This window comes from Eptesicus fuscus, chromosome 19 (genome assembly GCF_027574615.1).
Source record: "Eptesicus fuscus isolate TK198812 chromosome 19, DD_ASM_mEF_20220401, whole genome shotgun sequence".
Lineage (NCBI taxonomy): Eukaryota > Metazoa > Chordata > Mammalia > Chiroptera > Vespertilionidae > Eptesicus > Eptesicus fuscus.
Window position 1 is genome coordinate 11,293,432 of NC_072491.1, and position 144,179 is coordinate 11,437,610.

The 144,179-nt window shown below is 44.7% G+C and overlaps 1 protein-coding gene across 2 annotated transcripts; it reads right to left on the bottom strand.

The window, feature by feature from the left end:
* Positions 1–1,334: 1,334 nt before the first annotated feature.
* Positions 1,335–64,220, bottom strand: NIPAL2 (NIPA like domain containing 2). Of its 2 annotated transcripts, XR_008554520.1 has the most exons (12): positions 63,985–64,220; positions 46,849–46,917; positions 43,919–44,090; positions 29,445–29,504; positions 17,787–17,908; positions 12,954–13,050; positions 10,428–10,563; positions 8,398–8,486; positions 6,617–6,680; positions 3,706–3,800; positions 2,651–2,801; positions 2,115–2,175 (listed from the first exon to the last, which is right to left on the bottom strand). XR_008554520.1 is itself a non-coding variant. In XM_008148515.3 (11 exons), the coding sequence occupies exons 1-11, from the start codon at positions 64,093–64,095 to the stop codon at positions 2,063–2,065; spliced, it is 1,128 nt and encodes a 375-aa protein (XP_008146737.2). In that variant the 5' UTR covers positions 64,096–64,220; the 3' UTR covers positions 1,335–2,062. The 2 variants fall into 2 exon arrangements, 1 of the variants encoding a protein (XP_008146737.2); XM_008148515.3 differs by lacking the exon at positions 2,651–2,801 and having other exon boundaries at positions 1,335–2,175.
* Between the last annotated feature and the right edge of the window lie 79,959 nt (positions 64,221–144,179).

The following is a 144,179-nucleotide window of genomic DNA, read 5'->3' on the forward strand; positions in this document are numbered from 1 at the left end:
CCAAAACATCATCTCTCTGGGTCTCTAAGGGGAAAGTTAGCAGACCCCTGGTCTAGACAAATAGTCAGATGAGTCAGGTGTTGGCTAAAAGTCCCCAAATCCTGATGCCAAAAGGAGGACGGGGTTGGCTTTGGTTGCTGTCATGCACGGTGTAATTTTAAAACATCTTTACAAGCCGGCACGACGGAAAGTCTCATTCACCCTATTTTGGAGCAGCAAGATGGAAAGTAAAATCAGATCTGAATATAGTTTCTGTGTTACCTGGACTTCTAAAGCATGGTTTCATTGCTTATATATACACGTAAGTCAATGTCATTTCTCCAAGCTTTAAAAAAGATGCAAATGTTGATCTTTAAAGTATTGGTATTATGCTTTTATCTGTAGCAAAATTCTACAATGCTCAGAATCAAGCGCTGTGGCTATCATTTCAGTCCTACTTCAGGTAAAACTCTTTAGGCTAATGGTTTCCCCATCTTTGAACCAGTTTTAAGAGTCACCAGAAGCCTGTAGGTTAAGACACCAGACACATTTCCGAGCTGAGCCGGCCAGTGCCAACACGCTGGGCCAATTCGGTAAAACATGCCATATAATTACGACTGTTTTATTTGAATTAATGGGACACTTTCCACAATGGCAGGAGTTCAAAAGCCAGACATGGGCTCTAGGTTATCATGCACACGTCGGCGACAGATTTGAATCTTGCCTTTGTGGTCAGGTTTTTTGGTTGGTCTGGTCAGGAGTGCAGGGTCTGACCAAGAACACAGCTCACAGACCTGCAGCCATGGAAACCGCAGTCTCCATAGGACGGCGATCAACAAGCTACACAAAGGCAAGTGGCTGGAACCTCGCTGTCCTGACAGGTCAGAGGGGACCTGAAGGTTTTGAAATGTCCTGAAGGATAGGGCCTATTATTTGATGTTGGTTACAATGAAGGCTAACTCTTTTCTCCTCGTTTAAACACTGGGTAGATTCATAAGTAGCTGATGATGATGGACGCTGCCTGCAGATGTGATCTTAGTTGACTTGTGACCAGTGGCAACAGAAAAGCCCTTCCGGGGACAGGAGCCCCGGGCTTCCTCTCTAGACTCAGGTGGACCACCTGGCTGTGTGTGTGCTTTGTCTAGGGTTTAAATGGCTGGGACCCCATGCTGTAACTGTGCCTTCTACCTGGGCGAATTTATAAAGCTTGAAATAATGACGTAGGGGAGAAACGCCGTGCTAGTGAAACTATCACCAGGAATTTAAATACGATTTTTTGAGACGTGTTAAGAGTTACAACATATAACTTATAACAACCCACATGATAAATTATAACAGCTAAGCAAACGAAGGCATAGGATATGAAGTTTTTTCTTCAGTTTCAATTCAAGTGTAATAGGATCTTAATAGCTGAAGGAAACGTCACCGTTCTATATTATTTAAAAAAACTGGTCCTAGTTCTTAGGGTTTTTTCCCTTAAGAAGCCAGCAAGGTCTTTAGGTTTGGTCTGTCCCATCTCAGAATGCCATTTGTAAATTCGAACTTAAAGGCACCCTTCATGTTTAAAGGAGGGGCATAGTAGGGCTGGTTTTCAGAAAAGATGACTCCCTGTTCTTATTGAGGAACAGAAAAGTGAGACCATGACGGGGCGGCTAAGAAGAGATTTCAAAAAATGATTTGCTCTCAAACCTGTGTTCCAGGAGTCAGGCTGCAGGGGTGGGGGAAGTGTCTCTTTAAAGCAAAGCAGCCGGCACTCCTGGACGCTGGGAGCAGCCAGATCGGGGCACGTTTCTGCGTGGCAGTTCTGCTCGGGGAGCCAGGCTCTCATTAGGATCCAGGCGGCCAGAGGCCCCGCTAGGGAGAGGCCACGGGTGTGGGGGGCACTTCAAGTTACATTCCAGGCGAGCATTAGACTGTCAGAGCGCAGGGGGGCCCGAGTGTCCGCAGAATGGAGGTGGGCAGAGACCTGGAACGCACGCGAGCACATGTCAGCGATAAATAGCTGCTGACACAAATGGAACATGTGCAGCTTTTTAAGAAGGTGGGATCGAGTAACAGGCCCACAGCCATCGCTCTCGGCACTTTAGACCTCTTTCTTCTCTCCACTTGGGCTCTTTGTTGAGTCACTTCCATCAGGCAGGGTTCCACGGGATAAACCGTTTGAATCTGGCTGTATTTTATCCAGCGTTTGTTTCCCTGCGGAGATAATAATCACACAGAAATCTTTCGAGCTCTTATAGAAGCGTAAGTCTTCGTAATGTCTCCTCTATCTAGGCCACGTTTATTCCCCCCTTTTTATACGATGTGGTCACCCTCGAAGCAGAAGAGGAAAACGCCAGCGGGGGGAAGGCCCAGGGGACTCCATGCCCCTCGCCATGTGGTCAGCACTGCCCAGGGGAGAGACTGCCACGCCGGGCACGGAGACCAGCCCGGGTTGGCCAGGAGGTGAACACGATGCCTTCCCCCATCTCCAGAGCTTTCTCCCCGGAGTCCCGTCTTTTACGTTGAGCCTAACGCACAGGACTACACGGAAAGGCCGCCTTTCAGAGTGGCTTCTAACCGCCACGGATCCTATGCGTGGGGCTTTGTGAAACGAAAAAGAGTGGAAAGTAAGTGAACTTTATTTCCTACCGAACCTCTGACCACACAGGTCACCACCGCTAATGCACACCTTGCCACGAACGCCAGTTCTTAATTCTTGCCCTGAACGCTCTTAGCCGATCGGAGGGCTCACGTGGGAAATGGAGCACAGAATTCACGGGGCCACGTGTTCTCAGGCGTGCGGACGAGGCTTTAATGGCTTGTACTTCAAAGGCTTGGTCCTAACAGAACGGTGGAGGAACCTGTGAGGACACCACGACTCCTGTCTAGGCACCTACAGGTCACCCCCAATCCCTAGCAAAGCTGGAGACTATTGGGGGGCGGACACAGTGGAGGGTGTCCTTCGTCCTGGACATTGCTTCTGCGGGCTGCAGGACTAACGCGAGCGAGCGATTCTCAGGGAAAGTAAGGAGCTAACGGGAAAGATGATGCAGGTTAAAGGGACCAGGATGAACGAGGGAAGGAGGAGGGGAGAAGCCACTCATGGTCAGGGGTCTGGGGAGAAGGTCACCCTTGGCCTCACAGTGCACAGGCCGCCTTCCCCAGGGACGATGTTCCCTGGCAGCCTGGCCTCTGCCCTGCCCTGTCCCTCCAAGGCCCCCCCGAGCACCGGGGTGGCTGCTAGGAGCCGTCCCTGTTCCTCTCCTCCTCTTTTCCAGTTTAAGGAAACTCACAGAGGAAATCGGCAACATCACCCAAATCAAGAGAACAGGGTCAGTTCTTTTGTAGCCTGTGTCCTGTGCAAACCCGACATCCAAATAGGTGAGCATTAGCACAGTTAATGATAATACCAGAGGTGATGCTTTAAGTGCTTATGTTTTGAAAATAATTATGTTTTCTGTGAATTTAACACCCGAAATCAGCGGTCGGCAAACTGCGGCTCGCGAGCCACATGCGGTTTGCCGACCACTGACCTAGACTCTCGATTCCAATAATTACAGGCTGTTGTTGTTCCTTGTGATTAAGCCCCTATCCCAGGGGTCGGCAAACTCATTAGTCAACAGAGCGGCAAACCGTGGCTTTTAGGAGCTACAGTTTGCCGACCACTGCCCTAAATAATACCAGCAATGATTAATTTATGAGGATAACATTTTCTATTGCAAATGAAAGAATATACACTTTTACCGGGAATAGTCCCCAAGTCAATGTAAGACTGTGGCAGATGTTCCTTCTCTCGATGTCTTGTGACCAAAAACACACCCAGGAATGACAGAAAACACCTGTAAGAAGAACATGAATACAGAATGCTGAAACAACGCATGGTATTAAATAACAGCCCCATATTCCACATGATGGCATACATTCCACTGGTTTTGTTCTTTCTGTTTCCCATGGTAAGCTGCCTAAAACTTGTCTTAATTGCTGCAGCCAATAATATTTGTCCTCAGAACCAAGCCTTGGAGAGCTTCCAATAAATCTCTGCCCCAGCTTTCCACCATCTGGAGACTAATTCAGGCTCTAAACCCTTTGGGTAGACATTAAGTCTCATTTTCTATCCATGCATGCCCAGACCCATTACTGGCATGCAAAACGAGCACACACACACACAAAAATAATTTATTCTTTAATTTTCTAAGAAATTTAGTTGTCCTTGGCCATAAGAATAGTCACAGTTTCCAGATCCCAGAAGTTTAGCCTTGCCCAACTATCTTATGAAATTGCATTTTCAAGATAGATGGTTTTCTGTGCTGAGAGTAGTCTGTGCTCCAGTTCGCATAACAACGGTCATGCAGAATACCAGATAAAATGTCCATATACCCAAAGCAATCTACAGATTCAGTGCACTCCCCCTTAAAATACCAATGGCATATTTCACAGACCTAGAACGAACTCTCCAAAAATTCACCTGGAATAAAAAAAAGACCCCAAATAGCTGCAGCAATCCTGAGACAGGAGAACAAAGTAGGAGGGATCTCAATACCAGATATCAAACTGTATTACAAAGGTAATGATGCAGGTTAAAGGGACCAGGATGAACGAGGGAAGGAGGAGGGGAAGAAGCCACGCATGGTCAGGGGTCTGGGGAGAACATCACCCTTGGCCTCACAGTGCACAGGCCACCTTCCCCAGGGACAATGTTCCCTGGCAGCCTGGCCTCTGCCCTGTCCCTCCAAGCACCGGGGCTGTCTGGACTCCATTGTATTTTCTTGCCTCCTCTGTCAAATATTGAACATAGACCCAAACCACTCAATTAATATTTGACAGAGGAGGCAAGAAAATAAAATGGAGTCCAGACAGTCTCTTCAATAAATGGTGTTGGGGAAATTGGACAGATACATGCAAAAAAATGAAACTAGACCACCAACTTACACCATACACAAAAATAAACTCAAAATGGAATAAGGACTTAAACGTAAGATGGGAAACCATAAAAATCTTAGGAATCCACAGGCAGCAAAATCTCAGACATATGCCAACTCAATTTCTTTACCGATACAGCTCCTAGGGCAATGGAAACTAAAGAGAAAAAAACAAAACAAATGGGACTACATCATAACAAAAAGCTTCTGCACAGCAAAAGAAACCATCAACAAACAACAAGAAAGCCCACTGCATGGGAGAACATATTTGCCAATGTTATCACCGATAAGGATTTAATGTCCAACATTTACAGGGAACTCATACAACTTAACAAAAGGAAGATAAACAACCCAATCAAAAAATGGGCAATGGACCTAAATAGATACTTTTCAAAAGACAACATACAGAAGGCCAAGAGATATATGAAAACATGCTCAAAGTCACTAATCATCTGAGAGATGCAAATCAAAATGATAATGAGGTACCATCTCACACCTGTCAGAATGGCTATCATCAACAAACGACAAGTGCTGGCGAGGATGTGGAGAAAAAGGAACCCTCGCGCACTGTTGGTGGGAATGCAGACTGCTGCAGCCACTGTGGAAAACAGTATGGAGTTTCCTCAGAAAACTAAAAATGGAACTCCCATTTGACCCAGTGATCCTACTCCTAGGAATATGTCCTAAAGAAACTAGAAACACCAATCAGAAAGGATGTATGCACCCCTATGTTCATAGCACAACTTACAATAGCTCAGATTTGGAAACAGCCTAAGTGCCCATCAGCAGATGAGTGGATTAGGAAACTGTGGTACAACTACACAAAGGAATACTATGCTGCTGTAAAAAAGAAGGAATTCCTACCATTTGCAACAGCATGGACCTGGAGAGCATTATGCTAAGTGAAATAAGCCAGTCGGAGAAAGATAAACATCACATGATCTCACTCATTTGTGGAATATAATGAACAACATAAACTGATGAACAAAAACAGATCCAGAGACAGAGAAGCATCGATCAGACCTTCAAACCTCAGAGGGAAGGTAGGGGAGGGTGGGGAGAAGGGGGAGAGATCAACCAAAGGACTTGTACATATGCATATAAGCCTAACCAATGGACACAGACACCAGGGGGTGAGGGTGCAAGGACACATATGTAATACCTTAATAAAGAAAAAAAATCATTAAGCATTATTGGACTGCCATTTGGAATCAACGGATGATCCTATACCTCAGTGATCCTCCGTCAAAGTCCTATTCTCTGCAAGGATGTCGGCAATGATGCCCAGCAATGAAGGGTTAAAGCTGGGCACCCAGATCCAGGAAAGGGATGTCACCAATCTGATGGCATTAGGTCCAAAGCTAGACCTGCCCATCGTGGTCTTTTATTCTAGGTGATCCTCGAGGTGTCCACAGTTCCCTGATTGAGACCTAACCTAGGGCTCCCCAAGGGTGAGACAGGTCTGCTATAGTATGAAAAGGCATGAAGTAGCTACAAGGAGCCAGTGGCTGGAACGGAAAGTCCCCAGTGTTTCAGAACCCTCAGACAGATACCTAAGTCACAAAGTCAAAGTCACTGAGCCTTGTGTCGGGTGTGAAATTGAAAAATGTTTTCTTTAGGAGCCCAGGAAATGGTTGTTCTATAATTTTCCAGTTTTCTATGCCTCACGTACAATGCCAACAATCCTACATAAAGGTAATAGAACTTCATATACCTTACCTCAGACATTTACTCACCCAAAAAAGTATATAAACATAGCGAGAAAAGCTGCACCCAGGAATTCCTTATAAAATACGATGCCTATAACAGGAACAGAAGATAACATTTTAGGATAAGAATATTTACAAAAAGCTACACCTTGTTTTTCAAATCACGTCAATAGAGGAGGCCCCCTTTAGCCTCGGTTTCGCTTTCTGTGGTTTCCGTTACCCAGGGTCAAAAATATTAAATGAGAAATTCCAGAAGTAAACAATTCATAGGTTTTAAGTTGCAGGCTGTCCTGAGTTGCATGATGAAGTCCCACACCCCCGGGACATGAGGTGTCCCTCTGTGCAGCATAGCCATGCTGCCTACACTTAGGTAGCAGCCGTCCTGGTAGTCAGGCTGACTATGTGGTAGTGCAGAGCCTGTGTTCAAGTCACCCTTCATTTACTTACTAATGGCCCCAAAGCACAAGAGGAGTGATGCTGGCAATTTGGACATGCCAAAGAGAAGCCAGAAAAATGTACTAACTACTTTTAAAAATTTGCCCACTGGCCCTGACTGGTTTGGCTCGGTGGATAGAGCGTCGGCCTGCGGACTGAAGGGCCCCAGGTTCAATTCCGGTCAAGGGCATGTACCTTGGTTGCAGGCACATCCCCAGTGGGGGGTGTGCAGGAGGCAGCTGAAAGATGTTTCTCTCCCATCGATATTTCTGACTCTCCCTCCCTCTCCTTTCCTCTCTGTAAAAAAATCAATAAAATATATATATTTTTAAAAATTGCCCACTGGCAGTCACATTGTTTGCCATGAAGTAAAAAAGATGAGCCAATTAGGAAACAGATAATGCCCTACCTACAGGAAATGAAATCTCAATATTGGTGAATTCATCCAATGAGCCAAAGAACCAATACCAAACAGCAGGAGTGATGTACCTGGATCTACTGTATTTGGGTTGGAACCAAGTTTAAATTTCATTCTTTTTAAAAAACACTATTGTGTCTGACACATTAAAAAACTGTCCATAAAAAAAAAAAAAAAAAGAATGCAATAGTAGAAAAATAGAGGCCAGAACAGCAGAAGCAGTCGTTTCTGTTTTCATCTGTCTGGCCTTCCTGAAACACTGGGTTCTGCTTTGGGCCCCACTCTCTGATCAAGGTGGTGAAGGCCAGAGAGGGAAGAGTTAATGGACCTGGGACGTTTGGCCCAAAGACAAGACACAAGAGAACCCTTCCACTGGTCTCATCACCAGCGGGGCTGGCAAAGAGAAGACTTCAGAAAGCAGAACCAAGATGAATGTCTTGAATTCACAGGGAGGCTAATTTCTGTCCAATATAAGGAAATAATTTCTAATAATTAGAGCTCTCCAAATAATTAGAGTAATTTAAACCTGGAATGAGCTGTCTCGGGAGGTGGAGAGCCTTGGGGAGCATTCGCACACAGTACAAGAGCATGTCCTAGAGCCGTGGTCGGCAAACTGCGGCTCGCGAGCCACATGCAGCTCTTTGGCCCCTGGAGTGTGGCTCTTCCACAAAATACCACGGCCTGGGCAAGTCTGTTTTGAAGAAGTGGCATTAGGAGAAGTTTAAAAAATTTGGCTCTCAAAAGAAATTTCAATCGTTGTACTGTTGATATTTCGCTCTGTTGACTAATGAGTTTGCCGACCACTGGCCTAGAGGGTGTTATGGATGAAACTCAGACACTGTGTGAGGCTGGCAGGATACGGGTTACGCAGATCCTAATAACCGAAGGATTCCTTGATTTTCTTACATGCCTGTTGTGGGGGTAGAACACCTGAGTACAGAAAGCCAAAACTCACCTGCAATAATGGCACTGGTTGTGAAGAACATATGGTTAACGGGCACCACCGTGGCTGTATTGTAGAGTTTCGTGGCTTGATTCAGGAACCTAGAGCAGAAGGCATTTACTGAAGCTCTGGCTTTAAGAGATGCTCAGCAATAAGTTAACAATAACATCAAGAAATGCATGTTCTTCAGCTACAACTACAAAGGGAAAGGAAGTGCAGTAAAAGGGCATTTCCAATCAGCAGTCATAGCTTATATGCATCTGATGTATGAGATCAGATGTCAGGTTTTATGGTCTGTTTAAACCAACAACAGTAACAATGAAAAGCAATTAATCATATTCTGAGGCCACAGAAGTTTGAGTTGGAAGCAATTCAAGCTGCTGGACCGGTATCACACTGCGGCTGATTCATTACGATAGACCCTAGAATCTGTTAAATATCATATCGAGGGAATAGTATAGCTATGCCTTGACATGCCACGTGCCAAGAAAGAAGATGGAGAAGGAAAAGGAATGTTTAATGTTTCAAAAACAATGCTGAGGGCTCCAGCTGCAGAGCACATGTGGGAACTCGGCTTCTCACTTTGGCCACCAACCGAATTCAGGTTCCCGCACTGTGCCGTGCTGCTCCGCCAGGGACTAGAACCTTCTCTAGAGCAGTGCATTGCACTGACATCACCTGGGTGCTTTCAAAAAGCATGAATGCTTAGGTCCTATTCTTGAGCAATTGAAAAAATAATAATTTTTGTGGGCAGAGCCCAGGTCTGCCTGTGCAAGTATATACATGCGTGCATGTGTGTATTCACATATACACATATATATGTGTAATTAAGCCTCCTCGGGTAATTTTAATGGGCAGCCAGGGCTGAAAGCCACAGTTCTCCAGTTCTAGTGTGTTCACAAGCTCCAGTGTGAAAGGTGCAGGGACCGAAACAAGGTAATTTAAAGTGGGATAAGGGCGATAAGAACGCGTTTACCTGTGCTGTATCTACCTTTTAAATTCATCAAGCAGAGTTCAAAGATAATGATGCTAATCATTACATTCTAAAAGGTAGCAGAGCAGCCCTGATTAATTCAGAAGAAGAGACAAAACAGCAAGACTCAAGTATTAGAAACACACTCGGTCTTATAAGGAAATGACTAATGAAACAGTGACAAAACATTGGTTTCTCCAGTAATTGTCCACACTCCTAGTTACAGGGCCTATAGCCAACCCCTGACAATGAGACTTGACTTCTAGGACTAAGAAAGGAACCAATCTCTTCCTGAGTTTGGGCTCTGACTTCCTCGCTGGCACTGGGATGGTGGTGGCTTTGCATAGCATTTTGGGGGTAAACAGAAAACTTTCTGGTTGATTCGAGAGTCTAGCAGGCAAAGGCATCCTCACCATGTGAAACGGAGGGGAAGCTATTGGAGCAGAGGGGTGGTGGGGCGGGGGGGGGGGGGGGGGAGGGGGGGAGGCGGGGAGAGCAGAAATTAAAAATGTTCCATGTCACCACTATTAGGCCCCAAGAGAAACATAAAACAATCATCCCACAATCCCTTGGGTACGAAGCAAATTCTGGCCAAAGATACAAAGTTCTGGGGAAAGGATTTCCCTCCCGGCCAAACGTCTGGTTTTGTCCATCTCTGGGCAATTAATGAGCATGAGCTAAGAAGCGAAGGTGAAGGGTTCATGTATTTCCTATACTTAGAAATGAAATCTGGATGTGGACCTGCCCCTTTGATTTATTGCTAATGACAACCTGTGTACGATGGATATTAATTACAAGCAGAAGAGCATCAGGAAAGTATCAAAGTGCACTTAGCTGGATTGTGGCTGCACTTTAGAGCTCACAAGATGTGAAGGCAATGCTCAGTAAAAACGTCTGATTGGATGTGAAGGATATTGCAAGGCATGTTAGCTGAGGATAAGCCGTAGACCCTTCACCCTTCTAAATCAGTTGCATCTAATTTTAATTATCATCTGAAGCCAAGAAAGACTGATGCTCAGAGCAGCACAGGAATGCTGAAAGATGGGTGAGGACATGGAAGCTAACTTACTTGACTTGGAAAACACAAGACGCTATCATGATGATAAACATTATATAGAAGATGGGATAAGTTAGCTGCATTTTATCCGTCACAGAAAAAGTGATCATGCCCGAGACAGCTTTCACGGAAATAACAGTCAATGAGGCTGAAAAACAAAACAAAGGACACACATAAAATACATACCTGAGACAGGATGACACATACGTATTGTAAGCGTACATGGTACAGGGGTCAATACCCCACTTATGCTTTACGCATGAAGACTCTAGCTAAGCAGTAGCCCTGGTGTTTAAGCTGGGCTGGGCTTCAGATTGGCTTCTATCAGCTGAAAATCTGCTGTGTGACTGTGCTTTTTATCTTTGGAGTAAGATGCTTATTTTCCAGCCGTAACTGTTGAAAGGCTGCTATAGAGGTTATAATTACTAATAGATGGGAAAGGAGAAAACAATGAAGGGAGGAGATAAGAAAAGTCAGATTGTCCACGTGACATTAATGGGAAAATAACTATGAAGCTATACCGAAAAAAAAAAAAAAATTAAAGCCAAATAGATATGAAGACCGAAAAGTGAAAAGAGCCCACTCTGTGAGTTGACTAAGAGTTGTACTTAGTCTATGCATGAACCCTTTGTTAATAAGTGCCTAGAAGTTTCATTAAAATATTTTTTGAAGAAGACACTAATAGGAAGCAGGACCAGAGCTGAGTATGCATTTCTCAGAGTCAACCATAAATCTAAGATTTACATAAGCATGTCTACACATTTTCTATGCTGAAGAGGAACCTGTTCCTTATGAGAGAACACGTTTTTCTTAGTTCCAAATAGCAATGAAGAAAAAGTGACCTGACAAGGTTATATCAATGTGAACGCAATGCAGCATTTTCTGGAAACACCATGTTTCGGTGGGAAGAAGACAGGGCTTCCTTTTTGCCTAGGTCCCTTGAAATTACGTTACCTATGGTTCCATAAATTAGCTGAAAGCTACAGAAAAAGAAAGAGTTTTACATGAAATCAAATATAATTATCAGTCAAAGGCAATGGGAAGGAGAGAAATACTGTTTTTGTTGCTGCTGATATCTGGTCATAATATATCTGAACTTGACTCCTTTTAGTTTCTGAAAAGGAGATATATATATATATATGATGTGTTAAAAATAGCAGGTGAAGTGTTCCAACCAGGAAAAGCCTTCTAGAATCTCCTTTTCCAAAAACTGAAAGTATACTTAAACTTGAAGAGTACTAGGGCACACTTCCAAATTAGGTATTTTCTTTCTGTTGTAAGTCACACTTAACAGAGGAGACCTGGTAATAAATTCTAAAAACAAACCCCCCAATCCCAACTAAGAGGCCCTTACAACTGGGCACCTCTTCATTTTAAAATGTCTTTTGACCTGACCTTTTATGTATTTTTCTACAGAGTATGACAACAGTCATATCTCAGCGAATCTAGGGAATGTCAAGTATCTATTGAGATGTGTGTTACTTGATGGTTTAAGTTTGTCAAGTTAGCTCTTGAGGGACCTTGATTTCCTCCTAAACCCGTTGCTTGTAATTAGAGCACAATGCGATTATGGTCCTGTAGTCTGAACAGCTTGGATTCCCAAAGGGATCACTGATGGAGAAACAGCTGAACACACTGTTCCATTAGCCGCAGAACTTCAGGATTGCCAAAGCCCTTAAAGGTCACCGACTTTTAAAAAATCATCTAATTCAACCACCACCTGATGTTAAATTATACTTAAACACAAAATAAAAACAAAACTGGAATTCTTTACCAAACAGCTAAACCAACTATTAGTTGCTAGAGTTGATCATTGCATTTTCAAAGCATGCACAATCACCAACTGATTAATCACTATTTATTATAACTCTGAAAGTTATTTCTAGACTGGTATCAAGTTCTCCTAAGATTTTATTTTGGTGGGGGGAGGGTGGTTGATGAGGACAGATGGAAATACAAAATTGTAATGCAGTCTCACTCTAATATTGTATATATAAAAATAGAAAGTACTTACGTGTACACAGAAAAAAAGATTAGAAGAACCTACATACTCTAGGTAGTGGGGTTACGAATAAATTTTAAACTAATTTTTTAAAACTATACAAATACACATGTTCGTTTAAGAAAATTTGGAAAATGCAGAAAAGCCTGAAAAGAAAAATGAAAATCACTTGTAACCTCAACACTCAACTCCAAGTCATTCTTAACATGGGGGAAATATTTTTGTAATTATTTTTCTATCTTTACATTTTTCAATTATTTCTAAGAAAAAAAATCCTAAAGTATTCAGAGAGCAAATATAATGACCAAAAAGTAAAAAATTGTTAAATATATTTTTTAAAGAATTAAATATATATCAATTTTAGTAATAGACATGCAAAGTCTAGTTTACATAATTGAGACTCAGTTTCTTTCTATAAATCAGAGTTGAAAAGTAGAAACAATGAGAAAGGAATAGAATGCTCAAGTATTTTCCTTCAAATCTTTTTGAGTTAGCATGGCTAGATTAGAAAATTAGGAAACACAATATATCCTTACCTAGAAGTGCCACCAGGGTTAGAAGAATCACAATGTGCTTCATTCCTTTTCTTTTATAGAAATATAGGAGAATGCAGAAAATTAATATCTCTAAAATCTGGAAATAAAATAAAAAGTGTTCAGTATAAATTATTTTATACAAAGTCTTCAGAATGTCACACTTCTTGGATTTTGCAAGTTATGAGAGTTGGTGAGGTGACTAGAGTCCCTAAGGACAACTATAAACATAGGAGAACAATACTTAAAATCTCAGCTGTCCAGACCCAGAGCTCTAACATCACCTACATGCCAATGGTGCCCAAAGCTAGATCTCCAGTCCTGACCTCCCTACAACTCCAGTCTCATGTGTCCAACTATCTACTAGACATCTCCACATGCATGTTTAACAGCCATATCCCACGAGTATGGGCAACAGTTAACAGAGTGGCAAACCGCGGCTCGCGAGCCGCAGTTTGCCGACCACTGCACTAGGGGATGGTCCAACCCGCACCAGCCCAGATGGCCTTTTCTCCTCCCCAGCATTGGCAGTCCTCAGATTGCTCCTGCCTTTGGGCCTCTGCACTAACTGTGCTGCCTGGAGGGGTCTTTCCCTGATCTTTGCACAATGGCTCCTCTGGACACTCAGCTCTCAGCTTAAAGGTCACCTCCCCTGGGAGGTCTTCCCTGACCACTTTGATCTAACAGAGCCACCTAGTCATCCTATCCCACCCCCGACTTCAGGTGGCCACTGTGAGCATGTTATCATCTGTCATACTTCCTGTTCATGTACTTAGGTGTTTCCTGTCTACCTCCCCACTAGACACCAGCTCTATGAGGACTGGTCCTTATCCTTATCGGCTGAGTGTGCCACCCTGTCCCCAGTATTTAGGGAATTGAGAAAATTACACCTCAAATTTATGATGAACAACATGCCGAAAAACAGACCTAACTCTAATAAACTGAAGGTTCAATAAATATTGACTAAATGTCTAAATTTTCCTACCCCCAAGAAAACTCTAGTGTAAGCCTGAGTTCTCAATTTTATTTTTGTTTTAACATTTTTTTTTGAGGTCCTTAAGATAACCTGAAGCAACTCTTTTTTTTTTTTTTTTTTCCCAAAGAGATGGTATCCATGGACTGAAATAATATGAATGTTTACTTTTCTGACATCAGACAAGTAAACATACCAACAATAGTTGTTTTTATTTTCTTAAAAATTACTAGAATTAGGCACTTCACTACTGTTAGGGCTGCATTGTACTTATGGAGCTCGAAGTCAACAACCTCTCCTTTTCCATTGAAGGTTTTGCCTGTTGGTTTGTTTTTTCCTTTAATCCTTGTGGGCACGGAGAGCAGCAGGACCAAACCTTCTTCATTTAAAAACCTTTTCATCTACAATGGAAAATTAGGTCATCCCTTAGTCTTCCTTTCCTGGTAAATTAAACCAATTATTTTAACTCTTCCTTATAAGGCTTATTTGCCAGGCCTTTGATTCAGCCAAGCAGCGCTACAAAAGCGACTGAACAACTGTCTCTGCCTTCCCGAAAGCGGCCATCAGAACACTGGGTGTCCCAGCCTTTGTACCACTCATCGATTGTTAAGAGAAATATCCCTCTTGGCTTGGTCTCTGCTCAACCACAGCTTCCATTTCTCACAGGACACAGGGACCACAGTTCCCACTGATGGAGAGAAGCAAGCGCTTCCTCACTAACACGGAGCGTGTCAGCTAAATGGATGAGCATGCCGATTATTAATTTTTTTTTGGTGGGGTGGGGGTGGGGCGGGGATGAGGGTTGTTATCAGTTCTAAAACTCATGTATGACTTTTTGTAAACCCACTTCTGAGGCTTCAGATAAATAAAACATGGGTTCCTATTATTCATAGAACGACTGCAGTTGCCCTGGGTTCTGTCTTGTGTTAAGACGTCATGGCGCTCCCAGGAATAAAATATGTAAACAGCATGAATTAATGTTAATTTTTTTCTAGCAACATTTCCCCCCTCTGTGGAAATATCAATATTAGAGAAGCTGTGATTTCTGCAGGTTGCTGCAACCCACAAAGAGGCTGCTTTGCTGCTATCTCTGAGGTCAGAAATAGTAACAGCGCTTACTGCATGCTCACCACATGCTTTACTTGTACTAATTCATGGAGCCCTCACAGCAGCTTTGGAGTGGCACTCTTATTATCCCCATTTTACAGATGGGGAAACCAAGGCTCAGAGGGGTTTTGCTGGCTGGGCAAAAGAGCAGTTTTAAGTACTGTAGTTATGATCTTTGCAGTCATGGTTTACAGAAAAGCACAGAACCTGCCACATCCAAGGATTAAATATTAATTACTTAGATGTTAACAGATTTAAACCAAACTTTAGATCAAGATCTTAGTATGTAATTGGTAAGTTCTGGTCTTTAGAGATGCAACATCTAACAAATTAAATTTCAAACCAAGATAATATAGGTCTATTTCCCTTAGAGTCTAATGCCAACAGTGTTATTCAAATGTGACTTTATTAAAGGTTTATTTTATGCTGTCTTATAAATATCTGGAATTATATACATTTTTGGTGCATTTACTTTCAAATATATTTTTATGGGACTATGGATCTCTCCCAGGACTGTGAAATTTCTGCTACAGAAATTCCTCTCTCTACCCAGGACGACTAATAAATTGAGTTGACTTTGGAAAATGGCAAAATGCACTTAATTTCAGATTTTTTGTGTGGAAACATAAGGTTTAATAAAAAGTAGCCTTATTCTTTTAAAATGTTTTCTCTGGTGTTAAAACAATATAAGATACATCATCATCTAACAATGTTGTTTATTCCCCCCCAAAATAAGTCTTGATGCATCTTTAATCTCCAAAGGATTTAACTTGGGCTATTAAATTTCTGATCATAAACTATGGGACCCTTTTCTCACTGGATGAACAATTTGTTTTGCCTATAGACAAAGAATAACATGTGTGGGTAGGACTTCAAGTTTAGACTCTCATGAAATACAGAACAAGTCCTTCTAGTTCTTAGATTTGAGGGATGACAGCTGCAGTAGTTAAAGTACTGGGTATGGTGAACAAGTAGGAAGATACAATGGGGTGGGCAGGCAGGAGACCTGAGTTGGAAAGCCCCATCCTAAAGGCTGATGGAGGGCAGGGGTAAGGGGAGCCTTCCAATATGAGAGAGGAGGGAGTTGAGGAGAGAAGATGGTGAGTTCAGTTGTTAAGATGCTACATTTGAAGAACCTCTGGGACATCCAGGCAGGGAAGAGTAATCAGTGGACAGATGAGAACTTGGATGTGCAGCTCAGAAGAGGCCTGGGGAGAACTGTAGGTCTGGATTTGGAAGTCCTTCTAAAGGAGGATGGTGGGGTGGGCAATGAGCTCACCCTAGGAAACCCTGGATGAATATTTAGCATGAATAGGTAACAGTGGTTGGCAGAAGAGAAGGAGGTGACTATCAAGAGTCTGGGATGGAATAGTTGGAGAAGAGGAGGAGAAACAGGGAAAACAAACTGAGGAAGCAGAGAGGCGAGCAGTTCGAGATGATGATGGGTCACGAGTAAATGCTGCTTAAGGTTCAGGAAGAATTAGGTCCCCCCCCCCCAAAAAAAAAAAAAAAAAAAAAGAAAGCAATTGCATTTGGCAATTTGTGGGGAGGGACCCACTAGATTATAACAAATGGTGAGTGAGTAGGAACTGAGAAAACAGAGGGGAATAAATGGTGGTGAGTGAAAGAGAAATAAGAGTTTATTAAAGGGTGTGTAGTATGTGAAGATTTTTTAAAAAAAAAAACAGAGGAATCTTTGTTGAGTAAGAGAAAGGGGTAGAGTGGATAGAGCGGGAGACTACAAAAAGAAAAGACCTATCAACATTTATGCTCCAGTGGTCAGAACTGTATATCGAGGATAGTAAGATATACAGAATTCTTGTCACATAGACGAGGAACTGCCAGGTAATAACGTAATACCAGGCAGTTCCTGCTGTGACAGCCCGAGTTACTCTTGGAACAAAAATTTTTACATAAGAGGCGTATAAAGCAGGATCGTACTGCGTCACCTGTTTTAATGGCAGAGGACTAGAGCAGATCGTTTTTTGAGGTCACGTCTACTCCTAAAATTACATGGTTCTGTGTGCTTTGATCCTTTTTACTGAATTCACAATTACTTTACCAATCCAGTTCTTGGTTAAATGCTCAACTATCCCAGTTTTGTTCTTGCTACCTGTCTTTCCTGTAATAATTCTTATTTTCCACCTAAACCGACTCCTGTAAAAAGTTACGTACCAATCACTTCAATCATGTCCTCTCTTTATACCCACCGGATATGGCCACTGCAGCAAATAAAGTATCCCAATTAGTGGCTTCCAATTTCTGTACCAGCTCATCCCATTCTTTCTTTTGCACATCTCTCAGCCTTCTCCTCCTGTGGCCTGCTTTTCCACGGACAGCCTATTGCATTGCTTTCAAGGAGAACTTTTTTGAAGAGAATATCTACTTTGAATAAAATTCAGGGAAGAAAAAGGGGTCTTCAGGCACCTCCCTTTGGACTTGGAAGAGAGGGTTTTGGGGGGTTTGTTTGTTTGTTTTTACTTTGAGTTGTCCTAAAACATGATGCTCTGAAATTTGCCAGATTCAATGTTGTGGAAATGGTTCCAGTCACGGGTCACCCTCAAGGATGGGATACCTGGGAAACTGGGGATGTCTATTGCTGAGCTAGTGTTTCAAATGCTTCCATGTTGGTCAAATATATTTGCATTGTAATGAGATATTAATGCTGAGAAGGAAAGATTGTGTTAGTTCTCTAATATCTGCAGGTACCAGCGGTCTAGATAACATAGCTCCGCCATAGTAATTAGAATGCTTACCACATAGATCAGGAACTGCCAGCCAACAAAGTAATACTGTACTGTTCTTGCAGAGACAGCCTGGGATATGTTTGGAGCAAAGTTCACCAACAAATATGATCCTGCAAATGCCAGTGTCATACCTTTAAGTAAAACAGAAAAGACAAAGCAAGTTGAAGAGAGACATTTTAATCTTTTGTTGATGTAAACATTACCTATAGACTGAGCATTACTCGTAAAAGTGCTGACAGTCCCGCCCTATTAAAATATAATTCATCAACCATCCCTAGATAGCGTCACACATTCACCTGATAGCATTACCTTTCAAGAGGGATAAGGGCCCTGGCCGGTGTTGCTAACTGGTTAGAGCGTTGGCCCGCGTACCAAAGGGTCATGGGCGGGTTCATTCCTGGGTTGTAGGTTCGTTCCCTCACCTCAGTGTGGGAAGCAACCAATTGATGTTTCTCTCACATTGATGTTTCTCTCTCTCTTCTATCTCTGTCCATGCTCTCTAAAAAATCAATGGAAAAAATATCCTCGAGTGAGGATTAATTTAAAAAAAAGAGGGATAAGGGCCAGGGAATGGTTGGGGCAGGACATAACTTCTGATTTTTCTCTGTTGTTCCAGACAGATCCTGGCCTACGCAGAGAAGTGCTCTAAGATGGGGAAGATCAGAACATGTGCATATGGAGATGTGAAAACCCAACCAAGCTGGCTGTTTGTGTTCTTATGGGCCAGTCAGTGCAAAATGGACCTAGATTTAGGTTTAGATGGCAGAGCCCAGAGGGTGGGGAGTCCATCACGTGACCATTTATTCTGCACTTACTCATCTTGGGAGCCTTACACACACACACACACACACACACACACGGATGATTTTACACTTAGAAACTCTGGTAAATGAGCATCTTAATCATTGCCACTTTTTTTGGCGTCCCTTTAGCAGAAATAATGAAGGTGAACATTGCCTTTGCTCTAAGATTTATCTAGTCCAATTTAGTATCTAGAATTCCAGGCATAGCTGAGTAAAATATCACATAATAAACCTATGAAAGGAATGTGTTACTGTCATCACTTTAACATAACTTAAAATAATGGAGGAAGGGCATGTGCTGGGGGAGTGGCCATGGATGGAGGGGTAAAGGAAGGACACTTCCAAATAAAACCGAAAGCTACTTATTTGTTAATAATTAGCAGCCTGAGAAAAAGTGACACACGTAGCCCTTTTCAGGTAGCACCCTTGAAAACATAATTCAGCTCACTCCGTCACTGAGGTCAGAGTGTTCTGTACATAATTGACAACCAGCATTGACTCCAACCCGAAACAATCCGATTTGTTGATAAAATCTCACACTTTGAAGACACCAATTTCCTCTTCTTCTTAGCCAAATGATTTATGACTTTGAACTCTAGTTTCTGAGAACAAAGAGCATCGATTTTTCACACAAGCTAAATAATAGCCTGTTCTGGGTACTGTAGAAGCTATAAAATAACTTTCATCGAGGTAACAATATATTCTGTAATGCTTTGTGAAGACAGAGATTACATACACAATTTTAAAAGCTTTTTCTAATGAGTTTTAAAAATAAAAAATACATTATTAAGAACTGTAATAAAAGGAAAATAATAAACACCATCTATAAGAACTTGGGCAAAATTATTGGTGAGCCTTGTCCTTTCTTTAGGAATAAAAATTCTTTTATAATTGTTCAATATTAGGTTTCTAGGAAGAAGGGTTTAATAAAAACAGTTTTGTAAACTTGGTAAAGTAGAATAAAAGCGCTGAATGCAATTTAGAAGTCTCAGAGACTTCCAACTTTCTTTTGTGAAATCCAAATTTCTTGTTTAGATTGAGCTCCTCTGCCAGCTATTTCTTTATCTCATTTAACTGTCTCTAGTGTCCTTTACATTTCTAAAAACTTACTTTTGGATGGGTAACATATGTATATGGTAGAAAATTCAAAAGGACACAAGGGTGATGCAGGAAGAGTTAAATCTCTCTTCTACCCTGATGCCTCCATCAGTTCCAAGTTCTTGAGGTTTCCTTTTCTGAGAGATACCTTATGCATGTGTATATGTGGGTGTGTATGACTTTTGGATTTCTTACACAGACAATATTATACACGCTCTTCTGTACTAGTATGTGTTTTATTTCTAATCAACAGAACATCGTGGAGAACGTTTCAGTATAGGCATGGCAGCCTCATCCTCATCGAGTCTGCATAGTGTCCCATTATACGGAGGTTGTGCTGCTTATTTAACTTTCCAATATGGTCCCCATGTCACATCCTGACACAACCCCTCTCCCCCACATCACATCTGCTTCCACATTTGTCTACTGTTCCCATTTATACCAATGTAGATTTTCACTGCATTTCAAAACTCCTTAAAAACAAATAAAATGACTAAGGATTCCACAATTATACACTGAGTGGTCAGATTATTATGATCTCTGAATGCATAATAATCTGGCCACTCAGGGTATATCCTATATAATAAAAGGTTAATATGTAAATTGTCCCCTCAACCAGGAGTTCAACCAGCAGGCAGGCCAGCCAGCCGCCCATGTCCCCTCCCCCTGGCCAATCTGGCCGGACCCCATCCATGCATGAATTCATACACCAGGCCTCTAATATATATATATATATATATATATATATATATATATATATATATATATACACACACACACACACACACACATACACACATATACACACACACACACATTTATACACTGAATGGCCAGATTATTATGTGTTCAGAGATCATAACAATCTGGCCATTGAGTGTACTTTCAAAGTACTTTTTCATATGCGTTATTTCATCTGAGCATCACCTCACTGTGAGTCTGGTAAGTAAATCTACGGCAGCTCAGTAGGTCATAATATTCTTAATAATTTTAATTTCAGCTACCTTGGGTACTTACAAAGGCAGTCGGGATAGCTGCTACCTGTTATATGCTTATATATCTGGTGTTATTAATTTTTCTGTGTGATTAACTATCTGCTTCATAAATCATGTGCACATTTTTCAAAAGTGTTGAAGGTAGTCATTAGCAGTTCCTTATGTACATTTCCTTAAAATTTATTTATATCCCACTTTTTTCTCAAAGTGGCGTGAGACGCCAGTTCCTGCGATTTTTATTTCAGTAAAGCCATGGATATTCCCTTTTGAAAGACACGGGTGTAGAAAACTTGCTGTTTACCTCCTGCTGGTCCATTTGCCCAAAGGAGTGTCTGGAAGAGTGAGCCACGGAAGGAAGGAAAACAGCACTTGACACGCTCTTTGCCCAGGAAACGGTTACATTTCCTGTTAGGAACCGGACTGTGGAAGTCTGATCTCAGCTGAAACTGCTCCCACAGAACTGAAATGTCACTGCTACTTGCTGGCTGGGAGTTATTTATCCCTCTGTGACTCAGTCTTCTCATCTCTAGGTACACGTCAAAGGTCATACCTGCTAGATTCCAGGAATCTGGCTCTGTCAGAGGCCAGTGTGGGGAACCGAATGCTATGTTTGAAAAGCTCACCTGCAGGCCTGATGTGACAGAAGATCCTGGGACAGTGACCTCAGGATGCTGACTGCCAGGAGTCACAGGCCATCTGAGTTAAGCTTACAAATGAATTCAAAATTATGTCTCTACTGTTACAGTCCAGGGGTCCAAAGGAAATGACCTAACTAACAGATCACAGAGAAGAAACACTAGAAGCTCTGTATTTGCTGCCCACTGCCTTCCTCAGGGAGCTGGTGTGTAGCACCAGGATCTGGGTATTGGTGGGGACGAAACTTGGAGCAGCTGTGGACAAGCTGCAGGTGGGAGTCAAGGACTGGACATGACCTTGATACAGGGACGTGGCCCCACCTGCCACCCTCATGCTTAGACCTGCAGCAAATCCATTTCCCCATCAAATACAGCTCAAGTCACTTAAGAGTCTACAATGATCTGGTGGGAACTTCAGATTTAACTTGATATAATATACAAGCATTAATAAAATCTCTTCCTATAAACTGGCCATAAACAAGTAAACAAGCTCATCCCTGCTGTTTGTAGACCAGGTATACTGTGTGTGGGGGGGGCCTATGCCAAGGGAGGGCAATCTTGTTTCTTTGTTAATCCTCACCCAAGGATGTTTTTCCATTGATCTTTTAGAGAGAGTGGTAGAGAGAGGGAAAGACAGAAAGAAACATCGATGTGAGAGAAACACATTGATTGGTTGCCTCCTGCACGTGCCCTGACCAGGGCCAGGGCCGGAGAGGAGCCTGCAACCATGGTACGTGCCCTTGACTGGAATCGAACCCAGGATTCTTTGGCCCACAGGCCGATGCCCTATCCACTGAGCCAAACCGACTAGGGTGGCAATATTATTTTTAATGTGATGTTCTTAGCACTAGATTTCATAGACAAGTGTGGTTGACATGAGCGTCACATTGTGATCACCATCATACTAAAGTGTGATCATCATAACTATAATGGTAATAGCTAATACTTATAAGCATAATTCTAAATGTTTTATATATAACTTAATCCTTATAATAAAACTGTGAAAAAATAATTATACTACTAAGTTATTATACTATTATAACATATACTATATGTATATTATAAGTATATACATAATATCTCTCTATATAAAAGGTTAAGTGACTGACCGACCGTCCATCTGTCCATCTGACTGGCTGGTACATATGATGCACAATGGCTATTTAAAAATAAAGGTTGACTCGTGCATGCATGATACATATAAAGCTCTTGCTGGTGCCAATCGCACGTGTGTTTTAATTTTATAATACCATATTATAGATACTATTTTGACATGTGATTTTTTGCAGTAACATAATTATTGCATAAATCTTTCTTCTAATTAATATCCTTTCAATGTGCACGAATCTGTGCACCGGGCCACTAGTAATATATAATATTGTATAAAACTATTACTGTCCCTATTGAGCATATGAGGAAATAGAGTCAAAGAGGGAATGACTGTCTTATCTGGAATTTTCTAGCTAAGTGGAGAGTGTGGATTGGAACCCAGGTAGTTACTTAATGATCACACTCTCCTGCCTCTTGTATGCCAGGGCCGATGCATGGACAACTCAGCCCTGCCATTGTAGTCTCAGCAAGTGGCACCCAGGAGTTGCGTGTAGCATGACCTGAGGCCTCACGCAGCGTTCCCCTGGGGACAGAGGAACTGACCTCCATGGCAGTGGGCCTGGCTGGCCTGAGGTTCCTTCAGACGAGCTCTCCAAACTGGCACCCGTTTCATAAGGTGGACGCTCCACCAAAAGAGGTCCCACGTCAAACTGATTTGGGAGGAGGCGAGTTCAACGAACTTAAATGGTTCTTTAACGGAAAGAACCTCAGATCCTCAGTGCCTTAGTGTTCACTGTGAATCTCCTCGAGGAGGATATGGTTGTAATATTCCTAAACATATCTGACCATTAATATCATCCTGAAGTAGAGCTTTGCGGAATATTTTCTACTTTGGGAAACGTCTGACATTTAACTGGATGCAGCTGTGTGGCCTCTTGCAGGAGGCGCCGCTGCCCTAGCGTAGAAGTCTCCTGTTGAAACTCGCGGAGGGAGAATGCAGTACAAAGTGGTTGAATCAGAGGGATGCTTCTGTTCACTGGCACCTCCAGCTGCTGTGTCCTCTACGCAAGCCCTGGATCCAAGATCTGCAGCCCCGTTCTTCCTCGGCTGACATCCGGTTTCCCAGCCCACCCGTCCTCTTAAGCAAAACCTGAAATCTCTTTTAATTGGTCTCTACCCCCAGCCCGAGGCTAGCGGGTGTTAACTGTCTATTGCCTAGTTTCTGGCATATGACTTGACCTTACTTCTGGCCTTAAGAGTTTTTTCAGATTCAGCTGAGCCCGACTCCAATGAAGATTGATGGGGGACTCTCTTGGTCCTGGGAATATGTCTCCTGATCAACAGGGGTCCAGCTATTACTTTTGTGGGATACCAGGAGTCATGGAATAAACTGGGCTCCTGCACACCCCGTGGGACATTCTCTCCCGATTCTCGGGCTATGGCCATGAACCCCTGAGGGAGGCCTGGATTGAGACATCTCAATAATTCAGGGAATGCAGAGTCCTGAACCTGCCATCGGGAAGCCTGCCCTTCGTGGGGCAGCATGGAAGCCCAAACAGCCACTCTGTCCTCTCAACCAGAGATAATGGCTTGTTGGGCTAGATCCGTACTCTAGACACTGGCCCCACACAAGCTGACCTCTGGTGTGGGAGAAGGAAGCGGGAGATGGTCCTCATCTCACAGTGAAGTTCTTGACATTCTGTCTGGGGAAGCCATGCATAGGTGACTTGAAGTCAATACGTTACTGGTCTCTGGAGAGTGCTGATGAATGGACTTCAATTTTTATTTTTATGATAAGTATCTGGAATAAATCAGCTAGGATCTCCCAGACTATTAGATTCCATACTTTTGATGACAAAGGGAGAAGAGAGGGGAACGTACTATCATTTTTGGCTGATTAAAGGGGAGAGAAATCTGGTGCTTTTTTTTTAAAAAAAGAAAAAAATCATTAAAATAATTTAAAGCTATTAATCCACTGAGAATCAGAACACAGTCCAAAGCTTGTCATTGAGTTAATAATAGTTGGCGATGCCTTTCAGACATAGCTTTTGTGAGGTCATTTTTTGAGGCCAGTGGTGAAAAGCTTCCCAGTCACAGAGCCACATTTGGCAATAAATTAGTTCAGCTTGTTCCCACATGGTCCAGAAATCTTCATTTGTTCCATCATGAAAACAAACTGCCATTTGCTTCAAGCAGGGAAAAATAAGTGATTTTCTTTTGCACATTTTGACAATTTAATTTTTAGCATGCATATATGCTAATCTTTTTTTTTTAAAGTCACTGTTCTTTTCCTTTTTGGTTTTAGTCTGTGTAAAGGGAAAAAAAATGCATTTTTAGCTTCTACCAGAAAGAGCCAAATTTGCTCAAGGCAACAGCAATACAGGACAAACGAAAAGACATGTGACAACACATTGCTGAGTGAGGCTGAGGAAAAACCTTTTCCTAAGCATGAGGTAGGTGATTACATTTCAGATCATGATAGCTTATGATACCGCTGTTGGAGATGTGGGTATGGAATCAGTGACTAAATCCTTCCTTATTCTTATGATACTAGATTGAAGTTAAGAATTAACCAGTTTTGCCTGGCTGGCATGGCTCAGTGGCTGAGCATCGACCTATGAACCAGGAGGTCACGATTCGATTCTGGTTGGGGCACATGTGGGCTCGGTCCCCAGTAGAGTATGTGCAGGAGGCAGCCGATCAATGATTGTCTCTCATCATTGATGTTTCTCTCTCTCCTTCTCCCTTCCTCTCTGAAATCTATCTATCTATCTATCTATCTATCTATCTATCTATCTATCTATCTATCATCGAGAGAATTGACCAGTTTTAACTAGAGTATGCAACAAATCAGTGATATAGCCCTACTAAAAAAGCATCAAGTTAGGAAGGCAAAAAAAAAAAGAACCCCAACCAGAGTTATGGGAAATGAAACCTAGATTGCTCAAGTGTGCAAAGATACCCTAATCTGGTTTCCTCTGCTGAACCAGTAGAGTGCAGTGGTGGCTGCGGTGGATGTAGGAGTAGGATAATGATATTATGTGATAGCCCCCATACTAAGAGTTTTACATACATGAACGAATTTAACCCTATGAGGTAGGTAATATTATCTTCACTTTAAAGATGAGAAAATTGAGACTTCAAGACAGGAAGTAACTTTGCCAAGGTCACACAGCTTTCTGACAAGGGAGACGCACCTGAGCCTCTGCCCTGGAGTGCTACCTGGCTGCCAGTAGGGGCATACTGGCTCACCACTTGCTAGTTCTATGACCTTGGGCAAGTTATCTAACCTAAGTACCAGTTCTGTAAGTGGGTTGGTTCCTACATTTAAGTGGGATAACTCATCTAAAACATTTATAATACCAGGAAAGAATAAATATTTAATAAAGTTTTCTGTTATTAAAATAAGAGAAATTAGTGAAGAATTGAATAACTAATAGAGGTTTTACTTTGTTTGGCGTGTGTGTGTGTGTGTGTGTGTGTGTGTGTGTCTATGTTTCCTATTCCTTTTTAGTATTACCTCTTGGGCATAAAGTTGGCTACACACATGATGACAATGAACAGGGCTTTACATTTTTTCAAAGTGTTTAAGTGGATGACCCAATTTGATCCTTAAAACAGTCTCCAATACTTGTCAGCCAACAGGCTTAGAGAAGTGAAGTCATATGCTGGCCACACAGTTGACAGCAGAAGCCGAATCCAGATCTGAACCCATGAGAGTGAGTTCAATTCATATCCTTTGATGCTGAGCCAGTTAACTGCTGTTAGTAATGCTTAGTTGATTTTGGGTTTTCGAAGTATATGATCAAACCACCTGCACCGATTGATACTGATATTCTTCCCTTTCACAGTTTGTGACTAGCATTTATTCTTTCCCTAAACCTTACAGGCAGTGGTTGTAGTACAGTACTGAACAGAAACTTACCCTTTTGCACCTTCGTTAACACTTCTCGTGTTATTCCCTCTGTTTGCCCTCCTCCCAATGCTTGGATGTGGCCCTTGCTTGTCCTACCCAGCCATCAGAGAGGACTCAAATGTTACCTCTGCTGTCAAAAGTTCTGAGTTTCCCAGTTACAGTAATCTCTCTTTACCCTAAACCAGTGGTTCTCAACTATGCAGGCCAGAAGGGAGTGGCAAGAAATATTCAAAGTGATGAATAGCAAAGAACCTACAACCAAGACTACTCTACCCAGCAAAGTTATCATTCAGAATTGAAGGGCAGATAAAGAGCTTCACAGATAAGAAAAAGCTAAAGGAGTTCATCACCACCAAACCAGTATTATATGAAATGTTGAAAGGTATTCTTTAAAAAGAGAAAAAAGAAGAAATAAAGTAAAGATAAAAATTATGAACAACAGATACATATCTACCAACAGATACATATCTACCAGGAATTATATGAAATGTTGAAAGGTATTCTTTAAAAAGAGAAAAAAGAAGAAAAAAGTAAAGATAAAAATTATGAACAACAGATACATATCTACCAACAAGTGATTATAAAAATCAAGTGAATTAAAAATCTGAGGAACAGAATAATCTGGTGAACATAATAGAATCAGAGGCATAGAATGGGAGTGGATTGAGAATTCTCAGGGGGAAAGGGGTGTCTGTGTGGGGGGTATGGGAAGAGACTGGACAAAAATCATACACCTATGGATAAGGACAACGGGGGGGAGGGAACCGGGTGATGGGGAGATATGGGGGGAAAAAAGGAGAAACAATTGTAATAATCTGAACAATAAAGATTTATTTAGATTAAAAAAAAACATTAAAAAAAAACATCAGCAGTGCTGAGGTTGAGAAGCCCTGTTCTAAACTAAAGCTTTAGGCCTTAATGGTACGTATTATTTCCTGCTTTTAAAAAACATTCAACGGTATTGTTTGAGGGCACAGATTCTGTCTTAATTAGTCATCTTTTTACCACGAATATTCACGATAGACATCTCCCTTTATATCTGTCTGTATTGCTTCATTAAATATCTTAGATTAATTTAAGCATTAGTCGACCATTAATTACAAATGATGGCATATGATACAATGATATAATGATTAGATAACATGATTTAAAGTTTCCTGAAGACATTACATAAACGAGAAAAAGGACGTAGGGCCTAAGGTTTTTAATTTATAAAACGCGGGCCTGGCTCATTCTTATTTCTGATTCCAAACAACTTTCCCAAATGATTGTACAAACCATCATCTATTTAAAAAACATAGAAAAAGAAGATATTTGACAAGATGCAGTCCACATATGAATAGCATTTGGGAAAACATTTTAACCATGAAGAATTTGACAATGTTGACAAAAACTCTAGTAGCAGAATCCAAGTGAGGAGGGAAAGGAACAGCGCCAGCACTGTCCCGACACTCGCTCCCGGGAAACACGACCAGAGACAACAAAGGCCCAACATAGCAACACCGGTGTCACAGCCAAAGCTCACATTTTAAAAACAAACATGATCTCCTCGGAAGCGAGTGGACATTGCTTTATTTCAAGTACCCAAGTGTCATATTCATTGTCATACGTCAGCAGCAATTCAGACAGGAGTTTGTCAAGGAAGAAAACAGGAATCTCCAAAGTCTTCTCTCACCAAGGACATTTCCAACAAGAGGCAGAAGATAGAATCAATTTGCAAATAACCAATCTGTCTTACAGCCAGGCAGGCTACTGTTTCTTTCCACTGACTGCTGTATTTCTAAATAAAATTTTATAAAAGAGCAAAGTTCTATGTTATGTTTGGAGAGAGCTAACCACAAACCAGGTAGCTACTGGTACATCTAATTTGTGTGTGTGGTTTTCCTTTTTTGTTTTGTTAATCCTCACCCAAGGATATTTTTTCCATTGATTTTTAGAGTGGAAGGAAAGGAGGGAGAGGAGGGAGAGAAGGAGGAGGAGGAGGAGGAGAGGGGGGGGGAAAGAGAGAAAGAGAGAGAGAGAGAGAGAGAGAGAGAGAGAGAGAGAGAGAGAGAGATGTGAGAGAGACACATCGATGGGTTGCCTCCCGCACATGGTCTGACCAGGGCCAGGGATTGAACCTGCAACCCAGGTATGTGCCCTTGACCAGGAATGGAATTTGTGACCCTCCTGGTCTGAGGGCCAACACTCTAACCACTTAACACTGGCCAGGGTGTTGTTGTTTGTTTGTTTTTTCATGTATACTTTCATGGGACAGTCTAACAAACACATACTTTGAAATAAAATTTACTGGATTTTATTATGCTTGTAAAAATTTCATAAAATTCATAATCACAAGACTATCTTACCTAATAATAGAGAAACATGTAAATTGACCGTACCTCTGCTACACCCACAGCCAATCAGAGTGAGTATGCAAATTAACCCAACAAAGATGGAGGTTAATTTGCATACATACCTGGGTCCCAGGAACCTCCCCAGCACCCAGGTCACTCCCAGCCAGCCATCGGGTGGAGGCTTTAGGCTTGGGAAGGGGCTGAGCCTGCAATTGGAGGGAAGGGGAAAAAAAATCAATGGAAACATATCCTCAGGTGAGGATAAAAAGAAAAATAAAGAAAGAAATGTCATATCCTATGAAAGACACATCTTGAAAATGCTTAAAGAAAGTTGTCATTTTTTCATGGTGAAGGGACTGGAGTCCATGTTGATGAAAATACCTTGGCAGCTGTGGTGACTGGCAGTGGCTGCAGCAGCGGGGTGATGGGGATGTTGCCTTCCCCTGATCAGCCCAGTCGCCTCCCGCAAAGGGAGGCCAGACTGAGGCTTAGGTCCGCTCCCAACGGGGAGCGGGCCTAAGCCATCAGTAGGACATCCCCTGAGGGCTCCCAGTAAGTGAGAGGGGGCAGGCTGAGCTGAGGGACCCCTCTCCAGTGCACAAATTTCGTGCACTGGGCCCCTAGTAAAATAATAATTTGCTGTGGTCAGTAGTAATGGGGAATGGGTGCAATGAAGGTGGAAGTATTTCCCATGGAAGAGCAAACAGCAGCTCCAAGATCATATCATTTCAGTAATTTGTTCCCAGTTTTCAAAGCACATATTTCTTATGGATAGTATTATTTATTTCCCTGATCAAGCAGCGCTATAATGACATAAATTGAAGAATTACTTACCTAGAACATCGGAGGCTCTCAAATTTTCTTTCAGAAACATCACAGAAATAAAGGCACTACCTAGAAAGAAAATGACCATTAGTGGTGTTTCCAATATAAAAACATATATTATGCAATGGCATTTGAAAGGAGTGAAGCAGTTCGTGTCCCAAGATGGCTAGCTGTGTCCTGGCCAGAGACACCCAGTGGCTGTGGCTGTAAAATAACTTCTTTCCTGCTCACGGTTCAGGATACATGGAAAGTAGCCTGGCTCACAATGGCCCTGGGACCGTGATTGGGATGGTGCCCCATGTACAGTGAGGGCTTAATAAATGAATGAATGAATGAATGAATGAATGGGAAGGAAGGAAGGGAGGGAAGGAAGGAAGGAGGGAGGGAGGGAGGGTGGGAGGGAGGAACTGTGACACCAGTGTTGCTATGGAAAGTCAGAAAGAGATAGAAGGGAAGGAAAGAAAGGAAGGGTGGATAGAAAGAAGTCTTAGCTTTATATCCCAAATGGAAACTCATTATTTCCCATCACCCCCTCCTCTAATCCTCACTCCTATGATACCTCTGTTGAGCACCAGAATCCTAGGACTCCGTCTGGCTGCCCCCTCCCTCACACCACACATCCAACAGGCTACTGGGTCTGTTAAGTGTGCGTCTCTCTCTCAAATCCACCCTCTCCTCTGCATTTCGCTGTCGCTGTCCCAGCTCAGGCCAGCTTCACCTCTGGCTCAGGCCACTCTCATAGCTTTCACTGGGGCCTCCCATCTCTTGACCCCTTCCCCTTAGCAACACCAGAGTCATCTTTCTAAAATGCAAATCGAATGCCAAGCCATAGCTTATCAACCTCTTAGTAGCTTCTTCTAATTTTCAGGGGAGAGGCAGCCATGCAAAGACAGCCAGCCATGATTTGTTCCTGCCACTTTCCTTGCCACGTGTGCCCTTGACCTCTTTTATATTCCACACTCACTCTTACTAAAATAGTCACAATCCCCAGAACCTCCATTCAGCTTCATGCTAAAGGACTGCTATTTGTGCCATTCCCTTTGCAACTCGGCCTCCATCCTCGCAAGCACCTCGAGACTCAAGCATAACCTCTGGGCCCCTCTCCCCGCCCGCACCCCCAATTCCCACCACCAGGTTGACCACTCCACCCTTATGGGTGTCACCCCTTGTAATAGAGCTTTCACCATACCTAAGATCTGTGTGTCTCCCCTAAATCTATCCATCCACTTGACTCTGAGGTATAGCTTATTCTCCCAAGATCTCCAGTGTGTGGTTCGTGACTAGAGCATCAATAAAGTGTTTGCGGATCTCTATCCTGCACTTGCTGGCTCTTGTGATGTGTAAGACCCTCGTTCCCATTGCCGATGCTACTGAGTTCGCAGCCTTGTAACTGAGCTATGGCCTCTGCCACGGCTCAGCTATATGGGCAAGTTGACTCTTCCCACATTGTTCCCCCTATGGAGCCATTCCTTGACGAGTGGAGGCATGGGAAAAGGAAACATGCAATAATACAAAGAACAGACACACAACACGATCTGTATTTTAAATTAAAAAAAATTATTAGCCGAGTTTTTTTTTTTTTAAAGTAAATATACAGGGGAAAAGTCATTATAAAATGATTTCATCATTTAGAGAAAACTGCAGTTGGTGTGTGTATTTTCCTTAACTGAGATAAACTATAATGCAAGTTTCTTTTCTCGGTTTCCTCAGTTACTATATTATGCACCATTTGCCGTGTCATTAAAAATTCTTCATAGGTATCTTTTTAATGAGTCTGTATAATAATCTATTAAATCAGTTCAATTTGAATATATCTGATATTCTGGCAATTGATGTAAAACAAAATAACAATTCTACACCAGAAACTCTCATTCAAGGTAAACTGGGATTCTCATAGGTTCTCTCCATCTTTTTCTCAACCTAGCTCTCTCTCATTCAAGATGAGCTATATCCTTGCGAACTTTTCCTGGGTCGGTTGTTTATAGGAATGAATGATTCACACAGAATAAACAGAGCATGGGGAATGTCCACCAGGCATGAATTTAATTGTGTGGTATGGCTCTGAAACATTAAAGAAACATTTTATGCACACAAATTAATCTACCAATACATAGCCCATTACATTAAGAATTGAGTTTGGGGCAGACTGAAAATGTCTGAAAAATCTTGTTTCAGGTTCGAACCAACATAATTCAGGTCAACTGATTTCACATGTTAGAGAATTAGAAAAGGTATTAAAATCAAGACCCCACTTCCACCCCCATCACTGACTTCCTGTGTAGTAGGCAAAGTAGCCCTATGCTTACACACACACACACACACACACACACACACACACACACACACACTGCATTCCACTGTAACAACAGATGACTATTTCATAGCAAAGATTCCAGTAAGAAGGGAGACACTGTTGACATGGAACGAGGGAATCCTAGAGCGACTAGGAGACAGAGATAATCAACACCAGGGCCTAAATGTTAGAACTGGGAAACTGAGGCCCAAAGAGGTTGTGTATTCATTGATCTGTTCATCTAACAAACATGTACATTACAGCAGGAGTGGAAGCAGCACCCATGTTTCCTTATCCCAGCCCAGAGCTCTTTCTAGTAAACTACACTCCATTGCTCCCTTGAAGTAAGAAAAGCATCATTTTCCTTCTCTTTTTGTTGCTAAGCCACCGCTTCATAAATACTTTCACTTTCAGAGGAATTGGGGGAAATGTTATGTAGGAGATAATTTCATTGCAAAAAGCAAAAAGGATATGATTGGTAACAATAAGCTTGAACTACACGAATGTATCAAATCATATACATTTCTGTGAAGTAGTTATCAGAATTTTATGAAACATAAATATGTTGTTTTTACTTTCTGGAAAAAAATTATGTCTGATGCACTTATATACTCATTTTTCTGTTTTAAGAGAACGAGATTTTCTGTAAAATTTTTACGTAAGAGAATAAAAAGATTTTAAGTTTTATTTATCTAGCAAAGAAAGCAATAAAAAAGGACATTCTATTAAGATCCATTTACTTGTAACTCATTCACCCTGCAAAACATTGTTAAAATGAGAGCTGGGCTGCGCAAAAACAGTATCAGAACAACAGCTAATCATATGACTTCCAAGTAGAGAAGTAAATGTTTAAGATGAGGAAAAAATAAACTGAAAGTGCGCCCATATACATCGGCAATCAGAGATCTGTCAAACTCAACCCTGTCTAGTTGTGGCTATAACCATGACCATTGTGTAATGAACCCTTAGAAAGGGGGAAAACCTATTACACGTTTATTCCTCTAATAAAATCCAATATTTAACAACAGAAAAAAAAAAAAAAGTCGAGATCAAAAGCATTAAAACAGAACACACTTGTAAATTAAACAGATTTGTGCTGGGTATAGCTACTACTGAGCCGCACACTGTTGTGTACATTTTGGACTACACGCATATGTGGGCAGAGGTTCATTCTGGCTTTTGTAGGACATGGGTCTACACAGAGAACGCTCCTGGCCACTGGTCTACACAGAGTGCTCACAGACACCGGTCTACACGAGTGTGCATAGACTCCGGGGTTAAATTCATGACACAGCGTCACACTGTGACTCCAGAGATAGACACTGGACTACAAATGACCATAACACATTAAAAAAGGTGAAAAGCAGCATATGAAGTGGTTCTGTAGGAATCATGAGGGGAAAAGATAGCAGAAATATTATCCATAGGGGAAAGGAAAAAAAAAAAAACCGAAGTATTTTCTCTGGTTCACATAGTGCTCCATGGGGAAGTTTATTCATATATCCACTTGGCCTTGACCATAGAGCTTCATAGCCACAAAGAATCTTAGCAACAGGTACAATGGACTGACTCCTACTGATGAGTCATCTATACTCTCTTCAGCCATTAAGTGTCACCCAGGTTAGCAATCGAAATGAAGATGCTTTCTGGTCAAGGTTGACAAAGGAAACGTACACATGGGCATTCTGATTTGGATTTCCAGATGAAAACAGATAAAGGCCAAACAAGATTCTGGTGGCTTCTGCTGAACCAAGTCTAGATGTGGGGGACCGTTCCAGTCCCAGGCATAGGTATGCAACCTGGTATTGAGCTTCCTAATACTTCCTGGTATACTTTGGAACAAACCCTCTATTTGTTCTTCATTTACCCCTTTCTGACGTCACTTAGACTTGGTCTGAAACCTGGTTGTTATTATGGAAGAATTCCTTAGCTTAATGTGGCCAAGAGCTGGTGTTCTAAGATCCATAGCAGGCCAGGAGTGAGAGAAAGAAACCAAGAAGCATAAATTAATTTGGTGCATGAGAGTTCAGATAGGTTGTACAAACTTGATTTGGATTTCTTCTGTGATAGCTACTAAGGATCAGAAGTTAGGCACCAGTTTTCTATTTAGACAGGACAAGGGTCTCGAGGTCTTGGCGGTTCTTAATGCTATTCTTGCTAGATGTTAAAAAATGCACAGTGTTTTGCAGATGCATCTGCAATAGGATGAGCTTGACCAGAACTACACCTACATACCGTATTTTCCGGCGTATAAGATGACTTTTTAACCCAGGAAAATCTTCTCAAAAGTCGGGGGTCGTCTTATACGCCGGGTGTCATCTTATAGGGCGGGTATATCCCAAACTCTATATTTTAACTGGAAAGGTTGGGGGTCGTCTTATACACCAGAAAATACGGTAAGTTTAGGCAACTGCAAAGAAGAAATGGACAGGTAATCAACCAAACAGTGTACACAAGCAATGGCTAAGCCTCCCTTTGGGAAGACAGAGCTTTGGGTGTGAGTTTCACTTGCTGCAAGAATAAAACTAATGGCAACCGTGTCTTGTTCTTGAATAAGAACATCCCAAGTGGCAAACCCCTTGAGTTTGGTAACATTTCTGTAAGATAGCAATGAAACGCCAGGGTAGATTTTTACATATCATTTTTGATTTTTGTGTCTGTAGAGTGATAGGTAAATTGGCACTCCCTTTTTCAATTTGCAACACTGAATTACCTGTGTACATTTTACTTAAGTTATCTACCCCTCCAAATAATAATTTTTTATTGAAGATTTAATAGCACAGAAGAAAGTTCAATAACTATTTAAATGTGTTATAGTATGGCTATTTAAAAAAGATTTTAATCCGAGTGGATTAAAAAACTGTGGTACAGCTACACAATGGAATACTATGCTGTTGTAAAAAAGAAGGAATACCCACCATTCGCAACAGCCTGGATGGACCTGGAGGGCATTATGCTAAATGAAAAAAGCCAGTTGGAGAAAGATAAATATCACACGATCTCACTCATTTGTGGAATATAATGAACAACATAAACTGATGAACAAAAATAGATTCAGCCCTAGCTGGTTTGGCTCAGTGGATAGAGCACTGGCCTGCAGATTGAAGGGTCCCAGGTTTGATTTCAGTCAAGGGCACATGCCTGGTTGTGGGCTCGATCCCCAGTAGTGGGTGTGCAGGGGGCAGCCGATCAATAATTCTCTCTCATTATTGATGTTTCTATCTCTCCTTCTCCCTTCCTCTCTGAAATCAATAAAAATATATTTTAAAAAAATAGATCCAGAGACAGAGAAGCATCGAACAGATTATCAAACCTCAGAGGGAAGGCAGGGGAGGGTGGGAGAAGGGGGTAGAGATCAACCAAAGGGCTTGCATGCATGCCTATAAGCATAACCAATGGACACAGACACTAGGGGGGTGAGGGCATGTGCTGGGGGAGGGGGATTGGGGGGCCTGGAGAGCATCATGCTAAGTGAAATAAGCCAGTCAGAGAAAGATAAATATCACATGATCTCACTCATTTGTGGAATGAACAACATAAACTGATGGGGGAGGAAAGGAGACATATGTAATACCTTAATCAATAAAGAAAAAAAAAAAAAAGATATTTTGTTCACATGTACTTTTCATTTTTTACCCTTTTATAACTTCTTAAAAGACAAATTTAATCCAAAACTTAAGAATAAAAACAATTACACATTACCTATATGTAATTATATGATATTCTTATTTGATTCAATTGGAAAGAAAAAAAAAACACCCATTCAGGTCACGAACGCAAATGCCGACAGTGGCCATTTAGCTGATCCCGTAGGCATGAGGCGCAGTGGGCTGTGGTGCCTCGGACTGCACAGTCAGTGACAGGGGGCAGCCATCACTCAGCCCTCGCGCACTGCGAGTCCCGTGCTACCAGATCTGATTCTTTTGGACAAAAATCCAGTTCTTATGTGTCACGGTCCAGTTTCTAAACATGGGAAAATAATTTGTATCCTTATAAGCATTGTTTGAGCCAAACAAAACACAGCCGAGGCCAGAGCTGGTCGGCAGGCCACCGCCAGTTTGTGAGCACTGACCTAGTCCTCAATTTTCATTTCCTGGGCATTCGAGTTATTGTTTCGTGTCTATGATCTGAAGAGAACTCAGGGTATATGTTTATAATATAGGAAAGTAGAAGACAACGTAGTAAAGAAAACTCTTCTTTTATTAAGAAAAAAAAAAACGACAAAAAACCCATGACATGAAAAGAACAGACTTACATAATCATGCTACAAACAGATCCTCCCATGTAAATATCTGGCTTGCGGTTTCTGACCACTTAGAAGGGCAGCTGTATCGTATGGGGAAAAGCAAACCACAAAGCGCTTTCATGTCAGTCACAGCCCAGCGTCAAGCACGTGCACACATGGAGCGTGCTCACAGGCTCGGTCTGCTCTAATCGTATGGAGGCACGGCTGCTCCACAATGATCGTTCCCTGTTACTTGTAGCATTACATGTCAATTACAATGGACCCCGTGGAGTCAGGATTTGAAGATCTGAGGACACCTTGAAAGATGTTTCTTTACAGAGAGAAAAGTTAGCCTACCATCCCGAATGGGAGGAATAAAAGGGAACAAGTAATTCATCTTACTAAAAAAACTGCTATTGTCATTTATTGAAGACAATAAAAAGGTAATTCATAGGTTATTCGCATAATTTCAAATGAGGAAATGTACCTGGATTAAGAGCAATAATCCCTTCTTTTCTACATTTTTTTCTTGACACACAGTAGTGATTAAACTTGAAAATGACTCCAAAAAAATGAAAATGCTATCATTGGAAAGATTAACTCTGTATTATAAATTTAAATGTGCATTACTTCAATAATAGCAGTTTCTCTAGAAATACATTGTGGTATTCTCAAATAATAAGGATGGACGGGAGAGACATTTCAAATACAGTTTTTAGGTTTTCGGAATGCTTTCAGCTGAGTGCATGAGCAGACAGACATAAGGTGCGAACCTCAGAGTTTTATTCCACACACTAGAGGCCCGGTGTACGAATTCATGCACCAGTGGGGTCCCTCAGCCTGGCCTGCGGGATCGGGCCGAAACTGGCTCTCCGACTTCCCCCATGGGGTCCCAGATTGCGTGAGGGTGCACGCCAGGCCAAGGGACCCCACCGGTGCACGATCAGGGCCGGGGAGGGACACGGGAGGTTGGCCAGCTAGAGAGGAACCATGGGAGGGCTCCAGGGGTGTGTCTGGCCCATCTTGCTCAGTCCCGATCGGCCTGACCCCAGCAGCAAGCTAACCTAGCAGTCAGAGCATCTGCCCCCTGGTGGTCAATGTACGTCATAGCAAGCAGTTGAGCGGCCTTAGCATATCATTAGCATATTACGCTTTGATTGGTTGAACGGACGACCGGACACTCAGCATATTAGGCTTTTATTATATAGGATGTTACTTAGGCTGGTTTTGGGACCAGGTGCTGAAGCAGACAGCCCAGCAAGTCACTGAGAAAAGGGGTATCTTATCTTTGCACATGTCCAACATGAAGATAAACATCCATGCGAAGTGCCACTGTCACAGGCATCTGTGAGGTTTGGAGCTCCAGCGAGTTCACGGGCTGGCACTAAGCACAGGCTCCAAGCGCTGGGCCACGCGGTATCTAGGTCTATGGAACGCGATGCCACTCACTCATTGGTCTGTTTACGCTTCCTTTCATTTGTTTCTAATGAAAATCTTGGAGACCAAAGTTTCTGCTTGAGATGACTTCTCTGGAACTCCAAAAGGCCTCGCCCGGGCGTCTGGCTATGCTATGCCCATCGTCTAATGGATCGCAGGCATGTTTCAGTGTAGAGCTTCCTAACAGCACAACGGAAACACACGAAACAACATACATTCCACACCGTGCGTTTCATTTTGAGCAAAAGCCAGCATGTTGGGGGAAATGAGAGACGGAAAAGACTTATCAGTCATAGGTCTCGCTCTCTTCTCCAGTTTTAATCCAAATTAGCCACGGAGAGGGTGACTCCTTCTCTTAGGAAACTGCCCCAGGGCCAAGGAGATGTAGCTGCTATTCATTTTTATCATTCCATTTAATATTCCAAGTGTTTGATCTCGTATAATTTGATCTCAAATTTAATCTACTTATTACTCATTTCTGTTCATCTGGGAAATAATTGAGGAAAATGAGCGTATGTGGCTCAGATGGTACCTGGCACAGAGGATGCACATTCAATGTTAGTTTCTTACCTTTCGCTATTTCTAACGGACTGCCCGAGTTTAATTGGAGAAAGATGATGTCTTCTCTGAACTCTTTTCTAATTACTTCCAAAAAATATATACTCGGAGACACAACACTGGAGAATGTCCCTCGTGTCCCATCTGTCCCACCCTCCTGCCCCGGCAGCAGGCTCCCTTCATGGCCCGCTCCCGTGCCACCCCGGGTGGATTTCATACTGAGTGAGCTGCCCTGAATCTTCTTCTCTCTGTGTGGCTTCACCTCTTCGGATTGTTGGTAACGTAATGATTGTAAATCATCTCTCAACGCTCAGATCACAGTCACGGGGATGAACAGAATAAAGGAAAACGTTGCACGAAGGACACCCTTTGTCGATGCACAAATAACCCGACCCAACCCCCAAAGGACAGTCTTATAAACCTCTGTGTATTCACAAGAGCAAATATCCACCAGTCCCTTGCAGTGAAATGTGTAACCATTAGGCTTCGTCAGGAATGGAAATCTTTGAAACACATGTTCTTTTCTGTTCCAACACCCCAGAACGGAGCCGCCTATCCCCGTTTTATTCTGTTTCAAACCAACTCCCCGAGGCTGTGCTGTGTGACTTCCCCGCGCCCCTCTCCTAGAAAGAGCCAACGGCAGGCAGCCAGACACGCACAGTCCCAGTCCCCTGGGTCTCTCAGTCGGACGGCCAGGACCGACATGAAACAAGTCACTGAGAGCACGAGGACACTTACCAAAGGGGAAGGGCAAGGTCAGGACCGGCCGGGGCCGCTGGGCAGGTTGTGCAGAGCACAGACAGTGCGTCGGAGGAGGCGCCACCCACATCTCAGAGCCTGTTGATTAGCATGTTCCCCGGGACAACTTCCTGACAGACGGCCCCAGAGTGTCCTGCTTTAATAAAATCAGTGCATTCCAATTTGCAGACAGACAAAGTGCCACGAGAAAGGCTGCCTTTTGCCAACTCACCAAAAGGCACTACGTGGCCGAGAGGGCCCACAGCGGATGGGAAGGGAGCGGAGACCACGCCTGCTGAACTTGGCCTAGGAGCCAGGAGAGGCCTGCTGAGGGGGAGGGTGCACCTGGGACAGGCAGTAAGGCAGAAGTTTAAATTTTTAGAACAAGTTCTACAGCTATCCAACTTACTTCTTTTTACTAAGTCTTTGGTATAGTAAACAGTTCTTCAGAAACTATTTTTTAAAAATATATATTTTTTATTGATTTCAGAGAGGAAAGGAGAGGGAGAGGTAGAAATATCAATGATGAGAGAGAATCATTGATGGGCAGCCTCCTGCACGCCCCCTATTGGGGATCGAGCCAAAACCCGGGCATTGTACCCTGACCGGGCATTGAACCGTGACCTCCTGGTTCATAGGTCGACACTCAACCACTGAGCCACACCATCCGGGCAGAAAACACATTCTTAAATTGCAGTTAGACCTGAAAAACTCCGCCCTTCAGCCTCTCTGAAGTTGGTTATTGAGCGAAGAAAGTGCTGTAAAGTGAGAGTAGCAAGACAGAGTTGCACACACATCTCAGGCTGTTACCACTTGTCCTCTGACTAACTCCTGGGTCCGGTTTCTAGACGCATTTTATCTCGGTAGGTTACCTGAAGTCCTAGTATTTCCCAGCTTGCTTTGGTAGAGAATGTGTGGAGGAGTCCAAGCGTAATTACTGCTTAATGGCCCAAGGGAGGAGCCGGGGAGATCCGACTGCTCAGCTCCCTGAAAGTTAACCACTGGGCGGGTAAGAACAAAAAGCTTTTCACCAACTGGTTCATCCACTTTAGAAACTGTAACCATTGGCCACCTTTGGGGGCCTGGAGGCAACGCCATCGTAGGGAACAAGGAGCTTCGTTTCTATGTGATGAGGAGGAGGCACACTGTACTGACTGCGCAGCTAGCTCTGTTCTCGGGGCGGGGAGGGGGGGGCGGTTACCCCATTCCTCCTGTGACCACTTCTGAGGTAAGCACTCTTCTTCTTTTTTTAAAACAATTATCTTTATTGTTGGGAGGATTACAGATGTCCCCCTCCTACTCCTCACCCCATTAACCTCCTCCATACAGCACCCCCCAACCAGGCCTTCACCACACTATTGTCTGTGCCCCTGGATTATATATAGATGCATATAAATTCTTTGGTTAATCTCTCCCCACCCACCCACCCACCCCCACCTTCCCTCTGAGATTCCACAGTCTGTTCCATGCTTCTATGTCTCTGCATCTATTTTGTTCATCAGATTCCACCTATGAGTGAGATCATGTGATACTTGTCTTTCTTTACTGGGGTGAGCACTCTTTTTACCCCCATTTTACAGATTAGAAATCGAGGCATAAACCGGTTTAAACACCTTGCCCGAGGTCACAGATCTTTCCAGGGGGCAGGACTGAGATTTGAACCCCAGTGTGGCCCGAGAGCTTGTGCTCCTGACCATTCTACTGCCCTGGCCTCCTGGGGAGGCACCCAGCCGAAGGTGAAAAAACTACCCATTAAGCTTTCTTAATTATGGAAACACAAACACAAGTCTATAGTTAACCACACTGCTGGTATCACCAGCCTTTCCGGCAGAATAGCATTTGGGCCTATTCTTCAATGACAAAGGTGACACAAGGATAAGAGGGCTCCGACTCTCTCTCTCAAAAAGCAGGACCCAGGCCTGGCCACTCCGATCTGCCGATCTGCCGACGCACCAGGACTATTTCCCGTCATCCGACCCCACTGCCCGCTCCGGCGAGTGGCCTGTCCCGGCCGAGTCCCGAAGCTGGGACTGCTGGGAGCACTGCCTTCAGAATTCCCCGAGGGTCCGCAGCACAACTGTTGTTTGTAGAGATGCTCCGCAGAAAAGCATCTTGTGATTGACAGGTGTGGGACACCTGGCCCACTGCCCCTGCCTTTGAAAGACTGACCCTGCGCCTGGACCCATCCCAGGCCCCGGGACCCCACACGGACGACACCTGCGTAACTGAAAGCCTAGTGTTTCAGAAACGTGCTTGGTTAGGGAATTCTTTGTCCCTTAGAACACCCATGAGAGCACCCGTAAAACTCCCCTTGTGAAACACGTCAGGGTGAACACGTCAGGGTGAACACGTCAGTGGGGACCCGCGGGACACAGACAGAGAGCCGGAAAGGACAGAAATGAAGACGGTTTGAGGCGGGAACGTGGAGAGAGTGCGAATGGAAATATCCATAATGCTGACCATGGTGCTTCTTCCACACTGGTCCTCATTTAAAAAAAACAAAAAGCCTGCTCGACTGCGGTGGACAGAGGGAGCAGGAGCTCTGATGACCAAGACAGAGCCGCAGGTCCAACACATGCGCACCCGTGTGTGGTGAGACTGCACATGGGGTCAAGGAGCGCCGAGGGCTGGAAGGAGCGGACCAGCCGGGGGGAGAGGGCAGACGGTACCCCTCACTTGGACTTAAGAGCTAACCTCTCTACAGTGTCCTAGATTTTAATTTCTTTTTTAAAATTTATAAAGCAGCGGAAGAAAAAGAGGCCAGAACAGAATATGCAACCTCCGTGCAACACTGCAACAGACATTATCATTTTTTCTTAATTCAAAGGGAGATGTGATTTCTTCGTTGAAGCTCCCAAGGAATAATAAGGGGGAAAAAAGTTCTAGCAAAGAAGTGTGGACACTCTGCTGCCTTATCTGTAAACACAACCATAAGATACATCTGCGTGAAAAATACTTTTCTCCAGTTTCCATAATCTTTATCAAGAATCTCTGGATGGTAGGGGGTTGCTCTGGGGGAAATTCTCCATCACCAGTAGTCCCTACCCCATCCATGACAATTCATTGTAACCTAAATTCAGCTCAGGAGTGTTGTGGGGATATTACTTCTGAGAATATATTATAATTATTATTTTTAAAAATATATTTTATTGATTTCAGAGAGGAAGGGAGAGAAAGATAGAAACATCAATGATGAGAGAGAATCATTGATCGGCTGCCTCCTGCACACCCCCTACTGGAGATGGAGCCCACAACCCAGGCATGTGCCCTTGGCCGGAATCGAACTTGGGACCCTTCAGTCCGCAGGCTGATGCTCTCTCCACTGAGCCAAACCAGCTAGGGCAATGAGAATATATTATTATTTGCAAAGATTGTAAAGTAGGAAATGATTTGTGTCTGCGGCCATCATTTGCTTCTTTGAATCGTTTTAAATGGGCAGACAGGGAAGTTGCTAAAAATGCTCTAAATGTGAAGCATTCATTGCGGCTGAGATCGCACACACAAAGTGATGAGAAGCATTAAGCAAAGCCCATCGGTCAAGGCAGTGGACTCAGAGTTTGAGGTGGGTAGGCTGGGCCCACAGGGACTTGGGGGGACAGGGCAGTAGGGAAAAGGTGGCACCCCTTAAGCTTCCTGTGGTTAATGAGAGCCTGGAGCAAGTCATGCCGCAATGAGCAGTTTCACCGAAGATCTGCGACGAGGGCCCTGCATTTCTGGCATCTTCTGAATTTCCACCTCAGGTCCCAGGAGGCCTGGCTATATTTCATTCCTGGGAAGTCTCGGGTCGATACAATAAATCCAGCCATATCCCTCTTTCTTTGAGCTGGTTGGAGTAGCTCTCTTTTATTTTTTGTTCCCATAAAAACGATTTCCCAGAACTGGGTACCTGGCGATCAATGGAGAATGTCAGTACCATCTGGTGCCCTCGGCCCTGCCCCGGTAACTGTTTGATATCCCTGGGCACTTTTTCCCTTTAGCAATTTCATGGAAATTGAGGATAAAGCAGAAAAAGAAACAAAACTAAAGATCAGCTCTAACTATACAGTCATTCTGAAGAATAATATAACATTTTCAATTGGGGAATTGGGGCCTGAAGTCCCACATTGACAATATAACTAGATCTTTTATGTTATTTCTCAGATTTTGAAAATAAAATCTAGGACGTCCGTGTACATGGCATGAATACTAAATAGAAGATAAGATATACCCAAATTGCTCCCTTTATCAGGATGTTAAGAATGATAAAGAATCACATAAACTGCGAGCTTATTCAGAGTAATAACAGCATGGCGATTTTAACTGAACAATTTCTAGAAGTTAAAAAAAGTGGTCTTTGCTAAATGTTCTATTATCATATATCATAAATGTATTTAAATATTTTAAATGATTAAGAGGGGGAAACTACTTGCTAAACAAAATGAAATTCTCTATGAATACACATTATTTCAGTTTAAACGATGCATTCTTTAAGACTATTTTATACTTCTTAGGAGAAATATTAAAACTGGGATATGTAAGCACATGTTATGCTTGATCTAGTGGTTACCAGACAATAACCATCAACTTGTTTCTATTTCAATGGTTTCCAAATTCACAGAAATTTAGAAACATGCTGTTTCCATAGCAGCAAATAGAGAGTAAAAAATAAAAAGATCTTATTGATTTAACAAGGTTTAGAGAATTTGTTCTCCTTTTCAGCAGTGATTTTTGCTCCTTTTTTAGTCTTTTTGCAACATCTCACATTCTCTTTCCTAAATGCATTTAGAAAATCATATACATTTTAAAAGTAACAAATATTTAATTTTTCATGTCAAAGGGATGCTTAACCTATGCAGTCGAGATCAGGCACCCAAGCGTCTAAGTAAATGCAATGTCAGTTTAACATCTGAATAAAATATAAATTGTATTACAGATGCTTTGAGATGAGATTCATTAATAAGTAACAAGCACAGCCTAACATTTGCTGATACTGTGAATTGATTAAGACGCAGGCTGGGAATTGGGCTTTTATGCACAGTGGTCAAGCTACCAAAGTCAAGTTTATTCATGGTTAACGTGGCAGCATGACAGCGGATAACCGAAATGAGTAGTGTATTGTTTGACGTTCACATGCTAAGAAGACAGGAAACAGACCTTCGTCCTTTCTCTGTGTGTTGTTTAAGTTGTGTGTTTTTCATCAACTTTCTGATCTCTTAAAATTTCTATTTGTCAAAACATAGGAAATTGGCTCACCTGTAACAGACATACAGCCTAACGGAGCGACGAGAGTGACGGGGGCAAATCCATAGGCCGCGAAGTTCCCCGCCTCTCCCAGGGCCATCAGGAGCGCCCCGCCCCACCACAGCAAGCTCCTGAAGAACGGCCTCGCGTGCTCTCGGTGCACCGACTGGAGATGAGAATATTTCTAGAAGTCAATCAGAATGTATGTAAGAAGATATTTAGAACTTGTTTGAAAAATGTTGGCCCTATGCATTTGCATCGTGGCCTTAACATTTATTTGCCAGGATCCCTGGAGAGCAATGATTATGTTCTTGTGTTTGTGTCAAGCATATTCGCAGCAGAAGTGATTCACACTGCTGGAGCCTTTTATAGCCCAAAGGGCCTTCTCACCTCTGAATGTCGCTTCATTCTCATAACAACTCTGTAAAGTAAGCATCAGTACTATCAAAAGTTGAGGTGTATGTGAAGGAGTTAAGTGACTTTTTGGTCCACTTCTTTTATTATTTTTTTGGTTCTCATTAAATTTTGTTTTAATGCGTCTCAAAATTCCGTGACAGATTTTTGGTCAAGCTTTTTTTTCCCATTAAAAAAAAAAATACTGATTTTAAAAACTAGTAATTTAAAAATTGCCACACACACACACACACACACACACACACACACACACAAATCCAAATGGCCCACAACACACTCTCCTTTCCTTCTGAAGGGTTTACGAGGCATGACTCGTTCACCAGTCTTTTCCTATTAAACCCAAATGGCCAATGGAGACAAACAGCCCCGAGACTGGCTCCCACCACCGATGAAGCAGGGGGTGGCAGGTATGGGGATGACATGCATTTAGCTCCTGAGCGTGGCCAGCTCCAGCTGCCTTCTTGCCCACTGCTTTGATGACGCCCACAGCGACTGTCTGTCTCATGTCACGAACAGCAAGATGGCCCAGAGGAGGAGAGTTAGGGAAGCTCTCCACACACACGGGCTTGCCAGGGAGCCCTACTGACGATGGCAGCGTCACCGGATTTCAAAACCTCTGGGCCCTCCTCCAGCTTTTCCCCAGAAGGACAACCCGTCTTCTCCTTCAGCTCAGCAACCTGTGCAAGCAATGTGCGCCGTGTGGCCATCCAGCACCGGTGCCTAGCCGGCACTGATCTGGCCTGGATGGTGCAGGGTAATCCCCTGAGCTGTGACGCCAGCTGCTTCCACGGGTGGGTCATCTTTGTTGCCACCAGCCACACTGCCATCCTTGACAGACACGTCGTTGACATCGAAGCCCTCGCTGTCTTCAGGAAGAGCTTCATTCAAAGCCTCCTGGTGCTTCTCCGCAGACTTTGCTTCCGTTGTAACACTGCCTGGAGCACGGGTGGCCATGGTGCTGGATTTGAGAACACCCGTCTCCACTGGGCCCACGCGGACAGCACCACCACCACCGATTTTGTAGACATCCCGGAGGCGCAGACTCCAGGGCTTGTCAGTTGGACCAGTTGGTGGCAGGACCCAATCCAGAGCTTCAAGCAGCGTGGTTCCACTGGCAGTGCCAGCTTTACCGGTGACCTTCCATCCCTTGAATCAAGGCACGTTATGTTAGCACTTGGCTCCCGCATGTTGTCACCATTCCAACCAGAAACTGGCACACATGCTACTGTGTCAGGTTTGTGGCCAATTTTCCTAAGGTAGGTGCTGACTTCTTTAATAATTTTCTCCTATTTCTTCTGGCTACAGGGCAGCTTAGTGGAATCCATTTTGTTAACACCAACAACCAGGTGGTTCACACCCAGGAGAGTATGCTCAGCGGTCTGCCCATTCTTGGAGATGCCTGCTTCAAATCCACCTACACCAGGGGCCACAGTCAGGACAGGACAGTCAGCCTGAGATGTGCCTGTAAACATGTTTTTTTAAGAAGTCTCTGTGTCCTGGGGCGTCAGTGATGGTCCCATAATGCTGTTCTCACATTTCCACAGGGAGATATCAGTAGCGATACCATGTCCATGTTTCAGCTTTCAGCTTCTCCAAGACCCAGGCACACTTGAAGGAGCCCTTCCCCATCTCAACAGCCTCCTTCTCAAATTTTCGATGGTTCTTCTGTCAGTCCCATCACACCTGAGCAGACGGCCAGTAGTGGTAGACTTGCCGCAATCTACGTGTCCAATGACCATGATGTTGATGAGCCTTTTCCTTTCCCATTTTGGTTTTGATTTAGTGGTGGCTTTCACGGCACCTGTGTTCTGGTGGTAAATCCTTTGCTCCAAAAACACTTATTTCAGAATATCGAAAAGTCCAGATGCCAAAATAAACATAACTGAAATGAAGTTAATAAATTACTAAAGAAAAACCTTTTGAAAAGAGATTCAATTTATAAGTCAAAGTAGCGATCACAATGAACACGCCATGGCAGAATGCTTTGGTAGCAGGGGGTTAGGCTGGGGGAGTCTTACTTATATCTGGCTTGAGTATTTCTCTGTATTTTAAACATATAAATTCCTGAAAAAACTGGACATTGAATAAAGCCCCATTTCCTTATTGATTTTATGAAAACTGAACTTCCTTATTGCAAAGTATGTACAATTCTAGATTACTTAAAAAAAATTTAAAGACAATAATAAAAGTACTAGAAGAAAACATAGAACATTAAAGAAAATCTTAGCTTATGCCAAGACTATGAATATCTTTCTAAGTGTGGTACAAATTCATAAGCCACCTACACACCTTGCCTAGGGTATACAATACTATCAAGAGGACCACAAAAGCATTTATTTCTTTTAAAATCAGAAGAGAAAACATGACTGTAATCCAGTTGGATTATATTTCTCTTTATATTGGTGAGGTCATAAAATATAATTTTAATATTTTTAATGGAGGAAGAGCCCAAGGAGGCAAAAGTGCCCATGGCCCATTAAAGTCATGTGCTAGAAAAATTCAGAATTAGAAAAGTAAGCTCCTCTTACCTGAATATTTAGGGAAATGCTGATTACCAAGTTTCCTAAAACAGCCAGCAAAACTCCAAAAAGGTGAAACTGAAAAAGAAAATGTTTTATTTAACTGGTGCACTAAATAGCACTTGCAAGATATTTACTTAAACAAACAAACAAACACCCCAAACAGCAAAAAAATTTTAGGTTGATACATTCATACATTTGTTTATTCAGCAAATATTTACTTGGCATCCATTTGGGAGGGTTGTTTGAAACATGAATAATGACTTTATTAGGATTAGTAGCCCATCTTTACTTTCTCAGACTCTAAATAGTGAACATCCCTTAGTCCTTCTTTTATATTGTCATGTGTATCATTAGGCTCTATAAATAGATGGCGAATTCTCTGAGGAGAGAGAACCATGTCTCAGGCTTCTATTGGGTCTTTGATATCATCTACTATACAAAATTAGGGGCTTGAACAAAACTTGCTTGGACATATGTACAGTGGTTTAAAACAAAAAATTATATAGGTTAAAAGATTATTTCTTTCACATTGCCCAAGATGTTTACTATAGATAGTGCATCTATTACTTGATGACTTCAAAAGATGCATTAGCAGCTCCTATCTAAATACAAAGGTACAATATCTTCTAGCATTATAAATTGCAACGATTTAAGGGATTTTCCCCCTTGCTTCAACTTCCAAGGAGTTATTTGAATTTCAAATGAACATTTCAACCATAAGGAACCCTTTTCAGAATGCAAAATGTCTTTGAAGTGTTAGAAGTTTATAGGAGCCGAAGTGAAATTCAGTATTTTAAAAAAATGAAGCAAAAAAGTTAAAAACCCATTTAATAGTTGATATATAATATCCATAGTCTTTAATCAGTTGAGAATTTTCTTTTCCTAATATAGGCAGTTGGCAATCATTTTGATCACTATTCCTCATGGGGAACAATTGTATCATAATACAATGTGCTATTTCCATGTTTTTGATTTCCATTTAAATGCATTTGGCAGCAATCAGGAAAATAAAGATTCAGATGAAGTTTTGGATTGAATGAAAAATTATGAAAATCTCCCATAGTTATAAAAGTAAAATGATAAATAGAAATAACTTCAAAATTCCTTAAATCATTCACTGAGTAGTTTAAATGCTACCATGGCAAATATTTAGAAATTGGTAGCAGTATTTGGCAATGATTTCTTGGATATGACACCAAAAGCACGCAACAAAAGAAAAAAACAGATAGATTTGACTTCGTCAAGATTAAAATCTTATATTCCTCATAGGACACGCTTAACAGAATGAAGAGGCAACCCACATGTGTGAGAAAATATTTACAACTCATATATCTGATAAAGATTGATATCCAGTATATATAAAGAACTCCTATAACTCAACAACAAAATAAACAATTCAATTTAAAAATGGGCAAAGGACTTGAGTAGCTATTTTTTATAAGACAATATAAAAATGGCCCATAGGCACATGAAAAGATGCTCAACAATACTAATCATTAGGGAAATGCCGATCAAAGCCACAATGAGCTATCACTTCACACCCAATAGGATGTCTAAAAAAAAAAGAAAATAATAAGTGTTGGGAAGGGTGTGGAGAAATTGGAACCCTGGGCTTTGCTGCTGGGGATGTAAAATGGTACAGCTGCTGATCTCACACCATGTCCAAAAAATAACTCAAAAGACCTAAATGTAAGAGCCCAAACTATAAAAAATCTCAGGAGAAAACATAGGAGTAAATCTTCATGACTTTGGACTTGGCCATGGATTCTTACTGATAAAACATCAGAAATTTAAGCAACAAACGAGAAAATATTTGGACCTCATCAATATTAAAAACTATTTTATTTCAAAAAAACACTATCAAGAAAGTGAAAAAACACACCATAAAATAGCAGAAAATATTTGTAAATCATATATCTAATAAGGGACTTGTATTTAGAACATATAAAGAACTCTTACAACTCAATACTAAAAAGGCAACCCAAATAAAAGTGAGCAAAGGACCTGAATAAACATTTCTATAAAGAAGACAAATGTCTTATAAGCACATGAAAAGATGTTCAAGATCATCAGCTATCAGAGAATGCAAATCAAAACCACAGTGATACACCAGCTTGACACCAAGTAAGATGGCTAACACAAAAAGCCAGATAATAACTAGTGTTAGCAAGCATGTAGATAAACCAGAACCTCATAACACTGCCGATGGAAACCTAAAATGTAAAAGCACTTTGGAAACAGTCTGGCAGATCCTCAAAAAGTTAATTAAGCATGGACTTTCCACTGGACTCAGCAATTCCACTCCTAGGTACATATCCCAGAGAAATGAAAACATATGTCCACACAAAAACCTGTACAACAAGCACTCATAGCAGCATCTATATATACAAAAGCCTAAGCGATAGGCCAACCTTATCGACCAGAAGCTATGACGTGCACTGACCACCAGGGGGCTCAACACAGGAGCTGCCGAGCTGCTGTGACTTAGCAGTTGCGGTTTTCGGGTGACGCACCTGGAACCAGAGAGAAGGGAGCCTGATTCCGGGGTGTGTCACTTGAGAACCACCCTCTCGCAATCTGGGACCCTTTGGGGGATGTCGGAGAGCCGGTTTCAGCCTGATCCCCGCAGGCCAGGCCGAGGGACCCCACCGGTGCACGAATCCGTGCACCAGGCCTCTAGTTATTCATAATAGCCCAAAGTGGAAATGACTCAAACGTCCATCACCTAATGAGCAAGCAAAATGTAGTACATTCGTACAATGAATATCATTTAGCCACAAAAAGGAATGACGCACTGATGTATGCTACGGCCTAGGTAAGCCTTGAGAAGTTTATGCTAAGTGAAAAAAAGTCTAGTCACAAAGACCACATATCCTATGATTCCATTTATTTGAAAGGTCCAGAACAGGCAAATGTATAGAGATAGAAAACAGATTTGTGGTTGCCTAGGGTTGGGAAGGATGGGAGGCGTGGGGTTTAAGCTACAGGGTGGAGGGTTTCTTTCTGAGGTGATGAAAATGTTCTAAAATTATTGTGGTGATGGCTGCACAGCTCTGTGAGTTTACTAAAACCAGCGAATTGCACCCTTTAAATGAGGAATTGCATGGGATGGGAATTATATTTTAAGAAAGTTGTTATAAAAAATAATTTTGAAAACACAAAACATTTTCATCTTTGTTTTTTGCCCTGAGAAATAAAAGGGTACAGATGTAGCTATCTGTATGTCAGTCTCTTCCTGGCTGCAGTGTGGAGGACGGACTGGCAGGAAGCAAGAACAGGGACCAGGAAGGCCAATTCCAGGAAGGGAGACTACTTCAGGAGATCAGAGAAGAAGCAGGTAGGGGCAGTGAAGACAGTTAATTACACCAGGGCCATGAAGTAACAATATTCACATTCATAGCAGCCAACTTTGGCGACAACCTGAAATACGCCAATACTTTTCAGACTATCCTTACCACTAATCTCCTTGCCCTTGTATGTAACTGAGTTGTCTGCAACACTAACCCAGGCTGAGTTAAAACTAAAATCCCATATGTGAAAAAGAAGAAAAAATTTCAGTCAGGAACAGTTTAAAAAAATATATATATTTTGATTGATTTCAGAGAGGAAGAGAGAGAGAGATAAAAACATCAATGATGAGAGAGATCATTGACTGGCTGCCTTCTGCAGGCCCCCAATGGGGATTGAGCCCGCAACCCGGGCATGCGCCCTGACTGGAAATCGAACCATGACCTGCTGATCTCCTGGTTCAAAGGTCAAGTGCTCCACTGAGCAACACCGGCTGGGCAAACAGATTTTTAATTTATCTTGCTTATTGTATGCTGAAAGGTTATTGCCTTTCTTCTTTTAATTATTTATTTATGTGAAGTGATTTATTTGTTCATCCCTCTATCCATCCATTCTCCCACCCACCACTCATCCATCTAAGTCAAGAAATAGTTATTGAATACCTGCTACAACTATGAGTTCCAACTATGGGGATACAGCAGAGAACAAGTTAGACAGACTCTGCTCTCAAGTAGTTTACATTCCTTGGAGACAGATCAGCAACAAATACGCAAGAAAATGCATCTAGTAAAAACTGGAAGACGAACATACAGTCATGCCATAGAGGGTGCGAGGTGGGTGGCCCAAGAAGGCCTCTGCGAAGACAGCACGTAGCTCCGATGGGAGCACCAGGAAGTAGCCACTACGGGAAGAGGAGGGAAGAGCATTCCAGCACAGGGAACAGCTCGCTCACTGTTTTGCCTGCAGATTCTGGAGTTCGTGTGCCATAAAACATTCCCTCTGGAGCTATTCAGGGGGCTGGAATCTGGCCCTTTCTTTGGAGGCTCAAAGCAGCATCCATCTATGAACTACTACGATGGTGCCCGTGTGAAATAAGTTTGAGACAAGTGTTTTGCAGTCCTTTTTATGGATGCAAGATTTTAATACTTCTGACAGCTGTGTCTTCCCACTCTGCAGTCAAACTCTAAGGCGTTTCCTCCTGGATGGTGTTCTCTTCCTGTTGTTGTTTTTGTTGGTTGTTTTGTTTGCTGTTGTTTTTTCATTGTCCTTCTTGTGGTTGGCTCCTTCATTTTATTTTTACTTAATTTATTGGGGTGGCATTAGTGAATAAAATTGTGTAGGCTTTAGGTGTACCATTCTATAATACATCATCTGTATGCTGTATTATGTGTCCACCCCAAGTCCAGTCTCCTTCCATCACCATTTATTCCCCCCGTCTTCACCCTCTTCAACTTCCTTTCCCTTTGGAAATCACAATACTGTTGTCTGTGCCTATGCGTTACACACACACATACCCACACACACACACACCCATAAACACAGACCACAGTACGGGTATTGCCTTTCTCTCCTGAGAATGTCTCATGACACTGAATCCAAATCTGGTGATTTAAAGCCAGCAAAGAAGGTCAGGGTTACATAACACGGCATATCGATGCTGTTGTTCCATGCCATTTTTTTTATACACCTTAAAACCTAGGTAGAAAAGCCCAACATATTGCCTTCCAATACAACTAAGAACTGTTACATTTTTTTTTTCTTTTACTCTGGAACACATTTACTTACATAATTGTGCATTCATTATTTTTTAAAACGGAACTCCACTGAGGATAAGCCTTACCAAGCTTACTAAGAAGCCATTATGGTTTTGCTCTTAAGAAATTTGTTTCAGCAGAACAAATTTTGGGGAAAAGTAATACATTTAATAACACATCCTCTGGGGGCTTTTAACACTTTGTTAAAAGGAGAGCAACAATAGTCAAGAAAGGTGAGACATCAGTTAAGGAAGTCTTAAACTTGATTCTATTACAAAACAAATCTATCCAACATAATGGAAAGGGAATCTTTGAAACAAGGACATTCTGAACACTATTGTTTGCATTCAGATCAGTATAAACTCCCCTGAGTTTCACATTTCATAAGAACATAGTCATCGTCATAATTTTAAAAATCTTTAAGCTTTTTTTTTTTTAAATAAATTGTATTGATTTTTTACAGAGAGGAAGGGAGAGGGATAGAGAGTTAGAAACATGGATGAGAGAGAAACATAGATCAGCTGCCTCCTGCACACCCCCTTACTGGGGATGTGCCCGCAACCAAGGTACATGCCCTTGACTGGAATCAAACCTGGGACCCTTCAGTCCACAGGCCGACGCTCTATCCACTGAGCCAAACCGGTTAGGGCAAAAACCTGTAAGCTTTTGTTTCCAAAGAAGCAGATGGCAGGCTGCCTTCTGCAGGGCCAGCCCAGGGTTTGGAAGAGGCTTCCTACCCTAAAGCTGGAAACTTGAGAGCGGGCTTAGTTACCAGTCTTTGCCTGTCTGGGTTTCTGCAGTACATGTCCCCTTTGAAAGCAGTGCCTACCTTGAACTCTGGCTGTATTTTGCCAGATCCATTCCCCTGGAGACTGAACTCTATTGTCCATGTCAGGCCCCAGCCACGGGGAGAGTTTCTGCCTCAGTATGGGGGAGGGACCATGTCATTGCCAGTCACTGATAGACCTTTGCCAGACTCCCGTGGCCCTCCCCACCCCCCAGACCAGGTCTTTCTGACAGCAAGGCAGGGATCCAGTTCAAGTTGCCTACACCTCTTGGGCATTGTTAGGTGGGCTCTGCGTTGCCTCTAAAGGGCGAGTCCTCATAGCCAAGATCATACCTCCGACCCCCAAACCCCCCATTCCTGGCTAAATTCTCACATCCTACTGATCCAGCAGCCACATCCCAACACACCCCAAGGCCAACCTACACATGACACCCACAGAACCTAGCAGTGGTGATTGTGACTTGGGTCTGCAAGTGTATTTCATACGAATAATAAAATGGTCTACGTGTGTGTGGTCACAGAGAACCACACGTTTCTCTGCTGCTGTGACTCAGGCTGCCATATCCAAAGGTATATGACAATATTTCCTCCTCTTCTTTGGCTCTCTTATTTATGATTACATAACTGTACTACCATGCCAGTCCTGGAGGCTTACCATAAAGCGTCCATCAGGGAGTGTAAGAGGGCAGCGTCACACCAGTCCTTCAAATGTTGTTTTTCAAGTATTTCTAAAGCATTCTCCACCCCCCCCCCCCCCACCTCTCTCTCTCTCTCTCTCTCCCACATTATGTAGCTACATTTTGAGGACACAGTCCATGTTTTCTGATTTCTTTGACATCACTTCCCAACACTGCTCTGCTGAGAAGGGCTCTCTGCTTATGATTTGTATCGAGTGGAATGTTGGCTGCATCCAGGCCCTTATTGTCAATGAGCTGATCAAGCTTAACGTGGGCTGTGACAGAAGGGAACACAGAGCACCTACCTTCCGAACAGCCCTGGGACAGTCAGAGCTCTGCAAATCCAGAGCCTAAAGAAATAAAGAATTCACAGGGTTCTCCTTAAACTTTAATGAGATATTGGCAATGCTAAATGGCTTCTAGGACTCAATGCAGCATTGCACTCACATACCATCCCTTTTTTCCTAAAGCCACTATCTCTTAGGACCGTGGTCGGCAAACTGCGGCTCGCGAGCCACATGCGGCTCTTTGGCCCCTTGAGTGTGGCTCTTCCACAAAATACCATGGCCTGGGCGAGTCTATTTTGAAGAAGTGGCGTTAGAAGAAGTTTAAGTTTAAAAAATTGGCTCTCAAAAGAAATTTCAATCGTTGTACTGTTGATATTTGGCTCTGTTGACCAATGAGTTTGCCGACCACTGTAGGAGATTCCTGCCTACTACAGAGGTGGTTGCTGATGGTAAAAAATTGCTAATCAGGTAGAGGCAAGACAGGGACTGAGCCAGGGACACTGCCTTTGCCAGCTGATTCCCTTTGACTTTGACATCAGTAGGCAAGACAGGCCTTTCTAGTCGTTCTTTTTTAAGTCACTGCTTAGAGATGATGTTAGCAAAAATGTTTTGAAGGAGATGATGGCTCATGTCCCCTCACAAAGACAAGGAAGGCTAAATACGGAGCTACATTTCAGGGGTTGCTCCTGCGAGAAGGGACACAGAGGGAAGGTCACAGGTGAGTTGGGAAGGGTGTTAACCTGAGAGTTGCCCAAGAAGACATTCATCCACAGGAGGAGGAATGAAGCCCACCTGGTGGGCTCTGCATTAGGGCCACGTAGTATCCCTTTCTTTCGGTCACAGGACCCTCTTTCACCCAGCCCTTCCCAAGCGTTCCCATGTTCTTTGGGGACACCAAGCCCAGTAAGCCTAGGTTAAGTCTAGCCTTGGTGACTGGTACAGGAAAGGACATGGACCTAACCTCGTTTAGTCAGACTATAGGCCAAGTAGGTTGAGAAAGTTGAGCTTTCTCTTCTGGAAAAGAGGGCAGGGTAGAGTGGTAAGCCTACTAAACATGGGATCCACAACCCCGAGGAACAAAAGTTGAAGAGGAGGGTGAGAATCTGTTAAAGCCTCTGAATGAAGGTTTGTGTGAACCCGTATTTCTTCTGGCCTTTTATGTCACCCACATGGATTAATTGCTTTGATTATTTCAGCCAGTTAATGTCAAATTGTAGGTTTTCTGTGACTTGCAAATTAAGCCTCTTAACTCACAAAGCATTCTTGGTAGGGAAGCCAAGTACAAAGGCCAGAAGAAAGAGGGACTCCTACTGCAAGCTAACGAAGGAAGGCCAGGCCGGCGGCCCAAGTTATGGAAAGAAGAAGCCATCTGAGAGGCGCAGAGCAGGTGATTTAAGACACCAGTGTGTCCGCGGGCGGGCAGGCAGCAGGGCGTTCACTTTAGGCAGAGCTCTTTATGCCCTGCCAAGGCCAGGGCGGGTCCCTGAGGAGCCCTGCCAGGACAAACACAATCGTCAGTGAGGTGCGGAGTGCATAACTAAACATATGTTAGCCGGGCGGGGAGCGACCCAAGTTCCAGGCAGGTGACAGGGGAGGCCAACGTCTCACAGGTGTGCACATGATGAGAGTTACGTGGAGGGGCAGTGGAGCGTTAGCTGCCAGTCCCCAGGCAATGATGACACTCTCATGACTCAAGATGGACTGGGAACACAGGGGCGGTGGGGGCGGGTTATAAAAGGTATAAACTGGCCCTGGCTGGTGTGGCTCAGTGGTAGAGCATTGGCCTGTGCACCAAAGAGTTGCGGTTTCCATTTCAGTCAAGGACACCTACCTGGGTTGCAGGCTCATTCCCTGGCCTAGTCAGAGTGTGTGCAGGAGGCAACAACCAATTGATGTGTCTCCCTCACATTGATGTTTCTCTCTTTCTCTCTCCCTCTCCCTCCTCCTCCTCCCCCTCCTCCTCCTCCTCCCCCCCTCCTCCTCCTTCTTCTTCTCCTCTCCTCTCCTCTCCTCTCCTCTCCTCTCCTCTTCTCTTCTCTCTCTCTCTCTCTCTCTCTCTCTCTTCCCCTTCCACTCAGAGGAATGTTGGACTTTCAGGAAAAAAACAACCCAAGCTAAAATAAATGGCATCAAAGTCTTAATACTAACACTGTATGTACCTTCCCAGGCTTGGGGTGCTGGTCCTACTGGAGGGCTAAACTACAGTTGGTGTCTGAAGATGTGATCCCACTACTGCCACCAAAATATCTGTCAGCTGTTCCCAGATCCCCAACCCAGAGGCCAGGAAAGTGGTAAAAGGCCTGTGAAGAACCCTTGCTTTCGTACTTCAAGACAAGTTTTCCAATTAGAAGGTTAATTAGGAAGTGTTCTGGAATGTGAATACATCTGAAGAGGGAAGGGGAGGCAAACATCAAAGGGAGTGAGAAAGAAATGAGGTATAGAGAAAGCAGTGATTTTAGATTCAAGAAAGCAACACCTCATCAAATCACTGATACAGTTTCCTCTTATTTCCACTTGTCATGAGCTAAGACCGATGACTAATTATTAGAAGTACTACACCTTTTGTGACATGTCTTATAATCTAGGTGGGCTGCAACCTATTACTAATAGCTAGTACTTACGAGTGCTCTTTGCATGCAGAGCACTTAGCTAAGTATTTGACACACGTTCCCTTATTTTATTCCTACACCATCTCTATAGGTACGTAGTGTTATTATCATTGTAATTTCAATAGAGAAAGCTACAATTAGGGGAAATTAAGAAACCTGCTAACACATCCAGTAAAAAGACTGAGCTTTTAAAACCACACAAGAACAAAAAGGATATCTTGGGGGAATGTCCTCCTTGCCACGGTAAGCTCTCAAATGCCAATTTGAACAATCACCAACATTTAAAAAAGAAATCATTTAAATAATTCTCATAAGCAAATACAATAAATACGGCGTAGCATTTCCCACAGTATCTGGATAAAACATGTGAGCTGAACCGTTATGGCAAGGCCAACATTATTTTTAAACTTTTAAAAATGGTAGAATAGATAGAGACAACTGCAAGGAGAATGATATAGATGAATGAAATGAATTATTATAAGGCAAACACCCTTATCACACCATCCGGATCAAGAAACAGAAATTGGGCATCCAGCCAAGGCCCTCCCTTTGCCCCATCTCATCACAGCCCCTCCCTTCCTTAAAGGAGCCACTGGCCTGACTGTATGGCAATCACTCCCTTGCTTTTCCTTAGAGTTCTGTCACCCAAGTCTGCATCCCAAAATACTGCAATTGAAGGTTGTCTTTTCTCTGATTGCACTGTTAGGTCTATTTTATTTCATTTGTTTTATTTTTTAATATTTTATTTTTTTAGTTAGTTATTTTTAAATTGAATTTATTGGGGTGACATTGGTTGATAAAATTATATAGGTTTCAGGGGTACAATTCTATACCATATCATCTGTATGTTGTATTGTGTGTTCACCACCGCAAGTCAAGTTTCCTTCCATCACCATTTATCCCTCCTTACTTCTCCTACCTCTTCCTACCCCACTTTCCCTCTGGTAATCACCATACTGCTTTCTGCCTATGAGGTGTTTGTTTGTTGCTTAATCCTTTTCCCTTTTATCAGCCAGCCCCCCTACCCACACCCCTCTGACAGCTGTCGGTCTGTTCTCTGTATCTCTGAGTCTGTTCCTATTTTGTTCATCAGATTATTTTGTTCATTAGATTCCACATATAAATGAAATCATATGGTACTTGTCTTTCTCTGACTGGCTTATCTCACTTAGCATAATACTCTCCAGGTATTATAATACTCTCATGCAATCATGAAAGGTAAAATTTCCTATTTTTTTTATGGCTGAGTAGTAGTCCAATTTGTAAATGTACCACAACTTTTTTTATCCACTCATTTACTGATGGGCATTTGGGCTGCTTCCAAATCTTGGCTATTGTAAATAATCTGCAATGAACATAGGGGTGGGTATATCCTTTCAAATTAGCGCTTCAGGTTTCTTCAGATGCATTCCCGGAAGTGGAATCACCTAGAGAACCCTCGTGCACTGCTGGAGGGAATGCAGATTGCTGCAGCCACCGTGGGAAGCAGTGTGGAGTTATCTCAAAAAATTACAAACGGGACGGTTAGGTCTATTTTAATCTACAGGTTCTCTCTCCATTCATTCTCTGCCTTTGTTTTTCTTGTACACATGACTTATGAAGAAACTGAGTCTTATAAACCCATAAAATGGCAAAGTTGCCCACAGCCTGAATTTTTCTGATTGCATCAATGCCAACATTCATACTAGTTCGTATGAACCAAGCCATCAAGAGGGTAGCAGGTAGATTTAAACGCAAGCACCTGGTCTGCCAAATCCACAAGCGCATTAAAATGCTGTTCCTCTAACAAGAACCACGGGATCCTCATTATGATCACAAACGCTCTGACAGAGTTGCTTTGAGGTAAGCTTTCTTCCCTCTTCTTGCTGCCTTACACACATAGCTCACAGAATAGCTGGTAAAGGGGATGTGTTTGTTGTATACATAAGGAAGGAAAAAAAAATCAATATGCATTAAAACAAACAAACAAACAAACAAACAAAAAAGGGGATTTTTCTTGGGAAGAAAATGGAGAAGAAAATGGCCCTTTGACTATTTGTAAGTTTTGGCACTTTTCTTTAAGAGACAGTAAGATGCAGCTACCAGCAGAAAAGAGATAGATGGAGGGAAGGCAACATCAATAAAGGGGCGATATGAAACTCAACGCCATTTTTTTAGAACATTGTGAAAAGCCATATGCACTCCCCCCTCCTCCCATTTACTCTCGCCACCACATTCTTTTCAAGCCGAGTTTCTAAGCAATGGCCTTCAGGCATGGAACAAAAATAGCTTTGCAGCTAAACCGACTTGCTGTAAGAACTTGAGGCAAGTTATTTAACGCAGGTTTCCTACGTGAACAGTGAGGATAATAGGTACCTTACGAGGTTGTTGGGGGCCCCAATGAGATAATAGCTATAAAGTGTCACATAGTAAATGCATAACAAATGTCAGTCTCTTTGCTTTGCCTCTTCCCTGCCAAGTTGTATCAGTTTTCCTTTAAAGATGTTGACTTTAAAAATTCAAGTCCCTGAAAATCAAAAGTTCAAATAAAGGACATCGAAAATTCTGAATTTTCATTCACCCTATGCAGAATGAACCTTTTGACAATGTTCTTGTGAATGTATATATTTAGCAATATGCTGTGCATAAACTTAAAGAACCAGAAGCAAAGCCCCTCCTTCACATTATTTCCCCCATTCTTCTGTCCCCTCGAAAACCTTGTTGATTTGGCCTTAATTTTTTTCATTTTAGTTTTTAAAAATATATTCCTACTGATTTCAGAGAGGAAGGGAGAGGGAGAGAGGTAGAAACATCAATGATGAGAGAGACACATCGATTGGTTGCCTCCTGCATGCACCCTGACCAGACCTGGGGATCAAGCCTGCAACCGAGGCATGTGCCCTTGACCAGAATCAAACCCAGGACCCTTCAGGCTGCAGGCCGATGCTCTACCCGCTGAACCGAACCGGCTGGGGCGGTTTAGCATTTGGAGCCCGGAGAACTATTTCAAACCTAGTTTTACAGGTAAAGGAAGTGAAGCTCAGAGTGACTTGCCCAAGAACACTTAACCAGTCAACAGCGAATAGACAACAGTCTCTAACACTGGTTGCAAATTGCTTATAGGGCCAATAGGTTAAAGGATGAGAGCAAAGACAGGAGCTTAAGTGGGGAGCACAGCTGCTCTGAACTGTCAACTCCAGCTCCCAGTTACCACGTGGGAAAGAGGGCCAAGTGTTGCTCGAATGTCTAATATTTAAAGGGATCATGGAAACTTCCTATATCGTCCATTCATTTTTAAAGGTTGGCAATGCATTAAACATTTTCTAAACCTCTCTGTAGGTCTAACAAGACATCTCTGGGTTGGAAAGGGTCCACAGTTGGCCAGTGTGAGGCCTCTGCATCCTGCTAACCCTAATTTAAATGTATTTAATTCGCTTTCTCAAACGCCCTTCTCAGAAAACCTTCAATGGTTCCCTAGTGTCTACAAGATAAAATCCAAACTCCTTAACCAGTCCTGCAAGGCAACCCATGACTATACCTAAGACCCCAAACTATATTTCCACCTTACAATTAGTCTTCCACTACAACCGGAATGGCCACTGACTTCTATTCCGGGTACAAAAATGCCCAGGCCATGCGGGCCGCTCCTTCGTTCCCAGACATTTCCTTGGAATGCCAACCATCCGTATCTCCCATCAGTGAAATCCTGTCCGTCTTTAGTGTCCGGCTCACATACCGCCTCTCTCCACATAACATCTCTGATGGTCCCTGCTAAAAGCCACCTCGCTCTGAATCTCCACAGGACTTTATTTAACTCACATGACACGCACCACATACTGCCTTGTTTTGGAGTCACCTGCATAGCTCATTCCCCCAAACACCTAATAACATTCCTGGAAAGAAGGGTTTGAGTATGAAGATTACAGTAGCCTCCCCACCCCCTATCCACAGGTTTGCTTTTTTGTGGTTTCATATTACCGGCTATCAACTGTGGTCTGAAAATATCAAATAGAAAACTCCAGAAATAAATAATCCGTAAGTTTTAAGCTTCATGCCATTCTGAGAAGCCCAATGATATCTCGGGCCTCCTGGCTCCATCCCACCTGGGACATGGATCATCCCTTTGTTCCACGTATCCCTGCTGTATACGCTTCCCTGCCCAGTAGTCACCCCCTATACCAGTGATGGGCAACCTTTTGAGCTTGGTGTGTCAAACTTCGCCAAAAAACCGAGCATAACTCGGGTAGTGTGTCACTTTGAGGAAAAAAACATTATTTCGCGATATTTATAGTTTAAGTAACATAAATGTTTCATCCTCGGCGTGCGGCCGCCTCAGCAGCCGCATGTCATCAGAAATGGCACTGACACGCGTGTCAGAGGTTCGCCATCACTGCCCTATACCATCTTGGTTGTCAGATCAGCTGTTGCAGTATCCCAGCACTTGTGTCCAAGTCACCCTTATTTTACCTAACAATGGCCCCCAAGTGCGAGAGTAGTGATGCCGACAACGCGGATATGCCAAAGACAAGATGTAAAGGAAGTGCTTTCTTTAAATGAAAAGGTGAGCATTCTCAACTTAAAGGGGGTGGGGGTGAGGGCGGGAGAAACACCTTGTAGGCTGAGGTTGCTAAGATCTATAGTAAGAATGAATTTTCTATTTGTGAAATTGTGAAGAAAGAAAAAGAAACTCATGCTAGCCCTAATCGGTTTGGCTCAGTGGATAGAGCTTCGGCCTATGGACTGAAGGGTCCCAGGTTTGATGCCGGTCAAGGGCATGTACCTTGGTTTCGGGCACATCCCCAGAAGGGGGTGTGCAGGAGGCAGCTGATCGATGTTTCTCTCTCATCGATGCTTCAAACTCTCTATCTCTCTCCCATCGTCTCTGTAAAAAATCAATAAAATATATTTTTTAAAAAAGAGAAACTCATGCAAAAAAAAAAAAAAAGAGAAACTCATGCAAACTCATGCACCTCAAACTGCAAAAGCTATGGCCACAATTTAAGTGCTCAGTTCAGATGGAAAAGGCATCACATTTGTGGGTGGAAGAGACAATGTAAGTTTCAATTGATGGCAATGGGTTGCACCTGAAAGCACTGAGCCTCTAGGAAGACTTCAGCAAGGGATTGCCCGAACCTGTGACACCAAGCCATTTATTTCAAGTCAGAGGTAGTTAACAATATTTTGAGAAAGTGACCACAATCACATAACTTTTAATAGCAAAGTGTATTGGTACAATTGTTCTATTTTGCTATGTTATTGTTTATCTCTGATTGTGCTTAGTTTATAAATTAAACTTTATCACAGGCATGTATGTATAGGAAAAAAACATAGTATATAAAGGATTCGGTACTATCTGTGGTTTGAGGCATTCACTGGGGGTCCCTCACAGGATGGAGGGAGAATACTGTATGTTGAATATCCTTACCGTGCTTTGTACAAAACAGGGAGCGCAATTACCATTTTAGAAACATTGTCCTTTTATACTGAAAACTTGTGGATCGGACATAAAGAAAATATCTTTGTAGAACTCTACTGCATCCACACTTGTATAGGCAGGCCTCACTTCCCTGGCTCCCCAAAACATTTTCCCCACTTCTACTCTCCCCCCACTACTTTCTGCTTGCTTTGAGAGTTCCTCCTTTACAGTACTCAGATCTTCCCCTGAGACAACACTGATGCTAGGAGGCCACTGTTACATATTCATCTCTCACAGAAAAGGGTTTCAGGGGAGTTGGTCTTTTTCTAGGAGTGAGGTTAATTAATCAGATCTGATGGTTATCACTGGAGAGACACAGAGAGCTGGGCTCGCAGTAAACAGACACTGTCCAAATATTTAAGTTGTGATAAAACTGATTAAACCCTGGCTTTCCAGTAACCAAGGCTAGTTTTGAGTGTGGGAGTCCTAAAGTTTTATTTCACATTTTGTTTTTCTTCAGCCACCCTCATTTTCAGCCTTCTATTTTTAGTGAAAAAGAAGGAGAAGGAGAAGAAGAAGAAAAAGTAAACTCCATTTTACTTTTATTGGCCTGACTAGCATTAGAGGCATTCAATAAAACGTTGGCCAAATGAATAAAGAAATCAATTTTTTACTTTTGCTTAAAAACAAATGCAATTACTGAAAGGGTAAAATATGACAGTCTTATAAGACAGCCTAAATTTGCACAATAATGGGAAGAGTGGATATGGTCTTCCCTCAAACTAGCTATAGTTTAAGTGCCAGCCGAGTCATTTCAATTAGCCTATTTTGGGTACAGCCTTTCGAACCTGTATAAATATATCGTCAAAGGCAAGTCAGGAGTTGCAAACAAAGTCCTCACATTTATGTCACATGGTCATCTGTATTCAGGCGTCAGAAAGCCAAGACAGTCTTGAATTCCAGGAAACATTAAATAAAGGAAGACTAATGACGACAGAGGCTTCCGCTGCGAACACAATGGTTTCTCCTGTTTTGGATGATGCCATGGTAGCTCACAGGTACTTAACACTCTAATTTCTTTACCAAAAGAGAAAAAGTCATTCCTAAACTCCTATTAGGAGTGCTTCTCGCATAAGCACTTTGTAACACACCCATCACAAATACTAGCATTAGCATAATATAACACGTACTCAAAGAACTTCCCACAGAAAGCGATTTTCTTCCCAACTCCTGTGACTAGAAGAAAGGAGACAGGGAATGGGTTACACACAGGAATCAAGAGGCTCTGGGGCCCCACACTTTCCCTGTTTTAGTACATTTTGTGGTAAGACTTAAAGCAACACGCTCTTCCCTCTGTGGAAAGCTACGGTGAATCTGCTTACTTTGTCTTTACATAAATAATCCTGTGTTAAATTTTTGAAAATGATATTTCAACATTTCAGAAACCGACATTCAAAACGCTTTTTACGCATACAAGGATCCTAGACATTTGTTTATTGGCTAAAAAACCCTGCTTTCGACCAACAGCAACCAATGGCTAGATTGTTGTAAAATAAAAGGGCCCACGGATTTGTTCAGGAACCAGAACAAAGTAACACGGCAGGAAGCCTGCAATCCGCCCTCTCGGGTCACTTGTCCCCACTAGAGGATAACAGCAGCCAGGGCAGGGGCCCTTGGAGCCCTTTCCCTGACCTCAGACCAAGCCCCAAGTTCAAGGGCAGCTCCAAGCCCCTTCGCTGTCGTTAAATGTTTATCTGCGGCGTAACCTGGTGCTATCTGGGCCGGCAGTGTTTCCTAAAGGGCCGGAGAGAACGAAGGGGAGAGCCAGGCAGGTGCCCCTGAGAGTAAGGTGCTCCCGCCGGGCACGGAGAGCTGCAGGGGCTCTGGGAACGCACACGCGGGGCGCGCACGCGGGGCACCTGCGCGGGGGCCCTTCCTGAGCCCCCTGCTTCTGAGAAGGGGCTGTCACTGTTGTTAACTGGGGGGATACGGATGCAGGAGGATTCACCCCACACCCCAAGAATCCTTCCGGGAGGAGAGGCAGATTCAGGCTGGAGGGGCGGATTGTTCTGGACCCAGCGGCCCAGGAATGACGTGCGGAGGCCAGAGCCGCAGATCTGTGCGCCCCACTGCCGGTGACGGGGGGTGACTGGTGCCCAGGGGTGGAAGCCGAGGGTGCCCCGCCCCCGCCCGCTCTCCCCCTCGAGGGGCAGTGACGTCAGCGTGTGCAAACAGCGGCCCGGCGGGTCCACGTGGACCGCGGGCGTGCTCCTGAGAGCTGGCGGGAGGGCACGGAGGAGGGGGCCCGCGCGGGTGCGCACCGGGCGGCGGGCGGCGGCCCTTACCTGGTTCCGGCGGTACCAGGCGCCCGACAGGGAGCCGTTGCCGGCGCCCAGCGCCCCGTACGTGAAGTTCCGGGACAGCTCGTCCAGGGCGGCGCCCCCGGGGCCTGCCATGGGGTCTCGCTCCGGCTCGGGCTCCCGCCTCCCGGGGCTGCTCCGTCGAACAGGAGGCGCGCCCGCCGGGGCCGCTCCCGGGCCGCGCTGCCTCCGCTTCCTGCTGCGGCCGGCCGGGCGGGTGCTCGGGGCCACCTGGCTCCCGCCCCGCCCCCGCCCCGCAGGTGCGCTGCCGCCCCGCCCGCCCCGCCCCGCCCCCCTCCTCCCGCGCCGGTGCCCGCGGGGAGCCCCGCCCGCTCCGCATCCTCGGGCCTCGGAGGTCACCGCGCCGGCCAGGGGGTCCGCACCTGTCAGGGCGGCGCCGGGACCCTCGCCAAATGCCCGCCCAGCCCCGCTGGTGGGCGCTGAGTCAGTGTTTGCGGGGCGCATGGGAAGGAACGGAGACACAGGCTGACCAAAGCAGCTACCTTGGCCGGTCTCACCTGGCAATTCCAGCTCCCTGTCGCTTAGCAGTGCTTCTCACTTGTATTTTTAAATTGTTTGCATGTGGGAAAGTCACGAGTTTCCCCAAGTACTGTAGGCAGCCCGAGGATGAAGGTTGGATGGATGAAATCTCAGGGCCGACCCTGGATAGAGGCTTCCTGCAAGGAAGGAAAGGACCCCCAGTGGGAGCGGGAGGACCCCAACCTGTGCTTGGGACCCGATGGGGTTTCCTTCCAAGGGAAGCAGGAGGAGTGGCTGAAGGGCTGCCAGCAGCTGATGTCAGAATTCGGGCTGGGAGATCATGGTTGTTAATGGTCTTAAGGAGCTGTAACCAGATGTTCTGGGTTTACCTGTAGGCAGCCTGTGCCGTGTTACTCCCAAGGTTTCTCTCCGCCAGGTGTCTCTCACCTGTAGAACTTTGTGATTCTGTATTGTTGCCCCAAGCTCTGGAACTTGCAAACCTTTTGTTGTTGACACCAAGCTGAGATTCTTCTCATCCAATGTGCGTTGACTGCCAAGACTTCCTGAGAGAACTTCAAGAGAAGAGGGCATTTCCAGTGATTTTTAGGGGAAATGTGCAAATGAGAGAAGAAAATGAGGAATGATAATTTCAGATAGAGAAAAGACATGTTGTCTCAGAAGTTGTATCGTTTCTTGCTTGAGCACCCAAAATATTCAGTGAGCAGTTAATATGGTAGATATTTCCAATTTTAAGAGGCTCATTTATTTCTAACTAGGGGCCCAGTGCACAGGTTTGTGCACTGGTGGGGTCCCTCGGCCTGGCCTGTGGGGATCTGGCCGAAACCAGCTCTCTGACATCCCCCGAGGGGTCCCGGATTGTGACAGGGCCCAGGCCAGGCCGAGGGACCCCACCAGTGCACGATTGATTGGGGCGGGGAAGGACCACGGGAGGGCTCCAGGGTGTGTCCGGCCAGTCTCACCCAGTCCCGATCCACTGGACCCCAGCAGCAAGCTAACCTACTGTTCGGAACGTCTGCCCCCTGGTGATCAGTGCATGTCATAGCGACTGGTCGGATGGTCAAACGAAAGGTTGAGATGCTTTAGGACCCAAGGAACCGAATATTCAAATAACAGTGGCTTCAACAACAAGCATCTGTTATCGCCAGGGGAATATGACTCTTTATGGTTCTGTGATGTCATCATTTCCATCTTCCTGCTCTGCCATCCCTGAGGGACTGGCCTTGTCCCTTTCCATGGCGGCAGCTCAGGCATCACCTGCCAACATGACCACCTTTAGAAAGGAAGTGGGCATCTCTTCTGATGCATCTTTTTATTAGACAGGAAAACGCTCTTCAGAGTCCTCCCAGCCGCCTTCCCTCTCAGGCCCCATTAGCCAGGACTGGGTCACGTATGTATGTTTTACCTGCACGGGAGGCTGGGAAAGTGACATGGGCATGTTCAGCTGGCAAGGAAGAACCAGGAGGTGGTGGGCAGGCCACCCACTAGAGCCTGGCACAACCAGTCTTCAGTCTATTCTGTGAGCCAGATTGTAACGAGTTATACAGTCTCTAACAAGCAAATCACAAATGGGTCATGTTACTCTCCTGTTTAAAATGCTTCCAAACCTCCCCACTGATGCAATAAAGTTCACACTTTTTAAGCCTGGCTTATGGGACCCTTTATGATCTGGCCCCTATCCTCTGCTACACTCAGCTCGTTCCCATTTCGTTGTTTAATTGAAAAAATCCTTTTCAGGTTTTGTGTGTTTTTTTTTTGGTATTTGTTTAAAAACCTCTAATTTTAGAGAAAGACATCACTTGGTGCAGAATAGGTGCGACGTGTGCAGCCTGTGACGAGCGGTGCTGCCCGTTCCCAGGTGCCCCTGCAGTCGCGGCGGCTGTCCCAGCGAGAGAGCGGGGGTGGCTGGGACAAAGGATTCGTGACCAGTGTTCCTTCCCACACGGTTCACAGGGAGGCAGCACCGTGGGCTGTGAGCTATTTTGGTCCCAGCGGTGTGGGCGGAGCTGGAGGCTGTTCGGGACTTGGTGATGGCCTCTGCCTCTTGCTGGGGTGTCTTCAGGGGACACGCTGCTCACTTTGCAGGATGCCGGAGCCTTTGATCAGCCTCCTGCCCTCGGTGCTGAAAAGGCGGAGCTCTGTCTTCCTCACTTAATTCAAAGAATTCCATTCTGGTGCCACATCATTTGAAGCTGGACTTCATGGTGAACTCAGAGAGCAGGGTCACATTTTGCCCACCTGGCCTGGGATCACCTCTTAAAAAAATTTTTTTAAAAATTGATTTCAGAGAGGAAGGGAGAGGGAGAGAGAGATAGAAACATCAATGATGAGAGAGAATCATTAATCGGCTGGCTGCCTCCTGCACGCCCCCACACCCCTCGCCTCTGGGGATCAAGCCTGCAACTCAGGCATGTACCCTGACCAGGAATCAAAGTTTGACCACCTGGTTCATAGGTCAATGCTCAACCACTGAGACACACCAGCCGGGCTGGGGTCACCTCTTGCAGCATCCACACACTAGTTTGTTTGTTTGTTTAAGTTCATCTTTAGCATGAATCAGTCAACACTAGTTTCATTAATGATGAATGTCCGAGGGGGAAAGGTAGTTATTACAGTAAAGATTAATTCAGGCATCTCACTTCATATATAAAAGGCAACTTCAGATTATATGGCTTAAGGAGAAAGGCAAAACTTGAAGCATTTGAGAATAGCATGGCACGACCTCTACCACTATTTTGAGCAGCTGTCGAAATGCAGATGCTAAAGACAGCCTGTTTGGGTTCAGATGCTGACTCCACTGCTTACTTGCTGTGTGACCTCGATCAAGTGGCTTAATTCCTCTGTGCCCTGCACTCATCACATGTCAGAGGGAGACGATGAAGACTGAAACAGAGAGAGTACTCGGTAAGTCCTGGCTTTTACTGTTTATCACCTTAGGATAGGGAAGGATTCCTTACACAAACAAAACTGCAAGCCACAGACAAGAAGATTGATACATGCAAATTACAATGAGATTAAGGACTTTTATACATCAACAGACCATAAAGTATGAAAAGAAAAACCACACACTGAGAACATGTATTGGTCACACATATGACTGACAAGGGATTCACATCCAGGACGTATAAGTGACTCGTAGGGCTCTGAAAAAGAAGTGTTTCAAAGGTGTGTTAACCCAGAGGCACAAAAACACTGCACAGGGCTCGCTCAAGGCAAATAGAAACTTTAAATAAAGAAGTTATGTGCCGGGGGCAGGACTACACATTAGAAATGACCTGCACAGTAGAAATTGGCGATGAGATCCCTGTGAGGTTACTTTGAGTTGGATTCATTACAGCACCCCTCTCTTGTCCACACTTCGGGCCTAGGCTCGGAAAGGTAAAGGGAGTGTGGCACACTGGGTATTGCTCCCAGGCCTCGGTGTCCCCAGCGCAGGGATATCTGCGTGGTGCATCCCCTCCCACTGCTGAGTGACTGCAGCTCCTCCCACCGGAGGCATCTTCCCCGGGATACAGGGTTCGGCCCCATGGCTTGCTTTGGAGATGTGGGCAGAGCAACACTGGGATAGTTCTGGGCCATGACCTTAACCCTTTGCACTCGCTTGCTTTTTTCTCGATTCCTTTATTCTACTCGGGATTTAATTATTTAAATACCCCAGATTTTACAAAGCGCGGCAGTAGAATAAAAAAACTGGAGTTTCTTTTCATACAAACTTATTTATTTGGATTTTTTTATATTTCAAATTATTGATACATTCAAAGAGTAATTTTAATCTCGACATCCGAGTGCAAAGGGTTAAGAGTATCTCACGTTTCTGCTTGCTCTGTGCTCCTGGGCGCCATCCTGAGGAGGGTGTGCACCAAGGAGCCCGGGGCCAGAGAGAATGAAGAAAACCGTGGAGCGCACCTGCCGCTGAACCTTGCCGCATCTGGCTCACAGGCCCACAGACTTAAAATATATATATTTTAAATTGTATATATATATATATATACACATCGCTGAGATTTTGAGAGTGTTACACAGCAAAACGGATTGATTAAGGGTATTCTCCACCAGCTTCGTTGACAAAATCCTGGTGAAAAACTCCGATTGGCCTGGTTTGGGACATGTGACCCATTTCGGCACCCATCACTGAGGACAGAGATTTGGTACCAGGAGTGGCCCTCCGGGGTCATGTGCCCTCTTTATTCAGGGAGGTGGGGGCAGTTGCCGAGGTGAGGAGAAGAAATGCCGAGCAGACAAAAGCAACAGCAATGTAGTGGTGAACCTGCCTAGAGGGGTGCCATAGAAGCTTCGGCAGGAGATAGGAACAAAAACGAGGGTGTGTTGAATAATGCCATCGATAGCAAAAAGGACACCGACACAAGAAATAGCATGTGTTTACTGGCTCCGGCAATAATGACCAATAAAGGTCATTGGTGATTTTTCCCTGTTTCCGTTGAGTGTTGGGGTGACTGCCTGATTACGGTTAAAGATAACATTTCAATAAATTAGAAGTATTTCAATAAGTTAGAAATCACTACTCTATTTCAATAAATTAGAAACCAGTATAGGTATGTTGGTTATTACTACAAAGGACCTTAGATAAGGAACAGGTTTTCAGGGAGAGCCAGCTTTGTTTATTTGCGCATCACTTTGAAGCCACAGGAGGCTTTGGGGAGGGGCGTGTTGGGATCGCCCACACTAGAGGGAGATAGATGATTCTGGAAGGAGGAGAGATTCCCTTGCGGGTGGGACTGGGCTAAAAGGCGGAGCACAGTCCTGGTGTGACCCTCAGGGCCTGCGGCGAAGTGAGTTGCATCTTTGGGGACCATATGGAACATGACGGCAGGATCCAAGTGACGTGGACTTCAAAGCAGCAGGGCTTAGCGGGAGATCACGAGGGAGGTGAGAGAGGCCAAGGGAGGAGAGAGCTGATAAGGTTATCTGGTCGCGGGCCCGGAGAAACAAAAACAGAGCCAGCTCCAAACACAAGTGTCCAACTGACAGCATGTGACTCCAGTGCAGCCCCTTTTAGGACACTGACCTTTTCTCGACTTCGGTGGAGACCTCTCTCCTTCCCCTCCCCCAGCCCCTGTCCCTCTACACCCCGTCCCTCCTGCTTTTACTGACCTCTGACTGTGTAGGACGTGCCAGGGCTGGGTCCCATCCAGCCGGGTCCTCCCCACACAGCATACCAGCATCTCTCCCTCTGCCTCACCTTTAAGCGTACTGTCTTAGGTCTCATTCCGTTGCTCTCTGCTTTCCAAGAGGCATCTGGGAAGGCATCCGTACTAGCACAGCAGATCTGCTTCTGCGTTATTTGCCTCCCAAATGGACTTTTCGGGTAACATGACATTGTGCCCAAAGGAGTAACTTTTGTCCGAGGACGGAGAATTTGGCAGATGGGGGAGGTAGGGCGTGCAGTTGCCCCTCAAATTTCACCACACCATAGGTTAGTCACTGACGAGGCTGGTCCTGAACTGTAGAAGGTTTTGAAAGAAGTTAGATAAGAATCTTAGTCTTAGGAATAAAGTATTTACTTTTAGGTGGCGACACAACAGATTTTAAATGTAATTAATTGCTAAACAAAAATGCCCTGAAGTGAGAAATATAGGGTTAGACAAATGGCCATACATTTCCCTTCCAGTTTATAGTTACAAACACTCTCGCATCTGCTACTTCACTCGACTCCTTGCAAAAGCTTTGTGAAGTAGGCAAAGCATTTGTGTTTCTTAAAAGCATTTTTAAAAAGCAAAAAATTTCAACGTGGAGAGCTAGATTACTTATCTCAGGTTCACTGCTGTTTGTGAGTCAGGATTGCCACTGCTGCCTAATCTAAGATGGTCTGTGTGAGTGGGTGTAAGTCAGGGTTCTCCAAAGGAACAGAATCAATAGAGTATATTCTCTCTCTCTCTCTCTCTCTCTCTCTCTCTCTCTCTCTCTCTCTCTCTCTCTCTTTCTCTCTCAGACTGAGAAGTCCCATGATCTACAGTCAGCAAGCTGATCCAGGGGACCTGATGGTGCAGCCCCAGATCTAGTCCAAAGTCCTGAGAACCAGAGAATGGATGGCATAACTCCTAGTCCAAAAGCTGGCAAGCTTGAGGCCCAGGAACAGTTAATTTTTTTTTTAGGATTTTTTTTCATTTTTTTTATTAAGGTATTATATGTGTAAGAGTTCATTTTTTAGTTCAAGTTTGAAGAAAGGAAAAGATCGACGTCTAGCTCAACAGTCAGGCAGTAGACGTTCCCTTCTACTCGGTCTTGTTCTACTCAGACCTTCCACTGTTTGGATGAGGCCCACTCACATTGGGGAGATCAATCTGCTTCACTCGGTGTACCAGTTCACACGTTGATCTCATCCAGATACACCCTCACAGACACACCCAGAATAATGTTTGACTAAATACCTGGGCACCCTGTGGCCCAGTCAAGTTGACCCATAAAATTAACCATCCCGGTGAGCTCCTCAAGGAAGAAAATAAAAGAGTCAATCTCGTTTTGCGTTTAGTATCGATGAAATGGCTTATAAAACCGGATGTGACAAATGTGGCAAGCGGAAGTTTCAGAGACATAAATGCAATAATTTCCATCATTTTCCTTTGGCCTGGAGTTGGATCTCTGCAGTAATCCAACTTGTTCTGTAGGTTTTCGTGACCATTTTACTGTAATAGAATTTACTTTCTATCTTTCGCCTCCTCTCCTGCTCATTTCTCTCCATCATCATTATGATCATCAGCATCCAAGTGTTACTGAGGGCCCGGGGCTCACAGGGCTCTGTACCAGGAAGGAATTTGCAGTTCACAGGGGAAACTAGATGTGTCCCTTGCTTTGAGGGGCTTAATTCCAGTTTAGGAGACAGAGCATGTCCATAAAGGCGTGTAAATGAAGTATGAACTGGATAACTGCAGGACAGTAACCGTAGGTGCCAGAAAAAGGGCTGGTTGGCAGGCTGAACACAGTCCAGAAAAGCTTCGGGAAGGCTGTGATCCTTGGGCTGGGCCGGAGGGAAGAGTGTGACCTAAACAAGTCGGGAAGCAGAGAGGCTGTCGGGAGCAGAGAATTCCCGGAACAAAAGTAAAAGGTGCAATGTGTGCACAGCGCCAGGCCGCGGCGTGGCGTGGCAGGCACCTGCGCCATCGAACAGGCTGATGCCTGGAGAGCAGCATCCGGGAACAGCCGCAGGCCCAGGTGGCCAGTTAACATTACTTTACGGTGTGTGAAAACATCCAAGGTCAGTGTGGCGTGTCTTCTCCCAAACGCAACTTCTTCAACCTGCCCAGCCGGTCACTGCCGTTCGGCCAAGCTCCACAGGTGTCCTCTGAAAAGCAACTTCTGGATTTGCACATGATTAAAAGAAAGAAAAGCAGGTTTTTTGGGTTTTTGCCTGTTTTCATCAGAACACAACCCATAACTTCAACATCCGTTGCACAATATATGCATATGCAACAGAGAATTAATATTTCAAGGCACTTCTAAACTCGTTATTTAAAGTATCAGCTCTCATCAACTCTCAACTATTTGACAGGATCAACTGTCATCCTCTTTTCACACGTCGTCAAAGAGCTTTATCTACTTGGATCTTGCCTATATGCAACCCTGTCTGAGGATTCACTTGCTCATTCAATTTGCTGAGTGCCTACTATGTGTAATGGAATTACGAATATAAAAATGAGCAGGAAGGATGCAATGCCTGCCCTTGGGAACCTTAAACTTGAGGTGGAAGGGCAGATGAGTAAGCAGAATCGATTACATAGATTACATAGTGCAATGAGGGAACTAGATACCAAGTATTCTGGAAGTTAGACAACAAACCTGACACGTGTGTGTGTGTGTGTGTGTGTGTGTGTGTGTGTGTGTGTGTGAGAGAGAGAGAGAGAGGTGAGAGAGAGAGAGAGAGAGAGAGAGAGAGAGAGAGAGAGAGAGAGAGAGAGAGAGACGGGGGCAGGGACGCCTGAAGTTTGAGTTGAAGTTGGTGTGTGGGGTTGTTGGGGAGTCAAGCTGGGGAAAGGAGGAGAGCATGCCCAGTGAGAAGAGAGGAATCACATGTCCCAGAAGGTACAGAGGCCTGCAGGGGCCTGCACATCGCCCCACCCAGCTGGAGTCCAGGAAAAGGACATTCGTGGCTTGGATAGATGTAGGGAGGCAAGGGTTAACTGGCCAATAATTTGGACTTAATTTAAATTCAATGTCTAAGTTCCTGGAAACTTCGGCTCTGCTTCTGATGTCTCACCTGCCTTCTTATTCTGTGTTTCCTGATGTTTACAGGGTATCCCCCTTTTTCACTTAAATTCAACATGCTCGGATCACTCAACACCTTTCTCCCCTACTAAATATTCCACATTGCTTCTCTGTCCGCATGTCTTTGTCTGTCATAACGAGATCAGCAAAATTCTAGTCTCTTTCCACAGCTAAGACATCTTTCGTCCCTTCCATAGCTTCACTCCCTCTACCCAAGCTGACACCAGATCTTGCTAATTTTTTGACTGGATATCTGAAGGCTTTTGGTTCAAGCACTTTCTGGCTTCCTTGGAGATAATGCATCACTCCTTCTCCTATAATAGCTTTAAATTTTCGCCAAGGCTATCTAAACTCCAAGTGAGTGGTATAACTTGTACTCCTCTGAGATATCGTTTTGGAATGAAACAGCAGTTTTAAAAACCACATCAGATTATAAAGCAGGGAAGTAATTTCAGCGGTCCAGAAAAGCCCCACGTCATTTTTGTTGGAAAAAAAGACAGTCCTTAATGCTTTATTTATTTGTTTTATTCTGTCTTCCTTTATCTTTAAAGAAATTCATCCACCTGCCTCCGGAAACCATCAGGCGTTATTACCTGCACAGAGCATCCATGAACAGGGATTTTTACTTGTTGCACCGTGTCCGTCCCTTTCCGTACAAGCCCTTTCCTGGATTCGTTACCTGCATGTTCGCTCACACTAAAAAAATGTTCACCACTGTTTAAACTTGCCCTTGATTACCAAGTGCCTTACTTCATACTGGCCCGGCTATTCATTATAGCCACACCCTGAAAACTGGACATGGAAAATTTAAAACACAAGGACCAGATTGCATTCTGTGTCTCAGGAAGAAATGAGAAGAAAAATGATAATTTCTCCCAGTTGTATTTTGTCATATTTTAAACAAAATGTCCACTGGCTGGAAATTCCATTTCAATCAGTAAAGTATTTACTGAGATTTAAGGACTGTGTTCAGCATGAAACTACTTACTTGTTAGAGGTCTGGTGACCATATTTTCTACAATTAAAAATCAGGGCACATGGTGTGACGATGGGGCAGAGCATTTGAAATCAGTACTACCCTGGAAAACGTGGGTTACAGGATCGCCCCGGTGACAGGACATGCAAGAGAAATATTGCCCCTCAAATTTACAATTGCATTGGAAACACAAGTCCAACCCGCATTCACTTACTTGGCCACTGAGTAGGCAGTTACTGAACACCTAGTATAGGAGGTACTTTGTTAGCCAGTAAGATTGCAAGGATGAAAACTATAGGCAGTCACCTTAAATGCCCTCTCAAACAAGGTAGGACTCTGTGAGGCTAATCTTCTCTGTCTACTTGGTTGGGGTAGGTGTGGAGTTGTTTGGTCAAGCACCAGCACAGTGCTGCTGTGAGGGTATTTTTTTTCTATGTGAATAGCACTTAAGTCAGTAGACCTTGAGTGCAGTAGATTACCTTTCATAATGGGATGGACCCCATTCAATCAGTTGAAAGCCCTAAGAGCAAAGGTTTCCCCCAAGAAGAGGGAATTCTGCCTTTGGACTCAAGATTGCAACAGCGACTCCTGCTGGAATTTCCAGCCTACCAGCCTACCCTGCAGATTTTGTACTTACCGATCCCCAAATTGTGTGAGACAATTCCTTAGAATAAATCTATCTATACCTATATATCTACTAGAGGCCCAGTGCACAAAATTCGTGCAACGGGGGGGGGGTGTCCCTCAGCCTGGCCTGTACCCTCTCCAATCCGGGACATCCCTCTCGCGATCCAGGACGACTGGCTTCTAACCACTCACCTGCCTGTCTGCCTAATGCCCCTAACTGCTCCCCTGCCTGCTGGATCGCCCCTAACCGCCTCTGCCTGCCTGCCTGGTTGCCCCTAATGGCCCTCCCCTGCCAGCCTGGTTGCCCCCAACATGCATATGGCTGGGGTCCCTCAGCCTGGCCTGTACCCTCTCGCAGTCCAGGAGCCCTCAGGGGATGTCCTTGGGGGAGTGAGCCTAAGCCAGCAGTCAGACATCCTTAGCTGCTGCACTAGCCAGCTGTGAGCCCAGCTGTGGGAGCACACTGACCACCAGGGGACAGCTCCTGCATTGAGCATCTGCCCCCTGGTGATCAGTGTGCGTCATAGTGACTGGTTGTTCCACTGTTTGGTCAATTTGCATATTAGCCTTTTATTATATAAGATATCTAGGTCTCTATCTCTACCTCTATTCATATCCATATCCATAACCATATATCTATCTTTATCTTTATTTCCTGTTGGTTTTGTTTTTCTGTGTTAAGGGTAACCTTAATACAGCTCTCATAAGTATTATCATTTACTTCCCATTCCTGAAATAACCCATACACTTTAAAGCATAATTGTATAATACCTGCTTTTCCACAAATAGTAACGCCCCACTTTACAAATGTGTCTTTAGCAATGTTTTAAGCACGTGGCATCTACTTTCAAGACCCACCTTGCTGCGGGAGAGAAGCCCCAGTGACGTGATCTGATGGAACAGAGTTGCCCACCTTTGGGCGGAATGAGGAGTGTGGGATTCGGGGAGCTGAGGAGACCAGGGCGTGCTCAGATTGGGCGGCAGCAGGCACGCAGCACAGAGCAGGCCGTGCTGGCCTTCTGGTCACAAACCCCGGAGGAAAGAAACTTCATGGACGATAGGGCCTGTGTCTGTGGATATCTTTATAGCAGAAAAAGATCCTGTGGGAAGAAAAGAGGAAAGTAGTGCAAAATTGCTCAAAGCAATTGGGATAATAATAAAAATTGCTTGGGGTCAAACAGGAGTAGATGTTGTCCAAGAGCTAGAACTATGAGTTCAGCGCTAGATTAATATTTGGGGAATTAGACTTTTTATGAGTTGTTCCAGTGGAAAAGGGTACAGGTTGATCTGTTCTAAAAAGAAGTGCAGCATGTAACATTATATTTAAGATAATTTTTCTTAAAATATTTAAAAAAATTTTTTAAAAAAAAGAAGTGTGGGTGCTTTGTAGCAAGAGAATTCTGGCTGGAATAAGTGATAGTCAATTTTCCACAACTGATTTGAGCATGTAGCAGGCCCACTTCTCTGAACCTGCAATAGAAAATACTTGGAAGGGGGAAAATCTTATGAATAATTAGACATAATTAGGTTGTCAGCTCATATATCATTATGTCTTGCCTCTCGGGGATGTTTTGCAGATTAATTAGCTAATGTTTGTGAAATAAGCTCCAAATGCTGTGTATCATTGGCATAGAATTTGATTTTCAGTATGATGAATGTAATTAAGTCATGTTGATTTCATACGGACTTTCATTGCAGAATAATGTCTGTTCGGGGGCACGGATTCTTGCACTGGCATTTCATCAAGGAGAGATCTTGATGTTGGAAGCACTGTGGCAGGCATTTTGCATCGTGTGTGATGCACATCTCAGGTAGACGAGGCATTTAAATGGTCAGATTAGAATTGTGGCTTCTAGTGCCGCCAGTGTGGCTTAGTGGTTGAGCCTCGACCCATGAATCAAGAGGTTACTGGTTCAGTTCCCGGTCAGGTAACATGCGCCGGCTGTGGGCTCGATCCCCAGTAAGGGGCGTGCAGGAGGCAGCCAATCCATGTTGCTCTCTCATCAATGTTTCTATCTCTATCCCTTTCCCTTCATCTCTCTCTCAAATCAATAAAAACATTTTTAAAAAAGAACTGTGGCTTCTACTGATGAATAAAGGTTATATTCATACTAGCGTTCCCGTTGCAGGAAAAATCCTGCAATAGGGTTTCCTGCTGCACTCTACCCCACCCTGCCTGCTCTCCTCCCTTGTCCCCCGCCCCCCCTTCTCCGCCAGCCCCCTGCTTTTCTCCCTTCTCCGCCAGCCCGCCCACTCTTCTTCCTTCTCCCCCGGCCCCGCCTTCGCTCCTCCCTTCTCCCCACCCCGCCTTCTCCGCCAGCCATCCTGCTTTTCCCTTCTCCCCTGGCCCCGCCTTCTCTGCCAGCCTGCCTGCTTTTCTCCCTTCTCCCCCGCCCTGCCTTCTCCGCCAGCCTGCCTACTTTTCTCCCCCGGCCCCGCCTCCGCTCCTCCCTTCTCCTCCCCCCGGCTTGCTTGCTTCTCCAAAGCTTTGCTCCCTTCTGCAGCTCTTGGCTTCTTTCTACGCTGTCTTGATATGCAAATTAGCCACCATCTTTGTTGGGTAATTTGCATACTCGTCCTGATTGGTGTGGACGTGGCTTGGCTGGTGGGCGTGGCTTGGGCGTAGCAAAGGTGCGGTCAATTTGCCTATTTGTCTATTATTAGGTAGGATGTGATGCTCATCTTGACATTACAATAATTAAAAACAAACACTTTAAAACCAAGATCAACAGGAGAGAAAACATGTCAACCTTGCCCAAATGACATGTACATGAAATATTCTTCAGTTAGGGTTCATTTTTTAAACCCCAAATGGCTTCAAATATCCCCAATTCATACCCATTAGTAAGCTTTTCTTCAACAGTACAACTAGTTATTGACTCAGAAGCTCCAATATATATTTACTAGTGCCCTGGTGCACGGATTCATGCACATTGAAAGGAAATTAATTAGAAGGTGGCTGGTAGGGAGGGACTGGGTGAGATGGGCCAGACACCCCGTGGATCCAACCTCCTGCGGTCCCTCCCCAGCTGGCCACACCTGGGGTGGCACTGCGACTCTCAGGGCATCTACGGAGTGAGCAGAGTCCCTCCGGCATGTGGGGTCCCTTGGCCTGACCTGAAGGGATTGGGTGGAAACCCACTCTCCGACATCCCCCAAGGGGTCCCGGATTGCTAGAGGGCGACACACCCCAGAATCGGGCTCCCTCCTCTCTGGTTCTGGGGTGCGTCACCCAAGAACTGCAGCTGCCAAGTCACCGCAGCTCAGCAGCTCTTGCATTGAGCATCTGCCCCCTGGTGGTCATTGCACATCATTACCTGTTGGATAGTCAGACTCGCTTAGTCTTTTATATATATACTAGAGGCCTGGTGCACAAATTTGTGCACAGGTGGGGTCCAGCCAGCCCGCCTCAATCGGGGGGGGGGGGAGCTCATCAGGGGCTGGGCTGGCCTGGGGGAGGGCCTCGGGCGGTTGGCCAGCTGGCCCCGCCCCCTGGTCGAACTCCCGGTCGAGGGGACAATTTGCATATTAGCCTTTTATTATATATATATAGATATTTTGGATTTGGTGATTTTTTTTCCCACAGTGGACTCAAATAAGGTCTAGGACAGTGGTTTTCAAATGTTTTGGTCTCAGGATCCCTTTAACAAAATCTTCAAAATCATTGAGAACCCCAAAGAGTTTTTGTTTATGTGTTATATCTACCAATGTTTATTGTATTAGAAATCAAAGCCGAGAAAAAATATTTATTTATTCATTTAAAATAAAAAGCCCATTATACGATAACATAAATGAGACTTTTTAATGAGGAAAGGTGGGGAGTGGCATCGTCTTACATCTTTATAAATCTCTTCAATGACTAGCTTAAAAGAAAGCAGCTGTAGTTCCATATCAGCTTCTGCATCCAATCTGATGTGATACATCATTCTGGTTGGAATAGATGAAGAAAATTTGGCTTCACATAAATATGTAACTGGAAAAGGGAGGAGTGTTTTAATAGCCTTTTCAGATCGTTCTGGATGTTCCTTTTTGATTTGACACCCAAACTCAACAAGTGGCAGTTTTTTAAAGGCTGCTTTCTTAAAAGTTGGTGGGTTCTGAAAACACATCAAAGACTTTTTTGTACTCCATTGCTTTACAGCGCATTGGCCTGTCTTGTGTTATGTATTGGTCATTTGGAAAATATGGATTCACTGAGCTATGCAGACCTTCCAAACGTTGACACACTTCATTATACAGTGTCAAACAGTCACTTTCATTAGTATCACCACTGATGTCATCATAAAATTATTTAAGTATTGGTATACTCTCAAGTTAAAATTGTTTTTTCACTGTAAAGCTGGAATTTTATTATTGGCCATAAGTGCTTTCAGTTGTTTTCCCGTAAGTGATAATCTCACTTTGTTCATTTTAGAGACAACTGTCTGCCAAATACCCGCATCGGAACAAGCGTCGTTTGTTTTCAAGTAAAACTGGCATTCCACGAAAAAGCAGCTAGCTCAGCTCGCAACACGCGCGATTTTCCTCGAGACAACTATTGCAGTCGGTATGCATCGAGGTCTCTGTGCGAACTTTCCGTTTCCTCCCACTGAATATTAAAATGATGTGTGCTCAAGGGTCAACATTTCATCAAACAAATACTTTTTTACTGCTGGATCCAGGTCATTGTAAATGAGACTGGCACTTGAAGAAAAATCTGCACGGGCATGGCCTTTGCTCCACCCATGCACATGTCAGGCCCGTGAAAAGGCAAAGAATGCCCTCGTCTTCCCAGGAAATCTCTGGGATGTGTAGGCTCTCTGTAAGGGCCTCGGGGACCTTCAGGGGCCCATGGACAACACTTTGGGAATCACCGAGGTAAGAAATGCACCGAGGGCGGAGCACAGGAGAGAGGCGGGTATCTTTCTAAAGCAGCTGCGTCGGCAGTACGGAGGACAAGTACAATTTGATGGAATTTCCTGCTGTTACTGTTTTGATTTGTTTTTACGTAGCAGGAAGCATATCGTGCTGCCCTAAATCAGTTTTTCAAACTTTGTTGACTGTAACACACAGGAAGATATATTTTTCACATTGTAACACGGTACACACACACACATACAGCTGTACTTACTGAAATAAAAGTGGAATGAAATAATAGCCTTACAATTTATGATACAGCCTAACATCTAACATCTTTATTTAGCCCTTTTCCACTTCTTCTGAAACTATTGGTTGTGACCCACTAGACTGATTGCACAGCCCACGAGTGGGTTGGGAACGGCCGTTGGTAAGAATCTGCTCTCAGTAAAGACGCTTTCGCTTTGTAACCCATAAGCCTCCCTACAGGCTGGCCACCTCTGGCTGGAGACTAAATGTGGACCCAGGCGTTTTGAATAGTTGTTTATTCTGCCATTTCTTGATTCAGTTGCAAATTATTTAAAAGTGTGGTCCAATGAGAAACACTTTCTGTCAAGGAAGCGATGTGTATGTTACTACATAAAATACCTTCTTAAAGTTTGTTTTCTCTGATAAAGTCTAAATGTTTACCTGGGGCTCAAAAACAAACAAACAAACAAAAAACCCAACACAAAACAACCCTAACTTTGTTTCTTCTTCAGCATTAGTGGCTAAATATACACAATATAACTTCAGAAAGGAGACTGGATTGACACTGGTGTGGTAATTACTGCTCTCATAAAAAGAGCTCTTGAGTACAGTCCTGGGATCTGGGTTGATGTTCCAGTCACACTGCTCCACTTCCTATTCTGCCGCTGTTTTGAGAATCATTGCTCTCTGACTGATGCAGCTAATTGTAAAACCCACATTTAAGTGGCTACCAATTTTGGGTGTTTTGCTTTAATGCTAGTTGATATTTTTTTGGTGATATGGTAAGAAGGTACTAACGAAGTGGAATGTATCAGAATGTTCTCTTCAGAATTTGGCCCCTCCCTGCTTCTGCTGGGCTTTCAGGATATCCCTTCAGAATTTCTCTCTCTCTCTCTCTCCCCCTCTCTCTCCTCCATCTATATTTTTCAATATTTTAGGGATTGATCTATTGATCTATTTTACCTTGACCCTTAAATGTTGGTTTTTTTCCCCTCTGTTTAAGGTCAAGGACCGGTCGAGTCTTGCCTCCTCTGCTTTGGCATGATTTACTCCCCAGCGTGGAGCAATGTGTAGGAAAGGCCGGGCAGGGAGCTAGGAAGTGAGAAAAAAAAAAAAAGCTAGACATCTATTGCAGTTGTTCAGAAGAGAGGGCAAGAGGCACTGAGTTAGGGAGATGCCACTGGAATGGCAAAGAAGGGACAGACCCTTCGTATTTGTCTCGCAGTTGGCGTGGGGACACGGAAGAAAAGAGGTTCTCACTTAGGAGAACTTGGTCAAGTAGAAGGAGGAGCCGATACAGGAAAAATGATTTTCAAACACATCGAGATGTTAACCAGGTAACAAGAGAATGTCAGAGTGTAACTTGAGAGAGTACAGGGCTAGAGAGTTGAGCTAAGTCATCTAGACTTGAGCAGTTTTTGAACTCGTGGGTAAGGATGAAGTCACTGACGTAGAGAACAACAACAACAAAAGAATGTGGCTGAGGATAAACTTTAGGAAACTTGGAAATTGGAAAGAGCAAAAAGAGGTTGAAGGAGACAGAGAAGGAGAAACCCAAGGAGTAGAGACCCAGTTAGAAGAGTGTTAACCCATAGGGGCCAAGCAATGCGACAGCATGTAAAATACTAAGTTACGGTCCTGTGGTGAAAGGACACCTCTCCCTTCTTCTGAGGAAAGAGTGACAGAGAGCAATGTTCCAGGAGATGCATGAGGCACAGAGAAAGATCCTAGAATTTGGAGCCAGCAGCCATGGGTTTTCATTTCCTCATAAGCGTTTACTGTTTGGGCAAAAGCTGCAAAACAGACAGGAAACTGTGGGAGAACAACTGAAGGCGAATCTGTGTCCAAAATGCTGTCAGAAAGACACCAAGTTTAAAAGAGAGCAGCTGTCTGATTTGAGAAGTTAGAGAGCATGTCCAGCTTGAGTGGAGTGTCAGTGGGTCAACAGGATTTTGTCAGATACAGTAGTGGAGGAAGAATACATGACGTAAACAATTTTGCTTTGTCATCTGGAGAAGAGAGAATTGAAGGCACACGTTCCTCCAGGAGAGAGTGCTGGTGTTTTCCTTTTCCTTGTTTGGGAACTCAGGAGCCTTGTGTATTTGAGATATTAACATGCAATAGTTTGGTGCTTGATGGAAGAAGGAAAAGAGTGGAACAGTTCACATTTACACTGAGTGGCCAGATTATTATGATCTCTGAACACATAATAATCTGGCCACTCAGTGTATATACTCTATAATAAAAGGCTAATATGCAAATTGTCCCCATCAGCAGGCAGGCCGGCCAACCGCCCATGTCCCCTCCCCCTGGCCAGGCTGGCCGACCCCACCCATGCACAAATTCATGCACTGGGCCTCTAATATATATATATATATATATTTGTGTGTGTGTGTGTGTGTGTATACACACACACACACACACACACACACACACACACACACACACACACACTGAGTGGTCAGATTATTATGCATTCAGAGATCATCATAATCTGGCCACTCAGTGTATATGAAGAGCCTTCCATTACAATGGATGGTTTGTACTTTAGTCATTTTTGAAATGTACCCCAAAAGTCTTCAATAAGGTGCTTATGTTATTTGAAAGTTAAGCAACCATGTAAAGATCCCCCACTTTACCAGCAGGAGGTGCAAATAAGCAGCTCATTGTTTAACTTAGAGATGAAGCGTGGGCGTCCTGCAGTGGAGGTCTGGGAGACGGATATTCGATGTGATGCGAATGTGCATCTTGGATCACCATAGGAGAGAACGACAGGGGTTGATTTCAAACTGAAAAGAGACACAGGGGGAATACAAATTCAGAGGAATAAATTATTTAAGAGTATTGTGACTTTTAAGATAAAATATCAGTTTGGTAGTCAACCAACATTCTTGGGCCATGATGATGGTTCCTTTGGGGGGGAAAAATCAAATCAAGCAAATAGAAAGGCAGTTAACTCCACTGTCTTTGGGGAAAAGACAGTCACAAGTTTGACCTCTAAGAATCAGTTCCAGAATGCTAAGGGCTTTACCAGCCATGCACTGGAACAGGATCAGCAGTTACGTGGCGACACTCGGTCACTGCTGAGAACTGTCTGCTAGGCATTGCTAGAGGCTCCAGGAAGGGTTGTGGCATGGTGCACATCGCTCTGAGCGAAACCAGTGAGATCACCAGCACTCACTGCAGTGCGGACAAGCTGAGGATTAGCAGCTTTTCGAACTAAAAACCAGAGAGTACTAAATGTGTCGTCACTGGGACACACACAGGGATCACTACTATGCTATTAATCATTTACAAACAATTTCTTCATAGACACAGAACAGAATGACAGCTGTCAGAGGGGAGGGAGTATGGGGGCTGGGAGAAAAAGGTGAAGGGATTAACAAAGTAATTCTCATAAGCAGATAACAACATGGTGATTACCAGAGGGAAAGGGGGTTCGGGGGGAGGTAGAAAGGGTAAAGGGGGGATAAATGGTGATGGAAGGAGACTTGGCTTGGGGTGGTGAACACACAATATGCTATACAGATGATGTGTTATAGAATTGTACCCCTGAAACATATAATTTTATTTACCAACTAGAGACCCAGTGCACAAAATTCATGCATGGGGGTGGGCGGGGAGTCCCTCAGCCCAGCATCCCACACCCCAGCCAGCCTCTGGCCAGAGGCCCTCCCTCCCTCCCTCCGTGGGCCGGGGTGCACGGGACACTGGGGCTCGTCATTGGGGCGCCGCGGCCAGCATCCAGGGCCCCAGCCACTATGGGAGCCGCCATCTTTTGTGATGGAGTGACAGTTAATTTGCATATTACCCTTTTATTAGATAGGATGTCCTCCCTATAAATTCAATTTAAAAACATTAAAAATGATTTCTTAATTATATAGGCATTAAAGTCTTGCATCATTGACCACATATTTAAAATAGCTTTGTATCACTTACAAAACCAATTTAAAGTATCAGATTATTGAATTGTCTCTGATCCAATGTCCAACTGCCTTCCAGCCAAGATTAACTTATGTATTGCTTTGTAATTACGTTAAAAGGCTTTATTCTCTCATTGATCAAAAAATTGAAATACAAGGATATGAGGCAATTTACACATATCTATTCAACCATCTAGGTTTAAAATTCAAGAGTTGAACTCCGATTTTTTTTTAAAAAACCTGGTCTGTATTTGTACAGTATGCTAGGCAGGCAGCATACTGTTAAAAGAAAAGAAGAAAAATAATGAAATAATAATAATAAAAAAAAACCTATTAGCTTTGAGTTGAATAACAAAGGAGCACCAAATGGAAACTCACCTCCTAGCCAAGAAGGGCTATCTGCCCTCCCCCGTCTATCAGCACCAGCTGGCAGATGGGCCCAGGAGGAGCGCAAGCCTCCTGAGATGCCAAGTCCTCTGCTGAGGCAGCAGGCTGAGCCTTGCCTGCAGGGGTGGAGGACAGGGAGTGGCTGAGCCTGCAGTTCCATGTAGCAGCTCATCCCACTGCAGAGGAGACTCTTGGGGTTAGCCAACAAAAATGGAATTCAAATTTGGAATCAGAGCTCACCTGATACATTTTAATTGATTGCCATGACACGGGCCATCTGTTTATCATTTGAGTCTCTTTTCTTTATACGAGAAGTGCTTTTGTACAGGGTGGGACCCATGCTCCCCTCAATTTCTATATGGAAAAAAAAAAAATCTCTTCTATCTTTTCATTGCTTTGCTGAGTAGCTTTCAACAAGCTTTTGGAAAAAGTCTGGATCCAGATTTATAAAGTATCAACTGATGCTAAAACAATGAGGTATTTTATGGGCTGTAAAGCTTTTATTATTGTTCTTTTTTGGGGGGGTTGTGATAATTTTAATAATCATGGTAAAATAAACTATTTTAAAGGCTGAAAGAGAAAACTTTTAAAATCAGTTGAGATTATTTAAATTCAATTTATACCTTTAAGGACTAAATCCAAAATATTACTTGGCTATAGCTTTAGTCCTATAATTCATTTGAATATCACCATTTAGATGATTCATAGAAACTGATACTAGCTAGGATTATAGCTCAAAATAATTTGTCCTTAAAATTTCTAGAAATGCAGTTGTTTTATTTTTTCTGATTTAAAATACGCTAATCTTCATTGGTCCAACTTTTATTCTTTCATCTCTTTATGAGTCTCTTATCAAAGTTTTGGTAGTTAATATATGAGTTTGGGGTTGCATTTCTTAAGGAAAAAGAACATAGGTTCCCAGACTTTGGTACATCAGAATAACCAGCCCCAACCCAAGGAATCAGGATCTGGATAAGGACATCTTTTTTTGTCACGGGTGCTCAATTCATTCTGATGCACACCCGAGTTTGAGAACAAGTGCACGAGGCCAATCTGTAGGCCGAATCTGCCTCCTGCGTGTTTTTCTAAATACCATTTTATTGGAATACAGCCATGCCCACCACTTTGGTATTGTAGTCCCTGGCTGCATTCACACTGCAATGGCTGGGTTGAGTCATCGTGACAAAGACCCCCTGGCCCACAAACCGGAAAATATTTCCTCTCTGGCCCTTTACAGAAAAAGTTTGCCGACTCTAACGAGATGAATGATATAAAAATAAATACATTCCCTCCCGCCCCAGGTCTAGTTATTTCAGTTCCCTCCATTCATTCATTTATTTACCTGGACATGGAGGAACTAAAAATCATAGGAACACTCATAGGGTTCAAAAAGGACTTTAGATACTGCTTTTTCATTTTCTCCAAACCTTTCAATTATCTCAAGCAGAGAAAGGAAAATTAAGGTGGATAGTAGGGTGTTTTGTTTTGTTTTTAAAAACTGTATTTGATTAAAATTTTGGATATTTAACGATTCTCCAATTTATTGCTGCAAAACGACTCGTTGCTAAGTTAAACTGTGATATCATGAATTTTAGCAGTGATTAAAGTAACATTCAAATAGAAGAAAAAGTTAAACCTATTCATTTCAAAAGGTGGGTACATATTTAAGAATATGTAGGGGCCCTCACTGGTTTGGCTCAGTGGATAGAGCGTCAGCCTGCAGACTGAGGGGTCCCAGGTTAGATTCTGGTCCAAGGGCATGTACCTTGGTTGTAGGCACATCCCCAGTAGGGGGTGTGCAGGAGGCAGCTGAGGGATGTTTCTCTCTCATCGATGTTTCTAACTCTATCCCTCTCTCTTCCTCTCTGTAAGAAATCAATAGAGATTTCATATATATGAAATATATATATTTCATATATAATCAATATATATATTTTAAAAAGGTGGGTACATATTTAAGAATAGGTAGGGGTTTAGGAATGCTTGTGTTTGGATTCCGCAAGGCAGTGAAGTGGGGAGGAGGGCTAACGATCTTCAGAGCTCCCTAGCCAAAGACAGCACATCATAAAACAAGGATGCTTTCTGGTGACGCAGAGCAAGAATGCTCTCTGCACAGTATGAAGCATCTTGAAATGTGAATAAATCTGATGAAGTTCCAAAAACAATAGATATGCTCAAGTGAATGGGAGGCCTGCGCTGCAGCGAGGCCTTTGATTTACATAGTCTGATTGCTTCAAGGCGCGCACAGCTCCTCCCAAGAGCCGGGCTGGAGTTTCCTCCCAGGGCCTGCAGGAGTGTTGAATTGACATCACAGAACATTGTCAGCAGAGAAGAGAGACTGATGGCCGGGCTGCAGGAGGGAGCTGGAGAAGGGAATTAGTTTCCTTACACCTTGTTCATCATGTCATTCACTTGCTTCTTCAAAGCTCTTCAATGACTTTTTATTACTTAAAGGATTAAAGTCAAACCCTGGCTGGCATTTCAGGCGTTCTCTGATCTGCCCCGTATGCTGGCATCACAAAGCATTTTCATGCCCATTACGTCATTCGATCTTTACAGTACCCTCAGACGAGGCGGAGGAGGAGGTTCTATCTTCACTATATAGATGAATAAGCTCAGGTTTAGCTGGCGTAACGGACTGGCTAAAGGTCGCACAGCAGTCAGGGTCTCAGTCAGGACTGGAACTCGAGTCTTCTGCACCATGTGCCGTGTTCATGAATCTTTTCCTCTAAGTTAGACTCTTGTTCCCAAAGCTCACCTACTTCTCGTTTGCTCTTGCCCCGGGGAATTCTGCTCCCTTCTCCACGTGGAATGCCATCTTTTGAGTTCACTTCCTATCTCTGCTGGCTAACCTTCCCTCAGCTCTGGTATTCAGAGCTCTCTTTCTCCTCCTCTGAACTCACTCTCTGTTGATACCCTTCCTTTTCCTTAGAATCCCGTCATGCTCTGTGGCACCTCTCACCTTATTGGTGCTTGTATTGTGCAGTGAGAGCCTTCAATGGCTCCTTAACTTTGCACATTGGATGCCCACGTCTCCCATGGAACTGCGTGCTTTCTGAGGGAGCCTCCAGGTAGATTTTTCTCTTCTCCTCCATGACGCCTCGGGTAGTGCATGAAGAAGGTGGGGGGCCCAGTACATAGTTGTCGGACAAATGATTTCATTCTCGTGCTATCTTAATCAGGACTATGATTAAGAGAAATGAGATGAAGCTGAAAAAGGGAGACCAGGTTGAATGCCATCAATGTGTTTTTAATAGCAAATTCTTTTCTATTGAATCCAAGTACCCCAAGGACAGCAACGGATGCTCCATGTTCAGCCGAAGCCCAGAGTCCTAAGGGCTGAATGATCTCAAACTGGGCATAACATAAACCAGCCCGTCAGAAATTGAGAGTTGGAATAGACACCAACAAGACCTAAGGCCAGCAGCTCACAGGCAGCTGGCATCACAGGAGAAAGAGAAGGACAGTGTTTTCTTCCCCGAATGCTGGCCTTGCTGGATCCCACCTTCTGGGGCCAGTGCTGTGCTTTCCTGGCCTGGGCTCAGGGGCGCAGCTGCGATGAGGCAAACCCTTCCTTGGAGCTTCGACAAGGTCTTCACATCTCTCTCTCTCTTTTTACTTTTCAATTTTATTTTATTGTTCAATTACAGTTGACATTCAGTGTTATTTTGTATTAATTTCAGGTGTGCAGCATAGTGGTTAAACAACCACACACTTTACAAAGTGCGCTCCCCCAATATTTCCAGTGCCCACGTGGCACCAGGCACAGTTATCCCAATATTATTAACTGCACCCCCTATGCTGTACTTGACATCCTCATGACTGTTTTGTAACTACCTTTGGTTGTGGGACTCAAACTAAGCAGAGTTGCCTTTGGAAATTCTGGTAAATGGGCAATCAAGTTCATGGAAGTATCACCTCGCAGGTTTGGTGTTTCCGGCCGCGCAGGTTTGACCAGCCCTGACGGCCACTTTGGGTCACTCAGGATAATTGTGCGTCCTCCCCAGTCGCAGACACCGTCTCCTCCAGGGTTAGTGCGTGAAAATCCAGGGCTACTCTCACCTCCTGCGCTGACCACACCTGTGATCCGTCTTCCCTGGGTTCGGAGCCCAGGCAGCTAGGCAGGGAATGTTTCCACCGCGTTTCCCTGCTTCTGGACGAGTACACTGACCACACTAAACCTAAATGCAAGGCTATACCTGTCTACACTGATGACTTCCTCTCAACTAGTCCTTCTGTCACAGAAAGTGATTAATCTGAGGGCTACCTGGGAAGTTGAAAACTGATGTGGTTTTTATTCCTTCTGCAAGAGCCTTTCAATTACAGTCTACGCACACATTTCTTCACTTAAGAATTAAGCAGAGCTGTGTAAAGTGAGCAGCATGTTTACAGTAGATCCCTATGGCTTGCTATCAAATTAGTGGCAAATCAGTATTATAGTAAACAGAGGTCAAAGATCAAACCCACAATTTCACATAAAATTCAAAACACGAGACATAGAGTACAAAATAGAAGGCTCGTGTCATGAGACCATCAACTACTCTTAAAAAATAATCAAAACCAGGAAAAGATGAGAGGAAACAAAATTTAAACATGATTTTAGTCCAGAATCTGATGCAAAAGTCAGACCTTACAGAGATCTTTTAAACACCATGACAACTGACGACATGTCACTCATCTTAAATGGAAACACACATCAAAAGGTGGCAAGACCCAAGACTTAGCAACTCCCAGATTCTGTTCATGGACTTGACACTGACTTTGGACCAGTCAAAATCTGTTTTCATTTCTTAGTCTGAAAAGCAGGGTGGAAACTATTGTTTTTACTTCTCTTGATGGACAACTCTGGGGAGAGTCGTACTAATAAGGAGACAGTGGTAATTCTCTCCTAGATTTGATTAGCTATATTTTTTGAAAGGTCAAATGATTTAGTACCATGAAATGACACACACCACAGCCCACTTTTACTGTGGGCAGCTTTCCACTCTTGGCTTCTTTCTAAGCAAGAAACTAGAGAAATCACATTTATTTCATGTTAAATTATTCCTTGAAACAAAAAGTGAACCCATAAAAATTGATTACCATTTAGATCTTATTACCAAGATCGGCGTCCTAAATTAGTGAACAGTTCACACCTCTCATTATGAATCTAGGATTAATTAATCTTGAGTTAAAATATAAGGTTTTACTGAAGGCTTTAATGAAGGGACTAGGCCGGATGAGAAGTATTGAAAAAAAAGCAAAGCCTTTTAAAATAGCTTAGAAAAGCGCCAAAGGAATTCTGAATATTGAAAAAACAATGCAGTCAATCGTTTTAATTACAATGCTGCTTATTAATTTGTAAGCATTTGCTTAATCAATGCCACCAGATGTCAGCATATCCTGTACGATTACCACTGAGTTCTCAGAACCACCCAGTGTTTTCATTCCACTTAATGACAATGATGGAGTGGGCAAATAATTACGTCTCCCCCGAGGATTATAAATCCTGTTCCTCGGCGTTTGTTATGTTATGGTAGGGGCCATACTTCCCAATGCGAATTCCCAACTTCCCCATAAATCCTGGCACCGAGGTTCTTGAAAGTAGGGATGCGGTGATCGGAAAGTGATGTCTACGAGTAGTCTTAGATCTCGAGTAGCCCATTGAAAACACAAACTGGAGCACAGCTGCAGCTAGTCCAGCTGCGGACCGCTCCTTCTGTGTTTTTCTAGCCTATCGACCCGACTTTTCCATTGGAGACATGTCTGCTGGCATTCGGGTTTTAAACTAAAGAAGCTGTCAGTGTGATAAAGGGAGTTTGTATTAACAAAGAGGCTAACTCGACTGAATGCTTAGAGATGTGCTAGGACTCTTACCGGTGTTATCAGGTTGAGACAATAAGAAATTGAAAGAGGAAGTTCTAAATGCCCTCTAAGCTCAATATGGATCTCTTTTCTGACAATATTAAAGGCCTTAAACGGAGTTCAAAACTTTCAGAATTTTCATTTCAGTTAACAAAAGTGATGCCGTGGCCCAAAGATTAAAGGTCTTAGTCAAATTGGCAAATTTTTTGCATTTTTAGGTTATTATTAAGCAACAACTGGTCTGTTCTTTAACAAGATAAATCTGAGAGGCTTTTACTAAGTAGTAAGGATAAAATTTTAAATGCTATTTAGCAATACGCCTTTTTAAAAAAAAACATGTTTTTTAAATTTAGTTTTAGAGATAAAGGAAAGGAAAGGGAGAAAGAAAGGGAAACATCGATGTGAGAGTGGAACATGGGTCAATTGGCTGCCTCCTGCAGGCCCCCACTGAGGATCCAGCCCTCACCCTGGGCATGTGCCCTGACTGGGAAAAACCCCGCAACCTGAGACCCTCTCAGTTCAACCAACTGAGCCACACCGGCCAGGACAATATGTCTTTAATTATTAGATATATGTACATTTTGGTACCTGTAAACATTAGAAATGTTCAAAGTCCCTTGCACTTTGCTATGTTTTCAGAATAAAAGTGAATTTTGTATAAACAACATCCATGTTGGAACTTCACGTTATAAAGTCCAGCAGTACAACTTCTAGCACTAACCAACAATGTCCTAACATTTTATTTTACTTATTTTGTTAATCCACACCCAAGGATCTTTTTCCATTGGTTGTTTTTAGAGAGAGTGGAAGGGAGAGAGAGAGAGAGAGAGAGAGAGAGAGAGAGAGAGAGAGAGAGAGAGAAGAAACATTGATGTTAGAGAGATACATTGATTGGTTGCTTCCTGCACGTGTCCCTGCTGGCCCAAGCATGGAACATGTAATCCAGATACATGCCCTTGACCAGGAATCGAACCCGAGACCCTTTCAGTGAGTGGGCTGATGCTCTAACCACTGAGCACCCCATCCAGGGCTGTCCTAATGTTTTTCCCTCTCTTTTATTGTTGTCCTGATTTATTTCACATATTCAATATCTTAGCTAAATTATAGGTTTGCTTTCTCTTGAAACCTGTAACCCCCCTGAGGATAGTCCATATGTCACCAAGGAAATTAAATGTAAAAAAAAATTCCCAGGAAAGAATGCCATTCAAATGTGCTTTGAAACAGACACTTACCATGGGTATGCTCAGCAGGCTTCTGTGTGCTCATGAATTCGTTTAAATGGGGCATAAAAAGGGAACCTGGATCCAGAACCCTCAGGTTGGCTCAGTGCTCCAATGTCCTGTTTGCACTCTGTAGCTCATCTTTCCCCCATTGCTCGTCTCTAATTTAAAACATCCAAAAGAGAAAGAAGAAAAGCAAGAGCACATTATACCCTGATGATTTCATTATCGTTACGTACAGTTTATATTGCATCAACAAGTCCAGGGTCAAAAAAGTTAATAGTTAAAAATCCAGTCTTGTTTTTTCAACTTGGGTCCCCATAGACTTAGGTGGTACTAAGCTTTCAAGCAGACCTCAATACAGAGCGAGCAACGGGAAGTCAATCTCTTTCCCAGCCAGAGAGCTCTGTTTGTTTTTAACTGGATGACTGAGGCAGTTGCTACTCTGGTGTCTAAATGACGATCCTTAGTGTTTTAGGAAAGGAAGAAGATCCTCTGTGGGGCCGGTTTGGAGACAGCCCTCAAAAGATCGAAGAATACTGAGTCAGGGAAGATCCGAAGGACACCATCACTCGGCCTCCTGGCCACCACGCTGCTCTCAGGTGCATGGAAAACACACGAAACCAGGAGGAGTGGCAAGGAAAATAATTTCACAGGATTGCACAAGGATTACTTATTCCTTTCCGCTAGGGAAATTTACAGCATTTAAAATACCACTGTGGTCAGTGTTCGCTCACCAATGGATCCTTCGAGGGATATTCCACTCTTCATAAAAATTCCAGCTGCTCTGACACAATGGAAGAGAATCTCTTACTCATGTGTGTTTGCATACTCTGTGCAGGGGATGGATGAGGCCTGACTCTGGCTCATCCCTTTGCAAGTCCTTTGGCTATGACTGGCCCAAAGCCCAGGTCACAGTCTGCATCCCTCCCGAGGGCCTAGACTTCTCCATAGCAACGGGCTGTCCCCAGACTGGTTGCAGAGCTGCTCCGGGGGCACCTTGAGCAGAGCCAGGGACTCCAAAGGCTTCCCATTATCTGCTTTGCTTTGTTTTTAGGGTAAACACACCTCGATGCGCGGGTAAAGGAAGAAAAATAACCGATGTTTCCTTGACCCAAAAAGGCAAGTTCGGAAACCTCCATGTAACAGAAAGAATCTAGGCTAGAAAGAAATGACTGACTTTTGCAACAATTTGCACCGACAATATAGTCTATGCTTTGAAAAAAAGAAATTAGGATACTCAATATAGGAGTTTGATACCTATCAAATCACTCCCACCATATGCCTGCTTTTCTTAATCATATCATAATAGTTGAAAGTAAATTGTCTGGCTTTCTTACCTCCAACTGTTATGATATTGTGAGAAAAGAACCTGTTTCTCTCTTGTTTTTTTTTTATTATCGGAAACTTTTAATCAACGTTTATGCTCAGCATAACATTTCTGACACGAATCCCTCCTATGGCTCCCCACCGTCATAATACTAGCTCAGAATTTCAACATTAATAACAAAATAATAGAACTAACAGCAACAGCTATTATTTATTTGTCAATTTGTATGGATTACCACTTTGCTGAGAGTTTTATATACATTATTTTATTTAATCCTCACAACAGTAAGTAAGCAAATAAGGTTACCTACCACCAAGTGTTTACTAAATGTGATGGTTCATTTTGTGTGTCCACCTGACTGGGCCAGGGGAGGCCCAGGTATCTGGCTAAACATGACTTCTGGATGTGTCTCTGAGAAGTGTTCTGGAGAAAATGAGCATTTCACTGTGAACAAGAGTAAAGCGGATGGCCCTCCCCAATGTAGGTGGGCATTATCCCATCCACTGAAGGTCTGGATAGAACAAAAAAGCAGAGGAAAGCTGAATTTGTGAAAGTCAGTCATTTCCTCCTAGCCTAGATTTCTTTTACTACATGGCATTTTCAAGTCTCTAAGTTTTGCCTTTGGACTACTGCATTAATTTCCAAAATTCATGACAGTTGCAGCTTCCAACATATCAGAGTTACAATCTTCCTTTTCTTCAATCCGTCAAGGGTTTATTATTGCCTTCACGGTGAATCCCAAACTTGTTGGCATGGCATTGGAGATCCACAAACATTGAGGGCCTTGATTCCCATTAGTTTCTGCCACTCACTGCAGGTGTAACCGGCGAATGTGGCATCTCTCAGCTCCACGGCATTCTTTGGTGCCTAGAGTGTGTGCATTGCTACTTGGGCCACGACCCCACCCCCATCCGTGCCTGCCATTGCCACTCGTTCCTAGACACCTATTCCTCAGGTGAATTACTGCAGCCACTTTCCACTGCTCTTCCTGCCTCTCCCCCTCTCTCCCCTCCAATTCATTTTGTACTCACTTGGTAGCAGGAGTAATTTTTCTACAATGCAGAGATGAACATGGGTGTCCTTCTCAGTTGTGGTGCTCTCTGCTGGGGGGCCCAGCTTGGAGATTAGATCCCAGAGTTCTCAGTGGTACCCCCTTCCCCCCACAGATGAGATATCTCTCTGGAACTTCAGTTGCTGTCTGTGGGCGCCCAGCCTCACCCCTCCGCCCCTCCTACCAGTCTCTATGCGGTTTCCACTTTCGGTCCTCGGGTATCAGGGTTCTGTCCTGAGCGTCTTCCGTCTTCCATTGATGATTCAGGAAGTTTTTCTGTATTTTGGTTGTAATTCCAGTTTGTTCCTGGGAGCATGTCCGTGCAGCAGCCACTTATCCTGCCGCCATTTTTAATCTCCAGAGCTGAGCATGGCATGCCCACGCTGAAGGCCTCTCAGTAATTTCCCATTGCCGGAGGAATAAATCCAAATTCCTTCAAAGGGCCCTTTATGGTCTTGTCCCAGCTTACCCTTCAGTCCTCATCTCTCACTGTCCTCCTAAAGGGGCCCTTTCACCCCTGGGCCTTTGCACAGAAAGGCCCCTTTGCCCAAAATATTCTGCTTCAATCCTCACCTGGCCAATACCTCCTCAACCTGCAGGGATGTCATCTCCTATGGCACATGGTCCTTAACTCCTGTCCCCACCTGATGTCTTCCAGGCCGGAAGCGTGCTGTGCCATTCGTTGTGCCACAGTGCTCTGTGCTCACTACTCGCCGTTGTCCTTGTTCCAATGTCACAGCCTGGAACAAGCTTGTCACAGCTTGTCAGCTTCTAACATTCAACTGTGCACTCCCTCACTGGCAGGGCTGTCATTTTATTCACGATGTCTGTCACAAAACAGGAACTCTATAAATGTCCCGCAAAAGGAAGTGAACAAATGAATGAATATCCGGAATGCCTGCCCCGGGCTCACATCTTGTTGAAATACCTGCTTTGCTTCAAAAATGGGCTCTGACCTCTGTTCTCTTCTAGAGCTGTCCCCGCCCTGCCCCCTCTGTGGAGTGAGCATACCTTCCCGTGTGCTCTCCTGGCAATGTGGTGTTATTTATGTATACTGTGTGCCAGTACTTAGCGGCCTACGGTCTTGCTCAATTGTAAGGTCCTTGAGGGTAGGGATTCTATTTTGCCCACTGCAAGCTTAGCCCCTGGCACAGAGCCTGGCACTTAGTAGGCTGTTCATAAATGTTTGTCGACTTGAATACTGTACTTCATGTTGCCTCTCCATCCACATCAGTTGAGACTTTTCATTAGGATTGCATCATCACAAATGAAAGGAAAAGGAGGGGTCAAAGAGAAAACAAATTGAGGAAAGCTGTAGCATGGTGATGCAACAATGCACACTCCTTGCCAAATAAATACCCAGTGCTCTGCTCCTCAGGCTTTGTGCACCCCACACCTGGGCACCTGGGCATCTGGGGTACCAGGTCTTAAGACTATTATCTTCCCCCTTTACCTTCTTTCCACAATGCTTAGCACATGCTTAGCCTCTTAGAAAGCAAATCACATTTTTCCCCCACTATGTTAACATTCACTGCTTAGCAGAAACTAGATGCAAGAAGGTGGCAAGTGTTCAGAGGGCTTCACCTGTTGTCATTGACACATCAGTCAGGGGCTCAACCCTCCAAGGAGGTTTCTCCTCAAAAAGAGCCAGGTCACCCATTCACCTTGACTATATGTTCAGTCTAGTCTACACCTTCCATACAGCTGGACATCCCCTCTTCCTGGTCACCCACATGCCAATGTGGATTCTCCCCACCCTAGGGTCCACCGTCCCCTCATTTATTGGACCACTTCTGTCTGCTTGGAAAATTCCCCTTGATAGATGCATTTTCTGATGGCTGCTTCTGGGAGTTTTTCAACATTCACTTAGTCTGGTTTTCCTCACAACTCAGGTTCTTGAAGTAAATTCCTTTTCCTCTTCATCCCTCTGGCCATGGGTCCACCCTACCATGTCTTCTGAGCGTGGTCCCTCAAGCCTCTCACTCTGTTTCCCCTTCAATTCACTTCAACACTTTTATAGAGGGTCCCCCAGTTGTTAGGCGCTGCGGGTACATGAAGATAAATAACCAACAGTGCTCACTTTCAAAGGAACTATCCGAGACACACAGAAACAAACATACAACACGGAGTGGTTATGTGATAATGGAAGTTCGTGCGGGACTGTCTTAATTTGGATTCTCCCAAGAGATAAGGATGTGGGTGCCACTCACTTATTTGCGAGGTGATCTACAAGCACAGTCAGGGAGTAAGAGGGTGAAACAGAGAAGGAGAAAGACCGATCAAGACTGTATTAATACGAGGTCAAGGCTGTGGGTGACGGAGGCTCAGGCCTACCAGGAACCCTCTGAACCTGGGTGGCAAGCACCTTCATCACTGCCCCACTGTAAAGCAAGGAAGCTTATCAATGCATCCCTGCACCTCAGTGGGGAAGGGATGCTCCTGGGGCATTAACTCCCTGGCACTTTTGCCCACTCCATGGGAGTTTGACATGCTCCCTTGGGCAGAGAAAGCTCTCCAAATATCAACAAAGGCTGCTTGAGAAATGAAGCCACACACACGTGCAGGAATTGTCTATGGGATCTCCAGGTGGCTTCCGGAGTAGTCCCAGGGCATGAGTGAGGCACCGACAACTCCTGCTACAGGGACACAGAAACATGTGAGGATGTGAAGGCTGGGTATTGAAGGTCACCAAAATCTCCACAGAGGTGCTGTCTCCACAAGGTCTTGAAGGTGGAAGGTTCTCCAGATGGACAAGTAGGGGAGATACTATGCATGAGGGTTTGGAGATGCGACTTAGCATGCTAATGGATATCTGGGGACAGATGAGTCAGGGCGGTGCTGGGAGACAAGGGGCAAGGTGAGACTGGAGACGTGTGATAGCATTACATCTTTTCAAGGCCAAAAGGAAATCACTCCACAACATAATTGGATTTTGTCAGGCTTGGCCACGTGACCTGGTTGTAGGCTGTAGGAGTAATTTGATGGACAGACAAGGAGGTCCGATCACAGATCTAGGAGAGCCTCCAGGTTTATGGAACATATTTAAACCCTCTACACATTTTAGCTTCTGGCGTCTTGTTTTCTTTTGGTTTGTTTACTCCCTTTGATGGAGGGAGAGATTTCCTTTTCCTGAACTTCTCAGTTTTACCCTAGTCATTAGTAACGTCATGTGGAATAAAGATCTCAAGAAAAATACGGAATTTCATCCCTTATGAGGAAGTGTAATTTGGGGCTCAAGGGGAACTGAGCCTGTGTTATTGACAGAAGAAATATGACCCTCACAGGGAAAATAGAACAATATGGATTGGAATACTCATACTTCAAACATATACCACTGTGTTTAAACAAATAAATAATCCAGAAATATCTACCGTGGGGAAAGCACAATGAACAAATTATGATGATCACATTCCACCTGTGCATCTGCCTCCCTCTGAGGTGTTTGACCCTCAACGGAGTTCCCAGAAGCAAGGCTTTGCTGTGCTCCCTGAGCTACTACTAAGCTACAGCAGCAGTCTTTGACGATATTTTCTCCAGTAAATTGTGTTTTACTTCATCAGCAAAGAAAAAAATCAATGACATAAACAAGGGGTATTTTGGGACTTTTTCTTGTTTATTTAATTTCCTTTTTTTAAAAAAAAAAAAGCAGCTGGTGTTGGAGAAGGGAAAGGAGGGTGAGAGTATTTAAAAACTAATTATAGCACAAAATCATCCTAGAGTTCTGTTTCGGCTCCTGTCAAAGTCCCAGCTCTGTGCTTATGGATGAGTCAGAGCCACCCAAGGGTCAAGCTTGTGACTCCCAAGAACCATTTTTGTGTTCAGTTGTTTATGTGGAAGATTGGAATGCAATTGGTGCCAATCCCAGCCCATAATATATAGGACAGGTTTCTCAATCTTGGCACTATTGACATTTGGGGCCAGATAATTCTCTGTTGTGGGGCTGTCCTTGCATTGCAGGAAGCTTAGCAGCATCCCTGGCTCCATCTGATACATAGATGCCAGTTGACAACCCCTCTCCCAAACTGTGACAACCCAAAGTGTCCCCCCTGAGGGGCAAATGGCCCATTTGAGAACCAATGACATAGGGCCACACAACCATTGCTATGGCACAAACTTATTCCACAAAATCTCTCTAAGTGGGTCATTCTGATTTATTTTCCCAGAAGAAAAAAAAAAGAAACAGGTTTTCACCTTTCCCACCTTCGGTCTATAGTTGCTTTTCTAATTTCTGGAGTCTTTTTCTTGCCTGAAATACACCTTCCCCTATAATACTTTGATTTTCTCGGTTCTCTCAGGCAGACCATGGCTGCCAATAAAAACCCAGAACCCATGGCTTGGGAACCTTAGCTAGTAATCAAACATTTGCAGACACTAAAGGGGCAAAGAGAATTTTCTGATGTCCTTTCTATTCATAATACTCTGTTGTAAATGACATTGTAATTTCCAGAAAAATTGTCAAGGTTGTAAAATCCTTGAAGTCAGGGACTATGTTTTGTTCCTCTGAGTATAATTGCGTAATTCTCCACGATGCTTGGCACATGGTAGGTGCCCAATAAATGTATGACAAACTGACTAAGCTTGATCAACTAGTAGTTAGACTCCGAGCAGCCTCAGTCATAGGGAACCCAGAAACAAGCAAACAGACCTCTAGGTAGGCATCCTTTTTTTTTTTTTTTTTTTTTGAGTGATTCACTAGTGAGGAAGCATCCCCCAAATCCACATACTCTTCTCGGTTTGGATCTGTTTAGTGAACATTTATTGAGTGCTTAGTGCGGTGGGGCTGGGACACAGAGGTGAAAAAGATGCGGTCCCTACTTTTGAGACACTTGAAGTTATTTAAAAGCACATCAGTGGATAATTTCAATACAATGTGGTATATTCTAAGATACAGGGGCGTAACCAGTACTGTGGGAGTCTGGCAGAGAGACCCCAACCCAGCCTTTGCTAGGGGTTCTGAGCAAGGTTGGAAGATGTGATGCCTGAGTTGAGCGTCAGAACAACCGGAAGTTGGTCATGTGAGTGGGCAGTGAAGGAGTAGGGGAGTAGAAAGGGTCCTCTGGGAAGAGGAAGAACATAAACAAACCTATAGAAGCAAGTATTGGCAAGATGTGGGAGGGGAATTAGGTATGATCTGATGTTGCTGGGACTGGGAATTATGGGAGGGGCGTCTGGAGAGGTGAGAGGCCAAGTCATGGGGGACCTGGCACTGCTGCAAGGAGTAGGGGACTCCACGTGGGGAGGGCCCTGAAGGGTAAGGCAGCCTAATTTGTGTCTTGCTGCAGCGTGAAGCGTGCATTTAAAGAACAGAGGCCAGATGAGAGACTAGCATCACACTCAAGGGGAGAGGTGCTCTTGATAAGGGAAGTAGGAAAGGTGCAGAGGCAAGAAATGGAGCAGGATGTCCCAGAACAGACTGAACTACAAATGGAAACCCTCTGAGCAAGGGAGAGCCCACGGTGGTTGTGTGCCTCTGAGAGATGTCTGATCTGTTGAAATCTGGAAAGTATTTCTCCATCACCTCTGTGCTACTCTCAGATTTTTGTGTTTTGTTTGTTTGTTTTTTAGGTAGAGAAGATAAGCTGTCTTGCAGATATTCCTTATAGAGGCCTTTGTGTTTTTAAAGTTCTATAGGCTCATCAAAGAAATAAAGTTGGATATCAAAGAAGGAGTAACTGGTTTTCCCAAATGGTGGTGCTGCAGGAATGGGAAGGAAAATGAATCCGTATTTTAAAAGGAATGGAGGCCTGGGTTTTCTAAGCTCAGTGTCTCCAATATGGCAGAGGCTGGGAGGGAATGGCCTGAGTTAGCAAATTATATTTAATGTGCTTCATACCAGCAAATCCGCGAGTACTCATGAAGTTCAGGACAATGCCAAAATCTGGAGTGCAGGTGAAGTTACCTGAAATTGAGAAGGGCAGAAAGGTGAAGAGGTTAAGCAAAGCAAAGCAAAGCAATACAAAACAAAACAAACAAATAAAAACACTCTCATAGACATAGACAACAGTATGGTGATTACCAGAGGGGAAGGGGGTGGAGGGAGGTAGAAGAGGGTATAGGAAACTTTTAAATGGTGATAAATGGTGATGGAAGGAGACTTGACTTGGAGTGGTGAACACACAATACAATACACAGTTAATATATTATATTAATGTGTACACCTGAAACCTACATAATTTTATTAGCTAATGCCACCTCAATAAATTCAAAGAGAGAGAGAGAGAAAGAAAGAAAGAAAGAGAGAGAGAGAGAGAGAGAAAGAAAGAAAGAAAGGAAGAAAGGAAGAAAGAAAGGAAGGAAGGAAGGAAGGAAGAAAGAAAGAAAGAAAGAAAGAAAGAAAGAAAGAAAGAAAGAAAGAAAGAAAGAAAGAAAGAAAGAAAGAAAGAGAGAGAGAAGGCCAAGAATCCAAAAGGCTAGAATGTATTGCATGGGCCATCCATAAAGCCATTGAAACATCCTAGAAAAAAGCACATTTGGCAAGAGTAGAAATGGAGATGCCGCCCTTCTCTTCCCAACTGCAGCCCTGTTCCATTCTGAGGTGGGAAGGGGCTTGCTCTCATGCCTGTGTGACCTCAGCCTGCACATTCAAGATCCAACCACACCCCTCCAATCAGAAGGAAGATGGCTGGAGCAGGGCCAGAGCAGGGCGCTCTGGCCCAGGGTAGAAATCCTGGTGGGCTACGTCTGAAGGTAGTCATGTCAGAGATTGGGATGGAGAGAAGAAAGGCTGTGAGTCAGGGCCTTGATCTTCAACGTGTGTGTGTGTGTGTGTGTGTGTGTGTGTGTGTGTGTGTGTGTGTGTGTGTGTGTGTGGCTGGCAGCAATAGCAAAAAGAAGGTGAAGAGGAAGACCATCCTTGGTCCAACCCTATTGTCCTGGAATGTATGGATACTGCTCTAGCAGATGGGTTTTTTTCATTTTCCCCTTATAATCTTCAGTTCCTGCAGAGTTTAAAGACAAGCAAGCAGAGTGGGAAATGTTGGGAGATGACACATGAAGAAGTGGTAGCTGGCAGCAGGGGGAAAAAAGACAAAAGAGTCCCCAAATGGAAAAAACCACATTAGTTGGGGGTCATTTAGTGCCAGGGCAAATAGCCCTACATGCCTCAAAAGCTCCTTGGGAAAATGATGGATGTGCTTTTAGAAGTTTCCATTTTTGGGAAAAAGCATTTGCTTTCAGTTGTCTAAAAAAAAAATAAATTCATTAATTTAGAGCTCCTCCTTCTCCAACAATTCAGAATAAATCGGGTACCATGGCCATTTAATCTGAGACTTCCTGCTGCTTCTCCTCTACATCTGAATGACCTGATCAAGTTTCACTGTTGCTCTCCCTCCTCCTCTCCCTCCAGAGCTGCCAGCCCCTGCAGAGCTGCCCTGCAGGGCTCATTGGCTGGTCAGGCAGCATAAAGTCAGCTCAACTAATGGAAGCCTGAAAATGAAGTGACAATTCTGCTGTTATGTCCTAATTCACAGCCACATGATTAAATTGTTCATTATAACCTCCGATGGGACTTTTAATTCTCTTGCAACAGCTGGCAATCGGGAGGAACAGATGTGCCCAACCCTGGAGCTGCTTTAGCAGGAGCAGGGAAGGAAGAGGAGGAAAATGGAGTAGATAAATAAGGTCCAGTCGTCCCCCTTCTCCCCAGCTCTCAACCCTGAACCAGCTGGGCTTCTCCCCGGGGAGGCTTGGTGCAACTCGGCAAGAGGGGCCTGGATCTCTGGGCTTTCCTCTGAACAAAGAGGCCTGGGTGGATCATCCTGGCAATTCAGCCGCTGTTCATGGTATAGCTCTTCTGGATGGTGGTTTTCAGTGGAAACAGCTGCCTTACGATCATGAACAAGTTGGGGTCATCTTATGTGTGTGCATTTTGTGTTTACATCTCCCCAACACTCATCTGCAGAATCAGCAGCCCAATTTCTGGGGCCAGTCCTGTTCTGAATAGGTGGGGGAGATGCGATGATGATGAAGGAGAAGAAGGAGAAGGAGGAGGAGGAGGAGGAGGAGGAGGAGGAGGAGGAGGAGAGGAGGAGGAGGAGGAGATTACAATGACGACGACAATGATGGTGGTGGTGTTGGTAGGAGGAGAGCTAACATGTTTCACAACCCTGCTGCTCTGTAATGCCAGTGCTTGAAAACAATCATGCCATGTCATGGCCATGACTATTCTGTGAGGTAGGAATTACTAAGCCCCTGTTAGAGATAGGAAGCTGGACTAGGATTATCTCACTTTCCTGAGGTCACAATAATGAGGGATCATAGAGCACACCTCCATCATTTGCTGGACCAAGTCCCCTCACCCAGGAGTCCTTGCACACACACACTGTACTTCTTGCACGGCTGTCACCTGCAGTGATTTATGTGCAGCCTCTGGCCTATCTCCCCTGCAACATGTGGATGGGATCCCTGGAGCGCAGCATATTTGAGTCAGCATTTAAAATGCACAGATGCCCTAACCGGTTTGGCTCAGTGGATAGAGCGTCGGCCTGCGGACTGAAGGGTCCCAGGTTCGATTCCAGTCAAGGGCATGTACCTTGGTTGTGGACACATCACCAGTAGGGGGTGTGCAGGAGGCAGCTGATTGATGTTTCTCTCTCATCGATGTTTCTAACTCTCTATCACTCTCCTTTCCTGTCTGTAAAAATCAATAAAAATATATTTTAAAAACAATAATAATAAATAAAATGCACAGAGCCTGGCTTGACTTCCCTGGAGTCCGTGCCTTGGCCATCCACTATTTACCTGGGCTTACCCTGTTCGTCTGCCAAGCTGCTTCGCAGCCAGCCTAAGGCAGAGCTTTTTCAAAATAAAGTCCAAGAACCTCCTAGCTACCCCCTACTGGCTGTGCTCATTCCCTGTGGGGATCCATGGTGGCTGCTGCTGGTGCTATGGGTGGAGGGGGTGTCCCCAGAGCCACACTGGGGGGCTGGGCTAGAGGTGGCAGTCTTCCACTCCAAGCTGCCTGAGCTGGTGGTACTTTGGCCCTCTGCCCTGACACCTGGTTCTCGGGCTGCAGATGTGCCCGCCAGAACCTGGAAAACTCTGGGTGAACCTCCTGAGTTGGGAAGGAACTATGGCAATTGGGATGAGGATGAGCTGTGTGGCCATCACCCAGTTATACTTGCTGTGTGCTACAGAGTCCTGGATCTGGTCCCACTGAAACCCAGGGGTCATCAGCCCCTTGGAAGCCTGAGCTCCTCTCTTGACCCGTGTTTAGCCATGAGCCCCCCCCCCCCTCCCCCATGAATTATTTTCAACTTCCTAACACCCAGGAATAAATCTCCATCTGCTCAAATCAGAAAGAGTGGATTCTGTCACCTACAGCTAAGCACTGTGACTATTACAAATTCAGATTCTGAAATCACCTCCATTGTTTTCCTTGTGTGGAGAAATAAGAAAAACACATAAAAATGATCTGTAATCCCACAAGATGGAGGTAATTGCTGTAATATTTTTGCATGTTTGCTTCTGGGCTTTGAATTCTACCTATATTTGATACAGTCAAAATGACACTTTGTATTATTCTGTGCCAGTTTTGCTCAATTAACATGGATTATAAATATGTCCCAGTGGCCTTGTCCATGAAACCTTTTGTTCCCTAACCCAAATCAAGCTTTTCTCTATCTACTCTTTTTTTTTAACCACATGCACTATTTTTTAAACCACATTATTATAATCAACATACAAAAAGCATTAAATTTCTACAGCTTGATGACTTTTGAGACAAGCATATATCTGTGAAAGCATCACCACATTCTATGTCATATGCACATCCATCATCTCCAAAAGATTCATCCACACTATTTCCTCTTCTCCTCCTCCTTCTTCTTATTTTATAAGAACACTTACTATAAGATCTATCACCTTATCCAAGTTTTAGGAAAACAGCAAGGCATTATTAATTCTAGGCACTAAATCTCTAGGATTTACTCACCTTGAATAAGATGCTATACCTTTTGATTAACATCTCCCCATTTCCCCTTATCCCAGGCTAGGCAACCATCATTCTATTCGCTTCTTCTATGAGTTTGACTGTTTCAGATTCCTCATGTAAATAGTATTATGTAGTATTTGTCCTTCCATGTCTGACTTATTTCACCTAGCAATATGTCCTCCTGGTTCATTCATGTTGTTGCAAATGGCAGATTTTTATGCTTTTTAAAACAGAATAACATTCAATTGTGCGTATATACCACATTTTCTTTATCTATTTATTCACATTTAGGCGGCTTTCAGGACTTGACTATTGCAAGCAATACTTCAATGAACATGAGAGTGCAGATATCTGAGATACTGATTTCAATTCCTTTTAATATGTGCCCAGAAGTGGAATTGCTGGGTCAAATGGTAGCTCTATTTTTAATTTTCTGTTTGTCTTTGGAATCAGGGTAATGGCCTCACAAACGAGTTCAAAAGTGTTCCTTCTTTTATTTATTTTTAAACAGCTTTAGAAGGACTGGTATTAATTCTTCTTTAAATGTTTGGGAGAATTCACTTGTGAAGATAACTGGTCCTGGGCACACATTTTATGTTACTGATGTCACACTTTACATCTTTTCTATTGTGCATCCACTCATTAACACATTTTTGTAGTTATAGTTATTCACAGATTTTTGTCGTTATATTCTTTTTTTTAAAAATATATTTTATTGATTTTTTACAGAGAGGAAGAGAGAGAGACAGAGAGTCAGAAACATCGATGAGAGAGAAACATCGATCAGCTGCCTCTTGCATACCCCCCACTGGGGATGTGCCTGCAACCAAGGTACATGCCCTTGACCAGAATCGAACCTGGGACCTCTCAGTCTGCAGGCCAACGCTCTATCCACCGAGCCAAACCGGTTTCAGCTGTCGTTATATTCTTAATAATTCATTCTTCTATTACACCATGTTTAATAGTGATTTATGTACCACTATTTCAGTATTACATTATTCTGTATCTGTCTATATATTTACCTTTTCCAGTGAGATTTATACTTTCATATGCTTTTATATCCATTCATTTCCATTTGAAGCCTACTTGTAAAGTTAGGGGTCACAAACTCAATTTTTGTTTGTCTGGGAAAGTCTCTATCTTTTTTTTAAAGTACAGTTTTTCCAGGTATAGCATTCTGTGTTGGTAGGGATTTTTTTCAAGCACTTTACATGATCCTACTATCTCCTGACCTTTAAGGTTTCAGCTGAAAAATCTGCTGAATATTGTATGGAGTTTACTTGTATGTGATATGTCACTTTTCTATTGCTGTTTTCAAAGTTCTCTCTTTTGACAATTTCATTGTAATGTGTCTCACCATAGACAACTTTTCATCCTATTTTGGGTCTTTGGGCTTCATAAACCTTGGAAGTCTACAGCTGTTTCTTTAAATAAGCTTTTAACCCTTTTTTCTTCTCTTTCTGGAACTCCCATTATGTCATATTGCTTTTCTTGATGATGTTTCCTTGTTGCAGAATTTACCAGGTGACTAGAAAACACACAATGGGTACTCAGAAGATTCAGGAAAAACTCTTTATTCCAAGCAGCGCTGCTGGCTCAGGCGATTCGAAGATCCAAAGCCTGAACACCTAATACAATGAGATTACTCCTTATATATTCCTCAGTTCTTTGTTTCCTAACTTCCGGGCTTTTGTGGCGGACTTTCACAGCCCTACCTAAGTCAGTTAGAATGGGGAAGTAAGATTATATCTAAAGGCCTGGCCTGGGTGGCATCAGTGACCTCCCCTCTGGCTAAGCTGTTCAATTCTTGGTTTATGGCCCTTGTAAACTGGGAGTATTTAGGAAAACAGATTATTCCCTAAGGAAGGGACAGTGACTTAATTATAGGCTAACAAGAATGTGCATCAGAATACTGGTGGTTACTGGCACAGATTCAGATTGCTAGGCGCCGTCTCCCCCCCTCCCCCCCCGCCTGCCCAATTGTCTTATATTTCCCTTCATCCTTAGTCTCATAGGCTTTCTTCACTCTTTTTCATTTCTTTTACTTTCTGCTTCTCTAACTAGATAATTTCAAATAACATGTATTTGAATTCACTGATTCTTTCCTCTGCTTTATCAAGTCTGCTAAAGATGCTCTCTATTGAATTTTTCAGTTCAGTCATTGTATTCTTTAGTTCCAGAGTTTTTATTTGTTTAGTTGCTTGGCCCTGACTCACTTTCCATTCAGACATCACCTCCCTGACCCTCTGGCCTTCTCAGACTTTCAAGGGCACCCCAGTCACAAGACTAAAGGGAAAGTTTTGGAGAAGATAGGGTGAGCTATGGAGTAGCTGCTATGGAGTAGCTGTGGAGTGAGAGAAGTGGAGATGAGTGGGAAATTGATTGTGTTGCTTAGGATTAAAAACTGAATCCCCATCTTAGAGAGATTAAAGACTAGTATACTTTAGTTTCTGATATACATTTTCTTTGAATGTGATTTTGATAAGAGACTAGGCCATGTGGGACCCTAGAACCATAAAAAACCCCATTAGGATATTGTTCCAGGCTACTGAAGACACAATTGTTTTCATGAACCACCTGCCAAATCCTTAGAAAGGCATTGGAGAGGAAGTTTACCCTATTCCACCATGTTTTTCAATGCCACAGCCCCCCTCATCTGGGAACCCATCCCACTCCCTTACTTGCTTCAAACAGAACACAGACAGTTACTGATTGCAAATACTCTGAGAATCTCCACAAAGCCAGGCTGCCCGGGAATCCCAGGAGGAAAAAGACGGGACAATATGCTCAGCACGGTTTAGGCATACTCTCTGCCCACTGCCTTTCCCCCCCTCTTTTCCTTACTCTTGTCAAATGGCCTTGCTTTGATTTCAAGAGTGGGATAGCCGAAACCGGTTTGGCTCAATGGATAGAGCGTCGGTCTGAGGACTGAAAGGTCCCAGGTTCGATTCCGGTCGAGGGCATGTACATTGGCTGCGGACACATCCCTGGTAGGGGGTGTGCAGGAGGCAGCTGGTCGATGATTCTCTCTCATCGATGTTTCTAGCTCTCTATCCCTCTCCCTTCCTCTCTGTAAAAAATCAATAAAATATATTTTAAAAAAAAAGAGTGGGATAGACAGCCTCAGAGGGAAAGCCACCTGGCTGAAGCAAGAGAGCATGAGTAGGAAGCCTGTCACTTCCTCACCCTGCAATACACAGGGCAGTAAATTTAGGATAGCCGAACTTTTGAACTGCATATCCAAGGTCAGAATAAGAGGCATACAATAAAGGATAGGTCAAATATTTGGATACCCTTAGAAGCACAGAATTTTAGAGTTGAAAGTCCTACATATCAGTGAGAATGTGGAAACAGGTCATTTTCATTTAAAACAAAACATTGCAAGTTATAAAACCTGAAGTAGTTTGAGATCTATGCATACCAGCTCTAGCATAGATCCACCTACTCTAGACCAAAGGGTTATATGCCCAAACTCTTATAATGGGAAACTGAGCTCATAATTCTTGAATAGCAGTAAATAAAGCAGCTCTCCAGATACCAACACCATTTCTTTACACTGAAGGCACCGAGTAACCATCTGATGCTTTTCGCCATTTCATACCAGTGGGAATTCTGTCTCTCACTCGACTTTCCCGGTTTGGGTCTGTCTAGAGCTTTGCTAATAAGGAAGCAGCTTTTTCAAAATATTGGACACCGGATATAGAACTTTCAGAAAATCATGGCAGCACAATTTTCAATCTCTCTGAATCCCCTAAACACACACACACACACACACACACACACACACACACACACAAACACACACAACAGTGCAGCTAGACTAGATAGAAAAACTGAAAACTCATGGACAACATTTAAATAAAACTAGGTATCCCCACCAACCTCAAAATCAAGCAGATGGAAACAAATCACCAATAGTCACAAAATTGGCCTGCTGGTAGGGTCTGATAGGAGAAAGAAGAAAGAAGCAGCTGGGAGGGTTTGATAAACCCAATAATAAATAACCAACAGACACACACTGGAAAGCACACTGGGCCAACTTGAGATGGTAGCTGAAACTGGGAGGGTGTGGACTTTTTCAATACCGTCAAATAAAAGCAGTCCGTGTTGAGAATGACTGAAGAGGCTGGATCCTCTAGCCCTTTGAACTCTCAAATCTAATTCAGAGCTCCCTTCTAGGACAGAGCCACACAGTTAGGGGAAACTTATGGGAACGGAGGCCAATTAATCAGGACATAGACAATAAGAAAAGGATGGAAGAAAAAGTCCAGTCCAATGTGGAAAGAACAGAGCCTAGCAGTGTCAGAAAACAAGCTCATGGATTTATTAGCACTACACAACAACAGAAGAGGGAGCTCTGAGCAGTTGCAAAAGCTCTCCTGAATCTATTTCCTGCCTCAGTCCACATGCCTAGGAAAACTGAAGTCACATAAAAGCAGCAGCCAAAGACCATACAAAGTTACTACTTAAAAATAGGATCCAATGAGAATAACATCCCTACAAATAATAAAAACACCAGAAAGATGTGTCCACAAAAACAGTTCAAAATTATAACTTATTACTTCAAAATGAACCAAAAGACATTAAGGAAATAATTTAAAACTTGAAAGAACAACAAAAGTCAGAAATAGAAAAACTCAGAAATAAGCTGACAGAACTCAGGAAAAATGTAAAAATAAAATAAAAAAAAACAGTTCGAAAACAAAGACTAAACTATAAGGAACAATGAGTAAAAATACAATAGATAATGTCTTAAAAATAAAAGTAACAAGAGGAAAATTTTAAAAACAAAAAAGGAAGAATGAGATAAAAATAATTCAAGAAAAAAGAATAAATCTTGAAGCTAGGCAAGGAAAATTCAACGTATGATAATAGAAATTCCTAAAGATGCAAATTAAAGCAGGAGAACAGAAAAAATACTAACATGTCTAATTCAGGAAAACATTCCTGACAAAGAATTGAAATCACGTATTGAAAAAGCACAGCACACCTCTGTGTTCAGGCCACAGTACAGTAACAGGGGCTGGAATTACTCTCCAATATGAAACAAACCCCCCCAAAATGGGAATATATAAGAAACAATGGAGGACAGTGATCCCTGAGACCTGGGAAATAATTGAGGTGAGACTTATGATTGGCCCAACTTGTCTGGTGAGCGTTTCCAGGTTGTGGTGCAGGAAAGTGAAACCCAGGAGGTTCCTAACAGGCTCTTCAAGTCGAGGAGACAAAGCTATGAGTCCAGGAAGATCAAAAGGAGCTAGAGTTAACATAACAGATTTCTGAGAAGCAAGCTGCACGGAGAAAGAACTCCAGAAATCTGAAGATACCATCTTAGGTGGCTAATCCTATATAATAAAAGGCTAATATGCAAATTGATCGGGAGTTAGACGTGCGCTGACCACCAGGGGGTGGCACTGAACATGGTGAGCATCAGTGACACGGTGCTGGCAGTGGCGGAAGTGGAGGCGCTGCCAGCCCTGATGTGCCCCAACAAGAGCAGGACCTCAGCGTGATGGTGGAGCAGGTGAGTAGGCAGCGCCAGGCCAAGGCAGGTGCGACTGAGGGCCCCAATCGCCCCACCGGTCACCCCAAAGACAGCGACAAGTGGTGGTGGTGGTGGGCAGGGCCAGGGAGCGGGCGGCTCCAGGCCAAAGCGGGTGTGAGTGGGGGCCCCGATCACCCCAACAGTTGCCCTACAGATCGGCCCTGATTGCTGGCCAAGCCTAGGGATCCTACCCATGCACGAATTTCATGCACCATGCCTCTAGTATTAAAATAACAGAAAAATAGCGTGTTGGCAAAGACGTGGAAAAACTGGAACCCTTCTTTGTACACTTCTGGTGGGAATGTAAAATGGTGCAGAGACTAATGAAAACTAGTATGGCAGTTCCTCAAAACATTAAACATAGAATTACCATGTGATCCAGTAATCCTACGCCTAGGTATATATTCCAAAAGATCTTGAAGAGATACATGTACATCCATGTTCATAACATAGTTATTTACAATAGCCAGAAGATGGAAGCAACCCAAGTGTCCATTGGTAGATTAATAGATAAAATCTTTTGTATAAACACAGCTTTAAATAAGAAGGACATCCTTACACATGATACCACGTGGATGAACGTTGAGGACATTATGATAAATGAAATAAGACAGTCATAAAAAGACAAATATGGTGTGATTCCACTTATCTGAGTATCTAGAGCAGTTAAATTAATAGAGAAAGAAAGTAGAGTGGTAGTTGCCAAGTGCCTGGGGAAGGGAAGAATGGGGAGTTTGTTTAATGGGAATAAAGTTTCAGTTTTGCAAGATGAAAAGAGCTTTGGTTGCATAACAATGTGTATGTACTTAACACTACTGAACTGTACAATTGAACACAGCTAAGATGGTAAATTTCATAGTATGTATATTTTACCACAATTAAATATAATAAAAAGAAAGCTAGAATTGGTATATTAATGTCACACAAAGTAGATTTCAAGGCAAATAATATTACCAGAAACGAAAAGGCTATTTTAGAACACTAATAAAGTAGTCAATTCAGCAGGAGGAAAAAGTGCACCATGTGCTTGGGACTATCGACCTGAATGACCAACTCCACAATACGATTTAATAAAATCACAGGATTTTCAGAAAAAGGAAAGTTATATTTTGGGCATCTAGAAAAAAAGAGCATGTGGCACAGAAGAGAAAAAAATAAATTAGCATCAGACTTTGACAGTGACATTTTATGCCAGAAGAAAGTGAAGTCACATGTTTAAGATACCCAAGGAAAGGAAATGCAAGCCAAAGATTTGTGTGCAGCAAAACTGACTTTCAAGTGTAAAGGGTACAGGCATACTCTTATCAGCATGCAACAACTTAGGGGAACTGGTCCCGTAAGCCCTCCCTAAGAAGTTTACTAGAGAATAAACTTTGAACAATCAAAATGGCTAGAGAGGCATTGTGGGGAGCACAAAATATATCATTACTTGTCACACTAAGACTAAATGAAGGCTAACAGGGAGAGTAAAGTATCTAATAGTTCCGTGCTCTAAAAATGTAGATATAGCACAACTATTTTTGAAAGAGAGGAGGGATGAAGAGATCATACACAAAATCTTTTAATGTTATTGGTCATCACAATGATGATAGAATTGGTATGTTATTCTGAGACAGACTGCTGTGTATGCAATTTGGGATAAAACAAATGAGTAGTTGTGGGATATTCTGATTCTATCATCCCCTGTGCCCTTGAGAATAGAATTCAGCATGGATAAAAGAAAATACAGATTTGAGAGGTCCATAAAAGCTCTATAATCCTAAGGACATTACCAAATGGCTACCCAACTTGCTAAACATATCCATCATAAAGTGCCTGTGGCTGGAATAGTGTCAGGTGTTATGTTTCCCAGAAGTGTCAGTATTTGAACAGGAAACTTTCAGACACCCAGTGCCCTTGACCCAGTGATTATCTTCTGTGGTGGACACTCATATTTTTCCGTATAACATTCGTTCTCCCTTGCCACCCAAGTGCTGATTTTATGGTAGTAGAATCAAGTGCCTAGCATTCTCTCTCCTTCCCTCCCTCTCTCCCTGTGGTTTTTTTTCTTTTTTTGCATTTATTTATCTCTGTATGTCTGACACATTCTTTTTGCCCTGCATTTCAACTTTGTAAGTTTCTCCATGCATATGGCAGAAAATGTCTTTGTGAGAGCTTCCAAAATTACATGCACCATAACAAGACTAGCTATTTCTGAACTACAATTCTGAATTTCTGGGACAGAGAATCCTGTTGGCTCGGCTTTGGGTAGGTGCATTTCTTTGATCCAATCAATTGGATCTAGGGGGAGCTGTATAGTACCAACATGACAGCAACTGCTGGAGCCACCCCTACACCCCTATGAGTAGGTAGTTTGGGTGTAGCACTCAGAAAAGAAGGGCAGGGGCTTTGCCAGGTACTGCAAAAGGGTATCACTGCAGCTGATCCATTCTGGCTTTCCAAAGCTATACTCCCAGGACTGTGATCTTGTTGAAGCCAGGGCCAAGAAGGGCTGCGGGTTAGTATAGATACTGCAGCAGGACCTCCACAGTTAGGTGGGCATGCTGGATGGAATATCCATCAAAGCCAATCACCAAGTCATTCCAGCTCTCTGTCTTCTGGGCAGGTAGGATTTCATTTCTGGCACTCCCTGAGATTGGATGGCACCATGTGACAAATTCTGGCCAATGCGCTATTTAATTACTTGTGAAAGGTTTTCCAAGATGGTCCTTTCTCTCTGCCACGAGCACTGACAATGTTTCAGACAGTGGTTGTTATATCAGTTGTATCGTGGTGTAAATATTACAATGCAATGGTCATGTGATGGGCATCTACACTAATAAAAGAGATGACCATACCTCCGTGAGGACCATCAGCCAATCAGGCGTGAGTATGCAAATTAACCCACCAAAGATGGCAGGTTAATTTGCATATGCAGGCACAGAGCAGCCAGGCGGGGCAGGATGCCTGCTATGAGGGGGAGGGTGGGGGCGGAGGGAGCTACAGGAGCAGTGCTGCAGCCGGGAGCAAGGACTTGCAGGCTCCCAGCGGCCGGGAGCGAAGCCAGGGGAAGGAAGGCCTATTCTTGCACGAATCTTCATGCAATGGGCCTCTAGTGTAATATAAGCAGAAATAAGTCATGGAGATTCCGGGCTGTTTGTTAGTGCAGAACACCTACACTATCATGGCTGATACCACGTGAACTGGGCTGGAATCAGCATCATTTCTGGAAAAAGGAACTTGAAGTCTCTAACTCACAGCACCAAGTCTGCCACACAGACGCTTCTCCCCTCCTCTGTTCTGGGGATCCTATATCCTTACCTCAGAAAGGAAAGTGCTATTTCCTAGTACTTAGTGATACCACCAGGAAATAATGCAATAGAGGGTTTCTTGCTTGGAAGGGGTGATGCCCAGGGGTGTGCATACATGGTTAGGGGAGGTTGGCACTCACTTCAAGACTCAAAAAGAGCTGCCCCTTTGTTGAAACTCAACTCAGCCTGGTTTTGAGAAGGACAGGGCCCCAGGCAGGGGATGCAGCATGATCTCATGCTCTCAGGTAAGGCTCCTGATGCTGCCCTCCTTCCTGCAAAATCCTGGGAGAGAGGCTTAGGAGTCCGGGCAGCCAGGCTGAGCACCCTGGGTGCTCCAGCACACATGCAGATCCCAAATGTGGGAATGCTATGTGATGATTTTATGAAATATAAAAGTCAAATGAATTTTTTATGAAGAAGTTATCTTCCCAAGATGCAATAATGGAAAATTCCTTTCAAGAACTGGTGTTTAGACCTCACAAAAATGCGCAGCAAATTGCATTGTGATTTATTTGTCAATGTTTTTATAGGTTAGGCGTTACTTTCTACCCCACAGCTGGAGTCAATTTTTAATATTTAAAAGTGGAAAGAAAGCAAAACCTAAACACATGCAGAGCTGTCTGTTTTAGATTGAGCTTTTCCCAAACAGTGCTGTTTAGAACTGAACCCTGAGCATGGTCGGTCAGCGGCCAGCTGGCACTTACTTCCCTGCAACATAGAATTAAAATATCTGGGACCGGGCAGATTACATATAAGACCTCCTAAATTGTAGCTGGTGGGTCTGGTATTTATAATCGCTTTCAAATGCATGTAGCCTGTCTGCCCTCTCGATTGAAGGAGGAAAAAGTCTTTGTGCTTTTTATTCTGGGCTTCCCTTCAAGCTCCAAGCGAAAGGTGCCGTGAACATAATTTTCAAGGCCAGTGGTTTCTGGCCCCCTTTGAAGGCTGGGTTAGCAGGGATCCCATCAGACGGTCCCCTGGGTGATTTCCAGCACACCGACCCACTGTAGAGAGGCAGCCAGGCCCCTCTAGACTTCGACTTCCTTGAAGTCTAGTCTGGGAACTACCCAGGACCCATCTTCCTGGGGCTCCAGGTAAAAACCACACTGCTGGCCTTGAAGGTGGGCTTTCCCGGCAAGGGTTCAGATCACACAGGGGTTCCAGCCTTGAAGCTGAGCTCCATTCATCATCCCCTCAGGCCACGTCTCCAGGCTCAAAGGGGGAGCCTCATTCTATCTGGTGACAAAGGGCTCACCACCGCATGGTGTTCCCAGCAACGCGGCCTTCATACCTCGGTTGCCTGGCACGCCCTCCTTCATGCTCAGTTGCAGCCCCCATTGTTGAAGCCTTCAGGCCGGCACCGGCGGCCGCTAAGGCTGCCATGTGTGCGCTTCCCAACCAAGGATCTTATAACACACAACATCTGGAGGCAGGAAAAACAGCCCTAAGTGTGACAGGCGCAATCCCTCTGGGAAGGGTTGATACCCTTCCGGTGGAGGGGATGGTTCTCTTTGCCCTCTCTTTCCTGCTCCCTCCTGATCGTTCTGCAGCCAAGGCCCACAGGAGTTGACCCATTTCCAAATGTGGGCATTGGTCCAGCTGAATCAACCAGAGGGGGGCCCCCCCCGAGGCTGCTGACAGCACCCCCCACCGCCACCCCGTCAGGCTGTGAGAAAGCATCAGCCGCTTCACAGAGACAAGCTCAGGGTCACAAGGAGCCTCAGCAACCATGGAAATGTCAGAGGTGCAAGCATTTCGGGCTCAGCTTCAGCTCCAGGGCCTTTCCCCAGGAACCATGCTCAGGGGCTTCAGCAGGAACCACCAGCATCAAGAGAACCCCTTCAACAAACCCCCAGATTCACAGCATCAACAAATGAAGGGCTGAGGGAGGGTAATGAGTATTACCCATCTCAAAATGATTTCTCGCCTCACACATAGGATTTTCCCTGGGTTACCCCAACAACACTCACCATGTGATTTGATTTAATGCACACGCCTCCCGGAACGCACCCAATGCTTAGAGGGAGATGCACAGGCTTTTAGGGCTCAGGCACAGAAGCGCTGCCGGCCAGGAGGGGGAGCTCTTTCCCTGGTTCAGACAGCCATCACAAGTCTCTAAATCACCCCCACTTTACCCCATAAAAATATGTGGGGGTGAAAGAGTGAGGAGTCAGGGCTGAACCCCATTGTCCAAAAGAGCACAGACGAACTATGGGTTTGGGTGTTACCCTGAGAGCAGAGGTGGCCACTGCGGGCTCCTCAGGGATGATGGGGTGGTATTGAGTCATTCTGTCTCTTTTGCCCAGTGTCTGTCTCTGATGGCTTAGGGGAGCCCGTCTTCAGGAATGGCGTCCCTGCATTTTCAACCATTCTGAAATTTTCAACCTACAAACCAAATACTTTTTAGGGACAAGGGCTGGTTCAGGGTTGGGGGTGTTTCTCAGGAAGTGTACAGCTTTGTTTTATTGGGGGCCAGGGGACAGAGAGGCAAAGTTTAGGGGAATGGGAGGGAGGTGGAGTTAGAAGTGTTCTTGTTTTATGCTCCAGTAAAGCTCCAAACCTTGAAGCAGGCAACTTGGCACGGAAAACGGTGCTGTTTGAGAGCTGATGGGCGAGACATTCTGAGAAGCGGGCTGTGGAGATAAGCATCGGGAGGAAACTGCCCCGTTTGAAGTTCGCCTGCGACCGGGAAACCAGTGCGCGCACACATGTGCTGGGAATCCAAACCCCATCCAGGGACAAACATCTCAGAAGTAAATGAAGGGTGACTTTTTTCGGGGGAAAAAGAAAAAGAAAAAGAAAGAAAAGAAAACGAGCTGGGGAAATGGCATTTCCTTCCTGTGCTGGGGACCGAGTCACGTGTGCTTGGGAAGAGAGGTGAGCTCCCAGGGCAGAAACTGGGCACCATCCCTGCATTCCTGCTGAAGATGGGTAGGAAGAGCGAATGTCTTGGCCTCAGAGAGCTCCGAAGGGCCGAGCAGCCCGAGGGGAAGTGATGAAAATGAGAAGCGAATGTTGTCTGGAATGAATACTCGACACCAGCGACAGGCCATTGTGATGTCCCTCGGGAGTGACTGGACCGGATTTCCTCCCTGTTTCTTAACGCCGCCTGTCTCCTCTCCCCGCCTCCATTCCCCTCCATAGAGCTGCCAGAGGAGCTTTCTACATTTGATCTGCTTAGAATCCTTCAGTGGCTCCCCACTGTTCCCAGGATAAAGCCCCAACTCTTTGATACAAGCTATAAGGCCCCCATGCCCTCTCCTCTGAGAATATCTCTGAAGCCCATCTCTTGCCCTTTCTGCTCTGGGCATTAGGTGTGCCATGTTTGGAGTGACTCGGGAAAGGTAGGTCCTGGGGCTTTGTAATGTACCTGGGTCCTTTCTCCTTCATGTTGCCTAGATGTTGCCTATACTCCTGTGGTTGAGAGGGCCCCATGGATTGGGACCTAGGCCATCTGCCCCACTCCCCCGCCTTTGCTCCACCCCTGTATAGTTTTCACTCTCCCTCTGGACCTCTGAACATACCCAGGGCTCTCTTTGCACCCCTCCACTTCTGTTTTGTCCCCCAAAAGTTGACTTAGGCATGATTTCACCAGGGAAGCCTTGCCTGAGCTCCAGGACTAGGAGGGGCACCCGGATGTCTCCTCCCATGTCACCCTGGGCTTATTCCTACTGTGCCATTTGCACACGGTGCCTCACTACCCGCTGACCTGCCCATTGAGCCCTCTTGACTGTGAACTCCACAGAGGCGGGCCTTTTCCTGCTGTGTCCCCATCCTAGACCCGTGCCTGTCATACGGTAGCAGCCCAGGCAGGCCCTGCCTCCTGCCCACACTGCTAGGACATTGGCTTCTGAGATGCAACATTTCCTTTTTAAACTAAGCGTGATAGGCCTAAGCCGGTGTGGTTCAGTGGTTGAGCATCTACCTATGGACCAGGAGGTCATGGTTTGACTCCTGGTCAGGGCACATGCCTGGGTTGTAGGCTCGATCCCTAGTAGGAGGCATGCAGGAGGCAGCCACTCAATGATTCCATCTCATCATTGATGTTTCTAACTTTCTCTCCCTTTCCCTTCCTCTCTGAAAAAAACAACAACAAACAAACAAAAAAAACTTACTGACTTTGTGGACCTCCGGGGACTTCTCTGCGCCCCAGTCTGCTCATCTCTGGGTTGTGGAGAGGGTTAGATTAACTAATGAGGTGCTTAGAACAGTGCCTGACAAAGGTAAGCATCCCAATAAATGTGAGCTATACCTATGACCTTCGTAAGAAGAGTGGACAGACTTGAATATATGTTGGGTTACCTCAAAGTCATGAGAGTTCAAAATGTCCCCCTCCAGCTGCCCTGCTGCGGTGACGCTGATGAACAGCATGGCAGCGTATCTTGTGTAAATGGCGACTATTTCATTGGAACATTAGAAGTTTAGCCTGGCACGCTGGCTTCAGAAGAGACCTAGAAATCAAGTGGTTTTGCTGGTCTGGTCAGGCTGAGTGAGCTGTGGGGACAGGCTTTCCGAACGGGGCACTGGGGGTTCAGGAAAAGGAGCCATAGGGGAGTTTTGTTGCTTCTCAGCTCAGACAATAGAGCGGTTTGACTCAAGCCGGTCCCAAGGCTGGGTGACCTCAGCGTAGCCAGTCCCCAAGGCTGGGTGACCTCAGCGTCGTCCCTGCTGCTGGCCCGAGTCCTCTGTAAACTGGAGCTGGCTGTGACAGGCTGCACGAGCTCCTCAGTGGAGCCAGTTAGGTTGGATTCTGGGTGGCAAATGTCCCCCTGGGGAGGTTTGTGCACACGTGTTCCTTTCTGCGGGGCGTTGGGAGGTAGGCTGACCCGGGAAGAGATGTACTTAGAAGACAGTGGAGGAATGTGGTTTGAAGGGAATCCACAGCCCAATCAGCAGTCAACGGGCACGTTTTGGGAGAACACTGACGCGGATGAAGGTAACCCAGTGGGAAGGTGGGAGGAAAGCCCCAGTTTGGGATCGGCACTGGGACCAGATTGGATGGGGTCGGGGGAGGAAATGGCTCCAAGGCTTTTTTTTTTTTTTTTTTTTTTGCAGCAAATGGGTGGCTTTGCAGGCTGAGCTAGGTGGCTGTGAGAGTCCCACAGGTTCCTCCTCCAGCATCCTACTCATCAAAGCTCCCCTCCCCACAGGTCAGTACAGACTCACTGTCCTTTAGAGCAGCGATCGCCAACCTTTCGGACCTCACGGACCACCAGTTGGCGACCGCTGCTTTAGAGAGTCCAGGGTGAAGGTGCAAGCACTTTGGGGCACCTTTCCCGGGAGCTGACGGGGGTGAACAACAGAGCAGATCCCTTGGGCATCTAGCTGACTGGCGGGTGGGCTGACGGGAAGATGTCCATCTCTTTGCAGATCTAGGGCAGAGGCCCCGTCCCGGGCACGAGCACCGAGCACCGTTCCTCTGCCTCCCACCGCGTTCTGCAGCGCAGCGTTAGAAACTGGGGTGAAGAGGCAAGAGTGTGATGCTTCCCCTGAGTCACCGTCACAGAATCACGGCCAAGCACAAGGCTGCACGGAGAGGATGCTCCCTTCACCTTCTCAACTGCAGTTCTGGCCGGTGTCTGCGCCCTCAGCCAAGAAGGAGACTCGGCAGGTCTAATTTGCAAAAAATCTTTTCAGGTGTTAAGACTTAGCTATCTGTTTCTAGAAAGCTCCTACATAATCATTATGTCTCTGTCTCTCTCTCTCTCACACACACACACACAATTTTATTTACAGCCCAGGAAACGTCCATACATTCTGAATATATACTCCACCTTCCCCACAAACCACTGTAAAATTCTAAAAAAATACCCCTGCTTGTAAATAGATCACCCTTAAACGGAGCGGGATCTCTGAATACCCCATGAGTCATGCAGCTAAAATGTTCCCCGAGGAACCCAACTTGGCAGCACACATTTTCCTGTAAAAAAAAAAATTAAAAAAAAATAGAGTGCAAGCTTTCCATGGCACCCAGCTCTATGCCAGGGAGAGACCATCTGTGTTTGGTGGGGAGCCAGCAGTCAGGAAACCTGTGAGGCCCCAGGCCCTTCACCTGGAGGAAATGCTCCCCCCAGGAAGTCACTTAGCCCAACAATGAGGGTCTCATTGAGTAGAAAGAGCAGTAGACTAGGAATGGGGGTGGGGGGCGAGGGTTCTACTGCAGGCCCTGTGTTCCCCTGGGAAATAGGGACCAGATTAAATCCAACCATCACTGAGAGCCAGATATATGCTGTGGGAAGGGAAATAATTTAAAAGCCAAAATTCAGCGTGGGCCCTCAAGGAACATGCAGTCTTGTGAATGGATAATGATGTCACTGCATGGTTAGGGTTTGGGGCCCCCAGGGAGGCCGCGAGCCACCGCTCCCAGATTTAGGAGGCTGGTGGTTTGTGTCTCCCTGACTACAGCAGCGTCAGGTTGGGGTGAGTGGAAGTGATGTCACCACAGAAATGTCACAGCCAGTGGGGGGGCTGTGGACGCCTTCTCTCCTTCACTACTGACCATGGCTAACCTATGGAGCTCCTACATGCACACACCCCACCTGACACCAGCAAAGTGCTGATGGGAACTGGAGAGGAGGACAAAGAGCCTGGCCTGAGCAGCCCCCCGGCCCTCTTCTCTCTGCGTCTCCATCAAGCCAAGCAGATCTTAGCTGAGAAGCCAGAAGCTGAGAAAAGTCTTCTTACTGCGTTGGTAGGTGTCACTTTACTGAAGGGCCACTGGGGGAGTCAGCTGGGGATTCCTGAAGTATCTCCAGGCCCTGGAGTCTTGTAGGGGGACAAGGACTGTTTCCCATGGGCCCCTGGCAGCCTCAGACAGAGGGTGGCCTTGACATTCTTGCCTGCAGATTCTGGGCCCTTCTCCCTCCCACTCACCTGCTTTCCATCAGCTGCCTGCTTCCTTCCACATCTGCGCACTCAGCAACCATGGCTACCTCTGAATTCCCCCGTGAAGGAAACATGGGGTTTTAGAGCCGCTGGCTGCCAACTCCCTCTGGTCCCATCTCAACGCTCCTGCCCCTGCCTTCTGCTCCCACACGGGGACTAGTGAGGCCTGCTAGCTTCTTTTCCCAGAGGCTCAGCAGGAGCCCAATCCCAAGCCATGGTGTCCACTCTCTGGTGTCCACTCCCTTAACAGTGACCTCTCTCCAAAGGCAGAGTGTCCCAGGTCTCTTCTTCTGTTCTTCCTAACTAAACTGTGACCATGACTGCCTAACTCCATGGCTGGGATTCTTTCAGCTCTGAGCTGAGTTGTCACCGTTTGCTCATACCCCTACCCCAGCTCTTCCCTCTTCGAATCCGGGGGGTGGGGGGTGGGCAGTGGGGGTGGGGTGGGGGGGGGGGGGGGGGGCAAACTACATCTATGGACTACATCTCCCAGAATCCTTTGTAACTGGCTTAACATAGGGTTTAACCAATGGAAGGCACGGGAAGAGTTTAGAGGCTGGGAGGAAAGATAAGCCCCCCACCCTCTCTTCTGTTTGGTGTTGTCTCGGGCTTTAGGTGAGGCTCTCCACAGTTTCAGTTCTCACTGGGCCACAGTCACACTGTTCCTTCTCCCCCTCCCCTTAGCCTTGAGGGGTTAATGACTTCCCACTAATGCTTCATCACCCCGTGTGTTCCCATAACCCTGCCCACACTCCTGTCATAGCCTCCGAGCCTATTCTGTTTCCTGTTGTGACCATACTGATGCAATAGTCCTCTGGTTTTTATTCCAGAGTTTGACTCACCAAACTTTTAAAATTACATGATTTTTTCCCACCAAGATCACTAGAATGGATGCTTTGCTTTTAATATTATGCCGACTAGGAGTTCTAGAGCAGCTCCAGACAGGTTAAATTCCTTGATAAATCCATGAGCCACAGGAGAGAAGGCACTCTCTCAGAGACAGGATGAAAAGGTCCCCAGAGAATAGCGAGAAGTTTCTCCCATGATGGATGGGACTCCTGGCTCTCACTCCTTGATGAAAAGAAGTGTGGGAGATCCAGGCCCTGGAAGGAGGGAGGGAGGCAGAATGATCCCGGATCTGCTTATTTTTTAACAGAAAACAACAACAACACAAAACCCTGAAAGAATCCATGTGCCAGCCACCAGAAATGAACAAATGCTTACTTTAAAAAATGTACTTCAGATCTTTATTAAAAGAAGTAAAACACTAGAGTTAACATACCCCACGTCCGCACACCAGACCTGTTCTCCCTGCCTTCCCCAAAGTGACCACTATGATGAATTCCACATGTCCCCAGTCCTTGTCTTTACCTTCTAGTATACATTCATGTATTAACAAACAATATGTAACACTGTTCCATGTTTTTAAACTTGGATGAACAACAGTATCACCCTACATATAATATTCGTCAACCTGCTTTTATACCTCAACATTGTCTTGTCTAGCTTCAGCTCTATTGCTACATGTAGCTTGGATTCGTGCATTCTGGTTGCTGTATAGCTTTCTATTATATGGATACTAGAGGCCCGATGCATGAAATTCGTGCAAGAGTAGGCCTTCCTCCCCCCAGGACCGGGCTTCCCTCGCAGCCCCGGCTTCGTCTGAAGGTCGTCTGGTCTAATTAGCATATTTTGCTTTTATTATTATAGATTATTATAGATGGACTCCCCATCTCCAATATCTCCCTTTTCAATGTTGCCCTGCACTCATCTACTAGACCAGTGGTTGGCAAACTGCGGCTCACGAGCCACATGCGGCTCTTTGGCCCCTTGAGTGTGGCTCTTCCACAAAATACCATGTGCGGGCGCACATGTACAATGTGATTGAAACTTCGTGGCCCATGCGCAGAAGTCGGTTTTTGGCCTGGGCGAGTCTATTTTGAAGAAGTGGCGTTAGAAGAAGTTTAAGTTTAAAGATTTGGCTCTCAAAAGAAATGTCAATCGTTGTACTGTTGATATTTGGCTCTGTTGACTAATGAGTTTGCCGACCACTGTACTAGACCCATCTTTAAAAGAATCAGTATTATCACCTAATTTATTGGGTGCCTACTGTGTGCTAGGCTGTATGCTAACTACCCATACATTAGTCATTTGTCCTCTCGGCTCTAAGAGGCAATCCCTGTTTTGCCAACCAGGACACTGAGGCTCAGAAATTGAGTAACCGTCTCATGTCTCACAGCCAGTGAGAGACAAGGCTGGGCTGGCACCAGGTCTGTTTGTTCCCAGTGTGTTCCTGGCGCTCTATTTCCATGGTCTAGCCTTCAGGACCTCCACAATGTGGTCCCCGCCTCATCTCAGAATGCTCCCGTCTGTGAAATGGGGACATTAGTCCTTCTTTGCAGGATTTGTCGTAGCATTGTGTGAGAGTATAAATGTGAAAGCCCTTGGCACAGTGCCTAACACATAATAGGTACTCAATAAACACCAGCTAAGTCTGAATAAAAAGTATGCAACAGTTGCTAAAGGTTAAAAAAAATAAAGTTTATCCCGGCCCACTTATCCCTGCTTTTGCATCCCAGGGGGAGCTGGGCAAGAGTGAGTGGGAGCGCGTGAGTAGGGGGAGCAATCATCTTGGGAGAGCTCCCCTTTCCACTCGGCTTCCTCTGGTTAGGGTGCTCCCAGGGGCAGCAGGAAGTCGGACAGGGAGAAGCTGACAAGGACAGGAAACCCTCAGAAATCTTATTTTATTCCTCGGGGCTCAGGGTCCATAGCTGTTTTGTAGCTCTGGACTTGCACCGCACGCTTATCTGTCGAATGACCATCCTGACCCAGGTGTCTCATCGGCAGGCACCCCGAGCCAAAGGGGAGCATCTTCCTTCCTCTCCCGGCTGCCTGCGCTTGGACTACAGCCAGCCATCCCTTTGGTGATTACCATGGCAACAGAGCAACTGGAGGCCGCCCTCGGAGGAAGCAGGTGAAACAAGACAGCCTTTCCGGCCAGCTCTCTGGCTAATGGGAACCACATGGAGGGAGGACGCGGACCGGCTTGAAAAGCCCAGCGCTGGCGTGCGGCTCCCTTTAATGCTGGGGGATTATGGTCACTTGCAATTTTCTTGCTAATTGAAGTTTTCGTAGGAAAAGCAAACACATATATACACATGGATGTCGTGCCACGCTGACTCTATTTCGGGAGCGGCGGGCGGGGCCCTTCGGTGGCCGCTCCCTTTGATGCCACCGCGCACATCTGCGCTGTGTCACCCACAGCCCCGCCCCCCGCGGCCCGGACCCGCTGCAGGTGCCAGCACCACGGGGGAGCACCGGCGGGAGGACGGGGCCGCTCCCCCTCCTTTAACTTGGAAGCCCTGCCGAAGGCTCACCAGAAGCAATATGCTGGGCCCTAAAAGAGCTGAAAGCTACACCCCAAGTTACTCGGAGAGAAACCCCAAAGGGTGAGGGGTGTGGAGGCAGGTGCGTCCTGCCGTGGGGTTCCTCTGCACATGACTCATTTGGAAAGGGCGAGAGTTTTCCCTTAAACAGTTTTTCCTGTTCCCCCAAACCAAGTGGGGACCCCGGGTCCCCATCACCTCTCTATATGGTTAAACACTCAACCTCTGTTTAAAATCGCAGAGATTTGGCAGTGCCCTCGGCGGCCCGGCTGTGCCTCCCGCTTCCACAGTGTTTGGGGGCACAGCCCCAGGGACCCCCTGCCTCCAGCCTCCGCCCCTCCTGCTCTCCTCCATCTCCACCTGCACCACCACCTGCGGGCCCAGCCCGCACCCCGGGTTCCCACCTTCACCCCTCATTGCCGAACCCCCAGGAGCTCCCCATCCGCCAGAAGGACCCCCCCCGCCCCCCCCCGCCCCCCCGCCCCCCCCCCCCGCCCCCCCCCCCCCCCCCCGCCTGGCAGCGGCCTCTGGGCCCGCACCCACCTCTCTCGGGGCTTCGTCTCCACCGCGACGTGCGGCTCCGAGGGCGCGGGCCGCCCCGCGAGTTGGCGGAGGAGCCGCTGAGGGCGCGGAGCCTCTGAGAGACGGACACCAGCGGGGCGTCCTCCTCCAGGCCGTGCCGAGGCCTCCCCGGTGCGGGGGCCACACGCAGGGCCATGGAGCCGCCTGGCCTGGGAGAGGGGCCTGACCCAGGCCCGTGGGGAGCTGCAGGCCCTGGGTCTCCCCGCAGGCCCTCAGCTCCGTGACCTCCTGCAGAACCACTTCCGGGGGAGGAGGTGCAGCTCATCAAGAAGAGGGGCCACACCTGACTCCCCTCCGCAGGCGGCCGGCCCCAGGCTGGGCTGGGGAGCATCTCTGGGAAAGGCTCACCCTCCAGCACCACTAGGAGCCTGTGGAGCCCAGAGGCCTTTGAGGGGCCCCTCTGCACCCCTGGGGCCTGGCTTTTACCTGAGCCTCTTCCATTCTTCTAACCACCCTGGAGCCCTCTCCCATGCACTGGGCCAAATGAAACAATAAAGCTTTTTGCAGCAAAATAACAATAATAATAATAAGTAATAACTGCAGAGATTTGAAGAAGCAGCTGCCCACTATAGGGGAACTAAAGGACTCCCCTCCCTTGTTATGCTAACCTGGTAGCACGCTGGTGCCCACCCTCTGTTGTCACACACGCCCACACACACCCTCAAACATGGCGACGTTCATATGCACACCACACTTCCATGGACATGCCCAGGGCGAGGCCAGCTCCAGGGGGTGGCACACCCGCTTCTTCCGCATTCACCGAAGCATAGTGAGCTCCAGTAAATAGATTAGAAACCGAGTTCACTCACCAAGATCATTCCTGATTGTGACCCATTCACGGTGATGCATCTCAATGAGGACAGCGCCAGCTTGGAGACAGGAGAGCTGGCTTCTAGTCCTGGTCCTGGCGCTGGCTCAGTGACCTTGGGGACGGAACTTCTCTGAACGTGGGTTCTCTCATCTGTGAACGCCTGAGGTTAGGCTGGTGGCCCCTGAGGGCGATGGCGGCACGAACATTCTCTAGGGCAAACTCCTCTTGTGCTGTGTGCCACGAGGCAGGTCTGAGGCCCCCGGGAAGCAGGACTTGCCAGAATCCCCAGGCCTCTGGCCATTCTTGCTGAGCCCTGCAAGGGCCCTTTCTCCCGTGGAAGTTTCTGTTCAGTGCCTGTTCCCTTGAGTAGCAGACATTCTCCTGGTCTCCATCCCTTCCCCTTGAACAGTGGCCCTTGAATAGAAGAAGGGAGATTGGGACCGGAGGAGTGGATCTCTAATGGGGGATTTTAACTGGAGAATTGAAGGGCAAGGCATTTGGACCCTACCAACACAGCGGCTTATCCTGCTGTGGATGCCTAAAATGTCACCATTAACAAGTGAGTTCTTTTGCTGAAACTATTAAGGGCCTCCTCCCCATGAGAGTAATGTATTAACATTCAGACATCATTCAGGCCTTGATGGGAAGGAGTTATTTAGATTCTTTTTTAAATGCCTTTTAAACAAGGCTGGGGATGGGCGCGAGGGGCGGGGGGTTGCGCATGGAGATGGGGGCAAGAGGATAGGGAACTTAACAACCGAGGGATGTGAGAGGAATGTCCTGAAGGAAAACAACAACCACCACCACAAAGGGAGCACTTGGGACCCCAGAAAATAAACCTCAATCCCACACAATGTTGGCGAGGGCCTGCCCTGTAATGGGAACTCCTAATAGGGAGGAGGAGGGGCCCCCGAGAAGGATGAAGTCATTTCGGACTTGTTGGAGCAGCATGGCCTTGAGAGCTAACACAGAAGAGGCCGTGCTGAGTCACCCCATAAAGAGGAGATGCACCCCCGGCCAAAAGTGGGTTCCCATGTGGAGACTGATGTCACCACTCACGCACCAAGAGGGTATTAAAAACGTTTTACTTGCACGATGAAGCTTTCTAGGGGGATCTGGCCAGGATGCAGGGAAGATCTGAAAGTGACTTGAGATTTAATGGTGGTTACAGGGCGGGGTGGGGCGGGGGTGGGGGGAGGGAGTTCCTGCCTGTTGCCAGGGGCCTGTGTGCCTTGAGCTTCCAGCTGGTGCTGAGGGAAGGTGCCCTGGGCACTCTGACCAGCTCCCCGAGATGGAAAGGGAGTGGTGGGAAGAAAGCTGTCAGTAGTCAAAAGTCAAGAATGGGATTTTGAGGGGTTTTTTACAGGCCAGGAAGGAGCAACACGTCCTGTTGGTTTCCGGGGCCTATGGGGACCCTCCCTAACCCCACCAGCTCCAGGAGACCTTCGGTGCCGGTCTGGGACTGAAGTGACGCCACCACTCTCAGGTGAGTGGCCCAGGGACTTCCATTCTTTTAAGAACTAGGGAAGCCTATGAAAACATTTTCTGAGTCCACAGGCCGGGCTGCAGTGTGTGTGTGTGTGTGTGTGTGTGTGTGTGTGTGTGTGTGTGTCTTCAACTGGCTTTAACCCTGACCCCAAGGTCCAGGGCCTCTTAATAAGAACTGGCAGCTCCAAGGTTGACCATCTCCTAGCTGCTCATCCAGCACATGTCACGTACGGCAGGAGGAGGAATAAAACCCAGAAGACACACCAGAATGTGAACTCACATGGGCGTCATCCTTCCGGGTGGTCTGGATGCCACACAGCATCCAGAACTGCGAGCACTCCCCGCTGGTTCTTGGGACCAGCTCTCCTTGGGGCAAGGCTTTCGATCCAGGTAAAAGCGAATCCTGTTCCCTCAGGGTCACCGTTTTTACATTGTAGGTGGTATCCATCAGGAGACAAGGTCTTGGGGTTCAGTCAGGCCCGTTCAAATCCCAGATGCGTGATCTTTGGTTATTTTCTTTCTATATGAACCTCAGTTCCTTCGTCTGCAGAATGGGGACACTAAGGCCACACAGAACGTTATAAACGGAGGGGTGTTCTATGCGAAGGACCTACAGAGAGTAGGCATCCAATACTATATTTTTACTAGGTTGTGCACGCCTACAGAACAAGAAATGATACGATTTGCTGCATCCCCAGTGTCGAGCACAAAAGAAGGTATATAGTAGGTGCCCAATATTCCTTCATTGGATTGGAGTCGTAAAGTGATAACGGGTATATCCATCCTTCGGATCCCACCTGCTGAGGGCAGGGGAGAGAAAGGAAATACACACAACACTGAACACTTACTATGTACACTTTCCTGTACTTACCTCCTTTCATTCTCACAACTCCACGTATGTCTTGATGGTCTCGTTTTGACAGCTGAGGAAAAAGCAAGGCTCCAAAAGGTGAAATACTACTCCGGAGGTTACCCAGCTGGTGAGCGACAGAGCCAGGCTTTCCCGCAAAAGCCGACGGCCGTTCGAGGCCAGCAGAACACAAGTGCCGGGGGAGGCAGCGCATCAGGAATGCTGCACGGATATTTCCTCCCAGCGCTCAGCCCTTCTCCACAGAACCCTTCCCAGATGTGTCCAGGGCCTGGCAAGTCTTTAGTCGCAAAGCAAGGAGTGGCCCCACACCTGCAGGGGAACGGAACTGTGCAGTGACCCCTCTGGATTCCGCCTTTTACTCGGGCCAAGGGCCACCCGGCAGAACCGCGGCTCAGCTGCCCGGAGGCCTCAAAGCAGTCCTTACCGGGAGCCAGTGCTTCCCCGCCCAGGCCTAGGTCACGGAGGGTCCGATGGTGGAATTGTGTCTCCCAGAAAGAAACGTGAAGTCCTCACGCCCGGCACCTGCGAATGTGACCTTCTTTGGAAATAGGGTCTTTGCTGACGTAAACAAGTTAAGACGAGGTGATATTGAGGGAGGGTAGGCCCTTGATCCAATGTGACCTGTGTCCTCATAAACGGAGGGGAATTCGGGCACGGACACCAACGGGGTGAGAAGGCCACGTGGAGGCGGAGCAGGGGTGACAGCGGTCCAGCTGCCAGCCGAGGAATGCCAGGGGCCAGCTGCTGCCAGAAGCGACCCCGCCTCAGAGAGACAGACGCTGGTCCCCCTGCCACCTTCCTGCCAGACCTCTCGCCCCGGAGCTGCGAGGGAGTCCGTGTCTGATGTTTTCAACCCAGTTTCTCTGACTTGGTTCAGGCAGCCCTGGGAGAGGAACACAGACGGCTCTTCTGGGCAGCCTCCACGTCCCAGAACCCGGTGCCCCAGCCATCAGCTGCGGAGGCGCACGCCCTCCCTCAGTCAGGACACCCCGCTCGCTCCCCAGCCCTTCGGCCATCCCTGTGAGACAAGACACCCTTCAGCTCCCGGACACGCATCTCCCCGGTGCTTTTCATTCAACTCTTAGCTCAGAACGCGCTTCGTGAATCGAGAAAGAAGATGTTCTGTGGACGTAAGCACCACGATGCTGGCTACTACTTACGCACGTCCCCAGTGAGGGTGGGGGGTCCAGCACATGGGGGGTCTGCTGCTCTCCAGGCCTGGGGCACAGAAGCAGGGAGGCTGTGCGTGGTGCCCAGGGAAGGGGTAGGGGAGGGAAAGGAGAAGAACAGAGGTTTTAGGCTCAAACAGTTCCAATTCCAGCTCTGCTCCCTGCCAGCTGTGTGACGTTAGAAAGTCGCAAGGCCTTGGCCTCCTCATCTACAGTATGAGGAAAAGAACAGCCACACCGTAGGGTTCTTCTGAGGACTACATGATAAGCACATGAAGCGCCTGACACATAGCAAGGAACCAATAATAATCGTTGCCATTAGCTTTATCGTTGTTGTTGCTATCGTTCATCGTTATGATGCACTTCCCTGAAATGGGATAGTCCACGCCATGAACGTTAGTACAAAAGAGGGGGAAGTACCTAGAGGGAGTCAGATGCCTGGTCAGGGCAGGCACCTGGGTTACAGGTTTGGTTTGATTGCCTGGCAGGTCAGGGAGCATGTGGGAAGCAATCAATTGAAGTCTCTCACCTCTCTCTCTCTCTCTCTCTCTCTCTCTCACCTCTCTCTCTCTCTCTCTCTCTCTCTCTCTCTCTCTTTCTCTCTCCCCTCCGTTGATCACTCCCTTCCCCTTTCTCTAAAATCACTGGGAAAAATATCCTCTTGTGAGGATTCACACAAAAAAAAGAAACATCCTGGGAGAAGCATGTTGGGGGGACGGGATTGTCTGGTCTGACTGATTGTGGGTGGGTGTTGAGGAGCCAACGTGTCCTGGCCATGGGAAGGGTCGATTTGTCTAATCGACCAGTGATCCAGGCACCAGCCTCTGGCATCTGGTGACTTTACAGAACGGACGGCCAGCGCCCAGGAATTGGATAGTGGTGCCTGAGTTCCTTTCCAACCACAGTAAAATGAAGCCATTTATTCTACAAATATTTACCAGATAAGCCAGGGGCCTGAGACAATAGCAGTTAGAAGCTGAGCATTTATTCCTGGCAGTAACTTGCCCTTGGCAGCGGCAGCCGGACTGTGTGGACCACGTACCTGGCTGAGCACTTCGGTAAATAGGCCCTCCAGGCCCCTTGGGTGCTGTCAGTCCTGGAGAACAAATCTTTCTTGCCCAAGGATTTTGTATACAATATGTGAAACCCATCAGCTAAACCAAACCCAAGGCTGCAACTAAGCCTTCTCCCAGAATTTAGGAGCCAAAGAATAGCCCTCTACTGTTAAGGGGGAGAGCCCCAGGATCTACTATTAAGAAAAATAAATACCGTGTAAACTGTGTTACTCTTGGAAGAAAGCAGAGGAAAACAAAAATAATATTCTTATTTGCTTGGGTATACATAAAGAAACTCTGGAAGGATGCATGAGCAACTAATAACTGGATATCTCTGGAAGAGGGGGGTGGGTAGGAATTAGGTAAATGGGGGTGGGGGTGGAAGACTTTATTACATACTTTACATTTTTTTATTATTAAAACTAGAGGCCCAGTGAATGAAAATTCATGCACTGGAGGGGGGTCCCTCAGCCCGGCCTGCCCCCTCTCACAGTCTAGGAGCCCTCAGGGGCCAGGGGCGGGAGGCGACCAAGCGATCAGGGGAAGGCAACACCCCCATCACACCTCTGCTGCTGCCACTGCCGACAGCGCAAACTTCGGCCTGCCCTGGTTACCTGCGCCTCAGGCGGCCCTGGGCAGCTGGGCAGCCGCCATCCAAGGCTTGCCTGTGCCTCGGGCCAGCCCTGGGTGGCTGGGGGCTGAGGGGACTGGGCGCCACCATCTTGTGGCTGTGGGCACCGCCATCTTTGAGGGTGTGACAGTCAATTAGCATATTCCCTCCTTATTTGCTGTGGGTGTTGCCATCTTTTGTGAGGATGTGACAGTCAATTAGCATATTCCCTCTTTATTAGATAGGATTATTATACAGTAAAATTGACGCTTTTTGAGACCTTTTACAAAGTTTTATAAATTGTAACATGTGTACAGATGTATACAATGCCACTATAATCAGGATACCAAACAATTCCATTCTCCCAAAAAACTGTCTATACTGTCTCTTTAATGTCAGTGTTGACTACTACCTTTAATCCCTGGCAATGACTCATCTATTCAATAATTTTGTTTCTTTAAGAATGTTGTAATAAAGGAATTGTGTGGTATGTAACCTTTTGTGCCGCCCCCCCCCCCCCCCAAAAAAAAAAAAAGAAAAGAAATGGGTTTTTCCTGTGTCTTTGGTACTTCTGTGTATTTTTTGGTCGCCTGGTAAATTCTGTAACACCCACTCCACTGCCCCACTGAACATATCTTTGGAATTCATCCAAACTGTTGCATGGATCAAAAGTCCATTCCTTGTTATTTCTGAGTACTAATGACACGGAATTTTTGGACTGAAACCTGGATTCTTTGTCTGCCGGAGTCAAAGAATGTATCCATGGACAGAAGATGATATAGCAAAGGTGGAAATTTATTAAAGAACAAGTACAGACTCCCACATAGGGAGGGGGAAGAGTCCCACAGAATGGACTCTCACGTGGGGAGGGGGAAAGGGTCCCCCTGAGTTCCTTTTCCCTACAGCTTATAAAGGCTGCAGAACTTGGTGCCTTGATGTCCCCTCTGATTTGTCACTATTCCCTTAGACTGGTTACTATAGTAACTCCTGAGCTCAAAGGTCAAACCTCACGTGGGACATGTGAGATTCTCCCTCCTCCTTCCTTAGTGTTTTCCTATTTCCTTTGGGCTTTCTTCTCCTTCTGGATGAAGGGCTTCCTTCCCTTTATTTGGTAAATATAGACCTTTTGCTGTTCCCAGCTCCCTCATTCTATGGAAATGTACCTGTTGCAGCTTTTCAGCTCCCCTATTCTATGGAAATACACCTTCTGCTGCTCTGCAGCCCTGTGCTTCCTCCATGGTCCTCTTAATTTCTAAAATTTCCTAAGACCTGTCTTTCTCACTCCCCAAGATTTCTGTTTCACTAGCCCATGGTGTCCCAATTATGCCCCAATTAATTATCTGTCTAGACTTAGAGGGACAAACACAGGTGACCAGGAGTCAGCAATAACGGCCTATCCCCTGGTACTTCAATGTCTAGACAGCTGAGCCGAACCAGAACACATGACACACAAGACAGAATGAGTATGCAATCACACAGGGTTTATTTACCTATTCCTACTGGGTCCTAGGCTCCAGCAAAGGCCACCCGGCGATGCACACCGAAAGACGGACGACGAAGACAGAGACAGACAGGCGGCTGCAGTTGGTTCAGGCTCACACAGCAGAGCAGTCAGTCAGGGGCTCGTCTCACGGAGCGACGTGGAGTCCTCCTCTATCAGACAGGAGACGTCGACTGAAGAAAGTCCCAGGCTTATATAGCCGGTAGTAAGCAACTTGTGTCTTAACGGTGTGGGCCAGACGGTGTGCCTTATGCTAGGAGCAGGGCGTTTACACTCTAAGGGCTAAGGGCATCTACATCAAGATAGTGGGATGTTCACCAATTTGGAAGTTACAGAATATTGGGGTCTCCACACAGCAAACATTTCACACAATAATTATTTCATACATTAGAGGGGTTTCCTTATGACCATGACATTATTATAACACATGGATAGAGGTAATGCAGATCCCACCCCCACCCCTCATTCACCCACTGAAGGTCCTGTGGCTTGTTTCCAGGTTGGGACAATTATAAATAGACCTGTTATAAATATTCATGTACAGGTTTTTGTGTGGACATACATTTTCATTTCTCTAGGGTACAATGCAGGTGTGGGATTATTGGGTCATAAATATAGGTTTCACTAAATGAAAAACACAGACTTTTTCAGTGGGGCGGTCCCATGTTGCACTCCTTCCAGCATGAGATGAGTTTTAGTTGCTCCATATCCTCATCGGCAACTGGTGCTGCCAGTATGGGTTTAAAAACATCCTAACAGCCCTGACTGGTTTGGCTCGGTGGATAGAGTGTTGGCCTGAGGACTGAAAGGTCCCAGGTTCGATTCCAGTCAAGGCCATGTACCTTGGTTGCAGGCACATCCCCAGTGGGGGGTGTGCAGGAGGCAGCTGATCGATGTTTCTCTCTCATCGATGTTTCTAGCTCTATCCCTCTGCCTTCTTCCTGTAAAAAAAAATCAATAAAATATATTATAAAAAATAAAAATAAATAAAAACATTCTAACAGGTGGGTAGTGGTATGGTGGGTTTATAATTTGCATTTTCATAATAACTAACCATGTTCAACATCTTTCTATTTGCTTATTCTCTATACTTATATCCACTTTGATAAAATGTCTGTGCATGTGTTTTACCCATTTTAAAACTGGATTGTTCATTTCCTTGTTGAGTTTTGAGAATTCCTGATATATTCTGAATACAAGACCTTTGTCTGATATGTGACTTGCAGGTAGAAAATTATGCCATCTTTGAAGGGTGAGTGCTTTATTTTTTCATTGCCAACCTGTGTGGCTTTTCTCTCTCTCTCTCTCTCTCTCTCTCTCTCTCTCTTACCTTGTTTCCACAATTAGAGGGAAAGAATTCCATCTTATGCCATTAAGTGTAATAAATTAAGTTAATTGAGGGGTTTTTGTAGTGCCCTTTATCAGTTGAGGAAGTTCCCTTCTGTTCCTAGTTTGTAGATTTGGGATGATGGATAATTGTATTTTGTGAAATGCTAATTTCTTTGTCTTTTAATTTGTGTGTTTATACAAGTTGCATTTAATGTACTTACTAAAATGTTTAGATTTAGGTTTACCATTTTTTATTGGTTTTCTGTTTATTTCTTTTGTTTTTTTCTTGTCTGTCCAATTTTATAATTGTGATAAAATATACATAACATAAAATGTACCATCTTATCTATTTTAAGTGTCCAATTCAGTGGTATTAATAAATTCATAATATTGTGCTACTATTACCACCATTCATCTCCGAATTCTTTTCATCTTATAAAACTGAAACTCTATACCCATTAAATGATAACTCTCCATTCCTCCCTCTCCCACCCCCAGACCCTGGCACCTACATTTCCACTTTCTGTCTCTATGAATTAGACCTCATATAAGTGGAATCATAGTTTTTGTCTTTTTGTGACTGACTTATTTCTCTTAGCATAATGTTCTCCAGGTTCATCCACATGGTAACATGTGCTAGAAGTTCCTTTCTTTTTAGACTGAATAGTATTCCATTGTATGTATACACCACATTCTGTTTATCCATTTATTCATCAATGGACACTTGGGTTACTTCCATGTTTTAGTTCTTTTGAATATTGCTGCTAGGAACATAGGTACAAATATCTCTTCAAGACCTGTTTCTATTTCTTTGAGGTATATACCCAGAAGTGGAATTTCTAGATTATACGCTAATTCTATTGTTAATTTTTGAGGACCTGCCATACTGTTTTCCATAGCAGCTATACCTTTTTATCTCATCCACAGTGCACAAAGGACCCAATTTCTCTACAGCCTCACCAACACTTGTTATTTCCTGTTTTATTTTATAACTAGAGGCCCGGTTCACGACTTTCATGCACTGGGGGTGGGGATTTTCTCAGCCCAGCCTGTGCCCTCTCGCAGTCCGGGACTCTTCGGGGGATGTCCAACTGCAGGCTTAGTGGGCCCGCAGTGGGCCTAAGCCAGCAGTTGGACATCCCCTGAGGGGTCCTTAGCGCTGCTGCAGAGGCAGGAGAAGCTCCCACCACCGCCGCACACTCGCCAGCCATGAGCCCAGCTTCTGGCTGTGCAGTGCTCCCCCTGTGGGAGTGCACTGACCACCAGGGGGCAGCTCCTGCATTGAGTGTCTGCCCCCCTGGTGGTCAGTGTGCATCATAGTGACCGGTCATTCTGCTGTTCGGTCAATTTGCATATTAGGGTTTTATTATATAGGATAGTAGCTATCCTAGTGGGTGTGAGGTGGTATTTTATTTTAGTATTGACTTGAATTTCTCTAATGATTAACGATATTGAGCATCTTGTCATGTGCTTTTATATCTTTAGAGAAATGTCTATTCAAATGATTTTCCCATTTTTGAATCAGCTTATTTGTTCTTTTGTTGCTAAGTTTTAGGAGATCTCCATATATTCTGGATATTAATTGCTTACCAGATATACGATCTGCAAATATTTTCTTCCATTCCATGGGTTGCCTTTTTTTTTTTTTTTATGTTGATAATGTCTTTGATGAACAATTAAAACATTTTTTTTTTCATGAAGTCCAATTTGTCTATTTTTTGTTGTTGCCTCTGCCTTTGGAGTCATATCCAAGAAATCACTGCCAAATTCAGTGTCATGAACTCTTTGTGCTATGTTTATTTCTAAGACTTTTATAGTGTTAGTTCTCACATTTAGGTCTTTGATTCATTTGGAGTTAATTTTTATATATAGTGTTAGATAAGGGTCCAACTTCATTCTTTTGCATGTGGACATCCAGTTTTCCCATCATCATTTGTTGAAGAGTCCTTTTCCCCATTAAAGATTCTTGGCACCCCTGTCAAAAATCATTTGCCCATATATGTGAGGGTTTATTTCTGAGCTCTCTATTCTATTTCATTGGCCTATATATCTGTTTTTTGTGCCAATACCTGTAGTTTTGAAATCAGAAGTGTAGTTTTCATTTACAAGTATTTCACCACCTTGGTTAAGTTAATTCCTAAGTATTTTTTATTAGTGTTGATGCTATTTTAAATGAAATTGATTTCTTAATTTCCTTTTCATGTTATTCATTGTTAGTGTATAGAGATGCAACTAATTTTTGTGTGTTGGCTTTATATCCTGCTTCTTTGCTGAATTTATTAATTACTTTTAACAAATTTTTGTGTAGAATCTTTAGGGTTTTCTATGTATAAGATCATGCCATCTACAAACAGATTATTTCACTTTTCCCTTTCCAATTTGCATGGCTTTTATTTCTCTTTATTACCCAATTGCTCTGGCTATAGCTTCTAGTACTATTTGAATAGCAGTGGCCAGAGCAGGTATCTCAGCTTTGTTCCTTATCTTAGAAGAAAAGCTTTCATTCCTTCAACCTTCCCTGTGGGTTTTCCATGTATGGCTTTTATTACGTTGAGGCATTTTCCTTCTACTTCTACTTAGTTAAGTGTTTTTCATCATGAAAGGATGGTGAATTTTGTCAAATGTTTTTTTCTACATCAACTGAGATGATCACAGTTTTTTCCTTCATTTTATTCATGTGATGTATGACCATTGACTGATTTTCATATGTTTAACCATCCTTGCATGCCACTTGGTCATAGTGCACAATCCTTTTAATATGCTGCCGAATTCAGTTTGCTAGTCTGTTTTTGTTTGTCTGTTTCTCCTTATTTGAACCTTCTTTAGCATTCCATTTTAATTAATTTATTTGATTTTTATTCTGTCTCTTAGTGTGATTGTTTTAATAGTTACTGTCAATATTACAAATAACACACTTAATAGCCTGCTTAGAACTGATATTTTACCATTTCATTTGGAATGCAGAAACCTTAATACCTCCCCCCATTTTGTTAGAATTGCTTTATGTATTACATCTACATATATTGAAAACTCATTCAGAAAATATTCTAATTTTCCCTTCCAGCCGCCAAGTACATTTTAAAAATCACAAGAGGAGAAGATTAGTATTTTATATTTACTTAGATGTTTGCCATTTCTAGTCTTCCTTCATCTTTGATATTCAGTTTTCCTTCTGGTATCATGACTCTTCTAAGAGCTTTCTTTAACAATTGTTTTAGAGCATGTCTTCTGGCAATGAATGTTTAGTTTTCCTTCATCTATGAATGCCTTGATTTTGCCCACATTTCTGAAGAATATTTTTGCTGAATTCAGGGTTGACACTTTTTTTTTTTTTTTTTTTAGCATTTAAAAGATGTGAGAATTCCTTTTGGCCTCTATGGTTTCTTATGAGACATCTGCAGTCATTCAAATTGTTTTTGTTAAAGTAATTCATCATTTTTCTCTGGCTGTTTTCAAGATATTTTAGTTTTTAGCAGTTTAAATACAAAGTGTTTGGATATGGATTTCTTTAGGATATGCTTGGTTACTTGTATTTCTAGGTTTATGTCTTTTACCTAATTTAGGAAGTTTTCAGTCTTTTTTTTTTTTTTTTTTTACATCTTTTTAGCACTGTGCTTTCTCTTTTTCTTTATGGCACTCGCATGACATGAATGTTAGAGCTTTGTTAATGTCCCACAGATCTTTGAGGCCCTGATCATTTAAAAAATGTTATATATTTATTGTTCAGATTTGATAATTTCCATTGATCTTATATTCAAGATCAGAAAGCAGATATTTTTACTTGCCATTACATTTTTATTTCGATTTGGTTCTTCTTTATGTCTTTTATTTCTTTGCTAAGACTTTCTGTTTTAACATTTGCTGCAAGAGTATTGGTGATTGTTCATTTCCTCTCTCTGAAATCAATAAACAGATATATTTTTTAAAAACCACATATTATATGTTTTCATTTATAGCAAATGTCCACAATAGGCAGATCCTTAGAGTCAGAGAGCAAATGAACAGCTGTTAGGTGATGGGCAGTCGGGAGAACTACGAGTGACTGCTAAGAGGTATGGGATATCATTTTGAGGTGATGGAAATATTCTGGAATGAGACAGTGGCAATGGTTGCTTAACAATGAATGTGCTAAAAAAAAAAAAACCACCACTGAACTGTACGCTCTAAAATGGTGAGATTTATGTGTATGAATTGTATTTCAAAAAAGCCTTCAAAATTAGACAATAATGAACATTTATCAAACTCACTGTTCACTGTAGGTCATGAGTTCAGGAACGACTGGGCTAGGTGCTTCTGGCCAGGATGTCTCAGGAGGCCTCACTGGAGCTGCAAGCTCTAGTTGAACAGAGGTGCGAACCCAAGGCTGGCGAGCTGGTGCCCGCAGTTCATTGAGGGAGGCCTGAGTGTCTTCCCCCATGGCTTTTCCAGGAGCTGCTTGAGTGTCCTGATGATTTGGTAGGTGACTTAATAGCCAATTCCATGTGCCAGGAGCCTTGGGACACAGCTATAAGTTTGCATCGGTTTTGACCCCAGGTGGCTGACAATCTTAAGGCACCAAGTCACCAAGTCACCAAGCTGTGACTTCCCGGCTGGAAAAGTTCCTTTCCTGCTGTCACGGCCAGTCCTCCACGCTTTCTGGAAGAGATGGGCCTAGGAGGACAAGCAGGGCCTAAAACAGTGCTGAGAGCGGCCAGAAGGGAGGGCAGGAGAGCGGGAGACCAGGCACAGACCACGAGCTATCAATGGGGCTTCCACCAGGTCGGCTTCCCCCCAGGGCGCATGCGCGAGGGGCGGTGGGGGCGGGGCATCTGCCAACCATAGAGCTTCATTGTGAGAGCGGAGTTCTTCCCGTGCGCGGTTCTCGCAATGACACCGAGGGCAAGAGCTCCTCCCCTGGCCGCAGCTTCTCCCCTACACCCATATTTGCTGCAAATCTCCGTCATCCTCGTTCTGAAGCCAGAAGTAGAGCTGGAGCTCTCGCTGCTCTGCAGGGCTTCCTTTTGGGTCATGGGTGCTCTGAGCTCAGGTCATGGGATGCTGGAGGGGAAGCATATGGTGCACTCACCACCCGTAAGATTCGGGGCTATTTTGAATTCTGGTTTTCTTCCTCAATCTTCCTTTTCACCGTCTTCAAATCATCCTCCACGTATTTATTCTGTGCGGGTTTATAGTTACGTCTACCTCCGTGAGTTGACAAATAAATGTTCCCTGACAGTTCGAGTCTTGGCTCTGAATTCTTTCCTAGCCAGAACTCGGGTCCTGAGGTTGCTGAGCCCAGGCCTGGTTTGACCCCTCTGGTCTAACATCCAGTGCCGTTCCCGCAGCCCAAACATAGTATATATATATGAATATTTATCGTCTCCATCCCATTGGTTCGATTTCTCTTGAGAACCCTACTAATTGACCCTAGTTTGCAAATGAGGACATGGAAGCTCAAAGAGTTGCAGTCACTTAACCCAGAGTCACCCGGCGGGTGAGCAGCGGGATGGGCTCCCTCTCTGGCACCGAAACCCGGTTCCCACGGCCCACCCAGGCTCCGGGCTCCCTGCGCGCCGGCGGGGCTGGGACCAGGGGAGGCAAGGGAGGTGCATCGTGCACACGCAGGGCTGGATCTTGCCTCGATTGAAAAGTTTGATGATTTGTACCTCATAGACTTTTTGCATTAATGTTTACTTAGAACATCTATTGCATTAGAATATTCTTTTCCTTCAGGGTTGAATTTGTTGCTTCCCCCCCCCCCCCTTAAATTTCGTGTCCAAGTGGGTGCCTCGCTTACCTTTTCAAAGAAATCAAGGTGGGGGCCTGGGAAGGGGAGAGGTTGGTGAACGAGTGCAGGCTGCGGTCAGGAGAACTGGGTTGGGGCCGGTTCCCATGGTGACTGTCTGTGTGGCTCCGAGCAGCGTGCTTGGCCTCGCTGAGCCTCTGGGCCTGTCGGGGTGGCAGATCTGCTTCTTCCTGCCTTGGAAGCCCGGCTGGAAAATGCACACGGGGCTCAATATGCTCGCTCTTGGGATTCCTTGAAAGCTGTTGCATATAAATGCACACGATTTTGACGTCTGGTGATGAGCAGCGCTCAGCATTATGTCAGTGTACGTATCAGTGTGTTTAAAAAGCACACTTCCATCCCAGCCCAGGCTCCAGAAGGTAGGGAAGGCGGACTAGCAGGTCCCAGGCCAGGGTGGTGGGAGAAAAAGGCCTCCAAGTTCAGGCTGCCTCCTCCGCCCAGAACAAGCCTTCTCCGGACGGGGTCAGTGTTTCTGAGACTCGGGGAGGGGTCTGATGGGGGACTCTGACCTGTGAAACCTGCCCAGGCCGCTCACTGAGGGGGGCCTGCCCGGTTCACCCAGGACACCCACATGCTCATCCGCACTCTAACCATTCTCCCCTCTAAGACACGGTCCGCTCTCCCTGCCTGGAAGGCGGCCTGACAGCTAATCCCATCCCCGCCCACTTTGTCCACTCCAGCGGCCACATGACTGAGGAGAAATGGCAAGAAACTCAACTCCTGAAACTGGGCCCAACTGATAGGGCCCAGTTCCTGGAATCACAGCGCAGAGGGTGGGGGCCAGCCTTCCCGGGGCTTGGGCTCCGTCCTGCATGGCAGGGTTTCAAAGTCATGCAGGCCCAGCTGGGCTGCCTGCCTCCCATGGAGGAAGAAAGAAACCCAGGCCCCACGGCTCACTCCTCTCGGGAGGCTCTCCTCTCCCACAGCCTGAGTGGCCCTGCCTGTTCCTAACCTCCCTTCTCGGACTCTTCCCTCTCCTGGGCACCTTTTGCCTTTGCTACATATGCATTGTCTATTTGCTCCTCACTCTGGGAGGTAGGCACTATTGTCAAGAATTATTATTATTATTTTTAAATATATTTTATTGTTTTTTTTACAGAGAGGAAGGGAGAGGGATAGAGAGTTAGAAACATCGATGAGAGAGAAACATCGATCAGCTGCCTCCTGCACACCCCCTACTGGGGATGTGCCCGCAACCAAGGTACATGCCCTTGACCGGAATCGAACCTGGGACCTTTCAGTCTGCAGGCCGACGCTCTATCCACTGAGCCAAACCGGTTACGGCTCAAGAATTATTATCAAGAATATACAGATGGGGCCTGGCCCGTGTGGCTCAGTGGATGAGCATCAGCCTATGAACTGGTTTGATTCCCAGTCAGGGTACATGCCTGGGTTGTGGGGTCGGTTCCCCGTGTGGGGCGTTCAGGAGACAGCCGATCAATGATTTTTCTCTCATCATTGTTTCTATCTCTCTCTTCTTCACCCTTCCTCTCTGAAATCAATAAAATATATATGCATATTTTAAAAAAGAAGATACAGATGGGGAGACTGACTAGTCTTGCCCACAGTTATCGGTAGGTGGCCCTATCGAGAGTTAAGACTGCATCTGTTCATTACTAAAGCTCCGGCCAGGGGTCTCAGACCGGAAGTGTAAATGAGAGACAAGGAGCTCCAGGGATCGACAGGAAGACAGGAGGTGTGTGCCCGGCTGAGGGAGCAGGGGCCCACCCCTCTCGCTGACTGTGCCACGTGGAAATGCAGGCCCCCGGGGGGCTGGAAATGCACATTTTAGGTGAAACACCCTGATTTTTAAATTCTGACGACTCATTAAAAATAAAGCAAGACCAACACTCTGCAGACGGAACACTAGGAGTCCCGGGGTCAGAGGCAGCCCAGGAGCCAGTAGTTTGCCACTTTGGTTTCACACCGTTACGCCTCACTGTGCTCGTGGTGCATTTAGTGCTCGTTACATTCGATGGAAAATAAACCAGCCCTATTCTGGAAACAACTGTATTTGCAGGGGGGAAAGGTACAACTTCCAATACCCCTAATGCATAACTTTCAATGGCGCAGGTCGGGTGCTGCCTGCTGGCAGATGCACTTGGCAGATGCAGGTATAGACCAGGCCGGTATATTTATCCGACGCTCTGAAACGAGTCCTTTGCGTCTATGGTGAGACCACATCCCAGGAGGAAGGAGTGTTTGCACAGCACTGGATCCTGCAAAGGCTTGGCCTCTCTGAGCTGTCCTTGTCTCCCTTTCTCCTACCTGTGTAAGTGTTCCAAGAGCTGGGCCTCAGCAACTTTCTCTCTGTCTCATCTTCTTCCAGGAAGAAGAACTCTCAGCCCCTTATGGATTTGACTATCACTTCTACACCTCACCCAAGCCGAAAGCCAAGTTCACTATCTTCCTCCCAGAATCAGCGTGCCCACCCTCCAGCTGGCCTCCCTCAGTCACTTGTACTATCATTCTTTTCCTTGGGCAGCTCCAAATTCCAGCCTCATTCCTGAATCTCTACTCCTTCCCGCTCTCATCCATCAGCCCCAAACCCGTAGCCAATGTGTCATTCCACCTCTCATCACGTCATACCTGGCTGTTGCTATATGCTTTTGACTAATGTAAGCGGCATGATATTTAGAGATATTAACTGGGGTTCTACTCCCATTCTTTTATTCCTGCGGCCCTCCCACATTCAAACAATACTGTCAGGCATCCATCCACGGTTTCAAAAGAGGGTTGTTAGCCATCAAGTTCAATTTGAAATTCAAAAGCCAGACCACCAACTCACACCATACACAAAAATAAACTCGAAATGGATAAAGGACTTAAACTTAAGTTGGGAAACCATAAAAAAATATTAGAGGAATCCACAGGCAGCAAAATCTCAGACATCTGTCGAAGCAGTATCTTCACCGACACAGCTCCTAGGGCAATGGAAACTAAAGAGAAAATAAACAAATGGGACTACATCAAAATAAAAAGCTTCTGTACAGCAAAAGAAACCATCAACAAAACAATAAGAAAGCCCACTGCATGGGAGAACATATTTGCCAATGTTATCACCGATTAGGGTTTAATCTCCAACATTTACAGGGAACTCATACAACTTAACAAAAGGAAGATAAACAACCCAATCAAAAAATGGGCAACGGACCTAAATAGATACTTACAGAAGGCCAAGAGACATATGAAAGCATGCTCAAAGTCTCTAATCATCCGAGAGATGCAAATCCAAACGACAATGCAGTACCATCTCACACCTGTCAGAATGGCTATCATCAACAAATCAACAAACGACAAGTGCTGGCGAGGTTGTGGAGAAAAAGGAACCCTCCTGCACTGCTGGTGGGAATGCAGACTGGTGCAGCCACTGTGGAGAACAGTATGGAGTTTCCTAAAAAAACTAAAAATGGAACTCCCATTTGACCCAGTGATCCCACTTCTAGGAATATATCCAAGAAACCAGAAACACCAATCAGAAAGGATATATGCACCCCTATGTTCATAGCACAATTCACCATAGCTAAGATTTGGAAACAGCCTAAGTGCCCATCAGCAGATGAGTGGATTAGGAAACTGTGGTATATCTACACAATGGAACACTATGCTGCGGTAAAAAAGAAGGAGTTCTTACCATTTGCAAAAGCATGGATGGAACTGGAGAGCAGTATGCTAAGCGAAATAAGCCAGTCAGAGAAAGATAAACATCACATGATCTCACTCATTTGTGGAATATAATGAACAACATAAACTGATGAACAAAAACAGATCCAGAGACAGAGAAGCATTGATCAGACCGTCAAACCTCAGAGGGAAGGTAGGGGAGGGTGGGGGTAAGGGGGAGAGATCAACCAAAGGACGTGTATGCATGCATATAAGCCTAACCAATGGACACAGGCACCCAGGGGGTGAGGGCAAGAGTAAGGGGGAGGGGGGGGGGGCAATGGGGGAGTAAGGACACATATGTAATACCTTAATCAATAAAGAAAAAAAAATACACACAAAGATTTAAAAAAAAAAAGCCAACCCGGGCTGGTTTGGCTCAGTGGACCCAAGAGTCACAGGTTCGATTCTCAGCCAAGGGCATGCACTTCAGTTGCAGATTGGTTCTCAGCCCCAGTAGGGAGGCAACCAATCTCTCTCTCTCTCTCTCTCTCTCTCTCTCTCTCTCTCTCTCGCTCTCTCTCTCTCTCTCTCTCGCTCTCGCTCTCGCTCTCGCTCTCTCTCCTTTCCCCTCTCTCTAAAAAAGTCAATGGAAAATATCCTCAGGTGAGGATTAAAAAAAAACAAAAGCCAGTGATCAGTTAGAGAAAGTTCTCTTGCTGCTCTTCTTCCCCAGGATGTCCCTATGAGGCTGGGGAACGTGTGGAGAAACTGGTGGGTTCCTGAGGAGAAACGCTGTGCCTTTCTCCCACCCCCAGGCTGGGCCCTACAGAGATGTGGGGTCATTTCAGAGCAGAGGAAACCTTGTCTCACTCGCCAGGAGGGAGCCCAGCACAGGCCAGGAGCTGAGGAATAGAGATGACGACATAGGGTGTTGGGAAGATAAGACCTCGAAGTGTTCTCCCAGAGTCTCCTTGGCCACCAGGAGGCGTGGGAGAGCAGCCAGATCTCCCGAGGGCCAAGGGAGAAAGGCCTTCTCGAGGAAGCCAGCCACAGCTGCCATGTCCTTGACTCCATGCGGACCTCCCAAGAGGAGGGTATCTCAGCAGGTGCTCGGGGAGGCAAACGATGACCAAGAACCTGACTCCCATTCCCAGTATCCCCCAACTCTCCCACCCCCTTCGCCCACCATTGCAGCCACACCCATGGCCCTGGAATTCAGAAGCAATCTCAAGGTGGGGGATGGGCTAAGCCTGAATTGACAGAGATGATTAAATCTATGCCCCTCCCCAACCAGAGAACAACTGAATGGTAGAAAAATGTACAATAAGAATCATAGAAACATGAAGATGTATTTCTTATGATTTGAGCTTGTGTCCTGAAATTCATGTGTTCCATTCTCTCCATATTCCAAACTGTTCTGTATTCTACAGCTAGCTTAATCTTCCTAAAATACCACTTCATAAGAATAATTATTGAATACTACAATAAGCCAGGAGCTGCGTTAGGGGAGTAAAAACCTTGAATGGAGTTTAATAAGAAAGATATAAAATAACATTGCACTGAGATGCCATTTTTTCAAGCGAAATTCCAAAAGTTTGACTAGATACTCTGTTAGGGAGGTTGTGAAGAAGCAAGCACTCAATAAATTGTAATTGGATACACAAAACGGCACACCCCTATGGAAAGGAATTTGGCAACATCTAGCAAAGTTACATACGCAGTTGCCCTTTGAACAACCTATCCCACTTATAAGAATCTCTACCAAGGACACATTGGTGAAAGTATGAAGGGATGTGTGTGTAAGGCAATTAATTGAAGCACTATTTATATTAGCAAAGAATTGGACGAAAATCAAAAGCCTATCAATAGGGGTCTGGTTAAGTAAATGATTGAGTTGATTATTATTAAAATACACAATAGGTTATCAGGCAGCTTTAAAAAGAAATGAGAAATATTTCTACATTGTACTGTGGAGTGTCCTCTAGACCATATTAATAAGTGGGGGAAAAGGTACAAAATACTATGTATAGTATGTTACCTTTTATCTGAGAAAGGGGAGACTTATATAAACACACAGCACTTATATTTTTTTAAATGCAAGATAAAAAAATAAAAATAGTTACTTAAAGATGAAAGTGGAAATAAGATGGAGAAGACAGGGATAAAAGCAAGACTTTTCCGAATGTCCCTTGTTTTATAGATTTTTACCCTGGAACAATGGAACTGTGCTACATAATTATGAAACAAAATTATATAGAAAAATGCAGTGCTTAAAAATTGAAAATAAATAAAACAATTAAACTTGTGTATCAATTTGGTGGCTTAATTACATAGGGAATAATTATTCAAATGGCTTTACAACACAATAATTTGATTTTACAACTTTAGTGAGATATACCCTAAAAATGTTTTAAAACCCTGAATAGAAATAGCAAACTATTTTTCAGTAATTGTATTGTTAATAATATTTCTACAATTATTCTGAAATATAAGTATAATAAGATAAAGCAAATAAGTCACTTTAGGATTCAAGATTTTTAGAATAAGAGAAGAGATATAAATATAAAGTTAGTTAAGTAAAAACAACGTGGTTTTAAATTTGAATTGGAAATCTCAGTGCAAATCCAGGATATATTGCCTCTTTAAAAGAAAAAAAAAATACTTTTTTCCCTCCTCTGTGTGCTGAAAAGACCTGGAGACAATAAACTGCCTCGAAGTAATGAGCACCCCTAGGGCCCAGATTGTTGCCTCTAAATACAATTTTCCACTAGAAGGAATCAGACAGAGCTCTTTGTGAAATGGCTGATTTCATGTCTTGAACAGGAAATGTATAAGATGAACCTGGAAAGCAAGGAAGATTTTAAAGATTGTTGAGATCATGCAAAAAGGACCCACAAGCCAACTTGAAGAGGCTCTCACTGACCAAAGATGGGACAATCTGAGCATCAAAATGAATAGTGATTGTAAAGGACTGAAACATACAAAAATGCTAAAATGCATGAGTTCATAATAACAAACGAATTGGTTGCCTTTGGAGTATGGTAGGGAACTAACTCATAATTCCAACAATTTATAAAGAATTAAACATTTATTCCATCTTCTCAGGTTGCTAAATAATTGATGTGGGAAAGGTCTTTATAGAAGAATTCTAGTCTATAAATGAAGAAGAAGTTAT

What these genes read in the sequence shown, in the direction of transcription:
- NIPAL2 (XM_008148515.3), bottom strand. Translation starts at nt 64,095, where the DNA reads ATGGCAGGCCCCGGGGGCGCCGCCCTGGACGAGCTGTCCCGGAACTTC. An exon ending in GGCAGTTCCTGATCTATGTG is followed by an intron (nt 13,051 to 17,786) that starts GTAAGCATTCTA and finishes TTTTATTTCCAG; the next exon opens with ATTTTAGAGATATTAATTTT. An exon ending in AACCCTGGTGGCACTTCTAG is followed by an intron (nt 10,564 to 12,953) that starts GTAAGGATATAT and finishes TTTGTTTTTCAG; the next exon opens with CCTCATTGACTGTTATTTCC.